Source organism: Lacerta agilis, chromosome 4 (genome assembly GCF_009819535.1).
Source record: "Lacerta agilis isolate rLacAgi1 chromosome 4, rLacAgi1.pri, whole genome shotgun sequence".
In the NCBI taxonomy this organism is placed as follows: Eukaryota; Metazoa; Chordata; class Lepidosauria; order Squamata; family Lacertidae; genus Lacerta; species Lacerta agilis.
Window position 1 is genome coordinate 78,254,690 of NC_046315.1, and position 144,179 is coordinate 78,398,868.

Below are 144,179 nucleotides of genomic sequence, written 5' to 3' on the forward strand. Positions count from 1 at the left end.
CTCCCTTGTACAAAGCCCAAGAGGTAGCAGGGTAACCCTAGAGCTATAAATTTATCTGTTCAGCACCTATAAAAATCCTATTAAAATACAGAGTGGAAAAGTAACAGATACCCAGAGGAAAGCAAGGGTTATTGTAACGGCCTGTGTTGTATTTTAAAAAGCAGACATTTCTTTAAACTCTGTTCCACTCATGTTAAACAATGAGATGCTGCTGAGTGTGATAGGATTTTTGTGAAACAGGACTCGGGATCAGCTGTGGACAGGATTTGTCTTTACATTTTTGCTAAGAGTAATTAATTTCACTTTTGTCTGTATTAGCCGGGGAAAGTTCTTTCCATGAGGCATTTGAGGAATGAATGCGTTCTGTGATGCCTCTTCTAATTAATTAAAGCAGCTTCCCATTGGGGTTCATTCATTTCTTTTCATATCCTACATTTTATTCCATTAGCATATATTTGGAGTGTTGCAGATGGATTAATTGTCATGGGTAAAATAACCATGCGCAGATTCACATAAGCATATAGGAGCATGGTAGCTGTTAGCTGAAAAACACGGTGACGGTTCCTTCCAAACAACCTGTTTATTGAGCATTCATCCTGATTTGTTTGCACAAAAATTGCAGGGTGGTTAGATTATGTTGGCAATTTACTGAGCATTTATTCTGATTAGTTTGTAGGGTGTTCATACAAGCAAGCAATGCATCAAGTAAGCATTATCCTACTCTTCCCAGTGCTTTTCTTGCAAAAAGTCCAATATGGAGGGGGGGGGGTTGTTGAGCAAGAGCACCCAATCAACTTTTGCACAACCTGAATTTGCCAGAATGTGATGGAATCCCACCTGAAATTTTTCATGTTTAATGTACAGGTGATACTCAAAAAATTAGAATATCGTGGAAAAGTACATTTATTTCAGGAATTCAACTTAAAAGGTGAAACTAACATATGAGATAGACGCATGACATGCAAAGCGAGAGATGTCAAGCCTTTATTTGTTATAATTGTGATGATTATACTGTACAGCTGATGAAAACACCAAATTCACAATCTCAGAAAATGTATAATGTGGAAGTGTGCACATACCCAGAGCCATGCCTTGCAGCTGCAGGTACTTTTCTCTGGGTTTTTTTGTTTTTTTTGTTTTAATTACTAAGATTTTGTTGGGTTGCAGAAGTATATACATTGTCTCTCTTTTCAGATCATAAAGTCCTTTCTACAGATCAGTCATAATCAATGTGAGACTTTATGTTCAGTACAGTGGTACCTCGGTTTACGAACTTAATCCTTTCCAAAAGTCCGTTCTTAAACAAAAGTGTTCTTAAACCAAGGCGTGCTTTTCCATAGAAAGTAATGGAAAATGGATTAATCTGTTCCAGACGATGAAAAACAACCCCTAAAGCAGCAATTTAACATGAATTTTACTATCTAACGAGGCCATTGATCCATAAGATGAAGGCAATAATCAATGTACTGTACTATAAAATAAATAAGACAGTATGGTAGATGATATAAAATATAATTAATTTTTTTCCTTACGTGCACAGATGATAGTCATTGTTTGGATGCCCGGGGGGGGGGGGCTTTTATCCATTTCTGCGGTCACACAATCAACCAGTAGCTGAACTGGGTTCCACACAGTCACAAAAACAAGACACAAAAACGAAGTAACAAGGCACAGTAAAAAAATAAAAATGAAAAAGTCACACAAACAAAAATGCCAAAAAAGCAAAAACAAAAGCTCCAAATATCACCTCAGTGTTGCGTGGGTCCTTGGGACTGAACAGCCGACAGACTCAACAGGAAGCCTCTGATTAGCAGCGGGGGACTCAATTTACAAATGGAAAACACTCACAAACCAAAACACCTACTTCTGGGTTTGCAGCGTTCTATTTCCCAGTTGTTCATAAACCAAGCTGTTCTTAAACCAAGGTAGCACTGTATAAAGTTTGGGGAGGAAAAGAACTGGGCGGGGGGGGGGGAGAGAAGGAGGGTAGTCAACTTTCATTCTTTTACATAGTGTATGTGTGGTTTTTGTGTCAGCATCATGTGGGTAGGTTCTCTTCTTATTCATTTATTAGTTTCCACTGGCATTGAGGCATGGTTGGTTGCCTTGAGTTGGCCGCAGTGAGGTTTGTTTGCTTGTGTGAGGGGCAGTGGTTGTTGGGACAAGTTAGCCATATCTGGGGAACCGGGTTCACATCTCCACTCCTCCACATGCAGCTGCTGGGTGACCTTGGGCTAGTCACACTTCTCTGAAGTCTCTCAGCCCCACTCACCTCACAGAGTGTTTGTTGTGGGGGAGGAAGGGAAAGGAGAATGTTAGTCGCTTTGAGACTCCTTAGGGTAGTGAAAAGCGGGATATCAAATCCAAACTCCTCCTCCTCCTCCTCCTCCTCCTCCTCCTCCTCCTCCTCCTCCTCCTCCTCCTCTTCTTCTTCTTCTTCTTCTTCTTCTTCTTCTTCTTCTTCTTCTTCTTCTTCTTCTTCTTCTTCTTCTTTGCTGTCGGTGGGTTCTTGTTGTTGTCTTGTGGGGCTGCGTTTGTAATAAAGGGGAGCCACACTGGAGGTGAAGGTGTCCTCTTATTTGTCCCTGTGTTAGTTTCAGTTTGTTGGCTAGCTTTTCTAGTTGTCCCTATCAGCACAGTTTCTTTTCCCCCTCGTGGGCTGAGCATTATATGGTAACCTTTCCATGGTGTAGCATATGGGCTTTTTTCCCCCCAGCCGGAACTCGCCGGAACTCAGTTCTGGCCCCTCTCAGGTGGGTGCCATTGCCATTACAGTGGTACCTTGGTTCTCGAACTTAATCCATTCCGGGAGTCTGTTCCACTCCCCAAACCGTTTGAAAACCAAGGCGTGGCTTCCGATTGGCTGCAGGAGCTTCAGAAAAATGTTCACAAACCGGAACACTTACTTCCGGGTTTGCGGTGTTCGGGAGCTGATTTGTTCAGGAACCAAGTCGTTTGAGTACCAAGGTGCCACTGTATAAGAGAACAAGGGAGGCGTTCATGGTGAGTTCTGGCACCTCTTCTTCTAAAAAAATACCACTGTGTAGCAGCAGCATATCTCTCCTGCACAACCACCCCCCATACCATTGTAAATAAAGTTTGGCATTGATCTGCCCATACTTTTAAAATACAGTGTCATTTTGGGGTTGCTTCTCCACCCACCCCCCAAACTGTATTTGTATTTTTCCTCTTTATTAGCTTTCCTGAACCTTTGAAGAGAGACAGAATGTGAATGTTTTAAGAAGTTGCTTGTTTCCTCCGCCCTGCTAACTTTTAGCTACCCTGTCTGCTGCTTCATATTCGGGCCATCTGAAAAGTCAATGGTGTTTTCACCATTGTTGCTTTTGCAATTTTGTATTGGTTTGTTTCTTTCAAAGCTGCTCTTTACGAATAAAATTAAGGCTTGAATTTTCATAGGCAATGTCTTCCTCTTTCCTCCAGGCAAAATTAGGTAAGAATTGGAGCTGGCTGTGGTAGAATTCAGGTACTGAAGGAACCTCATGTTAAAATACACTCTTGTTGTGAATTACCTGTCTAGGAAAGCTTCCCTCACACGTTTTTTTTCTCTCTCTCTCTTTTTTTGTTGAAACTACAGGATTTCCTGAGGAAAAGCAGTTGACTAAGATTTTAACCTCTCATCCCCATTTCTTGTTTTCTTTGGCTACTTGTACAGCAGAATTCTTAAAAAAAAAAAAACCACAAAAAACAATTAGAGCCAATTATGTGACTGACTGCGTGCATCTGACAGGCGATCAAATTGTAATTGCTACACAAATCTTCTGATAAAAAAATGTAACTTAGAGCTACTCATCAGGCCCTCTATTTGTGAACAATACATGATAAAATATAATTGGAGGGCAAAGTACAAATGGGCATGAAGCAGAATATGAATGTATGCAACAGGATTGAAAATGTATGAACAAATCTCCACTCTGCAGATTTCACTGCTGGAATACGTACGTTGAGTTTTTAAGGCTGCATATTCATGATCGCTACTAACAATCCTTTTAAACAGAACAAAGGGCTCGCTCACTTAATACTCTGATTTATTATAGCATTCCATCATTATCCTATGAGCAGAAATAGGGGCTTCCATTTTGTATCTCATAAGTATTCCATGGGCACTCAGATCCAATTTGCAGAACTCCACAGCACATCGGAATACACTTTATATCAGACTATCTAGCTCCTTCCAGCCTATGACAAGTCAGTTGTTGTTGTTACAGTATTTACCGGTATATTCCCACCTTCCTCTCACAAAGCACAGGGCATAATAAAATGCAATGCAGCAATAATAATGGAAAGCCATAAATCATAACAACCAAACTCAAAGCAACACAGCAGAATATAAATAATAACCAAGTATCGCCAGTAAGGCATTCCATTGTCTACCCCAAGCCTTGTTGAATAGGCACGTCTAATTGTCATCTAAAACTTAACAGTGTGTGAGTTAGCCACGTTTTCCCAGGGAGGGAATTCTACAGATGACGTGCCACCACTGAGAAGGCCCTGTCTCCTGTTACCTCCTCCTGGGCCATATGTTTATGACAAAGGCAGGCAATCATAAAACCGTGCTATATACTGTAGCTTTAGGAAGGAAAATACAGCTTCCTATGCCTGGCAATGAGGTGTCACAGCCATTATCCTCTTGAAACTGAGTTGCGATCAAAGTTATAGCCAAGGGTCAGGTCGAGCAGCTGCTGTCCACCATAGAATGGACATGAGAATCATTCCATGATAGAAAAATGCACCTTTAGGGCACAGAAGCTGACTGGTTATACTGCCCAGAAGGTTACTGAGTTCATTTCTCAACAAAGCTGGAATTATTATTATTATTATTATTATTATTATTATTATTATTATTATTATTATTAACTGAATTTATATACCACCCTATACCTGCAGGTCTCAAATAAAATCAAAATATAAAACCACAAAATGCATACTCAAAATAAAAACAGCAACAACTCAATACCCCCCCCAAAAAGCACACCCCACATTTTAAAAGGGCATAGGATGTCAATCAAATCAACCAAATGTTAGGAGTTGTAACTTTAAGAACCTTTTCTCTGAGTTCTGGGTGTGGTTTTCTAGGCTGATTAGACACAGCTGGTAATGTGTATAAAAGAAAAGAAGTCGCAGTTTGAATTTTGCCTGCAGAGAGAGAACACAAACATGCTTTGTGCTTGTTGCTTTTGTATAGCTGTAATAAAACTTTTGTTTGAGTGTTTTACACCGGTCTTGTGGTCTTGTGGTTCTGTCGTCTGCCACCAGAAGAAAAACCACCTCCAACACCAAAGACCTGGTTAAAGTGAAAGGTTTTTGCCTGGCGCCTAAAGGTGTATAATGAAGGCACCAGGCAAACTTCCCTGGGGAAAGCATTCCACAGATGGGGAGCCACTACAGAAAAGGCCCATTCTCCTGCTGCCATGGTCCAGACCTCTTAAGGAGGGCACACACCAAGAAGGGCCTCAGAAGATGATCTCAGAGTCCAGGTAGGTTCATGTGGAAAGAGGCGGTCCTTGAGGTATTATGGTCCTGAGCCATATAAGGCTTTATAGGTCAAAACCAGCATTGTGAATTGGGCACAGAAACTAATTGGTAGCCAGTGCGGTTGGACCAGGATTGGTGTAATATGCTCAAACTGTCTTGCTCTGGTGAGCAAGTGGGCTGCTAAATTCTGCACTAGCTGAAGTTTCCAAACCATCTTCAGAGGCAGCCCTACATATAACACATTGCAAGGTTAGTAATCTAACCTTGAGGTTACCAGAGCATAGACAACAGTAGTTAGGCTTTCCTGGACCAGATAGAGGCGTAGCTGGGCCACCAGCCAAAGCTGATGGAAGGCACTCTGGGCCACTGAGGCCAACTCGGCCTCAGGTGACAGCAAAGGACCCAGGAACTAGATGTTACAAGAGTCAAGTGGCTTGCTGCTGAAAACCACAACTCCATGTCTCATTGTCTGGTAATGTCTAGTCAGTCAAGACACGTGACAAGATAACCATGCTTCAGGTTTTCCCCAGGGGCCAAAGAAACTCAGAGGATGGTAGTGTCACATCCTGTTTCGAGATAACTAAAAGGCGTTGAGAAAAGCAGATGGAGAAATCAGCTGCTACATGACTTTTGCAACGTGTGTGTCAGGTTTAGAGGCTGTCTCGACCTATGTCTAGTGGGTTTTGAGTATACTCTGAGACTGGAGAGGCAAAGGGGAAGGCTATAATAATGCAGGGGTGGGTGGGTGGGTGCCCATGTGCTCAGAGGAGATTCCTCGAGTGCAGGTAGGATCCCTTTTCAAATTAGGCTTGAAAGAACTGCTCTCTTGCAGTGGACAGAATAGCTAGCAGAGTGTGTTTCACTGCCGTGTGTCATACCCTCCAACACGAGGCTGGGGAAAACTGGGGTGCCATTTTCTGGGGCTGCACTCCTGTGTGAGTCAGGTGACCCACATAAGATTGTGGCCAAGATCAGGCACAGCACTTAAAAATGCACATTTTGGGGCGCCACTCATAATCACAGCCCCGAAAAGGCATGGGTGGGGGCAAGATTGTTTCCCAAAATTGCATGAGAGCGCAGCGGCCATTTCTCATGAGGAGAAACAGGATGCCCTGGTTTCTCTGGACATTTGCAGGTTATGGGTGGGTGTGTGTGTGTGTGTGTGTGTGTGTGTGTGTGTGTGTGTGTGATCTCCATGGCAGTTTTTCTGGTTTTCATATGTCCCTGTGGGTCCCAAAAGTTGGAGACTTTTGTAAAAATGGTTACATCATTTACTTAAGAGCACATGGCTTATTCGTGTTTCATAAGTTCAATGGAAAAAGGTTTCTAGGTAACTTACAGTGCAATCCTGTACACGTTCCCTCAGATGTAAATCCTGTTGAGTTCAACTGAATTTATTCCCAGTTAAACATGTATAGAAGCCTTAGAAATTTGAAGTTTTGCCTGTCATCCTCTATCAATGTTTTTTTGCAGCACAATCGAATTAGAAGAGTACTGTGGGGATCAGCCAAGAGAAACAAACTGAAATGTAAACATGAAAGCGTTTAGACATAAGGATACTTTCCGGCTTTTCAGCTGATAAAATAATTAATCCTGGAAAGCAGATTGAAACTGGTCTAAAAACATAAACAAAACCCCTCCACGCAAGTTCAAATGGAAACCCAGAACTTTAACGGGACTTGTCTAATTTCTTTTTTAATTATTATTTTTAAAATGGCATTCACCATCACAGCATTTCGGTTGCTAAGCGTTGCCTACAGAGGAATTGTGACAATGTGACATCTCTTGATCTTTATTACTAAACACAACTAAGCATCTTCATTAGATTTTTTTTTTTTAATGCTTGATGTATTTGCCAGGATCCAAGAACATTACAACCAGGTCTGTCTACTCAAGGGAGACCCAATAGATCTCAGAACCAGAAGTTGTCCCAGAACCAAAAATAGTAGATTTTACAAATTCATGGAGGGCTATCAATGGCTACTAACCATGATGGCTATGCTCTACCTCCAAAACTGAAGGCAGTAATGCTCCCAAATACCAGTTGCTGGAAACCATGGGAGGGGAGAGGGCTCTTGTGCTCATGTTTGAGGGGCTACTGTGAGAACTGGATGCATGGGCGTACCTGGGGGGGGGGGCAGGGGGGCAGCTGCCCCCCATAGAAGCAAAAAAATAAATAAATGGTTAATGGCAGCCTAAAAGGGAAAAAAAGCTCTCCTCCTGAATAAAAGCTCAACAACTGGTCTTTCTCCCCCTCCCAAAATCTCAATAACAATTGAGCACTTGCCCTCTTGCCGAGGCACAGTTGGCCACTGTGTGTGTGTGTGTGTTGCGCCGGCTGTTTTCCCCTCCCTCATGCCGACAAAGAGCTGGCATGCCAATCAGGGACCGGATCCTAGCCTGCACCCTGCTTGGTCAAATGGGGATGCAGGCTGAGACTTGGGCAGTGTCAGGGGGCGAATCCGAGGGCTGACCATAGTCTTAGCCTGGGTTCTCATCCTTCCTCCTCTGCCTGCTTTTTGTATCCACACTACATCGTGCTGGCAAGAAGGGAGCTTGGGAAATTGAGTTCCCTTGCATGGTGAGTAGTTCCTTTGCGAGGAATGAGGATCCTGGGAAACTGAGTTTTTCAGCCATTTGGGGCTTTCTGTTTTGGGGAAAAGTTTTTCTGTTTTTTGAAGCTGTTTTTGTTTTTTGAAGCTGTTTTTGTTTTTGAACCTGAATGACCATGGCTTGCCGCCCCGCCCCCCTAGTTTTGATCCTGGGTACGCCCCTGTTTCCGTTATAGACTGGATGCTAGACTAGATGGGCCATTGCCTTGATCCAGTAAACTATTCTTATATTCCACACCAGAAGTGGTGTTCCCACCTCTCGAGCCTCAAACACAGGCAGATGGAGACTTAGCTCTTCAATCACGTTGCAACCCATAGTGTCATCTTGGGCAGGTGGAGGACACATGGTGCTTACATATTGGGGGGCTGACCTGTAATAGCTATACATCTGTTCAGAAGAATCTTCTGGCCTGCTTAGTTGTTTGCAATTTGACTTATGCTTTATTTTGAATCAGCCTTTGTCCTTGCCTACTGATTCACCCTCAGCATTGTGACGTGACATACATCTTCATCCATAGATTTGTCGCTGAGAGTATCATCCAGGGCCATATTGAGGTGTGGTTTTTGTTTGTTTGTTTGCTTGCTTACCAACTTGATAATGTTCTGAAATGTCTTTTAATTCACACACATAGTACATGCAACTACAACACACCTGTGCTTCAAACTCCACACTTATTGTTTTATCGGCGCTAAAGCTGGTTTATGCATCCCACAGTTATAATAACAGAATATCCTTCTCATGGTCACCTATGCTTTTGGATAAGGATGGGAAATGTTTAAAAGACTTTATGGAGTTAGGTTTTGTTTTCAGGTGTTCAAGATAGTACCCATTTCATCCTCTTCCCTGCCAACAGGTTGGAATCTTATGCCCTGCCCTGGGGGTCAAGTAGAGGGACAGAGCCACCCACTTATCAATTACCTGGCATTGCATCGAGGTACTCCCATCATCCCTAGCAAGCATGACCAGTGGTCAGGGAGTGATGGGAATTGTAGTCCCAAAACAGCTGGAGACCCAAGTCTGTCAAAACTCGGTCCTTTTAGTTGGCCATTTTAATAACTATTTTCACTTTTTTGTAGTTCTGTTTATTTATTTATTTTTGTAAATTAAGTTACTAGAGAGGCAACAGGTCCCATAATGGGACAGGTCCACAGGGGCCACACTCAAGTTATAGACCCAGAATGATCCCACACTTCTGTGTAGGAGTATGTAGAGGAAAGTCCTCCTTCACACTGTGCATAGTTAAAACTATGGAACTCGCTGCCACAGGAAGCAGGGATGGCCACTAACCTAGATAGCTTTAAAAGAGGATTAGGCAAATTCATGGAGGATGTGGCTATTGGTAGCTACTAGCTATGATGGATTTCTCTGCCTCCACAGTTTGAGGCAGAAATGCTTCCAAATTCTAGTTTCTGGAAAGCACAGGAAGAATTGTGCTCGAATCCTACTTGCAGATTTCCCAAAGGCATCAGTTCAGCCACTGTGAGAACAGGATGCTGGACTAGATGGGCCACTTGCATGAGTCAGTAGGTGCTTCTTATGTCCTTAAATAGCCCACGCAAGAGGGGGAATCTTAGCATTAGATGGGAGCCTCTCCTGTCTGGAGAATGAATTGCAGGGTTTACTGGATAATACTAGGGATGCAGGTGGTGCTGTGGTCTAAACCACTGAACCTCTTGGGCTTGCTGATCAGAAGGTCGGCGGTTCAAATCCCTGTGATGGAGTGAGCTGCCGTTGCTCTGTCCCAGCTCCTGCCAACCTAGCACTTTGAAAGCACACCGGTGCAAGTAGATAAATAGGTACCGCTATGGTGGGAAGGTAAACGGCGTTTCCATGCACCCTGGTTTCCATCATGGTGTTCCATTGCACCAGAAGCGGTTTAGTCATGCTGGTCACATGACCCAGAAAGCTGTCTGTGGACAAACGCCGACTCCCTTGGCCTGAAAGCGAGATGAGTGCCGCAACCCCATAGTTGCCTTTGACTGCACTTAACCGTCCAGTGGTCCTTTACCTTTACTAGATAATGTGAAGTGTTAACACACCCAAGAGACTTTGGTGATGTCGAGAAAATGTCCAGGTGATAATCAGTGCAGTGATTTCCCGTGTCTTCCAGTCAGGCACATTGTTGGTTAACAGGATTTGCCCAATCTAACCTGGTGGCTGCAAAATTATGAGCGACCCGTGCTATATGTTTTAGCAGTTATTAGCCTATATAAAAAAGTTGTGTGAGGTATGCATTTACACAGCAGCAACCTATTCTCTGCCCTGCATACTTGAATAACCTAATTTGCGGTTTAGTTGGTGTAATGAATTTATGGTAACCATTTAATTCTTTACAGCTCAGAGAATAACTCATGAGGAGACACAGGACTAAAATTAAGCTCTTTCCAAGTGTTACTAGAGGAGAGGGTGCATTCGCCGATGCAAACGAGAGAGAAAATAGTTGCAGGGATACATCCTCCTCACCCGCTTTGAAAACAGCACAGAGCAAAAAAAGAAAAGAAAAAAGGACTGAAGCCTGGAGAGAATGCAGACTCAGATTCACAGCTGAACTTAGGAAGGAATTGACAAACCCACTCATTGGGTTGATACCTGTTAAAAACCTAGCTTAATTTTAAACTGCAATGAGGAACTTGTGACGTACCCAAGATGGGACTGAAGTTGAGGAAGATTTCAAAGCTGGTGTGTGTGGGGGGGAAACAAAACTATTTATTTATTAAATTTCTATACCGCCTTTCATCAGAGGATCACAGGATGGTTTACAATACCAAAACACACAAAAATATATATCGTAGTAACAAGCAAAAACAATCACCCACCCACCCACACAAACACACCCCGCCCAGTTTAAAAGGCCATAGATTGTTCAATTAGCCAAAGGCCTGGGAGAAGAGGAACTTTTTTTTGGCTGGTGCCTAAGATATTTAATGAAGGCACCAGACCAGCCTCCCTGGGGAGAGCATTCCAGAAGTGGCGAGTCACCGCAGAATAGGCCCCTTCTCGTGCTGCCACCCTCTGGACCTTTCATGGAGGAGGCACACCAAGAAGTAGCCTACCTCAGAGGATGATCTCGGGGTCTGGGGTCGGTTCATATGGGAATTCACTTGTATACCATGTTTCTATAGAAATGGTGTGTTTGGTGTTGTTAATTTCTAATTGCATTTAGGCCAAACCATTGATTTAGTATAATCGAGCCCAATGGAGCTTCGTGGAACACAAACAAGGGTACATCTATTTGGGGTGGGGTGTAGAATACATTTGCGGAGGGGGTGAAGAAATCTTGAAAATCAGAAAACACGTCCTACTTGCGGAGTTCAGATTTCCTTCCTACTATTTTATTTCACAATTGATTATGTAGGAAAGGTGATCCTTATTGAACTATTCATATTCAGAACCCCATTTTCCCAAGAAATAAAAGGTAAGAGGTGTATTCAACAAATCTTTGTTGACCCCACTACCACACGGGCAGTTTAATTCACAAGCAGTTATAATGTAGAGTTAAACCTCATTCACGTCAATACCAATATTTATTTACTATGGTTTTCATTTCCAGCCAGAATTATTATTATTTTTGCAAGCCATATGGAGCGAGTGTCCCATTAGACACGCACCATCTCGTCTTTTTTTACACAATAGGTCAAAAACATTTAATAACTCTGCTTTAAAAGATTACTTTCCATTTTGTATCCTGGAGAAAGTATGACATCAGATTTCATGGTTTTATCCTATTCTACTACGTGTTCTCTGGTTGCCTTAGAAACATAGTTGCTATGGATTACACAGTGGGAGTTGTAAGGGTCAGCAAAGATCAGAGACCTGTCATTCTTCATTCAAAGGCAATTGTCCCTGAAAAATGTAACTTACTTCAATATTTAAGAGCCAGGCACTGATATTAAGCCAAAATGAAACTTCTGTTAAAAACCCATAATTAACCTTGTCTTCAACTCTAGGTCACACATTAATAGCAATTTCATAAAGTGGACATTCCCCTGTCTTTCATTCTGGAAGCCCCAGATAGGCTTTAAATAACATGTCTCTTGGAAAAATACATGGGTAATCGTTGCAATTTATTTTATGTCATTATCTAAGCCCCCGAGACCTCACATTCCCAGCTTCTCTCCCTGAGGTAATTGCATACATCTTGGGAATGTGTGAAATGGTGTTAATATGCAGCGCACCGGGCCTTTCCAAAGGACCCGGCAGCCCACAATGGTGCTCTGTGCTGATGGATTTTCGCAAGACTTTTGTTTTTGCTTGAGCACCAACTGCTGAAGAGGCAACTTTTTCCACAGGGGCCGCAACAGATGACGGGTTCTAGGATGTTTCGGCCACAAGTGAAACGACCTTATTTTTTTTAAAAATATGTAGTTTGTAGAATGCAAATATAATCGATGTGCAAATGGGACATCGCTTTCCACTATCATATTCAGGGTCTTTGCTATACAATTTTTATCGTAAGCTTTGAGGCACAAGAAGGAGGCAGAAACAAGTTTCATTGGGTTTTGTTTTTTTTATCCGAGTCTTCTTCTATGCTGTTTTTGCAAGGAAATTAAATAACAAAGAACTTTCCTGAGTTTAATTACATTGTACTACATACATTGCCAGTAAAAAATTAATCTAGCTAAGCTAAACCAAGTCTTCCTCTTTATTGCTACAGTATTTCATTTTTAAACCAAATGTTACTGAAAGGTTCAGATCAAGTCAGCTAAAACTGCTGAATGCAATTCTTTTTCTCTGAAATAACATTTATCTTTGTTCTTTGCTAGGAAGCCTTAAAAAAAAAACACTATCTTTGTCTTAAATCGTAGTGGCACACAATAACTGACAGTAAGATTGCCAAATCTGGAAAAGTAAAAATACTTTTTAGAGCTCTATAAAGAATGAGCATCTATTCACAAAGTTAAGTGGTGCTAATGTAAATCTTTTATGCTCGATGGAGCTACAACTGTGTTCTGGAATAAGAAATGTCCATTGTATCTTAAGGAGATTTGAGCATCTGGTATAAGGGCTGGGGTTTTTTGTTTTGTTTTTGTTTTAAGAGTCTGCTTTTTACTATACATTTGCATAATCTTTGCCTCTTACCATAAACTGAGGAAAGGAACAAAATAAAAAAAAATTCCTTCCAGTAGCACCTTAGAGACCAACTAAGTTTGTTCTTGGTATGAGCTTTTGTGTGCATGCAAACTTCTTCAGATACACTGAAACAGAAGTCACCAGAGCCTTATATATAGTGAGAGGGTAAAGGTAAAGTAACCCCTGACCATTAGGTCCAGTCGTGTCTGACTCTGGGGTTGCGACGCTCATCTCGCTTTACTGGTTGAGGGAGCCAGTGTGGCCAGCATGACAAAGCCGCTTCTGGTGAACCAGAGCAGCGCACGGAAATGCCGTTTACCTTCCCGCCGGAGCGGTACCTATTTATCTACTTGCACTTTTGACGTGCTTTCGAACTGCTAGGTGGGCAGGAGCTGGGACCGAGCCACGGGAGCTGACCCTGCTGCGGGGATTCGAACCACCGACCTTCTGATCAGCAAGCCCTAGGCTCTGTGGTTTAACCCACAGCACCACCCAGTGAGAGGGTGGGGAGGGGTATTACTCAGAAGGGTAGTGGGAATGGGTGATTGGCTGATAGGTGTGGTAAGCCTGTTGACGACTGTTAACAACTGCAAAGCTGTAACTTGCAAGCATTTTAAAGAGAAAGGCCATACCTTTCGCAAAATACATTGGTACCTCGGGTTACAGGCACTTCAGGTTATAGACTCCACTAACCCAGAAACAGTACCTAGGGTTAAGAACTTTGCTTCAGGATGAGAACATAAATTGTGCAGCAGTGGCGCGGCAGCAGCGGGAGGCCCCATTAGCTAAAGTGGTACCTCAGGTTAAGAACAGCTTCAGGTTAAGAACGGACCTCCAGAACAAATTAAGTTCTTAACCCGAGGTACCACTGTATGCCCAATGCCCTTCATATTAAGCATGTTGAGCCCTCTGTCTCTCACATCTCAGAGTCGCACCTTCAATTCCATCCATTGACTGTCACTGCTGCTACATTCTTCTTACTTCATAGCCAGTTGGCACTCGTCACTTCCAAGCAATGTGGAGCATCCTCTGAGGAGACAAACAAGTAAAATATATGGATTATCTAAAGACCACCTTTCTCCTTCACTGTGAATACTGTATCTGCATAAGTCAATACCTTTCAATAGAGCAATGCACGCTGTATTGTCATCTGATTCTACCAGTGGGGAAGGAGTACCACATCTTCTACAGTAGTCCTAATGGTCTAGACTCTAGAATGACCTTCATGAGAAGATAAAGCCCCATGAAGCCATTCCACCACACCAATTTATTCCATTTATTTATAAGCAGGCATAGGCAAACTCGGCCCTCTAGGTGTTTTTGGCATACAACCACCATAATCCCTAGCTAGCAGGACCCAGTGGTCAGGGATGATGGGAATTGAGGTCCCAAAACATCTGGAGGGCCGAGTTTGCCTATGCCTGTTTAAAAGCATTTATACATTTTACAAAAGCTCCAAGTGGTATACAAAAACACAACACCAAAGCAATAAAAACAGATGCAACCCAAGAACTAGCAAAACAGTCTTATGAAAACAGATAAAAAACAGAAATTCAGTAATTCTGGAAAGCCTGGGCAAAATGATCTGTCTTTTTTCTAAGACATTTGGGTTATGTTTCACATGTGACAGAGGGGTGGGCATTACAAAGTGCAAGGCAATGGCAGAAAATACCCATTTTTAGTGTCACCACTCTGTATTGTTCTGCAGGGTATGGTGCCATGAACAATATTTCCCCAGGTGAACAAAGTGACCTTATAGGTCTATGCCAGGTCAGGTGGTCTTTCTGGTAACCCGGTTTGGAAACCTCAGCTAGTGCAGAATTCAGCAGCCAGGTTGCTCACCAGAGCAAGACAGTTTGAGCATATGACACTGATCCTGGTCCAACTGCATTGGCTGCCAATTAGTTTCCTGACCCAATTCAAAGTGCTGGTTTTGACCTATAAAACGTTAAACAGCTCAGGACCGAAATACCTCAAGAACTGCCTCTTTCCATATGAACCTACCCAGACCCTGAGATCATTTTCTGAGGCCTTTCTTTGTGTGCCTCCTCCACAAGAGGTCCAGAGGGTGGCAACACAAGAATGGACCTTTTCTGTAGTGGCTCCCCATCTGTGGAATGCTCTCCCCAGGGAAGTTTGCCTGTCACCTTCATTATACACCTTTAGGCACCAGGCAAAAACCTTCCTTTCTAACCAGGCCTTGGGTGGATTTGATTGATATCCTATGCCCTTTAAAAATGTGGTGTATTTCTTGAGGGGGAAGAAAATCGGATTGTTGCTATTTTTATTTTGATTAGGGATTTTGTGGTTTTATATTTTGATTTTATTCTGTGAACTGCCCTGAGACCTGCGTGTATAGGGTGGTATATAAATTCTAACAACAACAACAACAACAACAACAACAACAACAACAACAACAACAACAACAACAACAACAACCTGACCCTGAGTTGTCCAGTGCTTTGTGTGTTGGTAACAAGATCTTGAATATGATAATGTGGAGGTGCCAAAATCCACATTGACTCTTCTTTCTTTTTCAGAAAAAGAAAACCTTCACTTGCTACAACAAAAAAGGATATGGTGTAGGGATGGCAGCCCAAGAAGAAAATGGCTGGGTCCTTCCTTCTCCTGATTGGATGGGAGAAGAGCAGAAAGGCCAGCAGACATCATGGACCACAGAAGTTGGTGTGCATGTGTTATTGAATACATCCCATTCCTAGAGAAACAATGACTGGAGAGGACTGTCCAGTCAGCAGTGGAACAGAAACACAGAACTGGAGATTGTGGCTGGCTTCAGCTAGAGACATAATGTAGACATATGTGCTAATACGCCCTATCATGGATATTGCCACATGACAAGCACATAGGCTTCAGGAATCTTCTGTAGCTGCTCAGCAGCCGCCAGTAGCCCAGTTTGGGGTTTCCACTGAACAGCAGTATTATATCAGAGAAACAGAGCAACTATTAAGAAGCATTACTTTGCAATTAATCTCCTGATGAGTTCCTCTTCATTATGTCATAGAAGGATAAAGAAGTCTATCTCAGAACAGTGAAGACTGCCTTCTGATAATTTTGCTTTGCAGATGGTCTAAAATAATGAGGGGTAATATTTACTTCATAAAAATCTTAAAGGTTCTTAAAAACACAGTCATAATAGATTGGTGTCTCCAATAATGAAATATACTTAATCATATTTATATTGAAGCATTTACTTATATGAAGATGGCTTTTAAAGCAATGCTTTGTGCAATTTCCTCTCCCTCTTATATTAGTGTTTATCCACCCAAATTTAGAAATGATTAAAATGTTAAACTCAGAGAATTACCAGCAATCTATATTACTTCAACAGACTGTGGTCATCAGTCTAACATTTATGCAGTCCTCAGCCCAAGTTCAAAAGCCCTTTGCAAGTGACCAGATTAGACTTCTGGAAAGTGTGATCTGTCCCCTTCCCAGCAGTCTCTTGAGCAGGGTACAAAACCAGCCCAAAGCACAGCTTCCTCTTCTCCTTTGCCTCTGTGTCTTGCGCTGAGAAAGGGATCCCCATAGGTATCTGGTTGGCCACTGTGAGAACAGGATATGGGACTGCATGAGCCTCTGGCCTGATCCATCAGGGCCCTTCATATAGTCTTAATGGTGATGTAGTGGAGCTGTGATTGGCAGAGACAAAGTGATAACACTTGTTTCAGTGCAGGGATGATGGTGTCATCTCCCAGGGCACTGTTTGACAATCCTCTGCAGGCCAAATAAACAAGCTTTTTCTAAGAGAGAAATCCTGGCAGACATCTTTGAGCATGTCCTTGGGGATCCTGCCAATCTCCATTCTGTGGACATGACCAAGCCAGTGTAGATGTTAGGTCCTCCCTTAAAGAGGGCACGTATTGCGGTGAGACCTGGAAACCAACACCCTGTGTTGTGGGTGGGTATGATTGGTCAGCCACAACACCCGATTGGAAGGTCCCTTGATGCTGGGTTCAATCTGGCCAATGGGGTGCAGTCTAAACAGATCGAGGGACCTATTTATACCCATGCACATGACCCAGAGCTTCCTCTTTCAGAGCGTGCATTCAGAACACCCGCCCACCTCTTCCTATTTTTAGGGCTTGTGCACTTGACCTTGCTATGTCGTCTTGTGTCTTCTGTCGTTGGGACAGGGGCACGGCAGGAATTTCCCCCACTTGGCTGATTGTAAGGTTGCAGATAGGCTCTGGTTCAGGTGATAGGGAAGGGAGAACGCTCTTGCCTTCCCTATGTGAAGGGTATTCCGTTAAAGAAATCCAGGGACTCGATGGTTTGGTCACTGTGTTGTGCCTGTGCATGAGTCCAGGGGGACATTTGGGTGGCAGAGATAGCCTGTTCCCAGCTTTCTGCTTATCCAGATGTTCACCCTTGGCTGAGCTATGCTGGAACCCTGGGTCAGTGCTGCCTGCGGAGCAGGGAGCTAGTCGAGCCAGAGCCTATGCAACCAATCACTTTCTGTAATCAATAAAGTTGTGGCCTATATTCTGCCAAAAACCAAACCAAATATTTGAGTCATGTGTGAATTCTTTAGGGGAGAGGTTTCTGGGTCTGAACACGCAATGCAAACATGCTTGGGAGAGCACTTAATATTGCAGAGAGTATTGGGAGAGCTAATGACTGCATTGATTTTTTTTTTTTAAGAAACAGTCTTAGAAGTGGCATAGTTATGGAGGTGGTCCTGAAGAGCAGCTGCACTTGCATTTTACCGTTGCACCCTTGTTTCTTAGAGTCTGGCTCCTGTCAGCTCTGAAGTCCCAGGTACGTGTACAGAAAGCAGGATGCGTCAATATATAACCCCACAGGAGTTAATATCAAGGAGATGATAAAATGATCCCAAGGAAATAGAAGTTTTCTTTACAGTTAAGCGATACAGAAATTTTGTTAAATAAATAAGGAAGCAAGCAAGCAAGCAATCAGGAATCAACTTTAGGAAAGGGCTTAGTGGTAGACCACGTCCTTTTTTTCGATTGATTGATGTCTCAATACATATACATAATGTTTACATAGTATTACATGTTCACTATACTTGTAAATTCACATTTTTCACTTCATTATGTACCAATTTAACCATTTCTTATTTACATATTGTCTTTTCCTCTCGTAACCCTGTGTCTTCCCTCCACCCGTGCGTGACTTCCTAGTTTTATTTAAAGATTTATTATTGTGATTGTACTTTTATATCTTATTAGTTAAACATTTATTCTTGTACTTCTATTTGTATTAACTTTGTGAAATCAATCTATGCATATCAATAATTTTTTGTTGGAGTGTCTGTTAACCATGTATTCATCTACACATTTCCATTCCTATTTGAGATTTTGATTTGATTGCATTCTAATTGTTGCCGTCAATTTTGCTAATTCAATAAATTCAAAGACCATGTCCTTTTCACGCAGAAGGTCCCAGGGTCAATCAATGGCATCTCCAGATTGGGTTTGTGAAATCCCCCCCCCCGAAAACCCCTGGGAGTCATTGGTCGTCAATGCCATACCCTCCAACATTTCTCCGATGAAAATAGGGACGTCCCATCCCATAATGATAATTCCATAATGATACTATTTAGAACCCCACCCATCTTACTGGGTTGCCCCAGCCACTCTGAGCAGCTTCCAACATATATAAAAACATAGGAAAACATGAAACATTTAAACAACCCTTCCCTATACAGGATTGCCTTCATACAGCTTGAAGGTCGAATAACCATAATTTACTCAATGAAAATTCAGACATCCTAATGGAAAGTGGGACATTCTGGGCTCAAATCAGAAACTGGGATGGCTTCTCTAAATCGGGGACATCCCTGGAAAATAGGGGCACTTGGAGGGTCTGCAATGCAGGCAGCAGTGAGCTAGATGGAGCAATGATCTGAGAGGAAAGCTAAGGCAGTTTGCCATGTTCCGAATTTATTCAGCTGTGTCTCCCTCCTAATGAACATTGATTGGAGGGGGATATCCCTCAACAGCAGTCCCCTTTCAAGAGTCTGCAATCGTGCCACTTTCATGATAACCTGGAGGCCAAAAATTGAGCAGGGGAAACAACCCACCACACACACACACACACACACACACACAGAGAGAGAGAGAGAGGTATGGATTTGTGTGTATGAAGTGAGGTGACCAGAAGAGCAGTCTCTCTGCTGCTGTAGTGAATTATTGTGCCAACCAAGCAAGGAGCTGCCATCTCACAAAAGGAAAGTGCCTGAATCTGTTATTCATTTATTTTATTTAAAACACCGTCCTTGAGGGGGGCTATCAGTGCAATGCCCTGCATTGTATACGTATATACCTCCCGAAACCAGCAGGAATCCTCATGACGGAAGCTGCTCTTTAAGACGAACAAGCACCAGGGAAACCAATGTATAGGACTTTGTGTACCAAGTGTCAAAAAGCAGTGCTGTGAAGCACCCTCATGTGCGCCTGTGTTTCAAGCAAGCTGTGCTCTTTCCAATTGCTACCAAAGTCCCCGAATGCCATCTCCTTCCTCTTTTTCAGAGGGTGATGGGGTGGCATTTCCTGAATGACAATAGGCCCCTAAAAAGCACATCTTAACAAAGAGATCAAGAGGCTGTAACTGCAAGAAAAGGTTGTGTGGTGGGATTTATTTATTTATTTCCCCCCATAGGCTCCCTACTTGTGCATTCTCTCACTCACTCACTCACTCACACACACACACACACACACACACTTCCCCCCAACATCTCCCAACCAATAGGCTTTAAAACCAGTTAGGCCACAAAACAGGCATGCTATTTATTGCTTTCATAAACAAAGCCTGGGCTCTTGTCCTCTGCCAGCTCACTGCTGAGCGAGATAAGCAGACCTCCTGCTGCTGAATTATGATCTTGCTTTCAGGCGTATGCCCCCAGGATCTATGGCAATCCCTCCAACAGCTTGAAAAACTGAAGTGCTTTAAAAGAAGAAGAGCTTGCCGGAGCTTTGACGGACAGGCAATGAACCTTTCCTGTTGCTTAGATTTGAAGAAAGGACTTTCCGTTTGGATTTCAGCTGGTCCCTTTGACTAAATGGTTTTGCAAGCAGCTACTGCGAGACCAGGGATAGCAGTTTATTCATTGCCCAGTTTAATTGCAGGGAAAGTCCTCCCCATCCCTCTCCTTTTTATTAAGGAAGAACCTGGGACCGAGTTACATTTTAATCCATGACAGCAAAGTTACAAAGCTGTTGGGATTCCTAAAGTGGCCTCTTTTAAACAGTCTTTTTTCTGTTGAAATGTTCATAGGATACAAAATACGGCAGAGAAATATGTAAATGCCCTTGCCTATCAACAATTTGAAGACAGGAGTGTCTGGCGTGCTCTGGTCCATGGGGTCACTAAGAGTCGGACACGACTAAACGACTAAACAACTAAACAACAATAAATCAACAATTCAGGCTGAGACCTCCACTATGCTTACTTGGAAATAAGGTTCATTGACATTGACGTTCTTGTAAACTTTTTGTTGTTGTTGTTTAGTCGTTTAGTTGAGTCCGACTCTTCGTGACCCCATGCACCAGAGCACACCAGGCACTCCTGTCTTCCACTGGCTCCCGCAGTTTGGTCAAATTCATGTTAGTGGCTTCCAGAACACTGTCCAACCAACTCGTCCTCTGTCGTCCCCTTCTCCTTGTGCCCTCCATCTTTCCCAACATCAGGGTCTTTTCCAGGGAGTCTTCTCTTCTCATGAGGTGGCCAAAGTATTGGAGCCTCAGCTTCAGGATCTGTCCTTCCAGTGAGCACTCAGGGCTGATTTCCTTAAGAATGGATAGGTTTGATCTTTTTGCAGTCCACGGGACTCTCAAGAGTCTCCTCCAGCACCAAAATTCAAAAGCATCAATTCTTTACATGTGAGGAATTAGGAGACTCTCTGAAATTGGTAATCTAATTATTCCCGAGTAATCTTACTGAAAATAATCATTTTATTATCATTCTTATTCATATCAGATTGCCTGGTTTGAGGATTCCAGCCACAGAAGTACTTAACCTCAGTTAAGAGGAAATGCTGCTGTTAAACTATCTTTGAGACAATATAGATAATTTCACCAATAATTACAAACATTCTTGTACTTTCCACCATCTCTTGATCAATAATGATTAAGATGCACATTTGCTGAATATGTGAATGAATATAAAGAGAATTTTATAGTATTTCATTTTGGTCAACCACTGCCAATTTCTTTTTTGATCCACAAAAAGGCAATCAAATGTTGATGTAAACTTTGGTCAATAGGAGTTTTGAGTACAAATATCCCACAGATAGTCTACTATAAAAGTACTCAGCCAGAGCCAGATAATCTGACTGAAGCTCCCAAGGGATGTCAGAGGTAGAAAAGTATCCCAATAATTTTGTTCCTTATTATTCTTTTAACTTGCTACTACAATAGCTTATCTGTTTTGCAGCCCAGTAAATATTTATAAGGAACACCGTCTATCCAAGAGGATTTAACAGCTGTCTGTTTCAGCAATACCCCTGGTGAGTTGTTCTCCTACTGTACTCCTGCTCCAGTCAATCACACCAACCCACTGAGTCAGCAAAAGTCTTCACAAGCCTTTATTCATGCAGATGAGGATATGGAACAACCTGTTGCGTATTTTATTCACAGCACCAAAATGTCATGGAAGGGCAGAGGGGGAAATTCTATGAAGATATTTGAAAAAAAAGTAACAACAGACCATTGATGGGAATGAAAACAGGTGTAGGGACTGCATATGCAAATTAGGTGCTATAACTATAAGAGGGACCATTCAGACAGATGAATCTGGGTGAATAGAGAGCAACCATGGTTGATTAGATTAAATTGTGGCCCAAACAGAACCACTTGCTATCCAAATAGAACCACTTGTACTTCCACACAAGACTCAAGCAAAATTTAATTCTCTGGGTGGTTTGACATACATCCAGTTTGATTACACCCCGTGGATCTATATTTATTCTAATTAATATTTATTTCATGGAAGTTATGCCACAGCTTTTATTCATTGAACTGGTGCATTTCAAGCATTGTAATCCCGTATGACTGCTTATGTATTTGCCATGGTTTTCTGCACATCTTATTTAAACTAAGTTTGTTGATGATCGCTTCCTACTCTCAGGGTACCTCTTACATTTGCAACAAGCTCAAGAGTTTAAGTTTACATAGTGTGAAGTTTAGGTTACAACTATGCCTTTTCATGGACTGGAAACAGCAGGAATGGGGGAGAAAACATCCACCAAGTGTTGGAATCCTGGAAGCCAAGACCCAGGTTCAGGGCATGTACTCTTTCATGAGATAATCCCAGCACAGATTTAACATCACAAAACATATAGCGAAGAAAAATAGGCTGTAAAACCTTTCAAATGTGCCCTTTCAGTGAGTCCACCCAAGGCCCCCTTTAAAGGCTATCTGACTTCCATAGCACAGAGATAGGCCACAAGATGGTTTACTTGCAAAACTCTTAAAAGGTCAGATTCATGTGCTTTTGCACACAGCAGTCAGAAAAAGTACACAGGCAGTCAAAACGTTTGGTTAGAAAAGGGAAGTTTTTAATGTTTGATGTTTTCTTGTGTTTTTATATTTTATGCCCAGAGTGACGGCATATAAAATAATAATAATAATAATAATAATAATAATAATAATAATAATAATATAAAAGTTGATAAAATATTGGTCGAGAAAATGCCAGATTCAAACTCCATTCTGGTCTGAAACAGAAGATGCTGGTTAAAACCGTGTCTACACCGAGCACCAACGTTGGAGGCATAATGGCCACAACTTTTATTTAGTACAACTTCACAGAGGCAAATGACTTGCCATAAGAGCAGAGGAGTCTGCCAGAAAGCCTGTGCGTGTGCCTCAATGCCTCTCAAGGGAGGCTCTTCTGTGTAAGAGAGTAGGATGCCTATGCCCAATACTCTTACATGTCAAAGTTGTCACACACACAACCCCCTGCCCCCTGCTGGGGTATCAAGAGCACACACCACTTCCAATTTACTCAGAGGAAGGCAAAAAACCCAGAGACCAGTTTAGCAAAATCTGGGCTCTAGGAGAAATTCTTTCTTAGCCCCATCAATTGGCCACCTACACTAGGTCCAGAGCAATCCTGCAGCAGATTACTTCCATTTCTGGTAAACAGAAGTAAACAAAATATATGCCAAACCAAGAAGAAAATAGCAGGTGCTCTTGGGGAGGGTTGACCAGAAAAATGTAGTTCCTTCCCAGGTCTGCCTAGGTGTCTTCTACCCTCTCCTGATTGGCTTGGGTGTATGTGTAGGTGGGGCAGAAAGCTCAGCTGACACCATAGGCTGTACATGAAGCATACTCTCCACAATGAGCACAAACAGGCTTCACACAAACACGTGGAATTTTTCAAGAGCACCAGAGATACAGATCTTCCATAGAAAATATTATGTGAAAGGTGAGCTTCAGTTATGGTTTCCATTTCTAAATCTCCTCCAAAACATTTCTGACCGTTCAGTTCTTTGTTAATCTTACAATTACATATTTCACCAACTGCTTATAAAGAAATATATGGAGCCATAGGATGGAAATAGTTGCCTGGGGCAATGCCAAGAAAACACCTCAAACTAATACAGATGTAGATAATGCTATTTTTCTTTGGCCTTAAGAAATCAAGTGTAGAGAGTTTTTTTGTGTGTGTGCCTCTTTTTTTTAAGTATGTCTTTCAGTAGCATCCCTTGATCCAATAAACTTAAAATAGATTAATCTCTAGGGAGAGTCAGCTTCCCAGACATGGCAATTACTGTGAAGGATAGCCAGGCAAAGACATCCATTTAACGGAAACCTGCAGACCGGTACAGCTAACTGCATAATTCTAGCTTTTGTCCTGTCTACACTGCAACCCTCATTAGATGCTGCCAGAGCTTTCAATACCAATACCTCTGCTCCATGTTTAAAAAGGACAAAAAGAGAACATTCGGTTTTTGCAGGCTCGATCCATAAAAACCAAACATCCCCGGTGATTTAAACGGAAAGCAGTGAAGGAGTGTCAGCTGCTGTGGGTCTGGAATTAGAAATCCTGCGAATCAGAAACAGGTCTCTTACTCCGTGTACTGGGGCTTTAGGTTAGAAGAGAGAAGAACAGACAGATCCAGTTGGGGCTGTTGCACAACAGCTCAGCATCCTTCTGTCCTAAGTAATTGGATGGTACCTTGTGCCACTATCTGCCATAAAGCTCCTGATTGTGCTGTTGTCCTTCCATTTAGGCAATGTGGCTAAGACAGATTTATTCCTCTGCTCTCCCACCGATGGAGGCAGATCCACCAGGACAAGTGCTCCACCAATCTCAGCCAACCCTCCTACCCACCTTCTTACTTACAACCAGCCCACAGGTTAATCCTTTCTAGTCTCTGTGTAGTTAAAGCTATGGTTTTCCCAGTAGTAATGTATGGAAGTGAGAGTTGGACCATAAAGAAGGCTGACCGCCGAAGAATTGATGCTTTTGAATTCTGGTGCTGGAGGAGACTCTTGAGAGTCCCATGGACTGCAAGAAGATCAAACATCCATTCTTAAAGAAATCAGCCCTGAGTGCTCACTAGAAGGACAGATCCTGACGTTGAGGCTCCAGTACTCTGGCCACCTCATGAGAAAAGAAGACTCCCTAGAAAAGACCCTGATGTTGGGAAAGATGGAGGGCACAAGGAGAAGGGGACGACAGAGGATGAGATGGTTGGACAGTGTTCTCGAAGCTACTAACATGAGTTTGGCCAAACTGCGAGAGGCAGTGAAGGATAGGCGTGCCTGGCATGCTCTGGTCCATGGGGTCACAAAGATTTGGACACAACTGAACGACTGAACAACAACAGTTTCTGTATTGCCCCTTGTAGAACTCAGTAGAACAAAAGTGGAATTAGTTGGCTCCACCTGCCTGGCTCCACCTACTGTTGCAAACCCTCCAGCATTCCACTGATGAAAATTGGGACACATATCAGTACATAACAGTTTGACTCCCCTCACCTTGGTCCTCACCTTGGCCCTGGCCAGCTCTACTCCTGAACTACAAGTGGCGGCGGTGGCTTCTGCTGCTTCCGCTGAGGTGTGGCGGCGGCTCCCAGTCCTGGCCTGTCTCTTGCTCAGAGGCGGCGAAGGGTACAACCAGGAGCAGCAGAGGAAACCCCCAGAGCCATGTGGGGACCACTATTCCCAGCATCAGACCTGACACAGCCTCTCCTGCAAGCAGGAAGGAGCACGGCAGCGGCCGTGTCAAGAGCAAAAGGTGCGATGGAAGCTTTAGAGGCACCCCAACCCGTTGTTCCTGGTCCACCTCCATGATTTGAAAACAGGGAGGTGTGACTTGCGAGAGAGTGCAGGACTAAAAAAAGGAACATTCTTGGATTCAACCAGAAGCCAGGATGGCTTCTGTAATTCCAGGATGTCCCGGTCAAATCGGGATGGTTGGGGTCTTGTTGGCCTCTTTGCCTTCTGCCTCAATAGTCCTAATGGGCATCATCCACCACTGCTTTAATCCAACCTACAACTTTCGACTCTCTTTAAAACACCTGTTTATATATATATATTTGCTATATACGTATACGTGCCATCTCCCTTCTCATTTTCTCTCTGTGCTGTGTTTTGTCTCTTCTCCCTTCCTCTCCCATGTTCTTTAATAAGAATGAGCTTTAAAGAGAAGCTGCTGGTGGCGGCTCTCCTTGAGGCTCTTCCTAAGTCAGGACATGAATGAGCTGCAGGCCACGACCCATCAGCTGAAGGCCAACACTGCAGAATGAAGCGGTTCCAAAATGGGAGTTTAGTGCGGAGGCGTGTATTGATATGCAAAGTGTGTCCTCATCTTTGCAGCCTTTAAGCGGTGGGGTTAATTGGAAACAACACAAGAAAGCTCCAAATATAAGCAATTTCAGGGGAATGGATGTAATGCTATAAAAACAATGTTTAGCCCAACCATTTTACATAGTGCATGGAAACTAAGCAGGGCTTAACTGCACCATTTCCTAGAAACTTCTCAAGAAGATGAGCATTGATGTCATATCCTGCAGTAAATGCTACCGTTGTTTTCATGACTGCTACCCCAACAAGATTGCCAAACCATGTGAAGTTATAGATCCTGGATCAACGCAACATTAATAACATTTAACATTTGTATCAGTTATGGTTATCAATTTGATTTAAGCCTGAGTCTGCTTCTTGTTTAACTAGAGTCTTGCTGGTATCTAGAGCTAAATGTGCAGGAAGGCAAGGGTGCTTAAAGGGTCCTAGGGTATGGTCTGCAGATGGGGCCAGGGAGCTAAGCAGGGCTGGATCTGGTCAGTGCCTGGATGGGAGATTTCATCTTCCATCATGGAACCCAAGGTGTGGGACACATGATAGATAGATAGATGATAGATGATAGATAGATAGATAGATAGATAGATAGATGATAGATAGAGATGATAGATAGGTGTAGGAAAATAAATAATAAATTCCCTTTCACTCTCAGGGTTTGAAGGGATGAAGAAAGTGAGAAAGTTGGGACTCAGCTACACCTATCTTTATTACTACATTTCCATATACAGTTGAACCATTTATGGACATCTCAACAGTGTACCTTAACTATCTAAATAGAATTGCATACATAGAAGCCAACTCCTAGGGGCAGAGGTCCCTTCAGTCCCCCCATACAATATTTGAACTGCCTCCCCCAAGTTGATGGGCATTGCCATTCAAATGCTGTCCATGCACTACCTCTTGTGATTGATTATGGGGGATGGGGCTTACCTGCCTCCACCCAAATATTTTATTCAAGTTGGCATCCCTGGTTGCATATCAGTATATGGACCCATGGATGGAAGAATATTATATATATATGAAAAATCCTTCCTTCCTGTTACAGTCTTCAAAGCCTGATATCCAACAAACAAATGACAGGTGATCAAATGTACAATCCAGGCTGGAATATTTTCATCTCTGGCTGGCTCTTCCTCTTCTTCAAGCCATTTGTTTAATGGCATATTTATAATGCTGCATCACACACTCCATTGTGCATTTTATATTTAAACATATTTCTTTCCTTCAGAGCCACTTAATATCATTCTCTAAATGCGTCCAACCTATTTTCTTCCCCTGCTTGTATCTTATCAATCTTTGATCCGTAATAGTTTTCTCACACCTCTGTTGTTTAATCAGAACCTGTCTGGCTGAGGCAGTAGTATTGCTTCAGAGCTCTTTAATCATTGTATTGAATTAATGCAATTACACAGCTGATGCATTAGAATCCTCACCTCTGGTCTCTATATTTACAGCTCCTTTTGAGTCTTTTGTAGCCTTTTCATTCCACCATCCCAGAGGCTGGATTTCCAAACTCCAAATGCTTATCTGTTTGTAAGGTATTGCTGAACAGGACAGCAACCACAAATATGTTTGCAAAAGAATGACAAATAGCCGAAAAGCAAATGAAGTAACTGGTGCCTTATTTTCTTAACTCAGCAGAACAGGTTGCATTAAAATTAAATCAGGTTATATATTTAGGGCGAAACATTTACTCTGTTACATATTTAGGATGAAACATGTACTCTGTTTACTCTGCTAGCTCTGGCTCTCTCTCTCTCTCTCTATTATTATCAAACCCAGCTATATTGTTATGGTTAGAGCAGGCGCAGGGAACATTTGACCCTCCAGATGTTGCTGGACCTCATTTCCCATCAGCCCCAGCAAGGAAAGCCAATGGCCAGGAATGATGGCAGTTGTAGTTCAGCAACATCTGGAAGGCCAAATGTTCCTCACACTTGAAGTAGTGAAACGGACTCCAAGTCATATTAATGCATTTACCAAGAAGTGGCTGAAGGCTGAACAATGTGAACATGGGCTGGTTCAGCTCCTGATGCTTCCCATTCCATTATTTGGGATAAGAAAAGTGAGCAGAACCCCACACAGTGTGGTTTGTCTTAGTATCCTCTGGTGCATCACTTAATTTTTTTTCTATGTAACTGAATAGCTGCCATTCACTCCCATGGGAAAATAAAGAAAATACTACCCATGCAGACATTGCACCTGCCTTAATATAATCATTTTAATCCCCGTCAAGAGTCTTAAATAGTTGCTTCTTTAGCTTCTTTAACAATCAAAATTGCAGAAAATGAAAGGAAGAGAGTTATTTATTTTAAAAAAGTCATTCACCATGCAACTGATAAGAAATACTTGCTACAATGAACTGAAATGTTTTCCTCTGCAAGCACCATTGAAAAAAGGAATGGGACCAGAGCTGAAACATGGTTATACTCTCATGCTGTTCCCATACATTTCAGTGAGATGTGGACAGGAGAACTGTTGGATTATGTCTCTCGTGTGGGGAGAGGGTCTCAGCTCAGCAGCAGAGCATCTGCTTTGCATAGAGAAGGTTCCATGTTCTGTTCTTGGCACCTGAAATTCTGGAGAGTTAGTACCGGTCAGTGTGGACAATACTGAGCTCAATGAATCAAGGGTCTGAAGCTGTATAAGGTAGCTTCCTATGTTAGTAGCAAAGCTAATGGGTTGTATTCAAAGGTTCCCTTACTCTGGCAGGAGGAGTTACCTTCAATGAAAAAGGTTCTTCCATCAGCAGCAGGTGTCCACCCATTAGAAGAAGAAGAAGAAGAAGAAGAAGAAGAAGAGTTTTGATTTGATATCCCGCTTTATCACTACCCGAAGGAATCTCAAAGCGGCTAACATTCTCCTTTCCCTTCCTCCCCCACAACACTCTGTGAGTTGAGTGGGGCTGAGAGACTTAAAAGAAGTGTGACTAGCCCAAGGTCACCCAGCAGCTGCATGTGGAAGAGTGGAGACGTGAATCCGGTTCACCAGATTATGAGTCTACCACTCTTTTTTTAAATAAGAATTTATTGGATTTTAGTAATAATAAGCATACATAAAATACAAATACAAACGCTACAAAAATACAAAACAAAATACAGTACACACAAACAAAACACTTATTTATCCATCCTTATCCTTTTTATAATCCTAAATTTGGGACTTCCTCGCATCCTCTCTTCTGCGTTCTGAGTCTACCACTCTTAACCACTACACCACACTGGCCCTCCATCATCCATCAGAGGAAGCCTTTGCTATCAGTAGTGTCACTAGCAACTTATACCATTTCCATTGCTATTGGGATTCGAATCAGATTTCATACTTTTTGTAAAAATTGTAAAGCTCTAACAGCGTCAGTATTTGGGTAATATTATTTTTGGTAAAGGGAATTAAAAAGGGATGCAGCCAATCCTGGAGGTGGTGGTGTGTACACTTTATACATTTACTGTGCCACTGTTAAGTCTGGTCAAGCAGGTTTGGCATGTTTTTGTTGTTCTTCTAGAATCTGCAGAACCTCTTTGACCAGAGACAACGGGGGTACACAAGAAATGAGCATATGCTCATGAACAACAATGGCCCTATGATGCCATTTGTCACTTGCGTCATAGTTATTTACAAGGTAGGAGCATCTGCCTTTTTAAAGCAGAGTTGTAAAGTCTAGCAGGGGTGTGAAGTTGAATAAAATATTGGTGCGGGCAGGTAAGCACCTCCCCAGATAATCAATCACATGACACGGTGCATGCGCACCATTTGAATGGCAATGCCCATCAACTTGGGGTGTGTGTGTGTGTGTCAGCCCCCTCAAATATTTTATTGGGGTACCAAAGACCCCCTCGGCCCCTAGGTGTTGGCTCCTGTTCAATCTAGTTTTATAAATGGGTTCTATGATTGTACAATTCTTCGAGTAGGGTGCTTATATCTGGTTTTGTAAATGGGTTGGTAAGCATAAACAACTCCTCCTCTCTGGTTCCCGGAAAGGTTTTTCAAACACAATTTGTGGCATTCCTTTCTGATGGTTTACATATGGTAGCGTGCCAGATCTGCAACACTAATTACAGTATTGAGGTCCTGTAGACTTTGGCGTTATTGGATTGTCTTATGCTCAGCAGTATGTCATATGGTGTTACTTGTCCCCCACTGCCCTTTAATCCTTCACTGAGTTCTGGTATGCTGTCCCATGGATGCCACCCACCCACCCACCCACCCCTCCCTCCTTCCTTCCTTCCCTCCCTCCCTCCCTCCATCCTTGAACTGGCAAGATGCAGGCAAAGGTCAAAACTGCAACTTACTATTAAAAATTCACTGTGGGAACCAAGAGTGGCAGGTGAACTGTGTCAGCTAACAAAGGATGTGCTGTGCTGGTGTTCCCCTTCGACTTTCCCAAAGGGCCCTGCACATTCTCATTTATTTTTTTAAAAAATAGGACTTCTCGACCTTATATTAATAAAGGATTCTTCCTTTTTACAGACTCTTCTGTGAAATAGATTGTGAGCGTTTGCCTTGGGAAAAAAAGTTTTTATTGATCTTTATTTTGTTCCAGGTTTTTTAAAAAATCAACAACTGGAGCAGTTGATAACAATGCAATATTTAAGCCTCTTTAAAGATACTAGTCTCCTGCCGGAGTGTCAAAATCTTTTACAGATGTGTGTGTATGTGTATATATAGACCCTCTTTCCTGAAACGGTTCTCCTTTGGACAACAACCAGAAAATCCAGATAACGGTATTTTTCAAGTGGGGCATGGAAAAAGAAGACTTGGTCCTATCGGCCAGGGCTGCCTGCATTTGCAGCTTTGAACCTGGCTGGTGGGTCAAACATCCATCTGCTGTGCCTCCCCCCCCCCTTCTGCAGAAATGGAAATTGTGTCCCTTTCCCTTCCTTGCTAAAATGTAGGAGAAAGGGCTCCCAAAAAGGATTGGCGCTCAGCAATGAGATTTGGTTTAGGGGAGGGCAATAGCTTCAGTGGTTGAGCATCTACTTTGCATGCAGAAGAACTTCCAGATTCAACCCCCAGTATCTCCAGGAAGGGCTTGGAGAGAACCCGTTCTGAAATTTAGTCTAGGTGGACCAGCAGTCTAACTCAGTATAAGGCATGATCCTTTCAAATGGAGGACTATCTTCTGAAAAATAAGGCACTTGGTCACCCTATGCCATATACAAAGAGCCAGTTTCTGTTTTCTGTCTGTCACCTTGGTAACCAAAAAACCTGCTTTTCTGGAATTCCCACTTTAAATGTTAATCAGCCTTGTTGCCAGGTGAAAGAGTGTCAAGTAGGAGTGCTGTCTTCCTTGGTAATTCACATCAACCCTTGATTAGCAGGAGGAATGGAAACCTCTATTATATGAGGCTTCCTGATTAGTTTTTAACAAATCCTTCATTTTGCCATCTTGTCAATTATCGATTGGTCCAGGTCATAAGAGATGGCTGGAAAACCTTTTCACCCAATCCTGGTGTTTTGATTTTAAGAGAGTGGAAGGAATGGGAATGTCTCTTGTCTTCTTCATTCTTCTGGAAACCTCCACACACACAAAAAACCCCTACATGGTGGATTTGAAGTTGTTTCAGTGTTGTGGGAATATGTGTTCATTGTCATCATGGGCATTTTGAAATGACCTGAACATACAATTTAGGCACACAAGCAACTTGTCATGGTATTAAATTTGCATTTTAGCCAGATTCCTCTCTCCCTTTTAGTTCTATGTGCTTCCCATGCTGTTTAACATCTACATGAAACTGCTGACACACAACTCTACTTCTATACATCTGCCGGTGTAGCAGTGGACGGTAAAGGGCTGGAAGAGAGAAAATCTCTTGGCAGGGGCTTGGACTGGATGGCCCTTGTGGTCTCTTCCAACTCTATGATTCTATGATTCTATGAAATCCAGATAAGACCAAGACACTGTTAGTGGGTGGTTCCAGGGGCGTATCGAGGGGGGCATAGGGGGCGATTCGCCCCATGTTCCATAACGGAGGGGGTGACAAATTATCAAGGAACAATTACTGTCCTACTAGGGCGGTTCATAAAAAAACTTTTTCTTTTTTTAAAAAAATGCCTGCTCTGAAGGTCTCATCTTACTATACTAGGGATTATATAGCTATATATGAAATTTCATGCATATCGGTTAATATCTTGACCCTCCTCCACCAAAATAGCTGTTCACTTGGCTGTTTTCCTATGTCGTGAAGGCTGAAATTTCAGTTCAGTGGAGCACTTACTGTTCCCAACCCTAACCCTGTGGAAAGCCATCTAATTAGACTTTAATTTGATTTTGAGATGTTTTTAGGAGGTAATTTAATTATTGTTTGATTTTATACCAATGTTATGTATCTGATGTTAGCCACCCTGAACCCGACTTCAGCCGGGAAGGGCGGGATATAAATAAAAGTTTTTTATTATTATTACTTGTTATTATTCCTTTGTAAGAAAATATGAAATAACGTAAAAGCATTTTTGCAGGGGGAGAATCAATGGGGCGTGGTGGTGACAAGAAATTTTCCGCACCAGGTACCACCTGACCTTCCCACGCCCCGGGGGGGGGGTGTTGACAGGGTTTTTTTTGCCCCCGGGTACCAATTTACCTTGCTACGCCCCTGGGTGGTTCCCAAAAGGAACTAATTCCAGTTCATGTCCACCCCTTTTCAAATTGAGCTAGTCTGGTTCGCGTCCAATTCACAGCTGTTCAAATTCATGCAACTGATCCTTGAACCTTTTCTTCAGTACTTAGAATGTTCAAAGCTGCTGTGTTGAATTAAATATATTTTCATACTACTTCAATCTTACTGTTGGTGAGATAACAAATAATTGGCTAGTGAACCATATTAGAATAGAATTTGAACTTTATGGGAGCCTTATTTAGAGGTTAGTGTGTATTACTTCACAACAGCACATTTTAAACAGTGCAGCCCTACTGAATTTTTTTTCTTAATCTAGTTTTACAAGTTTTTAAAATGACAGTTTAACCAAGGAATTTTTTTTAATTTTTTTATTTTGTTTTGACTACGGCAGACCAACACACTAAACTCTGTTTGTCCTTGGTTGTCCATCTCCCTGCCCCCTCCACCACAAAGTGGGGCTCTTGGAATATTATACTGCCATTAATGAAGGCATTTTAAATGTGTGGGGTTGTGTTTTTTTGTTTTAAAATCGACAGGCCTCTCTCTGTATGCCATTCTTTTCCTTTGAATTGCGTTGCACTAAAGCAAAAGATAGCAGAGACTTGGCTTCTGAATACAAATACTACAAAGCTGCTTTTCAACAAACATTAAAAAGCCAGCCTAGCTGGGAAAACCCTGAGGATTTGAAGCTTCTGGAAACTTTCGGTGTTTTAAGCAGATAAACACATTTGCTAAACAATAGCCATGTAATGACTCTCAATAACACATGATTGTCTTTTATGTAGAGAACGATTTACAGTCATTAAATATAGGGGATTGAGAGAGAGAGGAAATGAAGAACCTCTGCTGGTTTGAATTAAATGACTTTGGTACAGAGCACCTCTGCTGTTCTGGTTTGGTATGTGGGGCTTGCCATCTTCAGTGAGACAGGGGTGCTGTTTTTCAGGTTATAGGATTGACATTTAATGACTTAGCAGGTTGCCTTTTTTTGGAATTCATCATGTGGGCATTTGTCAACTGCTTGATATAAATGACAGATGTTTCAATGAAATGGAGCGGTGGAACAAATCTTGTTGAGCAAGGGTATGAGCCAGATGTTTGCAAGACTGGATTGGTGTTGTGTGGAGAGAAACACACACACACACATTCACACACACTATTAACTTTGCTTGTGTCTCGTAAGCAAAAGGGAAATATGTTTATCGCAGGAACTTACAATTTCAGGACTTATCCTTTCAGCAGTGACATAAAAATGATGAACTAGCAAGTATTTAAACAGCACTCACACTTTTGCAAACATGTGTGGGTCTATGCTGCAACAATCCTGGCAGCCCTTGTCATCATTTCTGATTAAATCTATAGGTTAAGTTTTTTTTATTTTTTTATTTTTTGGGGGGTGGGGTGGGGGAAGTTGTAATTGCATGTAGCATCCATGGCTATTTTTCACTAGTCACAAATTAAATTGGAAGTCTTTTGGGGGAAAGGGAGCAAGAAGTCTTTAATAGTTTGAGTTAAAAAACTATTCAGATCTACTTCAACCTTAATGAATTTCCTGTGCTGCTGAAACGTCAAATGTTTGCATATCTCTTTTATTTGTAGGAGTATTTTTTTTTTACTGAAAGTTTGAAAGTAAAGTTTGGAAACTCCAGCTTTACCAAGTGGGGATTTGTCTCCAACATCATCTCAGAATTCACAAAAAATAAAATAAACTGCTTTTTCAGATGATTCATTGCTGCACACACAACACTAACCATTGATGAGACAAGTTACCGGTAATAAAGTCCCATTGAGTTTAACAAGGGCAGCTAATGTAGGCTGTATACCTGGAAATTAGTCTCTTTGAACTCAGTGCAGCTTACTTCTGAGTAAGTTATGCATAGGATTTCATGGCAAACCTGCACTTGTTTAATTGGTATTCATGGGGTAAGGTGAAGTGGTTTCTCCCTGCATATTTAACAAAACATATAAACAGGACACCTGAAAATATTTGCCCTTTCCAATTTATAGATCTTTATTAACAGTTCCCCACACTCAAGCTATCCATTTGGCTCCATTCTGGTTCATTGACTTGTGACACTGAAATTCTGCATCCCCCCCAAAAAAAAACTAATGAACAGAACTAGCACAAAACTTTGGCATCAGTTTTTTGGGGGGGGTGGGATCCTGAATTTCGGGCTCACAGGTTAATGAAGCCCTATGTTCCTGGGCAAACAAGTTTCCCCCAATATCTGACCCAACCAATTATTGTTAGTTTTTCCCCCTCCGTAAATTCTACACTGATGCTTTCTTTACATAACTATATTTCTTTTTTGTTAGCAACTTTGATATTTTCTGTATGCTTAAGCAGTATATAAATTTGTATGAGTAAATAAATCAAATATGAATATCCTTTGAAGTTTTCAGGACTTCACCGTAACTGGAAAACATAGTGCTGCACATCCTCTCTTTTTTATATATATAAGTTAAACACACCCTACTAAAGACAATGAACAATTGCTGTGTAACAGTAGCACGATGCTCTTCTACAATGATGAGAGAATATCAGTAATGCAGTACTTAAAGAGTACACAATGCCATTTCCTTTGCAGAGTGGAGGAAATCTAAAAAAAGATGCAGAAATGCAGTACGGCCCAAAAATCAATCGAAAGCCTTTTTTTTTTAAAGAGAGGTCACAAACTTGAAGACTTCCTGTGGAAGAAACAATAAGCAGGATATATAAGGGGCCCAATTCAGCTTCGGTCTTGTTATACTGGATTTGACTACCAACCCTAGAGGCAACTACACATTCCCATCTGCCTCAAACACAACCATTAAGTTCATTGTGACCTGGGTGTGCACCACAACGCATGTTTACATCGGTTGCACATGCAGAGCAACCTTGTTGCATTACAGAAGGAATTTGGGAGCATGTGCTTCCCTTCCCCCCCCCCCACCGTGATGTTGTTGGACTCTGTCAGCATGGTCAATGGTCAGGGATGACTGGGGGGGGATGGAGTTCAGCAACATCTGGAAGGCCACAGCTTCCTCACCCCTGGATCAGAGTGCTTGTGTCTTCATTTGTAAATAGCACTTTTGCCATCACCGGCACACAGAGATTCCAAGCAGAGTTGTGAGTTAAGTATTTGTAGCTTATTTTATTAGCTTTATGCCAAACCACAAAACAGATAAGGCCATTTTACGGTTTACATCTGGGGGAAATAGTAAAACATATGGCTACGGAGCGAAAGCATGTGCAGCTGTGATATTCTGTAAATACACCAACTCTAGATAGCTGCAGAGATAAAGAACTTACGGCATGTGCTCTGGGTTTATCCTGCTATCCGTCACTACTAAGAATATTTATGATATCCCGACATTTGTGGCATATGTGTTAATTAACCACTTTTTAAGGAGCAATCTTCGGGGCTTTTTTCTTCTAGGATAATTCCATGACAGATCTGTACAATGGTTCACAAGCTGGGGATCTCTTAACATAACGGCATTTTCCTTCTCTCCCCCTTCCTTGTTGATGCATTTACTGATGTCGGCTATGGGGTGTTTTATCCCACTGATGTCCTCTGAACCCCCTCCTTCTTTGGATTCTGCAGTATCCCCCAAGCTGCACCCACAACAACCTTTTGAAGTTGCAGGAACCCACTCTTTTCTCTCTCTCCGCTGTTCCCTCACCCACACCAATCCTCCAGTGCATTGCCACCTTGCCTGAAGAAAGTTTGAATGATATAATAATGCTGGAGGAGAGGATGATGTAGCTGCGTGGAAAGCAGGAGAGCCTGATATCTGTGTTTCTTCTTCTTCCTCCACATCTGTTGGCAAAGACAAGGAGACCAGTGTGGTAGGGAGAAGGGGGAGTGACATCCAAACCCACATACCTGTTGGCTTTGCAAAGCATGAAGACACAACTAAGGCCACAGCCACACCAAACATATAAAGCACTATGATTCCATTTTAACCAGGCGTGGCTTCCCCAATGAATCCTGGGAGCTGCAGTTTGTGAAGGGTGCCGAGAACTGTTAGGAGACCACCACTCTCCCCATAGAGCTTCAATTCTTGGAGTAGTTTAACCACCAATTCCTCTTCACGGGATACTGCCTTTGTGTCTCTTGTGCTTTCACTGTATCCTTTTCTCTGTCCCAAATTCCTCCCTTGCTCCAGTACAATTTGCAGTTCCATCAGTTGTATTTCTCTCTTTGATGTTTGCATTCTCTGTTGTCTACACTTGGCAGGATTTTTTGGGGTGTGTGTTGTGGTCTCCGGTGTAATTGCCTTTAGTGGTTGATTGTGACTGGAATTGTCCTGCCACGGGTTCACTAGCTCATTTGAGCAAACCATTTATCAATCTTAGTATATCAAATCTGTAAAACATGTAAATGCTGTCTAGATTATTTCCTGCAGGCTGAATGCCCAGACTGCAACGTGTTCATATGCCACATGACCTGCGGTTTGTCTCTCTTCTTTTTTGAACTGCATGGAGGTTGCATCCTGGTTTCTGGTTTGGCACCCTATTGCAGTCAGTCTGGATTGTTCTGTAATCTTCTGATATTCAACAAAAGGGTCTTACATTGTCTGGTATATGACAGCCCTCAGGGATGGGAGAGCGATGGAATGTTTTTACCTTGCCTTGGGTGACGAAATACCTTGAACCAGCTCTGTAGGTGAAAGATGTAATTTTAGTCATGCTCTCAATAGGTACATGTGGGTTAAGCAATGTACCCCAAGGCTCCTCCATTTGTTCATGCATATGCTGGTGGGGTCTGTTGCTGCACAGAGCCATCTCTATAAGTCAGGATTCTCTGAAGATGGGAAACAGTGTTGGTTTCCCAAAGGAATAATAAAAGAGCTGAAATTACTCAAAGGACCAACTGTCTACTACTAAGGGCACTACCAATTCCCACAACAGGTCCCGTTTAGGGCTCATGCTTCATATCCCTTTGCTGAGGTTGTTACTCCCACTTTAAGCTAGGTTTGCACCACTGCAGACATTTGGGGTTTCTTGCAAACTGCCCCTATCCTTCACACTTTCCACTTGGAATCCTCCAAATCAGAAATATTAGGACCTCCCTTTGGGAATAGCCGATTTAAAATGCTGGACTCCTAGTTACTCAAAAGTAAAATGTACAGAAGACTTTGCCTTCTGACATACTTAGAAGTCCAACAGTGCAATATTTTGCTTGCCTACACAAAAATACTTTCAGATACATGTCTACGGAATTGCAGCTTGTATCTGGAGGGGTTGCCTGTGCAGTTCCTTCCCAGTAACTGCTACAGAGGCAGTTCTCCCTCTGTGGATCTAAATATTCTGCTACTTGCTCAATTCAGAGTACGAGTCTAGGGGGTGTTAGTTGTGCTCTGTGGGTCTCTGTGCCTTTGAATTAGCTATGTGTTTGACTTGTGACTGATGGATTTCATAGTCACTGGGTCAAAAGAGCCATTTTGTGCAATGGTTTCACCATGAAAACTACTTTCTGCAAATGTACGTGCGAGTCAGACCTGCAGCTCTTGCTGTTTTGTGGCTGAGAACAGCCAAGAGGCTAAATGTGGAAGTATGCTTTCAAAAGTTCTCAGAGTAGTTAGTCTTATTTATATGCAATAGCTGAGATCCAAAGAGCTACCGGTACTTTTGGAGCACCCAAGGGTTTGTGTTAGCCCAGTGGGATTTAATCTTCTTGCTGCATCACAAACTTCTTTTGAAACACCTATCAGCTTCAAAAGTGACTTGCATGAGTATTTGATGTTCAAGAAATACAAGACCAAAGTCTCCCTGGAACACATGGGACTAATTCTGCACTTTTTTTTGGAATCCTGATTAGGGAAGAGCCTGTGGCAGAGCACCCACTTTGAATGCAGAAGGTCTTGACAAATACTCAGCATCTCCAGGTAGCATCTGAAGCCCTGGAGAACCATTATCAGTCAGTGGAGAATATTGAGTTAGACACGCCAATGGCCTGACTTGGTGTAAAGATGACTGCCTATTTCCCCACGTTTCCTTTTGATAAAGGCTTCACCAGCTCTCTCTGGTTTTTGAAGCCAAGGTTCTGCACTGAGGATTTCCATATTCAGCAATCTATATAAATGATGCAAATGAAACAAAATTGCATATTCCCCAGTTTTGCTGAATGCCTTAAAAACTTACACTTCTGGCTCCTGACGTTTCACCAACCTCCAAATGCTTTTGTACCTATGTATGCACCTACAGTACATGAATGTGAGATTTATTATTATTATTATGAATGAAAAGGTCCTGAATAAGGCAGGTAATACATTACTGGAGATTGCCTTTAAGCATAATTTGTACAACCTGCATGGTACTTACATGGATAGGGCAGGAGGCTTCTTTTCTTTCATCGGCCCTCGTGGTGCAAGTGTGATTGACCATATCTTGGTCTCTCCAACAATTTTGGAGAGGGCACAGGGTCTCAGCACTTTTAACAGAACTGAGAGCGACCATCTTCCTATAGCAATCTCACTAACTCCCCTTGAATCAGGGGGATTACAACATCTACATTGTGCAGTCCCTCCTCAAGCACCGGCCCCACGCAGGCGTAAATGGAATAGCGAGCTGGAGCTTAAAATTAAACAACACCTGCACTCTCCAGACTTATTGGTTCTGAGAGACCAGTGTCTTTTACCTAACTTTGATCCTTTTTCACTATATCAGTGGATCTCAGAGTCTCTTTTCCCATTACTTATAAACACCAGGCCTCCCAAACAATATAACAAATCGGGGGTTTGGTTTGACAAAGACTGCCGGAAGCTAAGATCCCTGCTCAGGAAACAACAAAACAAGGTAAAACAGGAGAGGACTCTGTCATCTATGGTAAATTTCCACAGATGGCGCTCTTACTATAAAAACACCTTAAAACTCAAGAAATCCCTTTATAGGAAGGAACAATGGGAGGCACTTGATAAGGCGATTAAATTGCGAGACGATAGAAAATTTTGGGACATAATAGCACAGGGAGTCTCATCCAAAGGAAAAATTGTAAACAACAGTATTCCATCTGATGTGTGGTTTCAACACTTTTCCCAGCTATACGCACCCTCAAATACTGCTAATTCGAGTCCGTCCCTCCCATTGAAGAATGATCATCTAGCTAGTTGGGATCCTGTTACGGAATCAGAGTGCCTACAGCTAATTAAAACATTAAAAAATGGCAAAGCTCCTGGTGAGGATATGATCCCCCCTGAGGTATTTAAATCAAATGCCCAATGGTGGGCCATCTTTTTGGCCAATTTTTTTACGGCAATAAACAACACATGTAAAATTCCAGCAAACTGGAAACTAAGTGTGGTAGCCCCTATCTACAAGAAGGGAGATATTCAAGATCCAGCAAACTACCACCCTGTAAGCCTTCTGGACATCGCATACAAACTTTATACCCGGTACTTATTAAACAAGTTGGTAGACTGGGCGGACCACACTAACCTGTTCAACGAGGAACAGTCAGGATTTAGAAAGGGCCACAATACGATAGGTCACTGTATGGTACTACAGACCCTGGTAGCTAAATATTCAAAAGCGTATAAGAGCAGACTCTTTGTGGCCTTTGTAGACTTGACATCTGCCTTTGACTCAATCTGTAGAGATAGACTATGGAAAAAACTATATGAAACAGATATTGACAGACGACTTTTAAAAATTCTCAGAGAGCTACACACAGATACTACAGTTAAAATCAGAACTGGGCCATCGGGAACTCTTACGGACCCACTGCCATTGGGGAAAGGGGTCAAACAGGGATGCCTGCTAGCCCCATTTCTTTTTAACTTTTATATAAACGACATTGTCCAGTATATGGCAAAGTACAAGTCATCGGCTCCAGCCCTCGAAGGTAAACGTCTGAATATACTGTTATATGCCGATGACATGGCTTTAATGGCACTCACCCGAAGAGGCTTACGCAGCATGTTGGAGGGGATCGCAGCCTACTGTTCCCATAACTCACTAAAGATAAACTATGACAAAACAAAAATTGTGGTGTTCACTAGAGCTCGCCACACTTTTAGATGGTCTTTAGATGAACATGTGATTGAACAGTGCCCTTTTTTTAAATATCTGGGTGTTACATTCCAGGCTACATCTAGTTGGCAAGCCCACTTTAAGGCTGTAACCCTCCTAACACGAAGAACAATTGGTGTCCTGCTTAGCTTCTTCTATACCCGGGGAGGACAATTGGTGATCCCGGCAATAAGAGCTTTTGTTGGGAAAGCTATTCCCCAGATGTTATATGGGGTAGAGCTCTGGGGGTGGAACCAGAGGCTGTTGGAACGGCTTGAAATTTTGCAAAATTACTATCTCAAGAGGATCCTAGGCCTTCCTCAAGGAACTCCGGCAGCTTACTTGAGAGTAGAGGTAGGATTACCTTCTGTGTCTGCCAGGGCCCACTTGAGATTCTTACGTTTTTACATCAACCTTGCAAATACCTCGAACACCTTACTGGCCAAACAAGCCTTTGTTTCTCTTCAAAAGAACACCACTTGGCGTCAAAATCTATCTGATATCCTGGTTAGATACACCCTACCGGAGTTTAATACACTCAAACTGTGGAGCCCGGACAAAGTTCGGGAATGGATCCTGGAGAGAGACGCCCTGTTAGACATCACAAAAATACAGAACCCAGGGTCCTCCCACTGGTTTCCCCGACTGAAATCAGTTAAAACCTGCGCCAATTACTTGGCGAATATCACCGATCCCACACTCCGGAGAGCTTTCACCATGGCCCGTTTTCAAACTATCCCTACGGCCTATCTGTCAGGCAGATATGCAAAAATCCCAGTAGAGCACCGTTTATGTCCTTGCCACATGAGAACCAAAGAGGACCTCACGCATTACTTGTTGTACTGTCCCATTTACTCGGCCTTCAGGGATGCGATCTTACAAACTATTCCCAAGTCATTAGTCAACTCTGAGGACCAAGTAAAGTTTCTGCTGGTGGACGCTGACCCACGGATTACCCACGTGGTAGCGGTTTTCATGGCGAGGGCTATGAAAACCAGGGTGAGGTTCCTGAATGAGGCAGAGAAGGCCCTCCCATCGCTCTCCTAACCTGTTGAATCCTTTTTCCTGTATGGGGGGTGTTGGGTTTCATTTTTTGCCTCTTTGTTTTTTTTGTTTGGTCTGGATTTGTCCCCTTTGCTGCGGCAGCGCGGCACAGGCTTTTAAAATCTTAAACCTATTTTAATAATTTTATTGTTTACTTTTTAATGGTGTTGTATGGTGTTTTGTGTAAAGGCATGGACCTCACAAACCTAATAAATGTTGTTGTTGTTGTTGTTGTTGTTGTTGTTGTTGTCAATTAAAGGAGAATCTAAATTATTATTATTATTATTAAACAAATAAATGTTCAGATTCTGCATTGCAGGGGGGTTGGACTAGATCACTCTCAGGGCCCCTTCCAACTCTACAATTCTATGTTTCCAAGTGAGCAAAATGTTGGGTCCAGGTCTTCTTATTTCCTGTATTTACAGTGGCTCCTGGATTAATTTTTATTTTATTTTAATCTGTGATCTTCAGATGAAAGGTGGCATAGGGGCCAAAGTCCCTTCAGCCCTCTGAATAAATTGAGGGTGCTCCCCCCCAAAGTTGATGTGTAGTGCCATTCAAATGGTGCACTGCATCATGCGATTGATTATGTGGGATGGGGCTTACCTGCCCCCCCCCATATTTTAGTCAAGTTGGCACCCCTGAAGGGTGGGATATGAATGTAATTAACAATAATAACAATTCATGGCCTTTTTTCAACCTCTTTTTCCAATAACAACAACAACAACAACACGTCCTATATATACCCTTTTAAAATGTGGCTCTTTTGGGTGTGGGTTGTTGGTTTTATTCTGATTATATATGTTGTGATCTTTTCTGTGAACCGCCCTGAGACCTCTGGGTATAGGGTGGTATATAAACTCTATTATTATTATTATTATTATTATTATTATTATTATTATTAATGGTTTAAAATCCAAATAAACGAATGCATTTAAAACGAGCAACATGCTCTTGAGCAGATGTAAGCCATGGCTTTTTCTTTTTGCTCAATAAACCTACACCCCCACCCACTTTCCTCCAAGTTGCTCAGAATGACTTGCAGATGCATCTTGAGAAAGGAAAGGTGGAGGCCAGCTCATGGCATTCCCTTCTAGGGAAGTCTGGGCTCCTCCAAGCCCGGTGTGGGTGGACTGTGCGCGCGCGCGCGTGAGAAAGGGAAACCCCGAGGCTGCGAGGCACGAAAGGGAAGACAGCCTCTCCGCCCTGCAACGAGCTTCGGGGGAAGAAAGCCCCTTTGACTCAGGCGGGAGTGGCGGAGCAGTTTCCTCAGCCTTCCCTCCGCCCTCCTCCCTTCGCCAACCAAACCAAGCGACGATTTGCTCCGTGGCGAGAGGCGGGCCGAGCCGGGCCGGGGTGGATGCTGGAGAAAACGGGGTGGATGCTGGTATCTGAAGAAGTGTGCATGCACACGAAAGCTCATACCAGGAACAAACTCAGTTGGTCTCTAAGGTGCTACTAGAAAGAATTTTCGATTTTGTTTTGGAGAAAACACGTCCGCCTTCCTTCGGAGCTCGCCCACCCTGAGGCATCCCCTTCTGTTCAGGAGGAGCCGCAAGGCAACAGCCGGAATGCAGGGCTCCTAGATGCATATCTGAGAGGGAGAATGCAGCCGCCCATGGGGCCGTGGCTTCTGGGTGATGACTCACCCTCCGAACCGGCTGACCTCTTCGACTCTTGCACGGCTTTATTTCATACCCTGCAACATTTCTCCAATGAAAATAGGGGCGTCCAGCAGCAACAACAACAACAATAATTTTATTACTTATAGCGCCACTCTGGGCAGCTTCCAACTTATATAAAAACATAAGAAAACATTAAACATTAAAAAAAACCTTTGCCCTATACAGTGCTGCCTTCAGATGGTTCCAGGTTCTTAGGGTTGCCATATGTCTGGAATTCGCTGGACACGGTCGGTATTCAGCTTTTGTAAGGAGTGGAAATTGCTTAGATGTCCTGGAAAATCTGGCCGTATGACAGCCCATGTAGGTAGTGTAGATTTTGGTGAGTTTTTATTGAAAATAGCTCAAAAACACTTTTTTGTGATTTCAAGGACTTTGGCTAGAACTAAAAAAAGCTGAACAACTTTGGCCAAAAAAACAACAACAGCTCAACAAGTTTGCCCAATAAACTTTTTGAAATATGGTAACCCTAGGATAGTTCCATACTCTCAAACATTTCTCTGTTAGAAATAGGCACGTCCTACAATATTTCTCCTAAGGAAAAGTGGGGCATTTCAGGATCAAACCAGAAACTGGGACGGCTTTTGTAATCCTGGGACTGTCGCTGGAAAATAGGGACACTTGAAGTGTCTGTTATTTATTTATATGCTGCTGACAAATTAAAGAAACAAAATGCTTCCTGAGTGGTTTGCATAAATCAATATGATGTGAAATGATCCGCAAGGAGTTGCCGATGAAACCAGCAAACGGCACACGTAAGGACATTATTAAAAGAGAGATAGAAATCAGCCCTTTGGAAAACGGAACGTGCGCGATAAATGTACATGTCTGGGTTGGCGTGCCTAAACAAAGAAAGCACTGAGCAGGTGTCACAAACAAGAGAGCTGTCCAAATATTACTGAAAAGCACTCAAAGTACATTTTTTCCTATATAAAAAAAGGTCAACAGTTTTGGCTGCCCCCTGCCCCTAACAAAAAAAATTGGCTATGCCCATGCTACCTGCAAGGGAAACTTTTTGTTTTTAATACTATTCTTTTGTGTGATTGCATTTCTGTGCAAAAGAGTTGTTTTAATTGTAAAAACAGAAATACCACAAATGTTGCCTTCAGCAGCCTTTCATTGGGCTGATGGAAACAAAATGGAAGTAGGGGGGGTGGAGGGAGACAGCACCCAGCAAAACATCACCACAGGCAGGGCTTTTAGATAAAAATACAAGCGTATTTCTCCAAGCCAGGAAACCTGAGGTCCATGGTTATTTTACACAGTGGCGTAGCAAGGGAGAGGCGATGGGGGCGGGGCAACCCGTGTTCCAGGGGAGAGGGATTGACACTCGGCGGCCCCTCCCGCCACTCCCCAAGCTGAGCCCTGCCGCCGGCACCCTGTCTGTGCTGCTCGGCCACTCTCTCAGTCACCGCAGGAGCAGCAGCGCCGGCCTGGATGAACTGCGCATGTGTGGCATTTCCACGCATGCGCAGTCCGCCCCGATGTGTGTGCGTGACGTCACGACGCACGCGTCAGGACGCCCTGCCCCCAGGGGGGTGCCTCCGCACGGCGTTTGCCGCCCCGGGCAGCCAAGAGGCTTCCTCTGCCCCTGATTTTACATGTGCACACCCACCTTCTGTGATCTACCATGAGAGCACACTAAAAATAAAAAAAATAAGTGATGACTCGGTCCAGACTAGGTAAGGATTTGGTGTTGTTCACAGGAAAGGTCACCCATTGCTTCATTTCTTCCCCATTTCCTCTCCATCTCCTGTACCCATGGGCGTTGCCAAGGGGGAGGATGACAGTTGCCCCCCCCCAGAACCACAAATATTATTGGAAAGCACCAAAAGTACTCAAGTATCTGAGGGTTCTGCCCCCCCCCCAGCCTGCCCTCCGCAATGTCTTATTTACTGGGTATTTTTACCCATGATTTCCCAAGAGAAGCTCAATAACTTTGACTGCCCCCTCCCCCCAAATCCTGGCCACGCCCTTGAAGCTGCCTTATAAGGTGCTGCTACACTGACAGACTCTTTGCAAGGGTGGCCCGAGCATGATGGGGAACTGCTAGTTCCGCAGATGGAAGCGGTTCAATAGGCTTGTGTGGAGTAAATACAAAAGAAATGCTGATCTGCATCATATTTAGTTCTTGTGCAAGAAAATACTTCATACCTGCCACCAAATAACCTCTGTGAACCACAGAGTCCAACCCCCTGCATGCAGGGATCTTTTTGTCCAATGCGAGGTTCGAAACTACGGAGAACCATATACTCTGCATTGAATTCCTTGAGGGAAAGGCAGGATATATGTGTGTGTAAAGATAGATAGATAGATAGATAGTACCACTGTATGATACATTTGTTTGTGAACACATTTATAGTTTTCAGTGTGCATTTTTAAGGGAACACTTAAAATTTAAGGTAGGTTCACCCTCCAAAACACACACACACACACACACACACACACACACACACAAATGCATGAAACACCCCAAAGTTTCATGCAGAAAGCAAAAGTTTGGTGTGAACTGCAAGAAGAGATTCCATGTTTAACTCTGGATACTGGGGAGAAAAAGAAACAGGGTCCTTGGGATTCTGACAGTGCAGCGAGAGGTACAAATACAATCCCATCAAAATGGCTGAGGGGTATCCTTTTCTCAAGAAGGCAAGCCAAACACAGAACCCGAGAAGTTTTCAAAGAGGCATGTCATTAAAGTGATGTCAAGCAGAGCACAAGCCCATGATCAGTTCCAGGAAAGCGCTGCCCACTTCCCCCTGTTTTATGGTCTCTAGCAAGGTGCTTTAATCTGTGCCTTCATGTTTGAAGCACAGATTTACTTTTAAACAGCAGAGCAAAGAGCCTGGCTGTAGATTCTAGAGTGAAGTTGAGAAGGGGGGGGGGCGGATTACCTTTTATGAGTCCTAGCAGTAATTCTCAGTAGGATTACATCTTGGCAAGCAGCAAAGCTAAGTGCCCAAAGTGATCCTACTGTGTGTTAATCACATGGCTAATTTGTTAAATTTGCATTTCATTTGTTTCTCAGGCTTTGAAGAGAAAGATTATTGATAAAGACACCCCCTTCCCCTTTTCTGTTCCTTATGAACTTTCCAAGAGATCTGCCTTCGGATCAATCGGGCTTCTGTCCGTGACTCTCTTCATGATTAGTGCTGCTGAACAGGAAGAGTTAATGATGGGGGCCAAAGCCTTTTGTGTCTCCCTGTGCTGCTGAGTAACAGTAATCATCCTTGGTAAATCGCTTGATGTGATTTTCTTTGGCTCTAGACTTGTTTTCTTGAGAGTTTGCTTTGAGATAAAACTTCATCTCCCCCCCCCACAACACCATCCTTGAGTTGCTTATTTAATTGTTCTGCTCTATTAAATCCCATCTGTTTGATTTGTTAACCCTCCTTTCCAGCATAAGAACAACATGAAGTGGATGGGGACTGCAATAATTTTTTTTATGTGTTTGGGAGGAAGAAGGACTGTCCTGTCCCCAACACCCCCATGTTTCCTCAACCCTACACCGCTAAGGAGATCTGCATACTAAAATGGGAATCATGGACATACCAGTAAGTTAGATGCTCATCCCAATGCTCATCTGAACATGTATTCCACCGAAAACACCTCCAAGAATGTGGGCAATATCTGTGCTCAGATTTCTATTCAATTTGTACCCTGGTTCCTGATATAAATTGAGTTTGAAACATAGGAAGCTGCCTACAATCAAGTCAAACCCATTGGTCCACCTAGCACAGCACTGTATTCACTAGCCTTTCCCAATCTGGTTCTATCCAGATTCCTTGGACTACAAGGAAGAGCCAGTGTGGTGTAGTGGTTAAGAGTGGTAGACTTGTAATCTGGGGAACCGGGTTCGCGTCTCCACTCCTCCGCATGCAGCTGCTGGGTGACCTTGGGCTAGTCATACTTTTCTGAAGTCTCTCAGCCCCACTCACCTCACAGAGTGTTTGTTGTGGGGGAGGAAGGGAAAGGAGAATGTTAGCCGCTTTGAGACTCCTTCCGGTAGTGATAAAGCGGGATATCAAATCCAAACTACTCCTCCTCCTCCTCCTCCTCCTCCTCCTCCTCCTCCTCCTCCTCTTCTTCTTCTTCTTCTTCAACTTCTATCAGCCCTGACTGGCATGGCCAATGGTTATGCATCATGGCAGTTGTACTCCCAAGTATCTGGATGGTACCAGCTTGGGAAAGACTGCTGTAGAGAGTTAGAGGGACAAGTTTGACTTCTATCTCCCTGAAGTATAAAGTTATAGAAAAACATTTTTTTTGTAGGAGGTTCATGTAATGCACAAAGCGACCCTTTAAATGTCCACTGCCTTGCACTTCAGATACCTGAGTGTTCACAATGGCAGAAAGAAGGTCCCCATGTTAATATGAAGGCACTCTTGCTTTTGCCATCTTTCAACAAGGTTGAACATTTTGATCTCTGACTTAGAAGTCCATCATGATCATACTGATGAGGCTGGAGCCCTCCTAGAGGAATAGGGCTTTATCAGTAATTATCAAGCTATTAATCCATATTGTGAATTGAAAACTGGAAATGAAAAGAAACAGCTTGTCTGGTTAAAGATGAGAGTTTCTCTGTGCATTTACAGAGCACTTCTTTCATTTATCTTTGGTCTGTTTGAGCCAGCTCTCACACTTTTGTGGGTTGAGGGTCAGGGGTGTCTAAGAGTTTCTCTTCCTACACAACATTTCCCCTCCCCACACAGATAGGAAATCTGCCTACAGACTGGGGAAGAGTTGGAATTCACCATGCAACACGTCTGTTTTATAGTCTTATACGTGATGGAAAACCACACTGATTCATCGTAATGTGGATTTTGGGCTGAGGTGTTGTCTGGGGGAAGGCATGTTGTGGGTGAGTGGGTGTTGCTGTTGCTTTTTGCATCTCTATTTCATATCCTGTGATTTATGTGGAAATTGTTCAGTTTGGTTGTGCATTTTTAAATGTTTTATTTATCGCTTATGACTACTTTTGCCATGTTGTCGTTATATATTTTTTCATGCTGTAAGCCACTTGAACATGGTTTGAACTGTGGAAAGGCAGCATGCAAATAAAATTATGTATGTATATATGTAAACCTGTGGTCTACATGCAATTTATCCCTCAGGATAAAACTGGTGACATCTGAGGAGTCATTGTTTTCCCGGTCCTAAGCATGCTTGCTTTTAGTTTTAAAGAAAGGAACATTTCCAGGTTTTATTTATTTATTCACTGCATTTATATCTTACAGTTTTCTCCAAGGAGCTTGAGGTGGTGTACATGGTTCTCTCTTTCCTCAATTAATCCTCACAACAACTCAGCAAAGAAGGTTAGATTGAGATGCAATAACTGGCCCAAGGCCACCCAGCTACCTTCATAGCTAAGTGTGGAATTCAACCCTGGTCTCCCAGGCCCTAGTCGGACATTCTAACCTCTACACCAGAGTTTTTCAACCTTTTTGAGTCCACTGCTCTCTTGACCAACTACATTCTTTATGTGGCACCCCTGTGGGGCTCAGGAGCCTACTTATGTCACCCCTTGCCTGCATAATTGGCAGCCTGTCCTCCTTTTTCAAACACCCTTGTGGAGTGTTCCCTCAACCTCCTCTTTCCCCTCTTCTTGGGAGTCCTTTGGGCAGCTGCCACCCCTGGTCTCTGAGCTCCTCCTCCTGCCACTAAGAGAAGTGCCTCCTCACATTGTCTCACAGGGGCCTGGGAAGCACCCCCTGGCCAGCCCCAGAGGCACCATTTACCTGGGGAGCTTGTAGCCAGGGCTGCTGCAACAAACAGCTGTTCAAGCCCTGGGGAGGCAGAGACACAAGAGGGCATCAGAGGAGGGAGGGAAGGAAAAAGGTGTGGGAATGTTTTGGGATGCAGGAGAGGATATATTGTTTAAGATATCCTATTCCAACTTGTGTTTACAAGTCTCAGAAATTAGCAGAGTTCTCATTCCTCTTTTAAACACACACACACACACACACACACACACACACACACACACACACAAACACACACACACACACACAACAGATAGCTTGCTCAGGTTTGTTAAAACCTCTGTAATAAATGTCCTGGTATTTCCCCCATTAATCCCTCTCAAAATAAGACATTACACAGTCTTCTATAAAAGTATAAAACATTTACTCATGAGAAATCATCTGTTCACAATTAGATCCCAGGCGGCAGGCTTAAACTTAGTGAAAGTAACATTTACTCAGGAGATTGTTCCATAAGGGAAAAACATCTCCTTCGTGTTCTCTTGGCTGCAAGCCAAGAGAACATCTCAGTGGTGTTTCTTCTTTGAGAGCGTGGTCAAGGAGAGGAAGATGGAGTGTGGTCCCTGTGGTTTTGTGTTAACCTGCCCAGGTGAGACCACACCCATCTCCTGTTACACAGAGGAAGTCATCCAGCCCAGAGGAAACAGTGAGTTCTGACAGGGCAGCCATCTTGTGAAATCCAGCAACCATTCACCACAGTGAGCACAGGAGAATGTTAGCCGCTTTGAGACTCCTTAGGGTAGTGATAAAGCGGGATATCAAATCCAAACTCTTCTTCTTCTTCTCTTTCTTCTTCAGGAAACAGGAGACAGAGGCAGTAAATTCTTCAAGAATTGGAAAGGAAAGAAACCGCCTAGGTAGGCGAAACTTTTTGGCATGTTTAGCTGCTATCAGTAGGATGCTGTAAGCGTTTTTATTACAATATCAAAGGACAGAAATTAGATGAATACATGTAGCAGTTGGAATCTAATTTCAGATGGCTTACTGCAGCTTGCAAAATTAAAACATATTGTAATAATATATGATTTCAGCACTGCACTCCCTCATATTCTTCAGTTTCTGACAACCTTGGAATGTAAACACACATTTGGCATCATGACTGAGATTTCTCCCACCTGGTGTCTACCTTTAATGTTTATCGGCGCTTCAATAGGAATTGTACATAGTCTGACTTGTTGCCAAATTATAGCATAGTTTACTTTGCCCAGTTCACTCCCAGGTGCAGGCCTGTCTAGTGTCTATTATTTAGAAGATAATATACAGTACCAAGAAATGACATGCAATCTCTACCAGACCAGGAAGTAATTACTTTTTGACTATGGCCTAATTGAACTGTTCAGTTCTTCTCTGCTTTATTTGATCTGATTTGACCTTCTTACTCTGTGACCATAGAAACAACTCAGGATGTGCGAGGCATCAGCCCATAAAGATTCTCTCTCCTCTCTTGTCTCTCTGATTCCTGCAGCAGCTGTCTTGATACGAGATGATTGGATTTTATTCCTTAAAGTTTGTGTGATCCAGATTTGATTTTGACTTTTCTCCAGTCTCATGCTTTGCACACTTCCTTTCAAGATGGTGGACAGTTTGTTCAACACACTGCTGCTGTAACGGTGGTCTGTCTTGAAGACAAACACCTGTTTAATCCTGTGTTAATTTATCAGTTTCACCCATTATCCAGTTGGGTGCTAATCTGAGCTCTTCTACATGTATCTCTCTCAGGTAAAAACACCAGAAGAGCTTCAATCAAATATAAGTGACAAAGGAGCCTGTTTGACAAACCAAAAGGGCTTCCTTGATTATAAGTAACACAACATTTAGCTCAGTTATTATTCTATTATTTTTGCATATTATTATTTCCTGCCATGTGGAAATCCCTTGCAGATGACCACAGTGCCTGGAGACAAGCAGTCAGGTCGTGAATCCACAGCAGTGACCAGAGGAGGAAAGACTGCTGGGAAGAGTGCAGAAAGGGGTGGAGCTCTTTAGAAAGATGAAAACAGGGATGTCCTATTTAATAATAGTCCCATGGACTGCAAGAAGATCAAACCTATCCATTCTGAAGGAAATCAGCCCTGAGTAGGCCTACTCACTGGAAAGACAGATCCTGAAGTTGAGGCTCCAGTACTTTGGCCACCTCATGAGAAGAGAAGACTCCCGGGAAAAGACCCAGATGTTGGTAAGATTGAGGGCACAAGGAGAAGGGGATGACAGAGGACGAGGTGGTTGGACAGTGTTCTCGAAGCTACTAACATGAGTTTGACCAAACTGCGAGAGGCAGTGAAGGATAGGCGTGCCTGGTGTGCTCTGGTCCATGGGGTCACGAAGAGTTGGACATGACTAAATGACTAAACAACAACAATTTAATAATAATAATAATAATAATAATAATAATACCCCACCCATCTGACTGGGTTGCCCCAGCTATTCTGGGCAGCTTCAAACATGTATAAAAACATAATATAACATTTAAAAACTTGCCTATACAGGGCTGCCTTCAGATGCTCAGGGGTCAGATAACTCCATACCCTCCAACATTTCTCTGATAAAATAGGGGCATCCTACTGTAATTGCCAACATTTTTCTAATGAAAATAGGGGATGTCCTAAGGAAAAGCAGGAGATTCTGGGACCAAATCAGAAACCGGTATGGCTTATGTAAATTTGGGACTGTCCCTGGAAAATAGGGACACTTGGAGGGCCTGTTCTGATATGTGGAGCCTGGGCATCTGTCCCAAAGCCTTGTCCTGATGGCACCACTGAACCCCCACCCTGCCCCCCAAATTGGTTAACTTCTATCCATCCGTACAGTAGGGTACATCCCTACTCTAAGCATATCATCTCTGCTCTCAAGCTTTCCCTGTCCATCCTGTCAGGTGGTATATTCCACTGTGGCACAGAATAAGGATTAGTGCAGCAAGTCGTACTAAGGGAGAAATCCAGTTCAAATATCTGGAGCAGCACCCAGCCACTGGGTACGGATGGCACTCACTCTGAAAATTGAATTTTAATTTACTGTTTTTAACCATGACATGCATATTGATTTATATTTATAATGAAATTTCACGACACATTCCATGAAACACCAGGCTCCACAAAGACAAGATGTTAATCTATATTTAATACATTTATTGTAAGGTTAAATATGGCATGAAAGACAATAGATATTACCATTGTTCTCCAGTTCAGTGCTTTTAAAAGTGAGAACAGCAGCGTAGATCTAATTTTACAAGGAAATTGCTAAAAGAATGGATGTATTAGAATTGATATAATAAAACAAGGTATTTAAAATTGCATGCTCAGGTGGGTAATAAGTGCTTAAAAATTATGGCTGGCCACTGAAAAAGATGCATTTGCTCAAAAACTACCACTGTTCTTTAATAGCTGATAGCCACTGTATTAGGTTTATTGTGTGATTTTGGTTTTTAGTATTAAGGTGACTTTGGTATGAGCATAATCTGATAGAAAATGATCTAAAAGGATTTTTCTTTTTCTTTTTTTAGATAGCAAAGTCAATGCATTCTTCTTGGTTTGGTAGGAGATACATAATCCCAGGCAAAGCTATGAAACTATTCTAAACCCCAGTTGGTGGTAACTCATGTCAGAAATGCATGCATCCAAGAGTCATGCTTTAAAATAGTTCTTTTTCCCTTTGTGCTTGAATATTATCAAACCCTCAGCCAAATATTTGGCAGATTGTTCTGAATTGAAATGTGAAATTCAACTGACTGTTTCAGAACTCCAGGACAACAAGCAGGGTCGTAATCAGATTATCTCCAGCAAAGTTTAAGGGCAGGGGAGGACTTGATCAATAGGGATAGTCAGGAAATTTGGTTCAGTCCACATTTTAATCAGAACGTACCGAACTTTAATTTCCTGAAATGATATGTGAACCAAAACACAGCTATCTGCCAAAACTCCAAATTTTGTGATGCATTTCACCAGTGAAGAGTATCATACAAAACTGTATATTAAGGGAAAGTATGCAAAAAAGGCCTGTTAGTGAAAATAACATAAATGCAGGGAATGTTGCTTGCAAAAAGTGTATATCTGCTGAAACTGCATGTTAAACTGTGTATATTAGGGGGAAATTGCACTGAAATGCCGATTTTTTTGGCGAAGACATAAAAAGTATAAATTGCAAATAGTTGTGGAAATGTGGAGAACTGAACTTAAAGACCAGAAAAACAAGTAACTGTGGGAAGCCAAAATGGGCAGATTTGTCTATCTGATCAACTGACGATATCAAGCGGGATTCCGAAAGGGCCACACAGAAGAATGCTTCATGCTTGATCAAGCTATTGATAAATATCACACAATAGGAGAGTCGTTGGCTCAAAACAAAACAAAACAAAAAATGTGAGATTTAGCCAAGAGCAAAATATTTCCTTTTTTGGAATTCCAGGGCATAACACTTGCTAAGCAGGATTACAGAAAAGTTGTTAGCGTTAAGGAGAAATCTGGATTCAATTCGTTCAGCTAAACTTATCTGCGAAAGCCACATTATGCCACCCAGTAGTTCTATTGGTTTAGATGTATTGTGCTTTTATGTGCTGTGATCCACTCTGAAAATTTCTGGTGAAGGACGAGTAAAAAACAACTAGTGTGTTTAAACGGCAACACTTCAGTGTGTTCCCAGCAAATGTATTCAGCTCTTTCGAAGCCCTTTTTATTATCAGCTCACCAATTTATACCAGCCTTCCTCAACCTGGCGCCCTCTAGATATTGTTGGATTACAACTCAGAATAGGAAATACTCTCATGCATCTATAGCCTGACCTGATACAAGGCAGCTACATACTTACATGTGGAAATGGGATCAGAGATGGCTCTCATCTACCATCCCCAATGGTCTGCTCTTGGAAATGTTGTGATGCACACCCACATACATTCCTATTGATGTCCAGATGAGCTGGCAGTGGAAGGTTTATGCTGTCTTCCATAGTTTGAGGTGTGAATTCTCGAAAGTGCATTCTCAGCTTTCCCAGAAAGATGCCGTTTCCTAAATTCAGCACAATGGATGTTCTGAGACTTTGGAGAATTGCCGTATATGCCTGTAGAAGGACTTGGTGTTTTGTGTGTGTAAAACTTTCCCACGAATGAAAGAGAACTATGCAGGGGGCTGCTGATTCCAGGATGCATATGTTGAAAATATAACAAAAATAACAATCTCACTTGTCAGATTGGAAGTATTGCTTATGGAGGAAATGAAAGCTGGGTTTTTTTCATGGATTGTGTGTGGAAGTATGCTGGAGGAGAACTTTGGTGGGGTGCATGTACAGCAGACTAAATAAATGTGAGGGTTTTGTGCAGAGTGCATGTGTTTGTGCATGTGTACATGTTGACCCATAAGTGATGTCAAGGCATATTGATACTGTTATGAGTTTCAGATTCCCCTGTGTTATGCATTTCTGGGTGCCAGGTACTGAACTCCTGGATTCAGCAAATGTTAACATATAAGCCAGGTCAGTTTATTGATGAGTTAATCGCCTGGGAGATGAGCCATTAGGAGAACAAAAGGAAGGTGATGAGCCATTAGGAAAGCCAAAGAGAAGAGGATCTGTGCCAGATGGCAAATGGGAGGGGCCCTTCTCTCAGCTCAGATTCAGTAAGAAGACAAAGTCAGAGTTTGAAGTAGAGTTGCCCCCCTCTGCACATGGTAAAGGCAGCTAGTGGAAGAATGGGTCAGAGCATGATGGTTGATTTCTGTTCGATTCCAAGGCAGTGGCTATGAGTTAACCTAGACCCTCTTGGGGTGGTAATGCTGTGAACTCCTCCATCATAGGCTGAGGTTGTATATATAGGTAAATAAACCATATATCATACAGACACCACAGTCTCCACTGTGCCTCATTTCCTAAAGGAAACATGAACCCTGGGTAAGTGACTGGTGATTCCTGGAATCTTGCACCACTCAAAGATTGGGCTGGTGTGCAACACTACACTCATTTCATCAGTGTGGCTTGCTGAATCTGTCCCCTCAAAAACACAAATGCCATGGTCTTTATAAAACTATGCAAATAGTTTTCATTAAAATGTGTGCTCCTTAAAAAGTGCATCTTGTTTGTGGATGTCCTTAAAATATCCTATTTTTGAAATACTCATTTATCAACTTTGAGGTTGACAGACCGTGGTCACAAAATAGAAATTCAAAAAGTGAGCATCTGTTGTCAGGGAGTTTCACTAATTTTAAAATCTAAAATATCAAATAATACTACAGCTTTCTCCAAGGGGGAAAAAAATCCTGTATATATTTGCGTTTAAGAGTGTGATGACTGGTAAATCTTCTTTGAAGCAAGGGCTTTAACTTGTCACTTCCTAAGCTGTAATATGCACGGATTGTGGAAAAGAAGATTGGAGTTGTAGCCCCAGTGAATTCCCTATGGTAAATAGGTAAAGAAAAAAAACCCACCCTGAAATGGAACAAACTAAACAATGCTTTTGAAGTAGGGGGAGAGATAATCAGAGGTGGAATCAAGCCCATTTTGAGCATCAGATGAGTTTTTGGTCTCCAGAATATAGTCAGTTTGCTTCAGTGCAGGGCAGCCTTGAATAATGAGAAAAGTCTGCTGGGAAATGAGGAAAAGCAAGCCATGCGTCTGATCCATGGAGAACGTGAAGGGCATCAAGTTTGAACAGTTAAAATAGCTGCCTTTATTCATGTGAATACTTGTGTTCTTGCATGCCAAACCATATGGTAGGTAGGACCAGCCCTACCATTAGACATGGTCACGCCGCTTGCTTCATGTGTCACATTTTGCTAAGCCGTATACTGTGTGTGTGTGTGTGTGTGTGTGTGTGTGTGTGTGTGTGTACATATATTAAGAAAATTTCAGTTATAGAAAACAAAGCTTTCAAATCACAACCTGTAAACATCTGCCCCAGGGGCCAATATGTTTGATGCCATTCTTGTGATATTGACATGTGTGGGGAGCTTTGCTTAGGGCTTTCCATTCCCTCACATGATTAGAAGCACATGAAGAAGACTGGAAGATGTGCAGGTTAACCCATCACCCTCTGTTGCATTGCTGTGCCTGGTCCTTGCTGCCCTCCAAGCATCACGAAGGCTTCTCTGATTACAAGTGCCCTCACTCTCCCTCCTGTGATTCTAATTACATGGGGGAACTGGGTGCCCAAACAGAGCTCACATGGGGATGCCAAAATGAATTGACCCGTCTAGGACTCTCCAATGGCCTAGCGCAAGGGTCAGCAAAGTTTTTGTGGCTTGGGCCAGTTCACGGTCCCACAGATGCCGCGGTGAGCCGGAGTGCGCACACATGCATGCACACATGTGCAAACGCTATTTCCGGCTCCTTCCAGTGTGGAGAAGGCATGCACAGCTTCCCATTGGCTTCAGGAGCTTCCTGCAGCCAATGGGACGCCAGCCAGCATTGCGGAAGGCGGTCCCTGCTCTGCTCTGCGCCGGTTTAGTGCGCTGCACGGGAGCCAACTGAGCAGGCGGTGGGGGTCCATGGGCCAATTAAGCAATCCCCATGGGCTGCTTGTGGCCTGTGGGCCTCAGGTTGCCGACCCCTGGCCTAGCGAAAGGGACTTGCAAAGGAGCAATATAAAAATTGCTTCAGGCTTTTGTTATGCTTGTGTGCTGTAGCTTGACTGAACTCCACCACGATCTTGCCAAAAATATCAGCAGGGAAACATCTGGGCTGTGTGTGACACTTGCTTGCATCTCTTTCATCAGATGAATTAGTAGCATTGTTACGCCATGCCTGTGCAAAAATAATAATAATAAAAAAATGATGATGCAGAGCACAATGACTGCATATCACTTCCCATTCAAGGCTGAGAAGCCATTAAGATGTGAATACCAAGCATGATTGGCAAGAGAAAAGCGCTAGAAGTCAAGAGCACAATATAAGGAAGCAAGTGCATTGTAACATAAGGTGGGGAATGAGAAATGAGTGTGTGCATAGATTATTATTGATCATGGGCGTCTTTTATTCCACTCATGACTCACCAGCCAAAGAGAAGAAAAAACTCATTTAACATGAGATTCTTCTGCTCTGTTGACAGCTAGACCAAAAGGAATCCCTGTAGTTACATATGAACCAAAAATGAGAGCCAATCTACCTGTTCCACTGCATACATTGTGTTGGACAAGGGTTTCTATCCAGGGACCACCAAGAAGTTGCTGAATTGCATGGATTAATGATCCCACAACATATTGAGAGCTACAGTGCTGGCAAATTGAAGGGGAAGAAATGGAGGCAGTGAGAGATTTTACTTTCTTGGGTTCCATGATCACAGCAGATGGTGACAGCAGTCATGCAATTAAAAGATGCCTGCTTCTTGGGAGAAAAGCAATGACAAACCTAGACAGCATCTTAAAAAGCAGAGACATCACCTTGCCGACAAAGGTCCGTATAGTTAAAGCTATGGTTTTCCCAGAGCATGTATGGAAGTGAGAGCTGGACCATAAAGAAGGCTGATAGCCGAAGAATTGATGCTTTTGAATTATGGTGCTGGAGGAGACTCTTGAGAGTCCCATGGACTGCAAGAAGATCAAACCTATCCATTCTCAAAGAAATCAGCCCTGAGTGCTCACTAGAAGGACAGATCCTGAAGTTGAGGCTCCAGTACTTTGGCCACCTCATGAGAAGAGAAGACTCCCTGCAAAAGACCCTGATGTTGGGAAAGATGGAGGGCACAAGGAGAAGGGGACGACAGAGGGTGAGATGGTTGGACAGTGTTCTCGAAGCTACCAACATGAGTCTGACCAAACTGCAGAAGGCAGTGAAAGACAGGCGTGTCTGGCATGCTCTGGTCCATGGGGTCACGAAAAGTTGGACACGACTAAACAACTAAACAACACCAGTGCTCCACCCTGGTGCAGGGAAAACCCAGGTACAAATAAGGAGCATACATTCAATAGGAATCTGTAGCCAATCACATCTCCCCAATAAGTACACACAACTGCAAGCACATCTTCATCGCAACCACATGTTTCAGTGCTAGGTGTACACTTAAAGCATCTTGGGTGTACATCGCAAATAATAATGTGTGATGTGGATTGCAATTTACATTTATTTGGAGCAGGCTCTCACCAGCCAGCAAACACAGAAAGCTGGGCTACGCAAAGTTTATTTAAACATTTAACAACCCACTTTTCCATTTAATTAATGTCTACAGCAAATTTAAAAACCAGTGCAAATCAAAAATCAAATGAAAACATTTCCGATTCAAATATCAACGAAAAAGCAGCAGCAGCAGATATAAAAATTAAAACTATCCATAAATAAAAGTTCTTCATTGGCTCTGCTGAAAGACCAGCTCCATCAGGTTCCTCCATCAACTCTTATCTGCAGCAACCATTCCATCAGACTGTGAAGGATGGAGAGAGATGGTACCAGAGGGCCTTTTCATCAGCTGTGCTGAAAGGCTAGAAACTTTTGGTTTCTCTCCAAACTCTTCCTCTCCTGCTGTTCACTCCTGTTCTCTGTAACAAAGAATTACTGCTCGAGCCTGCTTTTTCCCTATTCTCTCCCAATCCCTTTTCCTTTTCCGTCTCCTCTTTTAGATTGCAAGTCTGAGGAAAGGGACTGTCTTCTCCCTGACATTTGTAAGCTGCTCTGGAGACTTTTCCATCTGAATACGAAACAAAATGCAAACTTCAATGACTTATTAAAGGGTCTGATAAATGAAACAATACCTGATGCTTAAAAGATGTTAAAGAAGATGCTAGGCAAATGTGTGTGTGGCCATGACACAACTGGGGTGCTATGACAATGAAAGCCGTGTCCCTGGTGGGTGTCCACAGATGGGCCTCGGTTGACTTACAGGCAGGTTCATACTACAGAATCTGGACAAAAGTGTGTTTGTGAGAAGTTGCGGAAGATTCCTGCTTTCCTAGGCCCTCTCACCTTTCTCTGTTGAAGATAAGGTAAAGGTAAAGGACCCCTGGATGGTTAAGCCCAGTCAAAAGTGAATATAGGGTTGCGGCGCTCATCTCGTTTTCAGGCTGAGGGAGCCAGCGTTTGTCCACAGACAGCTTCCCGGGTTATGCGGCAAGCATGACTAAACCACTTCTGGCACTACGGGACACCATGATGGAAACCTATTCATCTACTTGCACTGGTGTGCTTTCGAACTGCTAGCTTGGCAGGAGCTGGGACAGAGCAACGGGAGCTCTGTTGGATAATCCAGCCCTTAACATACATAGGCCAGAGACCTAGGGTTTTATTGGTCAAAACCAATTGCAGCTACAAACTGGAAGCCGGTGAATCCATTTCAGCCCCGAGAGACATAATCAACATGGCTAGTATTTTCTTAATTGCTTTCCGTTTCGGAATGCTTTCAGTACACAGGCCCATGTATAGTAATCTATCCTGAACATACCAATGTATGGATAATTAAGAGCATAAAAACATAAGAAGAGCTCTGTTGGATCCGGCATCCTGTTCTCACAATGATTAACCAGATACCTGTGGGAAACCTACAAGCAGGACCCAAACACATGAACCCTCTCGCCTCCTGTGGTTTCTAGCAACTGGCATTCAGAAGAATTATTGCCTCCAACTGTGGAGGCAGAACAGAGACATCAGGACAAGTCGCCATTCATAGCTTCCTCCTCCATGAATCTGTCCAATCCCTTTTTAAAGCAATCCAAGTTGGGGGGTCATCAGTGCCTCATGTAGGGGCAAGTCCCACAGATTAACTATGCACCGTACAAAGAAGTATGTTCGTTCATCTGTCCCAAATCTTCCAATATTCAGCCTTGTCGGATGTTCACGAGTGCTAGCGTTATGAGAGAGGAAGAAAACCTTTACTCTATTCACTTTCTCCATGCTGTGCATGTTTTCAAGCTGTCATGTCTAGTTGCACCCCAGCATGATGTTCGGTCACATTTTCATACCACCCAATATCCCACCCCTTTTTGTGGATCTTTGGGTCCTCATTTGTTTTTATTTAAAAGAAATGCACTGTGAAGTAGAGTATAGAATGCTGGAACCAAGCTGGGGAGAACCTGGATTATATTTTTTTTTGGGGGGGGGTGCAAGTTAAACCTTTAGCCCACACTGTTTTCTGATGAAGTTGACTGCCCCTAGCCCCATTTCTGTTTTTCTAAGGGGGGGGGGAACTTAGACAATATATAGGATCAAACAGATAAAACGGGATCATTCTAGGTGTGGCACCATGGCTGTCTTAAAGGGAGCATAGGATTTGTTGTTGTTGTTGTTCAGTCGTTCAGTCGTGTCCGACTCTTCGTGACCCCATGGACCAGAGCACGCCAGGCACGCCTATCCTTCACTGCCTCTCGTAGTTTGGCCAAACTCATGTTAGTAGCTTTGAGAACACTGTCCAACCATCTCATCCTCTGTCGTCCCCTTCTCCTTGTGCCCTCCATCTTTCCCAACATCAGGGTCTTTTCTAGGTAGTCTTCTCTTCTCATGAGAGAGCCAGTGTGGTGTAGTGGTTAAGAGCGGCAGACTCGTAATCTGGGGAACCGGGTTCGCGTCTCCACTCCTCCACATGCAGCTGCTGGGTGACCTTGGGCTAGTCACACTTCTTTGAAGTCTCTCAGCCCCACTCACCTCACAGAGTGTTTGTTGTGGGGGAGGAAGGGAAAGGAGAATGTTAGCTGCTTTGAGACTCCTTCGGGTAGTGAAAAGCGGGGTATCAAATCCAAATCCAAACTCTTCTTCATGAGGTGGCCAAAGTACTGGAGCCTCAACTTCAGGATCTGTCCTTCTAGTGAGCACTCAGGGCTGATTTCTTTGAGAATGGATAGGTTTGATCTTCTTGCAGTCCATGGGACTCTCAAGAGTCTCCTCCAGCACCATAATTCAAAAGCATCAATTCTTCGGCGATCAGCCTTCTTGATGGCCCAGCTCTCACTTCCGTACGTTACTACTGGGAAAACCATAGCTTTAACTATACGGACCTTTGTCGGCAAGGTGGTGTCTTTGCTTTTTAAGATGCTGTCTAGGTTTGTCATTGCTTTTCTCCCAAGAAGCAGGCGCCACGACAAGGCAGTGATCCATGAAGGGGGAGCATAGGATAAGAAAGGCTAATGTGATAAATACCATCTATGGCACTATGATATGTTGGCATTTGCAAAATTCTATGTAGAGCAAAAGTTAAAAGGGGAGTTAATCCTAAAAAAAACAAACACAACCCAATATTGGGAAACATATTTGGTAATATGAAGTAATATGGGCAGGGCAAGGCAAGGCTAGAGACATTGAGACAGTACAAAACCTTCCTTTTTCTTTTTAATCAAACTTCACAACAGAGTTTATCTGAGTTGGGGAAATGTTACATAATAGAATTTATGAATCTTAGTACAACATCTGCATGGCTCATCGGTTAATCATTTGAGCTCACACACTATTGGGATATGACTGTTTTGTGTGAATAACTATATTTGCATGTGAACTAGGGCATTCATGCATGAACAATAGCACCCACCCACCCACCCTTCTTCTTAAAGGGACCACTTCATTATTTTGTCAGAGAGTCAAACCACACTGCATTGTGCAGCCTTTCTGTATCTCTGTTTTTCGCACGAAGCGACAAAATATGTGTGGGCATTTGGAGGGGAAGACATGGCAGGAGGGTGGAAGGGCTGGAGACTTGCTTTGCTTGGAGTTTGTTGCCCACAATCCTTCACTCCTTGTTATTTTATCCCCCTGCCTCGCCCACCTTTACTCCACCAGACATTTTCTGAGGCTGATAATAAAGCTGACAAGGGAACAGTATCTGGACAAAGGGGCTGTGGGAAGAATTAATGGGCATGGAAAAAAATGTAATCACAGTGTGGGTTGTATCCAACAGTATTCTGATTGTGCGATGGAACTTCCCTTTCTTCTCCTTTCCCCTGTAGCCCTCCGCACAACCTAACAATTTGCTCCAGAGCAGGGGTCAGCAAAATTACCATACCTCGGGCCAGTATCTCCAGCGCCGATCATGCGGTGGGCCGGAGGGAGGGGGCACGCCCATACGCGTGTGCACATGCTATTTCCGGCGCACTTCCAGGTCGGAGGAGCACCGGAAATAGCTTGTGTGCATGTGCATGGGCCTCCTCTGACCCAGATGTGCATCGGAAAGAATGCTTGCACATGTGGGCAGTCGTGCAGCGCAGCGCTGATAAGAGTGGGCGGTGGCAGCAGGCGGCGGGGGCTGGATAAACAAGTCCTGTGGGCCTTATCCGGCCCACAGGCCTTTGTTTGGGGACCCCAGCTCCAGAGGGTGGGAGAACCTCCAGAGCAGTTTGGGGGGGCATGTGCAAGAAGAGAAGAAGGGGGAAGCCCAGCTACATAAGCTGAACTCCATTTGCGCAAAGTTTGGGGTACATCCCCCTGTTTTTCTGCCCACTGATGTCCCTCACAAATGTTCACTCTTGAAGTACCATAAACTAACCCGGAAGATGGTAACTTGGTTTTCCAAGGCTTTGGGCCAAATTTCCCCTTACTTTTTGTACCTGAATAAAGCGGACAAAAACGTGAGACGCTTACACATGCATTTTAGACCTCGTGTGCCTTTAAAATACATGTTTCCAGTGACTGCGCAAGAATCGGGACTCTACTCACAGGCCTTCTGAAGGGGCAAACACCAACTGCATACTTCACACTTTGATACCGCCTGTGTTGACACAGCACAGCACTTGGATCAGGCGGTGTTGACCTGTTCCCTATATTCAATATTTCAGCTGTCGCTTCTGACTTCTGACTTTCCCTCCTGGAGGCTTCTACTAGTCTAGGCATGTGGCCGGGAGAGACAGATACTTCATGACTCCAGTCGTCTTGTGGATTTATCCTGCAGGCCTGACATGGGGAAGGAGGGAGGGAGGGAGAGGTGGGTGTCATACAGAGGAATGAGCACGTTAAGAAAATATGAGAAAACGAGACAGGGAAACTTTTGCTGGGAAATGAGCTCATGTGACGTGGCAACAAATTGAAGCTACAATTAGGCAGTGAATCCAGCCAGCTTCCTGGCTTGCTATCTGTCCCATGGTTACTGGGCAAAATCCCCAGGCATACGACGGTGTTACAGGTGGCCATGCATACCTTCCTAAGCTTATGTTGTAATGTGTGATTTGGGCTGCATGTGTGCGTGCCCAGTTTCTGCATTCCTGGCTCAAAGCTGTTCGTTGTAGAGCCAGAGAACCTTTGTCAAAGCCACTGGAGGCTGGTCCATTTGGGCAAATGGGGCACTGCTACGCCTGCCTGTCTTCTTACTTATCAATCCATCAGGGGAAGCTCTGCTTGTCATTGGCTCTGGGTTCACCTATTGTTGGGCTCCCTGCCTGTTGTTGTTGTCGTTTAGTCGTTTAGTCATTTAGTCGTATCCGACTCTTCATGACCCCATGGACCAGAGTACGCCAGGTACTCCTGTTTTCCACGGCCTCCCGCAGTTTGGTCAGACTCATGTTGGTAGCTTCGAGAACACTGTCCAACCATCTTGTCCTCTGTCGCCCCCTTCTCCTTGTGCCCTCCATCTTTCCCAACATCAGGGTCTTTTCCCGGGAGTCTTCTCTTCTCATGAGGTGGCCAAAGTATTGGAGCCTCAGCTTCAGGAACTGTCTTTCCAGTGACCACTCAGGGCTGATTTCCTTCAGAATGGATAGGTTTGATCTTCTTGCAGTCCATGGGACTCTCAAGAGTCTCCTCCCTGCCTACCACCTCACAAGTGAGCAACAGCCACCATTGCTCACCCACTCACTCAACACTAAATAGCACCTGTAAGTTGCTTTGCTGATTCCTTTCTCCTTACTTTCTCCCTGTTCTCTCACCCCTGCCAGGGATAGAATGAAGCATAGAATGAAGGTTGGAAGCTGTGCCCCACAGATACTAAGCAAAGGGTGCATCTGAGCCTATTTCACACTTTTTGTCTCAAGGATGAAAGCTATGAATATTGGTAGAGCATGAGTGTGGGTTTGAACCCCATGTTGGGCAAAAGACACTTGCACTGCAGGGGGTTGGACTAGATGACCCTTGGGCATCCCTTCCTTTTTTACAAGTCCATGATTCCACGTGAGACACTTTGGAAAACACACAGAATGTAAAGCCCAGCAGCAACTTAGAAAGCAATTAAGATAATTTAAGTGTTGTATATGAAAATGACCTCATTCTGCTTTCTGGGTCATTGTAAACATACAGAAAAACCAACTTTGGGGCATATTGTGTTCCAGCTTCACAAGGAAACAGCAAGTAAATGGGAAACCTAAATAAAAGCATTTTTATATTATCTCTCTCTTTTTTTGTCGGAAAAAATTAAGATAACAAAAATCCCTGAGCACTAAAGTAATTAAAATCTCCAGGCAGTTTTAAATCAAATAACTCTCACTTAGGCAGGATATTACAAGACTAATTCCTTAGATAGGCAACAACACCCCATCTCTTTAAGCTATTATTTCTGTATTTTGAGGACTGCATGAACACCATTGATAGAAGTCACTGACTTTGATCCTGCTCCTAAATTCAGGTCAGGGGCTAGGACTTGGCTGGTCAGCCATGGCATGGATGACACAGGCCCATTGCATTCCTATATGTGTCTTCTGCCTTCTGCCTTCTATATGTGTCTTCTGTCTTCTGCCTTCTTGCATTCCTATATGTGTCTTCTGAGAGCCAGTGTGGTGTAGTGGTTAAGAGCGGTAGACTCGCAATCTGGGGAACCGGGTTTGTGTCTCCACTCCTCCACATGCAGCTGCTGGGTGACCTTGGGCTAGTCCGGGGGTCAGCAACCTGTGGCTCCGGAGCCGCATGCGGCTCTCTGACAGGTCTCCCGCGGCTCCGGCATGCCCCCTTTCAATGCCCTTTCAATAATAATTAAATGGTTATCGGCAAAAAAAAGGGCCAAAAAAACCATGAATAATCCGCATCAACGTTGAACAGCTGGGCGGTCTTTCTCAGCCCTCTCGGGGTTCCCGAGGACAGACCCAAGATTGATGTCCACCTTGACCACTCCCAGAGAGAGGAAGCGACTTCTTCACACCAATAAGCGTGTGGGGTGGGCTGAGCTTTTACCACCTCAGCGTGCCAATTGGCAGGAAAGATCGCCCGCCTTGGCGCATAGGCTCGGAGCCGGGGCCTTACCGCCGAGTAGCCACTGAGAATGAAGGCGGGAGGCGGGCACGGGAGAGGGATGCTTCGTCCGGGCAATGAGCCGCCGGGATGCCTGTTCCTGTTTGAGGGGAACATGCCAATGAGGGTGGCGTTAGGGCGGGGAGAAGAAGGAGCTGGGCTTTGCGAGTTATTGAGAGAGAGAGAGAGAGAGAGAGAGAGAAGAGTCGGGATAATAAAGGCGGCGGGAGGTGGTGGCGGCGATTGGAGCGGCCCCTGTTCTGAGCGGCCCCTGTCGGGCGGAATCATTTTCAAAGCGGCCGCGCGGAGGGCGGAGCAGGCGGGCCAGGCATCGCCGTGACGGGAGGGCGGTGATGGTCACCGACAGGATGAAGTAGAGCTGCTTTGGGGCGGTGGCGGCGAAAATGTCCGGGCTGCTTCTGAAACCTCCGCCAACCGGTGCTTCGCCAGCGCTCGCTGCGGGCGGTGTACATGCTCAAGACAGCCCCAAGGGCGGCTCGGGGGCCCGGAGCCCCGAGGCCGGCGCGCTGCAGTGCCTGGCGTGATTCCCCCCCCCAAAACCTGTTTTTTGCTTTTTGGCTTTTTGCCTTGCTCTCCCACCCCCCTCTCTTTTTCTTCCTCCCTTCCTTTTTTAATCCAAGGGGAGAAATCCCATTTTTAAAACAAACAAACAAACGAAAAACAAACAAACACCCCCCACAGCTGCTGCAGCCACTCTATTTGAATTTTTATTATTACCCTTTTCTCCCTCTATCCCTTTTTCTTTTCTCTTCCCCTTTTGTTTTTGTTTTCAAAAAAAGGAAAAAGAAGAAAAAGATTTCCCCCCTTTATTTTTATTTTTTAAACTACTACATATTTTAATAGATATTCTCCCCACCCCACCCCACCCCACCCCCAATTTATATTTTTCCACCCCACTTTTCCATTCCCACCCCCCCTTTTTCTTTCTTTATTAGTTCGCTTGCCAACCTATCTTAGAGGGGGAAGCCCTCTCTTCCACCCACCACACCCCCCAAAAAACAACTTTGAGCTGAACCCCCAAAAACGGGGGTAGATCACTGCTGAAAGTAGATCACAGTTTCTTGGGAGTTGGCCACCACTGGTATAAGACATGTAACTAGAATAAAATTTTTTAAAAACCAAGCAAATAATTGTAATAACTACTGTAATAAAGCACTGCTATAATTATATATAATTTCCCTAAAATTTTGGTTTCATTCGCCTTTCCGTGCTGAAATGTCACAACCTGAACGACCATGGCTTGCCCCCCCCCCCTAGTTTTGATCCTGGGTACGCCTCTGAGTCAATGCAAAAAAGTAATAACTTATTCTTGTTGTTTTTACTAATTATACTTTGCATTGGCTCCTATACGTTATTTATTATTATTGCATTAAGGTAAGAAACAATATATGCAGCGTTATATTTGTTTTAAATGTCGCAATGGTTTTGCGGCTCCCAGTTGTTGTTTTTCCCTTTGGAAACGGGTCCAAGTGGCTCTTTGTGTCTTAAAGGTTGCAGACCCCTGGGCTAGTCACACTTCTTTGAAGTCTCTCAGCCCCACTCACCTCACAGAGTGTTTGTTGTGGGGGAAGAAGGGAAAGGAGAATGTTAGCCACTTTGAGACTCCTTCGGGTAGTGAAAAGCGGGATATCAAATCCAAACTCCTCCTCCTCTTCTTCTTCTTCTTCTTCTTCTTCTTCTTCTTCTTCTTCTTCTTCTTCTTCTCTGCTTTAATAGACCAGGAGCAGAACCCCAACAAGTAGGCTGTGTGCCCACTGTAGTACTCACCAGTGAAACTTGCCTGGTGCCAAAACAAGCATTTGGGTTTTTTTTTTGGATGGGATAAATACTTTCATCTCCTCTCAGTCAACATTATTTCATGCACGTAGCAAGTCACAGTTGAAAGACTATCCTTGAGTGGATAGCCAGTGCAGGAAGAAATGGCACTAGCCCACTGGTGTCACTTATAGGTCTGGATCTGACCTTTAAAGGATCACCCAAAGTGGGTGCCAGTGTGACTTAATCTGGAGGCATTATATCAGGGCTAAACTGCCACCCTCCAGATATTCCTGGCCTACATTTCCCACCATCTGCTGCCAGTGAGAGTTGGGTTTGAACAATATTGGGAGGGGAACAGGTTTCGCACGTGTGGTGTACCCAACACTGTGTTGATCAGAGGACAAGGAATGGTGTGTTGTCATTGCCATGCAGTGCAAATGACACCCTGTAGTATCTTGGGTGTATTGCTCTTTCGACTGGAAAATAAATTTTTTAAAAAAATCTCTGCACTTCTTTTTTCATATATAAAAAACAGCTTCTTTTTCTTCTTTTTTAAGTATACAGTCTTCCCAGAAGATGCCCATTTTTCTTTTCACTGTCAATGGGGAACGATTTTGGAATCTCCGGCCACTCCCTCAATCAATCATTTTGGCTTCCTGTGCAAACACAGACATTTTTGCCATTATGCTAAAAATAGGCCATCTTGAGACTGGAAAAATCAGTCTGTCTTGCTTTGTCGTCGTCGTCCCCCCACCCTTTAAAAAATATTCTGTTTTTACTTCTGCTAGGCAATAACAGGATACGCTCACCATTCCTCAGCGCAATAATCCAGCCTCTTATTTGATGATATAAATGGCTCACCCCTCCAGCCTTGTAGGGAAGATTTGTTTTTTGAGTAGTTGTTTGCTTCTTTAGCTGTTATCAGCTCAGTCCTCAACATCTTATGCCGACTCCCAAATTTCTCTGTGTTTTCCATTTTAACAGTCCCAGAACATTCTGTTTGGACTCGGTCTGGGGAAATCTGGGGCTGATTCAACCCAATCTGGCTGGATCCTGGGTCAACATGGATCACCATATTCAGTTCAGAATCCAGGATCGGGCTGGATCCAGTGCACAGCAGCCCTATTAAGCAGTCCTGTTTCCTGCAACTGACTCCAATGCAGTGATGCCAATCCTACTCAAAGGATCAGAATTATAAAAGGGCAAGTAGGGCTAGGTGTTTGGGATGCAGGTGGCGCTGTGGTCTAAACCACAGAGCCTAGGGCAGGGGTCAGCAACCTTTTTCACCATGGGCCGGTCCACCATCCATCAGACCATGTGGTGGACAGGACTATATTTTTTGGGGGGAAATGAACAAATTCCTATGCCCCACAAATAACCCAGAGATGCATTTTAAATAAAAGCACACATTCTACTCATGTGAAAACACGCTGATTCGCAGACCATCCGTGGGCCAGATTGAGAAGGCGATTGGGCCACATCTGGCCCACGGGCCTTAGGTTGCCTACCCTGGCCTAGGGCTTGCCAATCAGAAGGTCGGCGGTTCGAATCCTTGCGACGGGGTGAGCTCCCGTTGCTTTGTCCCAGCTCCTGCCAACCTAGCAGTTCGAAAGCATGTCAAAGTGCAAGTAGATAAATTAGTACTGCTCCAGCGGGAAGGTAAATGGCATTTCCGTGCGCTGCTCTGGTTCGCCAGAAGTGTCTTAGTCATGCTGGCCACATGACTCAGACGCTGTACGCTGGCTCCCTTGGCCTTTAGAGCGAGATGAGCGGTGCAACCCCAGAGTCATTTGTGACTGGACCTAACGGTCGGGGTCCCTTTACCTTTTCCTTTTAGGGCTAGGTGTTTAGTGAGTGCTCTCAGCTACCCAGAAGTTTTTGACATGATAAATACTCTTGCTTGTTATCATCTTTGCACTTTCTCAACTATGCTCGACAAATAAGTCCTCATATGTATGATTTCAAAGCTTGCAAAATTTCAAAGTTAAAATCGGTCTAATAAAAACACCCTCCTCCTTCTCATTTTTGCATGTTGGCACATTTTAATAATTTCAGGCAAAATGCTTCAAAATGTTACTTAATCGAATCAATAAAATTGGTTTCCCCGCTGATGCTGACTTTACAATCTTCCATTAAATTGATCGATGCATTACATCAGGTTGTTGTTCTTGCATTATCGAAAAGTTAATCATGAATGCACCTCTTTCCAAAACTAAATTTAATGAAAAGGGGAGAAAACAAACACGTGATTCTTTTTTGTAAATCCTGAGTTTGAAGTAACAAGGTATGATGGAAGCCACAACGACTCCATCACTTAACACTTGTAAATCCTATGCCTTATCATCCACAGGTAGGACCTCGAAGAGGTCTTACTGTTTGAAATCCATTGGTTTGTACTACATGAGCCTGTCTAGTTTATGGTTTGGCATCTTGCATCTTGCACCGTCCATCAGAAGTTAGGAAGGTGGTGACTGGAGGTGGGTTTCTTGGTCACCCCATATATGAAATTCCCTCTTGGGCTACCTCCAGCCTTGAATGGTCACTTGGTATAGTGCAGCTGACGAACCTCACCCTATGCTGATGACTGGACCCTTCTTGAGCCACTGCCAGAATATGATACAGTGGTGCCTCGCAAGACGAAAATAATTTGTTCTGTGAGTGCTGTCGTATAGCGAATTTTTTGTCTTGCAAAGCACCAACGGGAGAATAGCGGTTTGACGGAAAAAAAATCGTCTTGCGAGGCAAGCCCATAGGAAAATTCGTCTTGCGAGACAGCCTTTTGCTAGCGAATGCCTTTCGTCTAGCGAGTTTTTTGTCTAGCGAGGGCATTCGTCTAGCGGGGCACCACTGTATTCGATTACATTAAAGCCCATGGGCGCATCTGACCACAGGGAATGAGCAGGGCCGGATTTAGGTTTGATGAAGCCCTATGCTACTTAAGGTAATGGGGCCCTTTATATGTCCTGCTGTCCTTTGTCAACAACAAATTGTCGCTGTTTTTTGTGTTGAATACCCGGTATATGCAATATGGTAATTTATGGACCTAATAGGTATCTAAAGCCATTTGTCACTGTTGCTGTATGTATGTTTTATTTTTATTTTTTTAATCGCATATTTTGGGAATGTTGTTGTTGTTGTTGTTTAGTGTTGTCCGACTCTTTGTGACCCCATGGACCAGAGCACGCCAGGCACTCCTCAGTGCCTCCGCAGTTTGGTCAGACTCATGTTGGTAGCTTCGAGAACACTGTCCAACCATCTCATCCTCTGTCGTCCCCTTCTCCTTGTGCCCTCCATCTTTCCCAACATCAGGGTCTTTTCCAGGGAGTCTTCTCTTCTCATGAGGTGGCCAAAGTATTAGAGCCTCAGCTTCAGGAACTGTCTTTCCAGTGAGCACTCAGGACTGATTTCCTTGAGAATGGATATGTTTGATCTTCTTGCAGTCCATGGGACTCTCAAGAGTCTCCTCCAGCACCATAACTCAAAAGCATCAATTCTTCAGCAATCAGCCTTCTTTATGGTCCAGCTCTCACTTCCATACATTAATACTGGGAAAACCATAGCTTTAACTATACGGAGCTTTGTCAGCAAGGTGATGTCTCTGCTTTTTAAGATGCTGTCTAGGTTTGTCATTGCTTTCCTCCCAAGAAGCAGGCGTCTTTTAATTTCGTGACTGCTGTCACCATCTGCAGTGATCATGGAACCAAAGAAGGTAAAATCTCTCACTGCTTCCATTTCTTCCCCTTCTGTTTGCCAGGACGTGATGGGACCAGTGGCCATGATCTTAGTTTTTTTGATGTTGAGCTTCAGCTTTTGGGAATGTACATCCAGTTCCCCCCCCCCTTTAAATTTTCTGGGGGCCCTCAAGAAAGTGGGGCCCTAAGCTGTATCTTGTTTAACTTCTTCGTAAATCCAGCACTGGAAATGAGTAACAGCATCTCATTTATTGCAAAATAAAATGGCAGGCTGGGGAAGCCCTCACAGTCAAGCTGTAGAGATCAATACAGCCTTGCAGTGAGCTGTGGCAGTTGGTATATATAGGCTAAGCCTGGAAATACTGTAGTGGAAGACTGCCAGATAAAACCTTAGGCTGCCAGCCAACTGGAATAAATTCTGGTTTCCAGCTGGGATTGTATTCCCTGCTGGACCATGTGTCTCATGCCCTGGTTGCACTCTCAGGCCTGACGTTGCTTCCTATAGCTTTTCCTGATATGCACATATAGGTTTCTTCCATGCACAAACCTACCCCTGATACCATGCACTTGAGTGGTCAGCCTTCTCTGTATCTCCAGCACTAAATTATTCACCCTTACTGAGAGTTGTTTCTTTTTTAAACTACTGCTAAGTTAGTATCACAGAAACATTCAGCCTCCTCTGCTCTCTGATCCTCTTTACCATTTTACTGGTTGCGTGGAGACCAAATTAAGAACACAAAAAAAAATCATATTTGCAGGTGTGATTTAAAAGGGACAAAACTGTTGCTCTTTCACAAAAATGAGAACAAAGGCACTGCAAGGCAAATAAATTGTGATAGCCCTAGGGAAAGTACTACTCAATGGAGCATAATTAACAGTTGTGGAACTGCAAATACTGAAATCCGTTGCACAAGGAGCTCTCACCATGCTACCCGGAGAATCAAAGTCAATCATGCCATTTTCACAAAATGCGAGAGCGGATCAAGCTGACCTGTGTTTCTCAAGCTGTGGACCAAAACAAACTGAGTTTATGCAAGGACACTAGGAAAAAACCAAAAACAAACAGTCCATGACTGCGACCCCCATCTCTCCTGATGGGTATGCCTGGGCAGCGATGTTCCCCCAGTGCTCTGAGCAGCAGGTTCTAGCTACCATTTAAATTCTGCACAGAGTCCTGGAGCAAGGCTATGTCAGGGGCATTGAGGGAAATTGAAATTGAATTTGTGACTGTAACCACGCACACAACACTGCTCAGGGCAGCAGGTTTTTAAAAACAACAAGAAGAAGTAGAGGCCAAGTGAGATGTCACTGATGCATCCCAAGTTGCCAGTGTTGAAGGCAGAATGTCTCTAAACAACAACAACAACATATTACTTGTTGTAACCACTCTGGGCGGCTCCCAACAGAATATTAAAAACGGGATAAAACATCAAACATTAAAAACTCCCCTAAACAGGGCTGCCTTCAGATGTCTTCTAAAAGTCAGAGAGTTGTTTATTTCCTTGACATCTGATGGGAGGGCATTCCTCAGGGTGGGCGCCACTACTGAGAAGGCCCTCTGCTTGGTTCCCTGTAACCTCACTTCTTGCAATGAGGGAACCACCAGAAGGCCCTTGGAGGTGGACCTCAGTGTCCGGGTTGAACCATGGGGGTGGAGACGCTCCTTCAGGTGTACTGGGCCGAGGCTGTTTAGGGCTTTAAAGGTCAGCAAAGGAATCACAAGTGGGGAGACTTCTATTGCACCCAAGTCCTGCTTGCAGGCTCCCCTGCAATTATCTGGTTGGCCACTGTGAGAACAGATTGCTTCACTAAATGGGACTTTTCTCTAATTCAGTAGGGCTCTTCCTGTGTTATTCAGGAAGTTCAGGGCTCCAGTAGCTGTGCCCTAAGAAAATAACATGAGATCTGGTGGATCAGACACTGGCCCTGGGAAGACCTACTGATGCCGGAGGCTCCTGGAGCTGCAGAGAGAAACATCTAAAAGAACTTAGTAGCAACTCTCAAAGAAGTCATTATGAAGTCTCCATTCTTATTATCTTGATTGATATGTCGAAATGGCACAGCAACAGCTGGAGAGTATCCAAGATTTCAAATTGTCCCCGGTGACAGGGAAGGCAGCCAGCAAAATTAGACTACATTTTACAGTGAGATGATATATTAAAGTGTTCTGACCAGTTGAATTTCCAGGCCTTGTGCCTTTTATAACCATCAAGGCATTGCAGCACAGTTGCCCTTTCAGTTCCCTATATGTCAAGTCATTTGGGGTCATGGGATATCAGGATAAGCCCTCTTCCCAAGTAAAGGTTCGTTGCTTGGCCCTAACTTACAAATAAGAACAGAAGTTGTGTGGCTAATTCTGCATGCATGAATCCCACGGAAATCAATAAAATACCAACATCCACAACGGATAATACGATGGTTATCGCATTCTGCAATATATCAGCACTATGAGGGAGTTTATAATGAGCATGTGTCTTGTACCATGAAGGATGTCAGTCTCTGAGATAAAAATAGATCTCTACCTAATCCTAGCCCAGTAAGAACCACCGAACCCAGCAATAGCTCAGCTGATCTTCGGCTTTCCTCTCTCAGGGCTCCCCTGTTGTTGTTGTTGTTCAGTCGTTCAGTCGTGTCCGACTCTTCGTGACCCCATGTACCGGAGCACGCCAGGCACGCCTATCCTTCACTGCCTCTCGCAGTTTGGCCAAACTCATGTTAGTAGCTTCGAGAACACTGTCCAACCACCTCATCCTCTGTCGTCCCCTTCTCCTTGTGCCCTCCATCTTTCCCAACATCAGGGTCTTTTCAAGGGAGTCTTCCCTTCTCATGAGGTGGCCAAAGTACTGGAGCCTCAACTTCAGGATCTGTCCTTCTAGTGAGCACTCAGGGCTGATTTCTTTTAGAATGGATAGGTTTGATCTTCTTGCAGTCCATGGGACTCTCAAGAGTCTCCTCCAGCACCATAATTCAAAAGCATCAATTCTTTGGCGATCAGCCTTCTTTATGGTCCAGCTCTCACTTCCGTAAATTACTACTGGGAAAACCATAGCTTTAACTATACGGGCTCCCCTTTTAGAACCCTCTGTGGATTGGCTTTCTCACAATGGGTCATCCTGCAACGATATCAATGATAGACTGGTTTGCTTTATCTTTTTTCTGCTTACTTCACCCAAGGGCCCCTACACTGACCCACTGCTCTTGAGTGGGATGCTCAGAGGAGAAGGGTCATGTGTCAGTTGCAATTTCGGAGAGGAGCTGCGGTTGCCACTTAACTGCCATGATCTTGTGGCCGGCATATTTTACTTCTAAGATGTGAAAATATGTACAAGAGTTGATTATTCATTAGCGGAAATACGTTACAATGCTTCATATGTTTTTATCCATTTAACACGAAGCTTATTTTATGACGGGGGAGGGGGGGAGAAACCACCTTTAGTTTCAAGTAATGCATCTTTTTTCCCCTTCAAAAAACGAATCAGGTCCAAAAAGATTAAATAAAATATACTTATAAAACTGAAGTTCAAAGCATCTTAATAGGAGGAAATCTCTTGTGTGAAACATTTAGGTAATGACTATCATAAAACAGAAATCTTTTGAGTGCAATTATGTCTTCTAAGTGAATTTCCTTTTCACATCTGAACTGGGAAGAGGAATTTTATTATGCCTGATAGTATATTTATCCCATATAATAGTTTATAATTGCTATTTATCTCTCTACCACATTTTTTGGTTGAAATCTGAGAAACATGTAAAGAGGGGGGGATCTACAAACCAATACTTTCACTCCCAGGAAACCTGAGAACTTGTTCAGTACCACAGTTGTCTAAGACGTCTTTTACCTAGCAGACCAAGGGTTCCAGATTCTGGGAAAGCCTTTGCAGATACAACCATCACAGTGATTGCTCCTTCTGAAATCTAGTTATCTAATAAGAACAGTCTTTGTCACACACACACACACGAGAGTGAGTGAGTGAGAGAGAGAGAGAGAAGAAGAAGAAGAAGAAGAAGAAGAAGAAGAAGAAGAAGAAGAAGAAGATGCTTTGAATCCTGCTTCCTTTCTTAAGTGAAGGAGTTGTTGTTGTTGTTGTTCAGTCGTTCAGTCGTGTCCGACTCTTCGTGACCCCATGGACCAGAGCACGCCAGGCACTCCTGTTAGTAGCTTTGAGAACACTGTCCAACCATCTCATCCTCTGTCGTCCCCTTCTCCTTGTGCCCTCCATCTTTACCAACATCAGGGTCTTTTCCAGGGAGTCTTCCCTTCTCATGAGGTGGCCAAAGTACTGGAGCCTCAACTTCAGTGAAGGAGTACTGGTATCTTTTTCACAGCAACAGTTCCTCAGCTGAGCCCCCTTAAGTGGGTCCTCGAATAGATTAGTCTGGTGGAAAAAATAAGTAGGGTCTTGGAGAGGGGCTGTACTCAGCATGAGAACACAGGAGAAGGTCCTTGGCCCCTGCCATCCACACAGCCAGCCAGTCTTGACAGCATGGAGCTAGAGGGACCAGTGGTGTGATGTGCTATATAAGGCAGCTTCCTAAGCACTACAGAAACTAGTGCATTCTCAAAATACCGTACCAATGAATCTTCCCCTCTCATCGGATTCTCAGAAAGCATATCTGAGAACCTCCTGACCCACAGCAGAGTACAATGAAACAGAGGCAAGCAAGCGGGCGGTATCACTATGCTAATATTTATCTCCTGGCGGCCTGAGCACTGCAATTTTTATTTTTTTAACACCCCTTATCGGCATTTACAGTTTGATTCCTCACTTACTATAATACCACTGCAGGGAGCCATTAATCAGATGCTAATTCCCAGCGCAGGTGTTACTCATTCCAGGATTCAAATGCGAGCAAACGCATTGGCACTAACCTTAGATAGATCCACCTCCCAAAATGCCATTTCCCTTATTCTGTTGATGCAGAGTTGGTACACTCCAAAGGTGTAGCCTTTCCACCCAGGCCGTACTCAGGGGCAGGCCTGGTTCGTTTCAGCCAAACTGCGTTGTGTACATGATCCCGAGTTAGACAGTAGCAGTAGACCAGTTCAGCTATGAAGCTACACCTGTAGGATTGTGTAAGGAGTATAGATGTTGCCGCCAGAATTCACATTATGTGATACCATTTACAGGAAGCTGCCTTGTGCTGAGTCAGACCCTCTAATGAAAATAGGGACGTCTTAATTTGGAAAATCTAATAAATTTTTATTAAAAAAAAAAAGAAAATAGGGACTTCTTCTTCTTCTTCTTCTTCTTCTTCTTCTTCTTCTTCTTCTTCTTCTTCTTCTTCTTCTTATTTTATGATGTATGCCCCATCCATCTTACTGGGTTTCTGTCAAAGTTGAGAAACAGATTAACCCTCAATCTGTTGTTGTTGGCATCTGTTTGTCTTGCGAGGCAATGGAGTGCGCCTCTGGGGGTGAAGTAAAAAAAAGTTGCATGAGCAGCACTGAAATGACCTCCTCGGAGTTCAAGCCTACAGAGGTGAGGGCAAAACCGCTGTGTTTGCAGCACTGAAGTAACATCCCCGGGACACAAGCCTGGGCAATGTGTATGGAGGTCCTGGGCTGCCCAGACAACCAGACCCCTGCTCTTGGCCTTGCTGATATGGTCCAAAGGAAAGCGGAGCAAGACGTTTGGCACCAGTTTGGCTGCAGGAGTTGCTGAAAGGAGGCGTACAAGACGCCATCCAACCGAAATAAAGGAGATATCAATTTTCATGGGGGGAAATCAGTAGATTAGGAGTTGTTTGAGGAGGGCATCATGCAGATGATGAAATTAAATGAGAACACAAACAGTTTCAAATACACATGAAACTCAGGTGTGGACAAACCCTTATAATAATTCGTTAACTTGCCAAGAATATACAGTGACGTTTCTTATGCTCTATAACTGAAGGGATTAAAGCAAACAAACCAAGACGGCTCCCTCTTCCTCAGACCCATTGCCAGTTACAACCAGGCCTCTTCATCTGTCTTTATCGACCTCTCAGCCTACACCCCGCTTCTCTGCCCATGTTTGCTGTTCCTCTCATTTTCCGTTGCACCATGCACTGAAATACGGCTTCTCTACAAGACCTATTAGCAGTAGCAACTGCTAAGGTAGTTATCTCAAGTGCCATCTGAAAACAGGCCTCTCTCATTGTGCTGGTTGATAATAACAAACAGTACCCAAGGGCAGGTGAAGACTCATCAGGGCCAGGAGAAGGAAAGACCTAATTACAGACAAGCTGGGTAAACAATCACAAGATGGTTCTCAGCTTTCTGTTAATTCCACCTCATTTTGTATGTGCTTGTTTTTAACTCGCCCATCATTAAGGGCAGTGCTTTTATTTCCTTTGGTAAAAAATGAGGTGCTGGTACTCATATATTGATGTACTTGATCATAAGAAATATGAAGTCAATGTACCGTGTTTTTCTGTGTATAAGACTAGGTTTTTTTAACAATAAATATAGGTTTAAAATTGGGGCTCGTCTTATAGACGGGTAGTGCTGAGGGGTGTTTTCTTAATTTGGAGTCCCCCAAAATAGGGGGTGTTTTTATAAATGGGGACGTCTTATACACGGAATAATATGGTAATTCTTTGATTCCTAGGCTATAAGGGAAAGAATGCTGTTGTCAATGTAAGGAATCGGGAGATTTTTTAACATTGGCTAAGTTGTAGGGTGTTCTCCCCGCCGCCTTCTTGTTCTGCTGGATGTTGACAATCACCCATGGAAGGATCATCGGTGAATATCAATATTTCCCATTTTGGGACACCAAAGTATCGCATATGTGATTAAACAGTTTAGGTAGAGCTGTGTGAATTTCTCGCATGAAGAATTTGGTGTGGGGTGCAGAATTAATTCAGAATCTTTAAACATCTCGGTTTTTTGTTAAAAAATAAATATGAGGAAAGCTTAAATTTAAAAGCAAATCCCACTGAGTTCAAGGGTGCTTACTCCCAGGTAACTGAGTATAGAATGGCAGCTTAAAATCCCATTAAATTAATGGGGCCTTAAAACTGCAGAACTGGAGCTGGATCTTGTCCCATGTTTCTAGCCTTCATCTCTCCCATTCTAGCCCTCCAGGCAATCCTACACAGTGCCCATATCACACTGTCGTTATGGGATTATGTGGACATTTGGCAGTAAGACCCGAAGAGAGAGTACTGGCTTCTAAATACAGTGTGGTACTGGCCCAAGGCATGCTTGCTTGCTTCTTCTTTTGCCATCAAAATTTTGCGAAAGGCGAAAAAGCAGATGTAGATCAAAGCTGCATATTATGGATGCAATGTAACTGAAGGGAAACAATTATAGACAGCATGTTTCTTCTGTACCCAAATGCTAGATAACACTTAGCATTCCAGTTTGCAAAAAGACATCAGTACATATGCCTCAGATTTCCTTGGGACTAAGGAGCAGGCAGCCGATTTCAAATTGACCGGCAGGTCACACCAACAGGGGTGGCACCAGAAAAAAAGAAATCAGTAGGACAAAAATACTCAGAGAGGGATTGGAGTCACTTTTACCCACTGCTTGGCTGTTTTCTTCAGGGTTAACCCCATCCTCAAATCCTTGACCACTTAACTTTCCATTATCTAAGATGAACAATGCTGCCTTTAAAAGCTGCAAGATTGGCAGCAGCTCACCAGGTGAAATTTCCTCCCCGTCGCTTCATCTCCATGTTTAAAAATCTGCATCTGCAGAATTTTATTTGGAAATCATGCAGCTGTTTGCTTGTTATATAAATATAATATGCACATACCGTTTCACCCCTCCCAAGGCACCCCAAGCAATTATACAGTAATAAAAAGACAAAGTACAAAATAGTTAAGGAAATCCATAAAATAAAATAAATAAAAAATACGAAGTGTTCATCCGAGAGCAGCTGGGGGGGGGGGGAATCAGAGACACGGAGCACAGAGATGCACCAAAGAGAATTTTGGCAGGCAAAACTTTCCCTTAGTTGCTAGCTTTTTAAATTTTCCTGGCCAGATTCCTGTGCTTCATAGCAATTATCATTTTGTATTTATTTATTAGCTATGTTTATTTCTGTTCTGCCTTTTAGGGCCAATCCTTCCCCAATTCTGCAGGTGCAGGATTTGGGGTCTCATAGGCTCACTATTCACCCTGCCTCTACGGCATTATTACAGGAGGCAAAGCAGCTACTAGAGGTTTTCATGTGATTATTTGCTGGCATAAAAACCCCATCTGTTACTAAAACTGGTAGCTGTGCCTAAACACAGTGTATTGCAGGGTTACCAACTGACTGGAAGAAAACTGGCCTGGTAGACTCTGGCGCCTTTAACAAAAGCTCAAAATACAGAACGAACAGGTGATAATGTTTGGCTCCGTGCTTCATTACAAGCTGTTGCTACAGATATTTTCATTGGAGAAATGTTGGAGGGTATGGAGTTATGTGACCCCCAAGCCAAGGAGGTAAATAACTATACCACCTGTAGAAGACATCTGAAGGCAGTCCTGTATAGGGAAGTTTAAAATGTTTAATTTTTAAAAATATTTTGATATTCCATATTTCCCCGTCTATAAGACGCCCCCATGTATAAGACGCCCCCTGTTTCGGGGGGCTCGGATTTAAGAAAATGGGGGGGAGGTGTATCTGTGTATAAGATGCCCCCCCCAATTTTTGACATTATTTTTTAGGGGGGAAACCTAGTCTCATACACAGAAAAATACGGTATGTTGGAAACCACCCAGAGTGGCTAGGGCAACCCAGATGGGTGGGGCATAAATAATAAAAGATTATTATGATTATGGAATAAAGGTAAAGGTAAAGGTAAAGGTACCCCTGACCATTAGGTCCAGTCATGGACATCTCTGGGGTTGCGACGCTCATCTTGCTTTATTGGCCAAGGGAGCCGGTGTACAGCTTCCGGGTCATGCAACCAGTATGACTAAGCCGCTTCTGGCGAACCAGAGTAGCACACGGAAATGCTGTTTACCTTCCCACTGTAGCGGTACCTATTTATCTACTTGCACTTTGACGTGCTTTCGAACTGCTAGGTGGGCAGGAGCTGGGACCATACAATAGGAGCTCACCCCGTCATAGGGATTCGAACCGCCAACCTTCCGATCGGCAAGCCCTAGGCTCAGTGGTTTAGACCACAGCAATAAGACATTATTATTTCCATCAGAGAAATGTTGGAGGGTATTGCAGATGACAGCCTAACAGGCTCTTCCTTCTAAAAAGGAATTGGAAAGCATGACTACAGCTCACCTGTAGCTCAGGAGGGCGCGACATAATCTTTTGAGACCCCTGAGAACATACTGGAGGAAACTGTTTTCTGATAATCTACTGCTTGGGATGCATTGTGAAATCTAATGGAAGCAAACCGAGTGGGTGCGCACACCTTGCTTAGCAAGTAAGAGAGGACAAAAGGAGGATCAGCTTTTCCTTCAGGTTATGCAGAGTTCATTTTGCCGTGTATCCTATCGGAGCGCAGCTTCTTCCTCTCTCTCGGGTTTTGAGACGATCTGTGGTCAGGATGACTTAATAATTGCATTGCAGCTGTTTTGCAACCGGGCCCTGACTCAAGTCTAGGTGTTGTGTGGGAACAGCTTTGCGGTTGATTAAGACAGACCCTTGAGGGCTGTGGCTCCATATTCCTCTCTCTCTCTCTCTCTCTCTCTCTCTCTCTCTCTCTCTCTCTCTCTCTCTCCCCCCTTTCCCCCCTGCCTGTGAAGGACAAAATTCCTTCCTTGTGCCACATCAGCAAGCTCATCTACACCCGTTTTCAGAGGAGTGTCTGTAGTCATTAGATGGCCGGGTAACTCTTCTGGTGGTTTGAGCATGGAGGGTTGTTTTTTTTTTGCTGGAAAGGAAAGGTGGCGAGTGAAGTTTTATGAGTGTTTTCACAGAGTGTTATTGTTCCCACCCCTGTGAATATTTGGCATGGCAGGTGAAGCACACTGTGGGGTTGGTATCTTGGCTTGCCACATGCTCTCAGGCTCTGCAGGGAGTGACAGGCCATCGGCGGTGGCGTTTGGGGGCAAAGCTGTGAAAACAATCCCTCCTAGATTATCTGGGCTGCTGACCAGGCATGTTATTTATTGCGAGCCACTTTGTGGGCCTATCCATCTCAAACAAACAATGGCTCTTTTCCATTCTGTTATTTGCGCAGGAGCTTATCCATGAAAACAGGGTCTGGGAAGGGGTGGGGAATGTGGCTTTGGCGTTCTGCTCCAGCAGGGTGACTCACTTAAACTGGCTTCCTTGCACACTGCTGCAACATCATCACAGTGCTCCCTTTGTTTCTGAGACGACAAAGGAAGGACACCAAATAAGAGCACAAATCCTCTCCCTCGCCCAAAGTCTGAGCAATTTGCATATCCAAAGTGCCTAGGTGTTTGTGGTCACCTGCTGCAATAAAGTTTTGTGGCAATCTTTTTTTAAAAAAGTGAAGCAAATGAATTTAGGTGGTGTTCACATTACGGAATCGTGTGTCTTAGAACTACGGTTCAGACAAGCCCGGCATCTCCAGGGGTTGTGTGGTTTATATATTTATTAAGGAACTCAAGATGGCATACATAGCTCTCACCCCGCCCCTCCAAAAATGGGGCAGGTTAGGCTGAGAGGTGGCGGTTGTCCCCAGGTCACCCCCCAGTGAACTTCATGGTTGAGTGGGAATTTCAACCCTGGCATCCCAGGTCATTATACAACTCTCTAACCACTACACCACACTGGATGAGCACCTGCTGAGAGGAGCAATGAAGGTAATAATTTATTTATATGCTCCCCATCTGACTGGGCAGCCCCAGCCACTCTGGGCAGCTTCCAACAAATTAAACACATTAAACACAGTAAAACATCAAACATGAAAACGTCAGGGCTGCCTTCTGAAAGTCAGATACAGTCATACATTGGGTTACAGCCGCTTCAGGTTGCGCAATTTCGGGTTGCACACTGCGCCGAACCCAGAAGTAATGGAACGGGTTACTTCCGGGTTTCAGCACATGCGTAGAAGCGCTAAATCAGGCTTTGCGCATGTGCAGAAGCACCAAATTGCGTCACACGTGTGCACAGACACAGCGGCGCGGGTTGTGAAGTCTGCGGGTCACAAACGCGCCTCCTGCATGGATCGCGTTCGCAACCTGAGCGTCCACTGTAGTTATTTCCTTGACATCTGATGGGAGGGTGTTCCACAGGGTGGGCACTATAACTGAGAAGGCCCTCTGCCTGGTTCTCTGTAACCTCACTTCTTGCAATGAGGGAACCGCCAGGAAGCCCTCGGAGCTAGACCTCAGTGTCCGGGCTGAACGATGAATTGAGAACCGCCTGGCTCTGCTGCTTTGTCCTTTCATTGTTATAATCTGTTTGCTCACCTCTTTTGAAGAACAAGTGAGTGATGATGGGGAAGAGGAGGACCAACACCTGCTGCGAGCAGCTTCTTGCTTACTGGTTATGTCCCTGGCAAACAAGAACATGGCAGCAATGGTGAAAAGAGATGGCAATGGTGGTGACAAGGAGAGCCTAAATATCCCTCTCCCCCACCCCCAAAAATCCTGATATCGGTGCTGGGTTCAGCACTAGCAATGGCGGACCTTGGGGTCTCAAATTTCAGCCACCAAATCCAGCCCCGCCCCCCGCCTCTCATGCTCCATTTGAGATCTTAGTTGTCTTCTGCTGTACCCCCAAGATTTCGCACTCAATGCAACTGAACCGGTTGCACTCTCCTAAATACTTTTCTGGCACTAGAGGCATAATGAGATGGCTTGGGCCCAAGTTATGGTGCATTCACCTGATCTTCTTGGTTGAAGCCTTATCTTTCTGTATCAGTTCCCCGTCTGTGAAATGGCAGTAATGACGACATTCATGAGGATGGCTGACATGCAAAAGGTTATGTATGAGAAACATTTTGCTCTCAAGCGAGTCGCGTGGTATGTGATGATGGACTGTCAGTTTCGTTCTCTGTAGCTACCCTGTTTTCAAATTACAGATATTTCTTTCAAACACACGCCAATTCCCAATCTGGTAGCTCTCAGACTGCAGCGTTGTGTTTTCACGCAAGAAGTGTCCACCCCTGAATGGATATCTGTGTAGGAGAGGAGGGGAGGGAGATTAGCTGAGCGACATGTTCAGATTTATTTCACTGCATGAGGTGGGAATTTGTCGCTGAGGTGATAGCCATGTAGGAAAAGAGGTCAAGTGATCTTTATTGTTAACATGTTTATTTTTGCAGAACACGAAGGGACAAATGTCAACAGCCAAAAATTGTACAAAGCAAGGTGAGAGAGTCTCTTATCCAAAGTAATCCCACAAAACCCCATTAAATGATACATATCAAATGTGTTTAGATGTTCTAAATGTTTTTAGATGGTTTTTGAAATGTTATGAAATTGTTTTAAAGTGTTTTAATATTTTTTTAAAATATATTTTAAATTGCACTGTTTTAATATTTTGATCTTTGCTGTCCTGGGCTCCTTTGCGAGGAACGGTGGGATACAAATTCAATAAACAAACTTAGGGTTAAACCACAGAGCCTAGGGCTTGCCGATCAGAAGGTCGGCGGTTTGAATCCCCGCGATGGGGTGAGCTCCCGTTGTTTGGTCCCTGCTCCTGTCAACCTAGCAGTTTGAAAGCACGTCAAAGTGCAAGTAGATAAATAGGTACCACTCCGGCGGGAAGGTAAACGGCATTTCCGTGCGCTGCTCTGGTTCGCCAGAAGCGGCTTAGTCATGCTGGCCACATGACCAGGAAGCTATACGCCGGCTCTCTCAGCCAATAAAGTGAGTTGAGCACTGCAACCCCAGAGTCGTCTGCGACTGGACCTAATGGTCAGGGGTCCTTTTACCTTTACCTTTATCATTATTAACAAATGATGTAAATAAAAAAAATCCATCCTCCATAAACATTGGTTCTTTATAGCCTCATGTCAAGCTAGCATTACTCCTAGGAAGTGGTGGCAATCCTAATGTTACAGCTGAAATACCTTGACAGTTTGAGACTGATTACCAAACATGTTTTCACATTTTACTCTTATAATGTTGGCTCACTCATTGCTATAGATTTCTAGCTGTTGTAATACATTTTAAATGTTTGTTTAAGCAGAGTGTTGTTGTTTTTTATAAAAAAAAAAGATGCTACAAACGTCACAAGCATTTTTAGAATATTCCTGTTGGCGAAGTGTTGGTCTAAGTTGGCAGGTGAAACTTTGTCGATCGCTTTTTATCTGTGTGAGGAAAAGCTTCATGGCAACACATACATCAGTCAGGGAGCTATTAAAGGTCCAGGAACACTGTTGGAAACATGTTGACACTGTAGCCCTGCATTTAGCACAGATGCTAAGAAATGGGCTTTGAAACTCACATGTCAGAGCCGAAGGGACTGCAGTTTGGATTTACTTAGCATTAAGTTTCCAGTTTAGTACAGCAGAAAAATAAAATAAAATCAAGCATGGGCTTGCTTTGCTTTGAATAAGCTGAAGCTGTCAAGTGTCTAATGCTATGGAAATCTGTATACAGGTACCTGACAAATATATTCTGCTTTTGTTTCTCTGAGCCTTTTACACTATGCTTCTGTATTGTCCGAAGGTGATAGTACTCTTCAGAGTTATTTTGGGTGGGTAGGTGGGTGGGAGACATGGAAGCATGATGATGAAGATGGCATCGTTTCTCTTGGGGGAGGGTTAAATTCTCAATAAGAGGCCGCAATTTGTTCTGAGCAACTTGCAGTGTACAATAGTGGCAATTTCTGACAATGCCTGACCCAAGATGAATAATTTACATCTCATCCGAAAGACTGATTTTTGAGCTTGCTTGGCAAAGGAGGAGAGAAAGCTAAATCCTTTCACATAAATCTCCCACACTGCACATGATGGGATATATGTCTGTTCTGCCCGGAGAGCAAAGCATGACAAATTGCCGAAAGATCTTCCCCTAGCGACGGGCACCATACAGATCACATTTGATCCATTTCCCTTTTCTGAAGCAGTGCTTCTAATCTCTGGGACCAAATTTGCAAACTGGAAAGAGATTACTGCAGGAACAAAGTGGCTTTAAGTGTATTTTCTAAATTGTTTTGAGCCTGAAAATGCTACTGGTATCATTAAGAAATCTGCCATTTCTTTACAATGGTCCAGCTTGCATACTGACAGCACTATACAGGTAGTAACACAGGGTGCTGCCTTAGACCCGATCAGAATATTGATCCATCCAGCTCAGTATAGGCTTTCTGAACCAGGGGAAACCAACAGGGTGACATCCGGATGATGATGGATTCTTGCTCTGCATCAGGTCAAGATTGATGGGAGTTGTATTCTCATGAAGGGTGCCATATTGCTTTCCCATGGCCTACACCAATGGGGCAACAGTACTCCTGTACCCTCCAACATTTCTCTGATGAAAATAGGGACATCCTATTCAACAACAACAACAACAACAACAACAATTTTATTTATACCCTGCCCACCTGACTGGGTTACCTCAGCCACTCTGGGTGGCTTCCAACATATATAAAAACATAAGAAATTAAACATTAAAAAACTTACCTATACAGGGATGTCTTCTAAAGGTTGTATCTTATCTCCTTGGCTCAGAGGTTGCATAACTCCATACCCTCCAAGATTTCTCTGATGAAAATAGAAACGTCCTAAGGAAAAGTGGGACATTCTGGGATCAAATCAGAAATCAGGATAGCTTCTGTAAATCTGGGACTGTCCCTGGAAATTAAGGACACTTGGAGGGTCTTAGGACATACAGAGTACAGGCTCTACTTTCTAAGTCTCTCTCTCTCTCCCCTCCCTTGTGGCTAGACACAACCCTCTGCAGATAGCCCTGAACATTCAGGCTGTGTTGTCTCCAAGGCAATCTGGAGATTTCATAGCTGTGGTAGAGACAAAGTCTTCAGGCTTTCTGGGATCTGCTGCTCCTGTCAACCACATCCTTATCACAACAATCCATAGGTAGTTCATGCTTGTAAGCTGCTTCAAGTCACCCAAAACTGTGCAAATATATCAGTCAAGGCCACAATGGCGATATCCAAGTCTTGTTTGGAATTAATGTGAAACTGTGATATGTATCGCTGAGGGAGGGGGATGAACAATTTAGTATGCAGTCATCAAGCACCTTCGTGCACATGCCAAGAAAAACTGGCAATTGTGAGCATTTAGTCCAACTATGCATCATATCTGCCCCCAATCAAAGCGATTAAAATCCAGTCAAGCATTGCTTTCATACATCAAACCTCAACCTATACTTGATTGCAGCTCCACATTCCAGGTATGTAGCCTAGGGTGTTAGCCAATAACAATATGCCATTGTCTAGGAATTTTAATCCCTGCACCCATTTTTATAAATGTCATAAATCTGATTGCAAAAGATTAGTTATCAAAACGTTGGCTGCGTTCACCCATTCCATCTACAGAGCTGCACAAGGTTTGGGATTTGGAACAAAACAAACTCTCCGCTCTGATAAGATGTCAAAAGTGTTTGTCCAAGGCTGGATCTAAAAGGGACAGTTTCCATGTATAGGCAGCAATGAAAATATTATCTCACTTGCGAACTTTTTACTTGGGAGTAGGGGAATTTATTTCTTTGCAGAGGATTGAAATAATGCAGAACCATTCTTGTACAATTCCCAGTATTAATATTTGCGGTGCCTGTTAGGGAAACAATAATTCTTTAACACATTGACATAATGACAACCGGACTTTCCAATAATACAGTTGTGGAAAATTCACTGTGGCTTTGAAAGCTTTTCCCCACCTCCATTTTTAAATAACGTATAGCAAGTGACAACTTTAGAATTTATGACTTCCGGTTTTAGATGATACAGTAATTTGGAAATCATCAGCTTGGGTTGTGAACAGCAGTCAGATCCTATGCATGTTTACTCAGGAGAAAGTCCTATTCACTACCATTACTATGATTGCATGTGGTTTGTAATGTGGGATAAGGCACCATTTCTGTACATGATGCTGAGAGAATAGGACTCTGCCCACAGAAGCTGACTGTCTACATTCTGAAATGTGGGGGAGAGAGAACAGAAGAAAGGGAGGAAGGTGAAGACAGGATTAAGAAGGGCAAGAACATGTGATTACTAGAAATACATCTGCATAGGTTTGGCTAATGTTTATGTAGATTGATCTTATTAGCAATTTGCTCCCTCAAACCAAAGCAAAAGAACATCCCCAGATCTCTCCCTCCCCTCCTCTCCCTCCTTCCCTCCCCTCTCTTTCCCCCCAATTGTACATTTCTCCACTCATTTATCTGTTTGGTAGCACAAGAAAATCTTTAATTAAAAACTAATTAAAATAACGAAGTAAAAACTAGGATTGCCAACCTTTTTTTTTTTTCTGGCAGTGCTCCAAGACTTAAAATTTACCTGTCAGGCAGACGTTTAGCTGATGAAGCTTCTCCTGATATGGAAGTGAGTTGATAGAAGATGTTTTCCCTGCTAAACATTTGGTTTAGAGACAAGGTGAGTAAGTGGTAACATGACAGAGATGTATAAAATTATACATGATAAAGAGAAAGGGGATAGAGGAAAGTTTTCCTTCCTCTATCCTAACACTGTAACTTGGGGGTGTCCAATGAAGCTGGATGTTGGAAGATTCGGGACAGAGAAAAGAAAGTACTTCACACGGCACACAGTTAAACTGGAATTTGCAGCCACAGGATGTAGTGATAGAAGAAGAAGAAGAAGAAGAAGAAGAAGAAGAAGAAGAAGAAGAAGAAGAATTTGGATTTGATATCCCACTTTATCACTACCCTAAGGATACCCAAAGCGGCTAACATTCTCCTTTCCCTTCCTCCCCCACAACAAACACTCTGTGAGGTGAGTGGGGCTGAGAGACTTCAGAGAAGTGTGACTAGCCCAAGGTTACCCAGCAGCTGCATGTGGAAGGGTGGAGACGCGAACCCGGTTCACCAGATTATAAATCTACCACTCTTAACCACTACACCACACTGGTTCTCAATAGCCATCAATGTGGAAACCTTTAAAAGAGGATTAGACAAATTCATGCATGACAAGATCATCGATGGCTAGTAATCGTTATGGCTATGCTGTGCCATAATGTTGAGACAGCAAGTACCTGAATGCCAGGTTCTAGAAATGGAAGAAGTAGGGAACACTTTCAGGTTTCCCATAGGCATCTGGTGGGGATGCTGGACTAGAGGGGCCACTGGCCTGATCCTGTAGACTCTTTTTATGTTCTCAAAAGCTTTCCTGCCAGAAAAAAAGCTGGCAGATCTACAGGGAAAAAGAACCACAAAAAAAAAATCTTTTTTTTTTTTATACAACCATATTCAGAATGTGTGAAGTGAGCTTTTGAGCAAAAATAGCAGATAGAAGATAACAGGGGCATGTTCAGGCTGGCTTTGACCTGGTAAAGCTACGGTAAGTGTAGCTTTAAAGCAACAAGAGAGAAAATGCTAAAGCAAGAATTGTGAATTCTTAATTGGATTAAAATTGTCAGATGACTTTGGTAGGGGATCATGTACCCTACGTACGTACTCAGATGAGATTGGTTTGAAACATTTCAACAATATGTGCACAGATATATTTAGGGCAGTGGTCATGTTCACAGATTATGACTAGGCAAGACAAGGCACGGTTTCTGGCTTATCGGAGGCTGCTAGACAGTTGCTGTCATTGCGGGGGTGGGGAGGGGGATGATTCAGTCACATACTGGCAAATTCAGGTTGCACAGTTAAAGAGGATTTGTTCAACTAACACACCTTTAAAAAAAAAAAAAACCTGCGCTTTTCTGTGGCAAGGAAAGTGACAGGAAAATGCTTTGGAAAATGTGGAATAACAATGGTTTGATGTGATGTAATACAGAGACGCCAACTTCTGAAGAACATTGTGGGGGCCGACGTGACATTCTGACGTCATGTGATGCCCTGATGTCACTCTGTGTCTGGCTCTGTGTTGGGCCTCAACAACGGGGGCCCCCAGCCCCCTTAAAATACACCATTCGGGGGGGGGGGGCTAAAGAGCATCAGCCCCCAAGAACCAGCGCCTATGATATAATACAGGGGTCGGCAAGGTTTACCTCACCTGGGCCAGTTCACTCCAGCAGAGATCCCTCCATGGGCCGGATCAGCACACCTGTGATTTCCTGTTAGTTCATATATCTTGGCATCCAAATAATGGGATCATGTCTGAAAAAATATCTTTAAAATTTTCAGAAGTTTCTTTGAAAAGTGCCCTGTGGTAAAGTGCATGCTTCAGCATTTTCCCCACTGTTCACACATACGCACCGATGAACTCAAACCAAAAATAACACGAGGAATAGAGCTAAACAGGTTTTTTTTTTTTTTTACTTCCACATCTTTATATAACATGCGCTTGGATTTCTTCAGAAGTAAAATGCACTTATTGCTTCTTGATTTCCAACTGAATTGCAACCCTTGCTTTATTCCTCACCCTCAATAAAATGTCAAGTGGGTGTTGCATGGAACTGAGTAAGAAATGTTCTCCAGAGAGCACCCATCTTCAATAAGTGGAACTGTGGATTGCAGAAAGCTGCAGGCATAAAAGCTGCTGCAAAAGCGATTTCAATCTGAAAATTTAATCATTTTCCCTAGAAAAATGAACATGAAAGTTAAAGTGACGGTATAACTGAAGTCATCGGGCTTTTATAAAACGTACTTTATTTTTTAATGGTGCTGTATTTACACTCAAATTAAATCTGTGTCACTGCGTTCACTTTTTTATTTATTTATTTGTTAAAAAAAAAAAAAGCTTTCTAACACTTTCCCCAAACTTTGGCATATTATATACATATACATTTATCAAACTGGCACTCTCCTTGGTTGTGTGGTTATGTTTTGTTTGTTTGCTTTGAGTACGCTTAACAAGATAAATTGAAATATTCCGGGGAATTCGAGACTGAAGGTTTATTTTATGTATTTGGTAAGTGATTTGCATGTGATACTTCCACTGAGTGTTGCCTGCCATGAGCTTTAGTCTAACTCAGTGATGGCCAAACTTGGCCTTCCAGCTCTTTTGGGACTACAACTCCCATCATCCCTAGCTAACAAGGATGATGGGAATTGTAGTCCCAAAACAGCTGGAGGGCCAGGTTTGGCCATCACTGCTGTCAAGACCAGAACACCTGTGAACTGTGGGTGATACAACTAAGATGATCTAGAAATGGTTTGCTGTAATAATAATAATAATTTATTATTATTTATACACCGCCCCTCTGGCTGGGTTTTCCGAGGCACTCTGGGTGGCTCCCAACAGAATATCAAAAACATGGTGAAACATCAAAAACTTCCCTAAACAGGACTGCCTTCAGATGTCTTCAAAGGTCTGATAGGCCTACATACATGCTTCTTGCAAATTGCAGCCAGATTCCCTGAAAAGGTACCGGTAGCTCAACTGGGAGAGATATTAGACTAACATTCTAAATGCCTTTATTTAATCCTGGGTTTTGGCAAAGTAGCTGGGGCCTGCTGCTTCAGGATTCAGCTGGCTTCTTTATGTAGGGTGCCCTTGGATTGTCCATGCTGATCCTATGCTTGTGGGATTCCAGGGACATCTGGCTAGCCATCATCATACACAGAATGCAGAACCAATGTATTGGCAAATTAAAGTTCTGGGGACTTCTAGTCATGCTCCCACGAATGAATGCTTGGAGAGCACTCTAGAGTCATTTCCAGATTTTTGTGGGCCCTGGGCATCCATAGGCCCTACTGAGTGAGACTTCTTACATTGATTCCACTAGTAGTTGAAGCTGAACAGCTACCATCAACCAAAAGTAACAAACCCCGGCAACTGTCCCAACAGGAAATGGGAGATTGCCCCAGCACCATTTTTCAGTGCGAGTGGTGCCCAGCAGAAGGAACATTGCTTTACAGTGGACGCTCGGGTTGCGGACGTAATCCATGACGGAGGCACATCCGCAACCCGCAGCGTTCGTATCACGCAGCGACCACCTGCACACACGTGTGACGTAATTCAGCGCTTCTGCACATGCGCAAAGCGTGATTTAGCGCTGCTGCGCATGTGTGAGCTCCGAAACCCGGAAGTAACCCATTCCGGTACTCCTGGGTTCACGCAGAGCGCAACCTGAAAAGACGTAACCTGCAGCGAGAGTAACATGAGGTATGATTGTATTCTGTGCTGCAGGGTCCTTCTCCCATTGGAAATGGAAGACCATCTAGTCCAGGGATGGGGGAATGGGTAGCCTCCCAGCCATTTTTAGATTACAACTCCCATCAGCCCAAGGAAGCGTGGTCACTGGGCAAAGGTGACAGGAACTGTACTGAGGGGCAACAGGTGTCCCATCTCCAGATCATTATGGACTCTCTGCCAGACTCTTTGCCTCAACCGGCACCCAGTCATGTGAACCAATGAGGCTGGAAACGCCCAGCACTGTAAAACTGTTGAAGAGAAGTGTATTCTGTATGGAGGTGATATGTGAATAGGAGACTACCAGGAACCCCGATAAACGATGTGTTTGCTTACCATGTTTCTAGTTCTAGTACAATGTTCTATTTTGATAAATTTTGGGCAGAAGGTAATGGACGCAATCAACACAACTGTAAGGAATAATCTTAAATTTGACTAGGAAAATATTCTTTTGGTTTATAGACCCGATACATGGAATCTAACAAAGGGACAATATGAATGTACTCTCTGTGCCCTTACTATGGCAGAAAGACAGGTATTGACAAACAGGAAAAATAAAAATGGGGCTCCCTTCAATGAATGGATAGAATATATGTGCAAACTCACTATACATGAACAGGTTCTCTACTGACGTAGACTTGCCATGGACAAATTTACCAATATAGTGTTACCTTGGTTCTCAAATGTAATCTGTTCGACTTCTGAAACGTTTGAAAACCAAGGTGCGGTCTCCGGAAACAATAGCCGACAACTGCATTGGACATTCGGCTTCCAAAACACTTCCAGGTTTTCGGTGTTCGGGAGCTAAAATGTTTGAGTATCAAGGCATTCGAGAACCAAGGTTCCACTGTATTTGGAATTCATTTTTATAAATACCATATTAGGTTAAGGTCTGGCCTACTACAATAACATTTTTTTATTTTGGTAATGTATACAATTTCTTTTTCTTTTTTCTACATGGGTACTATTTCTTTCTACTTCTTTGTGTCTTATCTTACTCCATGCACTAGTAATTATGTACTTTTAAATTTTTAACATAGACAATATATATATATTTTAAAAAAACTATGTTTCTAGTTTGCGACTCAACTTGTATTTACTGAATTGTTGATAGTGCTGCTTTTTCCAGGCTTCCTAATTGTGCAGAGAGCCCTAGACACTCACACAAGATGATCTAACAACCGTGAAACTGGTGTAACACCTGCTAAACCAGGCTTCCTCAACCTTGGCCCTCCAGATGTTTTTGGCTTACAACTCCCATGATCCCTAGCTAGCAGGATCAGTGGTCGGGGATGATGGGAATTGTAGTCTCAAAACATCTGGAGGGTCGAGGTTGAGGAAGCCTGCGCTAAACCCTGCAGTTATCCACGCAGCCGTGTGCTTTGTATTCTGACATGCCCGTATGGTGACTCTTGCTGTTGAACTGAGACACAAATGTGGGGTGAGAACGCTACTTCCACCAACCTTTAGCATCTGTGCTAAATTTAGACTTCACACCACCTCTCACACTGCTCTTAACTTAAAGCTTCGCTATAAACGACACAACTGATCATGCAGCATCGCTTGCTTCCTGTCATCTGGGGTACATGACTTTTATTGTTCTTGGTGATTGCTTTTGCTGTCTGGTTTGAAATAGAGTTCTTATAATTGTGCTGTTTACTTCATCGGGAGGCACGGGGTCTGTTTTTCGGTTCCCTTTGAAATGCAGTGATTTTTCCCCCCATGGAAGATGAGGGCCTGCATAGAAAATACCTGTTTGTAAGTTGAATTCCACCAGCACAGCTTCCTGCTGGCTTTAGGTATAAGTGGAGTACAGTGCAGTTATAAGAATCTAGTTGGGAAACGGAGGCAAGGAAATGCCTCTTTATTTTTGATCAATAATAAATAATCCACTTTACATTTGGGTTTGAGACTCATACCCGAAAAGGTGAAATGTGTTATAATACTGAGAGAAACTTTTTTTGTTTGCTCAAGTGACCTGAGGTAATAGCAGAGAGGGAATTACTACATTCCCTTCAGACTTTGCATTATTCACCTTCTTCATATTTTATTGTTGTACTCTCTCACTTCTACAGCCTCTCTCTCTCCCTCCCTCTCTCCCTTTGGCCCTGTTCTTGTGTCTTACCCATCATGGAGGGCAACTTGTGGAGAAAGCAAGTAGACCTTCGGGCTGTGGATAACAAACTATATATAGGATCCAAGGATGCAGGAAGCATCATTGGCTGGATGATTTGGAGAATATTATTATTATTATTATTATTATTATTATTATTATTATTATTATCAACAACAACTCATTTTCCTTAGCTCAGTTGGTTAGAGCATGGTGCTTGTAATGCCAGCATTGGAAAACTTTGTGTTGGTTCATGTTGTGAAAACGTGTGCTGGGTTGAGGGGTGGGTTTTTTTTGGTCAGACTCTAAGACCCTTTCTCTCTCTGCCAGTCCGTGGTGCCATCCAGGTTTTGTGGATTTGCTTTTCTAAACATGGCTTTGCACAAGGGCATTTCTCAAACTGTAGGCACGCACCTCTCCCTGGGGTCTCCCCTGGGGTTGGACCAGATGATCCTCAAGGTCCCTTGCAACTCTACAATTCTATAATAAAAGGCTGCTAGGGTTTTTTTGCAACAGAAAAATGTGGCTTTTGGATATGCTGCAAGGGAGCTTCCACATAGCATTTTATTGTGGATGACAGCGCTGCTTATGCCTGCCAAGCCTTTCCTCAAAACACCATCCCACCCCCAGTTTATCATTTCCACAAGTGTTTTTGTTTTTGCTTACTGGAATTCCCACAGAAACGGTAAATCTGTCTTTGATTGGAGAACAGTATAGGATGGTGTTTGGGTGAGGATGACACCATACAGCTGGCGGTGCAAAACTTGCATGTCAGAGCAGCACCGAGTCCCCAATAAACTGCCCTTTGGAAGTGTCACGGTGTCATGTATTTGCACGGACCAAAAAAGACAGACAGAAAGAAAAAGGAACTGCACTGTTGTCTACAATACAGTCTTAAGTTCCAGGACTTGCACACCTTAAGGATTACTCGAAAGAGTCCTTAATGTTTCTGTGCCCTTTAGGAAGCATTACCTTGAGAGTGATATTTCTGTTGTAACAGCTGATCTTTCGTATTTAGCTGTGTCAGCTAAGCTAGAGCTAGGTATTTAAGACTGGGACTCTGACCAAAGGTAGCTTGGAATGGTTTGCAGTGTATCGCTGAGTAACTTTCCTCTTTTTCTTTTAATGCTTCCTGTGAAAGGTGGGTTCACCTGTGCAGCACTGCAGAATATGAACTTTAAAATAGGGTTGTGGAAACCGTTGGACTCACTTGGGGGTCCCCTCAGCCTCAGTCAAGCACAGCCAATTATTGGACACGATGAGGGTTGGAGTCAACATCATTTGAAGGGCAGAGGTTCCCGATCCCTGGCTTTTTGCTTTTTAAAAGACTGCTTGTTGAAAAAACTACTGGCAAGGCAGCTGGTATGTTGCGTTTCAACTTAACCTATTGTTAGCCTAAGCAAGTATCGCGAGCTATTCTGCTTACAATCCAGATTATAAAATACTGGAAGAAATACAAGTTTACTTACAATAGATGCATGGATTGGCAGACATAAATAATAATAAAGGCAATCCGACCAAGATATTATGCACATTTGTTAAAAACAACTGTCGATCTATATTTTGATCATTTTATTATCTTTACTACTTTCAAAGCCTGTTTTTATCACTATCTTTAAAATGAATGTTTTATGTAAACCACAGGGTGTTGTTTGCTTTTTTTAAAAAAAGTGTTCTATAAATTTTGTTGAATTAAAATGATGATCTGTACTTATGGACAACTGAAGGCCTTTGTAATCTATTTGGATCAAATTAAATCATATATAACTGTGTGCCAGGAAATACTAGATATTGTATAATCTCTTGAATTATATTTCTTCTTTTCTGGTGAAAGTAACAGAACAATTTTTGTTCTGATGTACAGGTGAAACTCAAAAAAATAGAATATCGTGGAGAGGTTCATTTCTTTCAGTAATTCAACTTAAAAGGTGAAACTAACATGAGATAGACTCATGACATGCAAAGCGAGATATGTCAAGCCTTTATTTGTTATAATTGTGATGATTATGGCGTACAGCTGAGGAGAACCCAAAATTAACAATTTCAACTTTGGGGTTTTCATCAGCTGTTTGCCATAATCATCACAATTATAACAAACAAAGGCTTGACATATCTTGCTTTGCATGTCATGAGTCTATCTCATATATTAAACTCCAGTAGCTAATGAAAACAATTGCTTACATAAATGGACTTTTCCACAATATTCTAATTTTTCGAGTTTCACCTGTAAATAGAAAAAACCCCAATTAAATATAAGGAGATGCAAAAGCACAGTGCTCTAGAAAGTCCTAATTTGCTGCCTTTTCAATCTAGGCATACATTCTTTTAAATAGAGAAAACACAAAACTAGCATAGGCAAATTTCTTGTAGGAACCTTGGCTTTAGGACTCCCAAGGTTACAATATGAAAAACCAAAGTTTACCTAAAGGAGCTGTGTACTCCTCCTTCCCTTCCCTTCCCTGGGTGAAGTCCTCAATTCCCCTCCTCACTTGCCCACTGGACTTAAATATTCCACATAGCAAGTAGGTGGCAAGGCAGTGAGTGGAGGGAAGCATGATGGCTGCAACGTTTCCTGCCATGTTCTCAATATCAACAATGCAAAATGTTGCTCTCCAGCTTCCAACCTGGCTCGGCCAAGCTATATCTGACTAGCTCTTCCTCAAAGAAGCAGTCATTTTTGCATTGCAGCAGATTAAACCTTGGGTTGCCTTCATCTTCAGCCCTGGAGTATGAAATTGGGAAGCTCTGGTGGTTTTTCACTCTTTTATTAATGCCACATGGTCTCCAGTTTACGTAGCTTCCCACCAGGTGTGGGTGATTCTCTGAGCAGAGATTACTCGGGTCGTAACATTGAGCATCAATGGGGGCATTTTGCCTTAGCTGAGCATATCTGCGTTGGTTATGTGAGTGGTATTGCATTATGGAAGTGCCTAACTTTCCATCTGGCATGTTACAGCCACCCCACGTTATTTGATTAACTCTACAAATCACTTAAAGGTGGCTGTTCTTATTTTGGCCCTTCTAAGCTGAGAGTGATTGGAATCTTTCCAGGAGCAGCTAACTGTTGTCAGATAACTCTCCGGCTGTTTTCCACTTGGTCACAGGTGTAGGGAAAGGGTAAGCATACACACAGAGGAGCCAACGAAACACTCAAGGCTTAGTTGAGGGCATTAGTATGTCCTAAACTGGGTTTAAGTACTGAAGGCAGAAAAGTTTGCATTGTTTTCTTACAGTATTTTAAGTAGGAATCTATCAAGGTTGGTTCTTAAGTCTGTTTGATAACATCTGGGAAGCTTCTGCTTATCAGGTCAATGAATGCTTTATTGGTTTTAAAACTGTATATCAGAAATAATCAATAGATGTTAAAGACAAAATAAAAAATAAACAAACATTCATTCCTTAATTGATATTTGTTTCGTACATCTTTTTGTAATTAAATTTAACGTGACCTCCGATCTTCCCATTATGTTCCCGAATCAGATTCCTTGAATACGCCGCACTTAACTTTATTTTCTCCATGTTATTTAACTTACTTTAAATTTTATCAACAGAAACTCAATCAAAACCTGCCAACAGACTGATATTTTGTTCTTTTTACATAAACTCTGTTATATGTCCCACTCTCTGGTAATTTTTTCATCTGTAACGTCTTGTAACCTTGCTGATAGCCTTGCTAGTTCAATGTACTCTCTTAATTTATTTTGCCAGTCTGATTTGGATGGCATAACCTCTCCCTTCCAGCCTTTTGCGATTAGAATTCTGGCAGCCACTGTAGCTTACGTAAAGACTCTCCTGAATTTTTTTGGAATTTCGTTGCCCATAATTCCTAGTCAGGAAGGCTTCAGGCTTTTTTGGGAAAGAGCATTTAAACATTTTCTTAAGTTCATTGTAAATCATTTCCCAAAACTGTCTGATCTTTTTACAGTTCCACCACATGTGGATCCATGTGTTTGCTTATGAGGTCAAAAGGAAACATAATTCAGGTTTAACAAAAATTCTTCTTGTGAGATGGAGGAAAGCACCATTTCATTCTGTTGTGACAGCAAGCCTGTGGAAGGAGAAGGTGGTCATATGTCCTACTTTACAGATGAAAGCTCTGTATTTTAAGGGTAAATGCTGGGTCCCCTTCTCTGGCTTTCCCTTTTGATTGTTGCCCTGTTTATTCCGTTCACAGCTTAGGGCCTTCTTGAGGCACAAGGAGGTGGCAGAGTTGACTCCTAGAAAAGGGGAAGGTTGTGCCCTCATGTTTTGCATTGCCACCAGAAGAGATGGTCTTATTTTTAATGATGAATGTCAACAACCTCAGATATGCTGATGACACAACCTTGATGGCAGAAAGTGAGGAGGAATTAAAGAACCTTTTAATGAGGGAGAAAGAGGAGAGTGCAAAATATGGTCTGAAGCATAAAAAAACTAAGATCATGGCCACTGGTCCCATCACCTCCTGGCAAATAGAAGGGGAAGAAATGGAGGCAGTGAGAGATTTTACTTTCTTGAGTTCCATGATCACTGCAGATGGTGACAGCAATCACAAAATTAAAAGACACCCACTTCTTGGGAGAAAAGCAATGACAAACCCAGATAGCATCTTAAAAAGCAGAGACATGACCTTGCTGACAAAGGTCCCTATAGTTAAAGCTATGGTTTTCCCAGTAGTGATGTATGGAAGTGAGAGCTGGACCATAAAGAAGGCTGATCGCCGAAGAATTGATGCCTTTGAATTATGGTGCTGGAGGAGACTCTTGAGAGTCCCATGGACTGCAAGAAGATCAAACCTATCCATTCTGAAGGAAATCAGCCCTGAATGCTTACTGGAAGGACAGATCCTGAAGCTGAGGCTCCAATACTTTGGCCACCTCATGAGAAGACTCCCGGGAAAAGACCCTGATGTTGGGAAAGATTGAGGGCACAGGGAGAAGGGGATGACAGAGGATGAGATGGTTGGACAGTGTTCTTCTAGCTACCAACATGAGTCTGACCAAACTGCGGGAGGCAGTGGAAGGCAGGAGTGCCTGGCACGCTCTGGTCCATGGGGTCACGAAGAGTTGGACACGACTAAATGACTGAACAACAACAAATTGCAGCTGCACTGCTCTGAGGACTCTGTGGGCTTCTGAGTTGGATGAAATCCCTCTTCCCTTCCCCACCTCTCTGTGTACGGCTCTCATTGTAAAGTAGGTTCTGTTGAACACAATCTATGCAAAGGTTATTTTGTATAGGGGAACACAACGTTCCCTCCCCTCCCCCACCACAGTGGGATTGAGGGATTGGCAGTAGTTCTCTGGTTTGGGGGAAGGGGGTGCAGTTGGGGTGGAGGGGGAGGTGTTCCCATGGAGCTGTCTTTTCTACTGAAGCATGTTCAGAACTTGTACCGAAGACCGATGTATTTTAACGGCTGTCCAATCAAAGGCCAGTTTGAAAATAATGGACAGCAGGGGCCTTATAGTGGCACACTAGCACTTGGTACCTGGTCAGCATATGGTAGCATGTGCTGTACTTCTGTTTAAATTATAGTAATAGGCTCTAGTGAAAATAACATGCAGAAACACATTATATTGGGGGAGATTTGCATAGCAAAAATGTGTGTGTTGGGAAAACGTCACACTAAAATGCTGATGAATTTTCATGAGTTCTTTTGTTAGAAAACCGCAAGCTGATGTGGAGAACTGCATTGAAAAAATTGAAAAACTGAAATTGAAAAACTGACAAATTTGCCCGTCACTCACTCCCAAGTCTGGATTCAGAAATGGTGGCCACAAAGCTCCAGCTTGGTCATGGTGGACATTAAGCATTTTGGCTTTCTAGACGGTGTCAGGCCTACCTGCCTTATTCCCTTGAAGTGCCACATCCTTCCTTGCTTTTTCACAGAAGATCAGCAGTGCTCTGGAGCTCAGCCAGCTCTTGGAGAAGTGGGAGAAGAAGTACTTGGAAATCTGCCTAGCGCTAATAGACATACTCTCTACTCAAGAAATACACTGTCATTTTACAACTGCCAATTGCTTCTTCTACCCCTATGCTCTTGGAGAGAGAGAGAGAGAGAGAGAGAGAGAGAGTGAGTCTTTTTCTGGGGCAGAGGAGCCAAGAATTCAGTCTGTCTCTCTGTATTCACACAACAAGTATAGAATAGATATTTTTATGTTTTATATTTATTCAAGATGGGATTTTTTAAAGGGCATTTGTTGCAATTGCTTTACGTTTGATTGCTCGCTTGTGTAGCAATATCACCAAGCTGTTTCCCCCTTCATTACTCCCCCCCCCCAATGCAAAGTGATTTTGGCATTGGCATGTGTATGCCTACTAGATAACGCTACTTGACCTGGCCAGAGAGGAGAGGTGAGGAGAGAAAAGTGCTAAATGATAGCAATCTCCAGCAGCTTTGTGCAGTACTGACGGAAAGGTCCTCCCTGAGTAAAAGCATGATGTCAGTAGGCTAAGCACCCCATGTCAGATCATCAGGCCCTTACAGAGCCTCATGTTGCTGTTGTCCCTGTCCTTTTCTGTCCCTTTTAGTTCAGTGTTTTGCTATATCTCCGTTTCTTTAGATTCAGAGGCTTTGCAAGACGTGAGGCTGTCCAAAATGATGTCCAAAGAGCACTGGATGTTTGCTGTTAAAGCACAGAAGCAGAGGGTTCTTTTTAAACTGAAAGCTTAATTAAGCTTCCCACCCCCCTTTTAAAGAACCCTATGTTGCTCTTCTTTTACCAGAAACACTCCAAAGCTTTTCAGAACTCCACAGGCAGCATTCTAGAGGCCTGAAGAGGACACAAACAAGCACCAGAGAGGCTGGTATGAAGCTGCAAAGCTTTTTTAAATGAACAAGCAAGAATACCCACTGCTCAGCCACCTCTTCACTTATTCATGGTGAGGAAAAAGCAAGAGAAAAATCCTCACACTACCTACTCTCAAAATATGAAACTAATATGGCTAGGTTTGTTTGTTTGGTTTTTTTAAACCGAGTACACACTATACTTCAAAGCACATTCTCCCCTTGAAAATAATTCTGGATGCTGTACTTTGTTAATGGTTGCCTTAGAAGCACAACTACAGGCAAGTGAGGGAAAACTCTGTGATTAGAATTGCTTTAAATGTATATTCTGTATGCATATGCTTTAAAGATATCATGTGTATGGACCCGTCATTGTCTTAATAAACGTATTGCCCTAATATGGATTATAGAAGAAAGTTTTGGATTTTTTTGTTACATTAACCAAAACCCCTGGACCTATTTGTTTGTAATTTAAAAGATCCCCCCCTTTTATATGATTGCCCACAAAACACTAGCATAAGGTTAAGCGATCCCTAGCATTTTAACTGCCACATGTTGTAGAGAGAACCATCACTGAAGATGCCCTTCTAAATTTAGTAGGGATGCGGGTGGCACTGTGGGTTAAGCCACACAGCCTAGGGCTTGTCAGTCAGGTCGGTGGTTCGAATCCCCGCGACAGGGTGAGCTCCCGTTGCTCGGTCCCTGCTCCTTCTAACCTAGCAGTTCGAAAGCACGTCAAAGTGCAAGTAGATAAATAGGTACCACTCCAGCGAGAAGGTAAACAGCATTTCCGTGTGCTGCTCTGGTTTGCCAGAAGTGGCTTAGTCATTTTGGCCACATGACCTGGAAGCTGTACGCCGGCTCCCTCGGCCAGTAAAGCGAGATGAGCGTCGCAACCCCAGAGAGTCATCCACGACTGGACCTAATGGTCAGGGGTCCCTTTACCTTTACCTTTATACCTCCAGAAAGGAGATTGTATGCAATTTATAGATAACTGAAAATTTAATCCATGCTGGAAGGTTCTCCTGCGCTTGCAAATTTCATACACTTTGGCAAAAGGGGAAAATATATAGCTGTTTTTAGGTTCCCTATTGCAGCTGAATAGAGAACACTGCCTTTTATGACTCAGAACCTGAGTTACAGAATGAAGTAGAAATATGCAAGGTGAATCTTGGGGCCAGTGCACACCCCCGGTAAATACATGTGATCTCAAACATTGACCAGAGGTAAATTTTGTCTCCCCACTCTTCCAGAGAACTCCCCTCCTGGTCTTGGGCCACTTATGAACATGAGGAGATGCTACCAATGCAATACTGATAAAAGGAAAAATCCTCAAGCTGTTGATTGCATGGTTCCCATAGATTTCTGAATGCACCTCTCATCTGTTTAAGTAGATGCATTATTGCAAGATTAGTTAGATTGATTTAAATAACATTGGTCAACTGAAAAGGCATCTCAATCACAGCAGATTATGATTATGTCCACCCCCTTGGAGGTTTTCCCCTTCTCTCATGCACGTAACAGAATGCAACACAACACACAACTCACATAGCACACACACAAATGTGCCCTTTGCTTCAGAGTTATTGTTTTTACTTATTTGAAGATTTAACTGGCTAAAAAGTATATGACTAATTGGTTTAAGATTTCTTTGTTTGAATGTCAGCCCTAGCCCAAGGTGATTGCTGTCTCTAAACTTTGTATAACCAACAGTTAGTTTTCCTGTCCATGATATGCGGTCTTTCTACTCGCCCAGAGTTGCTAGTGCTTTTGCCAACAGATATAAGAGTCGAGAGATTAAGAGCTACATATTTTAGAGCAAGTGGGTGGGTTTTGAATAGTAGATTTATGCTAATCTCTGCATCACCCAACAGCCAGGCCTTAATGTATGTTTATCTCCAAGTATGGTCCACTGGATTTATTTGAGTTCGACTGCAAATCTAAATGCACTTGCTGGAAACAGATTCCACACACAAAAAAAATCTTGAGTAAACATGTTTAAGATGTTCATGTCAGGTCTGTGCTCAGCCTGCATGGTTACTACCCACTTTCAAATTATTTCTTTGCAGTAGAGCTGTATTTGGAATTCCCACAAGTATTGCAAAGCTATTCCCCCCCGTAGGCCAATAAACTAAATTGTATTTTGCACTCTTGGCTTCTGGCTCATTAGCTGTAATTGTGCCATGCTATCTGTTCTTCTGCGATATGGATAGCGCTTGCCCTCAGGTTGGGATCACTATTGATAAGGAGCTTCATCACTGCCTACTACCTTGCAAGCAACATTCAGTGCTAGCCTCCTTCACCTACATACCCTTGTCTCCGGGGAAGGGAAACTTTTACATTTGGAAAACTTAAAGACGAAAGACCTTCCTTCCTTGGCAAATGCGAAATAGGACCTAAGTGGTACTCTTAAAAAGAGAGCTGTGTAATACAGCACCTAAATGCAGCTTCTAGTCCCAGGGCTGCTTTAGTATGCAAGTGGAATACGTGAACCATTTGCTCTTGACTTGTACCTTGTCTGTAATGATGTTATACATAATGCAGCAAAAGGAGTTCTTGGTTTCTTAAGCAGGGAACAGAAGCGCTCCTTACAACTCGGCTCTTTATAGATCAAAGCAAACCTGAAGCTTGCCTTATCATGTAAGTGGGGTTTGTGTCCTTGAAAGCTTGGTTACAACAGCACAGATTACCCCGCCTTCTTTCTTCCGTGTTTGGGATAACTTTAAATTGCAGGATTATGTTGTGTAGGAGAGGGAGAAGGAGCACAATTTCAGACCCTCCAGGGATAGGGACCTGTCAACCATGTTCTTTGTAAGGAACTGTATAATGATATAACAATATAACATCAATGTTTCCATAAGGCCCTACTGGATTCCTCTTGGTGGAGAGTGAACCACTTTGGATTCGTGGGGGACTCTCTGTAAAGAGCTCCTGCCCCCAAGTACCGCTACTCTATGTTACTGTGCTTAAATGACGGCCGTTAACTGATATGGAAAAAAAGTAAAAGCTGCACATTCAGGATCATCATTGCAGTAGCATGCTAGCTTTGTCCCTGTTGGCTCCGATTTCTTGGGAGCAGCAACTGTCTCATTAATCACTCAGTTAACTTGGTCCATAGGACTGAATGGGAGCCATTGCAGCCTGGGCTAGATCACATTTTGATAGTAGCTCTTCCCTCTTTCTCGGTCAAATTAGAACTTGCAGTGCTAACTGATGCCCATCTGCTCAGAAGTAAGCCCCACTTTGGTCCATGGGAGCATACTTTTTGGAGTGTATGCATAGGGTCGAAGCCTTAGGCTCAGAGAGAGATGTAATCACCCTGCACTGAAGCTGAATAGTCTCACCTCCACCCCCCCCCCAAAAGGATGGTGAACTGACTTTAGCCATAGATTGCTTAAGACGCCATCTCCCCTGCTGACCTTGCTAAAATAAATAACAGACAGTTACAAGAGTGCGCGGCTTGATGCATCCAAAGTAGATGCCTCTTTGTTCTGCCAAATCTTTGTTTTGTTTTGGAAGATCCTTATTTATTGCATTCGCACAGTATAAAATAAAAATTCAAACGTAGCAAAACAGCTTTGAGGTAAAAACTGAAGTTTGGCAAAAGATGAATCCATAACATGGCCCATGCCATTAAAATGCATGAGGCATTATTGTTTATTAGAAGCACATTTTTTATTGGGTTGGGGTAAGATGCTCTTAAAAGTGAGCAAAGGGCAAGGCTATAAGCACAATAGGATTGCTGCCAGATTAAAACTTCCAAAGGACATGGGATTTGTCATGCTTGTTCTTCTGAGTCGTGGCGTTCTGGACTAAGGATAACTCTCCTGGAAAGAAGGAACATCTGGTGATAACCCTCCTTGCCACCCATTACCATTAATCAACAGGAATTGGAATGAAGGCATTTGAAGTGAGTTGTCTTAAGACTCAGTCGTTACTTGCTAGCTATCTGATACCTTTGCCGACAATCTAGGCAAAGAATAACATCACATATAGAAGTAATTGATATGAAGAGTGGTATTTGGCCACAATTATATCAATATTTTCAAAGAAGAGAGGCAGCATTACATTTGTAAAGGAAACAGTGCTGTAAGAGAGGGCACTAAATTCAAAACTTTGCAAACAAGGTATAATTACTAAGATATGTTCCAAAAATTTTATATTCATAAGAAAATGAGCAAGAGAGCAATAAGTGTTAACTTTGGAAGAATGGAGAGGATTTCAGCATTATATCTGGATACTTAAAGCAATATCCTTGATAAGATCTAATACAAATGGTGATTAACCCCATACAGATTTGCAAAAATATATAGAACTGCACAGGATAAATGTTGGAGATATAGCAACTGCTTGACTTATATTTTGGACTTGCTCGGTAATTCAAAATTACTCAGCCACTATCCAGAAATGCATTTCTATGATGACTGGATGACCCCCAAAGTGTTGTTACTGAATTATTTGAAATATATAGTATTGGACAGACTTGGAGACCGTAATAGCTAGTTTGGTAGCTATTAAAAAGTTTATTACTAAAAACTTTAAAGAAGAAAACAGCACCACCCATTCTGGATGGTTCTGGAAAACTCTGGAACATTGTTACATCACTGAAACTCACATATTATAGCAGAGAAGAAAATGGACAAATAAATAGACTTATAGAATGATGGCCAATTTTTATTTGTGTGGGGTTTTTTTTCTTTGAATGACAAATATTAAGAGAATATTTTTCCTTATAATTCATGTGCATTGTTGTTGTTTATATTCTCGCTTCCTTCCTTTTTATTATTTTCACCACTAAGTGGTAATTGTTTTGTTACATGTTATATTTTCAGTTGTAATTATCAGTTGCTCTATGTTCTTGTGGTCATGAAGAAGCCAATAGCCAGTGGGCGAGTTATGTTGGGATCTCTTCCTCCAAAATTAACAAGGATTAACAGGCTATTCCAGTGAATGTTTTATGCAGAAATAACTCCCATTGAGTGGCGCAAGTCCAGAAGGAGGCACAATGGAGGCACCGGAAACAAATGGTGGGTGGGGGTGGGGGGGGTGGGGCATGACAATACAGAAGTGGCAAAGTATATTTCTAGATGGGCAAGTTGCGTCACACATGTTATGATAATATGCATAGGATTGAATTGTTGTTGTTGTTGTTGTTCAGTCGTTTAGACGTGTCCGACTCTTCGTGACCCCATGGACCAGAGCACGCCAGGCACGCCTATCTTTCACTGCATCCTGCAGTTTGGCCAAACTCATGCTACTTGCTTCGAGAACACTGTCCAACCATCTCATCCTCTGTCGTCCCCTTCTCCTTGTGCCCTCCATCTTTCCCAACATCAGGGTCTTTTCTAGGGAGTCTTCTCTTCTCATGAGGTGGCCAAAGTACTGGAGCCTCAACTTTGACTGAGTTGTGTCTGAAAATGAGGTTCAGAGGTTGGGAAGAGATTGGTGACAAAACAGGACCTGAGAGGCTAAAACATGTTTGCAAAGAGCGAAATCCTAGGAATAGGGCTGCTATGTCTTTGATGCACGCTGCATGAGATCTGTCTGATGTTCGGGGTATAGGATCCAGGAAAATACAAACAGAAAGTTAGTCCAGGTAAAAATGAATGAAAGAAAAAAAAAAGTTTAAAAATAAAATAGTGAACTTTGAATCTCACCTGGGAAGGAAACAATCAGAGCTGTACAAAAATAGATATGGAAAACTCAGCACAGAAAAACGCAGCCCAGTGTAAAATTATTTCAAGAAGTAAGAATTTAAAAGCAAAGTTTTCTTCTCTCTTTGTGTGTGTGTCAAAGAAAGGATAAGTTGTAGCACAAAAATACATTAGAAAAAGCTGCTTGCTTGAAATAGAGATAAATATATAAGAAGAAACTGACCTCTCTGTTCCTCAACGTCCCATAAACATTTTCCCTGCTCACTGATTGGTTCCTTTAATTCCCCCTACAGCCACAACTATTTTCTGTATTGGTAAATAACAAGTCATGGGGTAAACACCCTAGAAACAGTTTTCTATTGTTAGAGGGCTGACGTGATCTCCAGCTTTATTGCAGCATACAAGGTCTTATGAGGGTCATTCAGAGCTGCTAATGAGCCTTGTATCTTTGTCACTCTGGTACATGATCTCAGCTTGACTAAAGCATTGCCAAGTCTTCTGTTTCTCACCATTCCAGCAGGGTCCATGCTGACAGAGACAATTCTGCCCTTAAGACACAAATATTCAGACCTGCTTCAGCCATTAGCCAGAGACTCCTTGACCAAAGTTTGCTTCCATTTCAGTCCACAACTTCTGGGACGATCACCTTGACCATGTGCACAGATTCTCCTCCAAAACCTAACAGAACAACAATGTCTTAACATATTATTTGTCTTAAACTGTGAAGTTGGCAGTAACCCAAGGCGTTGGCGTATGGTATGTTGAGCCCTAGAGTCCAAGTGGATGTTTCTTCACTGACATGTACACCTGAGGCAGGAGGGAACAATTATATAAATTGCTTCCCTCCTGCCTTTGTGTCCACAGCAACCCAGATGATTCCCTCTTGTTCCTCAACGACGGTATTTACGACAATGGATGTTTTTACAGTTGTCTTCATGGGGCTAGGACTGAACTTTGCATCACTGTTGGTTTCCCAGGGCTGCAACTGCAAGGCAATGTAATGTGTCTCGAACTCATCAAGTGCACATGTGCTGAAGGACTGCAAATACCAGAGCCTTGAAGCATCTTAGGATATGACTTTCCAGAGAGTTGCTGAACTCAATTTATCACACAGAGTCTTGCAGGGCAGTCCTTGCGTATGAAATGTGCCATGCTAATTTTCCTGGCAGGACTGCCGTCTTTAAGCATTCACGATCAACCAAGTCTATTTTTGTACTTGGAAATGTGGGGAGGGAAGAGGAAGTGCATGCATTTGTTCCTTCCACAAAACAAAATCTGGGCTAAAGTCTTCTGCAACTTTTCTATACTTGAGCAAATTTTGGATGTGTATTTGAAGAGGGCTTCAAACCTCCAAGACAGGCTTCCTCAACCTCAGCCCTCCAGATGTTTTGAGACTACAATTCCCATCATCCATGACCACTGGTCCTGCTAGCTAGGGATCATGGGAGTTGTAGCCCAAAAACACCTGGCGGGCCAAGGTTGAGGAAGCCTGCTCCAAGACAACTGAGTCGATTAGACTTCCTTAATCTGATTGTCCTCTGAATTCTTTCGACTTCAGCCCCCACCAAGGTAAAGGGAGTTGCAGTCCAAACCATCTGGAGGGCACCAGGTTGGGAAACATTGCGCTAAGGCATACAACTGAATTTCACGCATGTGTGGTCTGTTCTAAAACAGTAAAACAGGAATGAACCTGTTTCAGTCTTCGGTAGCATGATGACTGTACTTCTTCTTTTTAATTAGAATCTGTGGGGTTCACCAATGTGTGTTTGAAATATGCAAAGCAAGGGTTTTATTTCAAATAGTGCTAACTAAGTAGTCCTACCAATGCAAAGATTTATTCGGGGCTTTCTTCAGCTAGAATTTGCCAGAACTTAGTTCTGGCACTTTTCAGATAGGTTTATAATTCTGCAATGGAACTCCCACCACTTCACCTCACGCCATACTAAATTTGTTCTAGGTGTCCCCCCAATCCTCTGAAAAAGATTGCGGGTGCATGAGGACAGTGCAGGGGAAGGAAGGAAGTCCCATCGTTCTAGCAGTAACCCTTGCAGTACCAACCCTATACATGTAAAAGCCTAGCAAATAAAGTTTATCGTTATCTGTGCTGAATGATCCTGAGTGTGCATTTCCTGGCATAATAATAATAATAATAATAATAATAATAATAATAAGTACTTACCTTCAGCCCATCTGACTGGGTTGCCCCAGCCATTCTGGGCAGCTCCCAGCAAAATATGAAAACACAACACAACATCAAACATTAAAAACTCTCTTATACAGGGCTGCCTTCAGATGTCTTCTAAAAGTCAGAGAGAAGTTTATGTCCTTGATATCTGATGGGAGGACATTCCACAGGGTGGGCACAACTGTCGAGAAGGGCCTCTGTCCAGTTCCCTATAACTTCACTTCTTGGAGTGAGGAAACTGCAAGAAGGACCTCAGAGCTGGATCTCAGGGTCTGGGCTGAACACTGGGAGTTGAAATGCTCCTTACCATGAATACCTTGATTGCAGACCGTGGTCCACCTTGTCTGGTGTTCGCTAGTTCACAGAGGTGGGGAATCTTTGGCCCTCTAGATGATGCTGTATTACAACTCCCCATCTTGCCTATGGATCGGCCATACTGGCTAGGACTGGTGGGAACTGGAGTCCAACAACCTCTGTATGCTTTCTTACTGTTTCACTAGATTCGCCAGAAAATTCTCTGCGTTACGGGTCAGTCTTCTGCTTTTCCCAGTTCTAAAAAGTTGGCAATATTTCACAGAGGGTTGCATTCCACCCCCCTTTCTTGCTGAGAATCAATTATAACGGGAATCAGATGTGCCATTTGCATGGCAGCTGTTCACCCCATTATGTCGTCTTTCCCCGCTTTTTCAGATTGCATTTCTCCTAACGTAACGAACTGGTTGCATGCGCTTCTGTTATTGATTAAGCTGTTTCTGAGGTGAAAGTTGCCGAGATCCCAAGAAGCTCGATCCCATGGCAGTCAATGGGGATGTGCAGACAGTCTACAAAACCAGGCGCAACCTCCTAATCTCATTTGATGAGCTGATTGCAGAGTTTCAGTGGATGAGCGGAGAGCATTGGGTGTCAGTTCATCCAAACTAATGAACAGATGGACCAAGATTTGTTTCTGCTGATTTTTTTTTTTTTTAAGGAAGAAAAGGCTGCAAAATGCAGTCATTTTCTACGTTGCTTTAGTAACATTTTAAAGCATTTTACAGCTGCACTGATTGTCCCCCTACCTTTCAGTTAAATCTCTCCATGTGCTTAAAGATAATTATTTAAATGTTGGACCCCCTTAAGAATACTGGGAGGCATGCAAACTCCTCACTCTCCTGTTTTTGGCCTGTGTGTATGTGGGCATCCCAGCAATGTTGTCCTCCCCTACAATCCCCTCTTCTGTCCCAATTGTAGCCTCATTATGTTTTCTTTGGATCCATCTGCACTGTGCATTTAAAGCAGCACTATACTGTTTAAAACAATCATGGCTCCTCCCCAAAGAATATTAGGAACCATAGTTTGCTAAGGGTGCTGACAAGAGACCCTTCTCCCCACTCCCCAGAGCTACAATTCCCAAAGTGGCTTAACAACCAATCCCTCTTCCAAGGGAACAAGCTTCTGAATCCTGCTAATTTATGTGTCTGAAGGATGAGCTGCTTCTGCAGCAACCATCTCTATCAGAAGATAAAGGGCAGGGACACAGACCAGGTGTGGGCAGTGGCATAGTGAGGGCGGGGTGCCCTGGGTTCCAGGGGAGGGGGGGTGACACTTGGGCTGGCCCCGCCCCGCCCTGCCCCGCCATGCCAGCGGGCCCAAAGCAAGCTGCAGAGCAAGGCAGCCTCACCCCGCAGCCTGCTCACAAACTTGCTCAGCGGCCTGCGAGCAAGCCATGGAGTGAGGCCACTCCGCCCTGCAGCTTGCCCGGGGCCCGCCCGCAAGCGCCGCTATGGGGCTGCCGTGCACGATTGGTGGCTTGTGGGCTGCTGTCGCTGCTCCCGTGGCGACCTTGTGAGTCGCTGAGCGATCGGTGGCTCGTGGGGCTGCTTTTCGCGTGAGCGGCGGGCGTAAGGCCATGCTGCTTTTTGCGTGCGGCAGATTTCTCGCATGCGCACTCCGTCCTGACATTGCGTCGTGACGTCACGACGCCCCGCCCCCGTTCACCGCCCTGGGTAGCGAGGAGAATTCCTCTGTGCCTGGGTGTGGGGAAATTTTGGCTTTCCAGATGCCATTGTAATTCAACTCCCATCAAACACAGCTAGCGTGACCTGTGGCCAGGGATGTTGGGAGTTGTTGATCAGCAACGCCTGGAGGGCCAAAGATTCCCCACACCTGACAGAGACCATACGTTGACAAGGCAACGTTGAATTTACTTCCAAGAGTGTGCATTGTTCCTTGAAGAGCTGGGCTGCATGCAGATGATCATGTATGAAGGACCTTGTCTCTGAGAGGGAACTTCTTTTTCACACACAATGATTTGAGATATTATCCGATAAGCATTTTTGTTCTGTTTAGAGGATGAACCGACACGCTCTGTATAGTTTCTGCACTGTGCAGGAATTCTGGTTATTTGATCTCTGTCTCTCTTCACACTCCACCTTGTCTGTTCTTCTTTGTATCACTGTATTCTTTAACTCCTTTCCTCTCCTCTTTTACCCAGCTAGCACAAAGTTTTCCCCTTTCCTTCCAGTTATCTTCTCCTGGCCCCGTGTCTCTCTTAGCTTGTGAGCCTGGAGGCACAGCTTTGGGTTCTTCTCTTTTTTGTACAGCACCTCTTGTATACTAGGTGATTTTATAAATAACGAAGAATGCAGTTTATATAGCAATACCAGTGTACATGGTGCTGTGTACAGCACCATAAGGAAAATATATACAAAAGATAGATGCTTGCCTTGAGGATGCCTGAGTTGTTCCTACAGAAGTATTGATCTTTGGTGTTACATAACCAGAAAGTGGAATGCAATTGGCTTCAATATCATCTGTGGATATTCAGGTTATTTCCTTACTCTGGTCTATGTAGAAATATTAATATTTCACTCCATTAAGTCCTACCATTAGGCAAAGTGAGGTGACCACCTTAGGCAGAAGGTGCTGGGAGACAGTAAACCCCTTCTGTTCCTTCTGAGCCTACCAGCCATTCCCTTCTGTTGCTTGTCCTAAGCCCCCTAATCTTCCCTATTGCCTCAGGTGTGGCACTTCTGCATGTGAAATGGGGTACTGGTGGTCTGTCACTTTTCAGCCTCAAGCTGCAGAATGTTTTGTGTCACATCCACACCACACATTTTAAGCACATGGCTTCCGTTCCTCAAAGGATCCTGGGAGCTGTAGTTTAACTCTCACAGAGCTACAAATTACAATTTTCAGGATTCTTTGAGGGAGGCCATGAGCTTTAAATGCAGTGCTGTTTTTCTAGAAAAAGAGGTGCCAGAACTCATCATGAACACCTCCCTTGTTCTCTTAGAATTAAAAAAAGGGGGGGGACTTGGTTGGCACTGTGGTCTAAACCACTGAGCCTCTTGGGTTTGCTGATCAGAAGGTCAGCAGATCGAATCCCTGCAATGGGGTGAGCTCCCGTTGCTCTGTCCCAGCTCCTGCCAACCTAGCAGTTCGAAAGCACGCCAGTGCAAGTAGATAAATTGGTACCGTTGTGGCGGGAAGGTAAATAGCATTTCCATGCGCTCTGGTTTCCGTCACAGTGTCCGTAGCTGACAAGCTTCCTTTTTCTTGCATTGGGAAACGGCCATAGCTGTCAACCTTCCCTTTTTTTTGCAGTGGGAAACGGTGCTGGAATAAGGGAATTTCCCAGCAAAAGTTGACAGCTATGGTTTAGTCATGCTGGCCACATGACCTGGAAAGCTTTGTGTGGACAAATGCCGGCTCCCTTAGCCTGAAAGCAAGATGAGCGCCGCAACCCCATATTCGCCTTTGACTGGACTTAACTGTCCAGGGGTCCTTTACCTTTTTTACCTTCACCTCTCTTAGAATCTGAAGAAGTGTGCATGCACACGAAAGCTCATACCAAGAACAAACTTAGTTGGTCTCTAAGGTGCTACTGGAAAGAATTTTTTTTTATTTTATTCTCTCTTAGAATGGCAATGATGCCCACCTGAGAGGTGCCAGAAATGAATTCCAGCAAGTTCTGGCTGGAAAAAATAATAATCCCTGTTTAAATGTATGGTGTGGACCTGGCCTTGCACTGCCCCTGATCAGGATGGTAGTTTTCTGAAACGTAGGGATCCTTTTCTGATTCTACTTTCATGCCTAGGCTCTGAACACTCTCACAGCAAAACAATGGTGCTTTTCCTTCTGTAAGGAAAAAAAATCTGATGCTCCCATTTCCAGCGACACATATTTTTGTGATAAACTAAATCACTTGTGGGACCATGTACCCAGCCTGCTTTAGAATCCCAGCTTCGGCCTCTGTTCTGACTTTCTCAAATTCCAACATCGCCATTACTTCCGTTGATGTGCTTGTGGAAAGTAATCTGTTTCTTTCCCCGAGGAAAGAAACTTATTCACAAGCTCTCGGATGTCAGAAATAACACTGACAGTAAATTAGACCTCCACTTGGCGAATCCAGCTGCCCTGTGGCATAGGTAATAATTCCCAAAATGTTTATACTTGGCATTAACATGGCAGTTCCCCCTTACCTTAAAGTGCTCTCTTGGGACTGGTAATATAAAATAGATAATTTTTTTTTAAAAGCTTCTTGGAACAGCTTATTATGGTTTTTAAACTCTGACTTAACACAAATCATTAACAGCTCAACTTCTGCACTATTCGAAATGGTTTTTCTGCTTCTGAATGGGTTGGAATGGGCAATTAACATAAGAATACTCCCTCTTTGGCAATCCTGCATAATGTTAAAATCACAGCATTTTCTTAAAGGGGAGGGGGGAAGGCCGGCACTTGAATAGTTTGTTAAAAAAAAAAAAGCCCAAACCACCCCCATTTGTACAGCCACTGCAGTCTGAATTCATCCATCCATCCATCAAAGCATGTTTCAGCAGCAGCAGAAGAAAAGGAAATGGGGGAGTACTTTGTTCTTTTAAAGACAGAAGTGAAGCCAATGCTGTACATGGAAATATTATAATGGGATAGGATGAATTCTAGAGGTCCCGGTCCAGAAATTTAATTCACTAGCATGGTGGGGAAAACAAAATCACTGTCTAACGAGCAACAAACCAGTTACGTGCATGTTTCATGTGCTGACCACATGAAGGGGGCATGTGTTTCTTGCTGTATGGGGGTGTGCACCAGCTTGGAAGATGACAAAAAACTGGATTCATCCAATCAGGGGCGTAGCTAGCCGCTGGGCTGCTGGGGGCAGCAAGCCAAGCGGCACCCATGGGGGCAGGGCGTCGCTCCGTGCGCATGACGTCATAACGCATGCACACGGAGCGACGCCTATGCCTGGGCCAGCTGGCCCACCCCTCTCCCGCTGCGCTCCGTGAGCGGAGCCATCCCGGGGAAAGGAGAGGGGTTGGGTCAGTGAGGGGGGTGTCATTCCCCTCACTGGCCCGCCCCTCTCCTTTCCCCGCGGGCTCCGCTCAGGGAGCGGAGAGGCGAAAAAAGCCGCTGAAAGGGGGAAAGCCCCCTCTTTCAGCCGCTTTTTTCACCACTGGCTGGAGGCGGGGATTGTGGGGAGCAGGGCTCCGCCTTGAGTGTCACCCCCCCAGGGCGCTATGGGGGGCCCCCGCCCCCTCCACCCCCCTTGCTATGCCTGTGCATCCAATTATGACTTCCAGTGTCTGGGAGTCTCTAAATTTGAGTAGAGGTTGGATGTATACATATATTTTAACACACACACACACGTTTACTGCCCTTCACCAGGGCATTTTATAAAAGTGTGAATGAAAACTTAATCATAACAAAATATATAAATACATTTATTTCCTGGTTTTAAATGGCAGCAAAATATGGGAGAAAAGTAATTAAAAACCCAGGCAGCTGAAGAGCAAAGTCGAGCTCGTAAAAATGTTTTACGAATTCTAGAATGTTCAAAATGCTAAAGAATGTACAGGTAGGTTAAGGCACTTTGAGGTGCACGGCCTTCCACTGCCATGCCCTGCAGGTGCCGAGAGACATTTCTCAATGATTGATGGTAGAAACAAGGTAATTGTCAGAAAGCGGAATCCTTGTTATGAAAACAGGGGTGTCGCGATTTCACAAGTCTCTCTTTTCAACTGTGAAATGTTGGAAGGTATGCCGAAGCCCCGAGCGATACAGTCTAGGAAGTTGTGTTACTGTTTGATGATGATGATGATGATGCAAGTATAAATGAGCTAAATGGGCCCCTGTTTACTGTCTCAGACATGTACTCAAAAAGTCTGGTTGATCTTGGCGAAGAATCTTTGTTGGGTAACGTAGTCTTCTCTAACCGGATGCCCTCCAGATGTGGTTCCCATCAACCCGGGGCCACTGGCCATGCTGGATGGGGGTGTAATGGGAGCTGGAGTTGAACATATGCAGGTTGGGAAAGGCTGGTGCAACACAAGCTTTACAAACGCTGCTCTTTAAGCTAAGGGCTGTAGGCGTTCTCTTGTTTTCTCTGTCCCTATAAAAATCCAAACAAAATGAAAAATGAAAAAAAATTCCTTCCAGTAGCACCCTAGAGACCAATTAAGTTTGTTCTTGGTATGAGCTTTCGTGTGCATGCACACTTGTTCAGATACACTGAAATGGAAGCCACCAGACCCTTAAATATAGCGAGGGAGTGGGGAGGGGTATTACTCAGAAGGGTGGTGGGAATGGGTGATTGGCTACTGGAAGGAATTTTTTAATTTTGTTTTGACTATGGCAGACCAACACGGCTACCTACCTGTAACTATAAAAAATCCATGCAGTTAAAAGATCATCTTTTACCTTGGCTCCCAAGCTGTTTTTGGTGTGTGTGCGTTTATTCTAACCATCGTCACTTTCTTTCTCTTTTTAAGTTTCTGTATAAAATTTACTCCCTGAATCAGAGGGGACCTAGGAAGGGCAGTTCCATGCTGAAGGCAATGCTTTTAATAAACATGATAAATGCATCCAGGGACTCCAACGGGGAGGGACTGTGGGTGAAGGAAGCAAGGAACAGGCTATATCTGGAAGAGCAGAGGAGAAATTTTATTCCGTCCTCTAACGCAAACTGTGACATTGTGGAGCTGCTCTGTTTCCAATGCCCTTTCTTTTGGGAGCAGCGAAATCAAGGATGCGACCTTACAGATTCAGAGTGTGGAGAAACCTAAATCCCAGGTGGTGTTTATATATATATAACATATACATATATATATACATATATACACACACACACACACACACACACACACACACACACACACACACATATATATACAATTTATATTATATATAATTTTTTTATATAAAATAAAATAAAAAATTATATATATATGAAATAAACGAGGTTGCAATCTGCATATAATAGCATGAATCATATTGCCCTGGGTACCTTTTATTGTCATCAAGAAATAGAGAGGAGATGTAAAACACACACACACACACACACACACACACACACACACACACACCAGGCCTGCATCTTAATAGCAACAAGGAAAACGATCCCCATTATCTAGGCTTACTTATATCATTTTGTATGTGTTCCGAACAGCATTGTGTAACATATCTCATTCAGTCACGGTGTGTTCTGATGAACGGTTTCACTTATTACAGGCCCCGTGTTTGGTGGTTACCAAGAAATCTGCTTTATAGGAGAGAATTTGATAGGACTTCTCTCCTGCTCTGTGCTCTTGGTAACAAGCATATGGAACGAGTTACTAGATGAAAAACTGAATGAGGCAAAGGAGAAATGATCTCAAGCAGCCTCGGCACGTTGAGGAATAACGATGGAAACAGCTGGGAGATGGAGGTCTTGCTGGCTTTCCATTAATCCAAAGTGTCCAAACTCTTTTGTGTGCATTTCACATTAGGGACCAACTTCATGATCATAATAATGACTTAACTCTGTCATTTTTTATTGCTATGGCTTTGTTCAAAATCCACGAGCATTTCAGAAAGAACCCCGGTGACGTGACTGAACTTCCTGACAAATTGCCTCCGGTCTTAGTGCTAGTTACGATGGAGCAAGAGCAAACTTGTTTCACAGTAGTCATATTTCCTAGTCCTGTCCCAATTTCAAAATGGCATCTTGTTGTTGTTGTTGCTGCTGCTGCTGCTGCTGCAGCAGCAGCAGACTGGACTTGCTTTGTTTCAGTGATGGGTGAACTCCGGTTAGTTGAAAAACATTCCTCTGTAGCTTTCTGGAATTAGGAAGCACCGGAAACTTCAAATCCCATGCTTCCCATACAGAAATGACACGTCTGAGCAGGGCTTTTTTTGTGCAGCTGGAACTTACCGGAACTCAGTTCTGTCACCTCTCAGGTGGGCACCATTGCCATCATAAAAGAACAAGGGAGGTGTTCATGGTGAGTTCGGGCACCTCTTTTTCTAGAAAAATAGCATTGCTTCTGAGCATGTTCAGTATCTCCCTTTTCTTCTAACTAAGGGAAAGCCAGAAAGGACTCTTCTATGCTCAGCCCATCATCCCACCCCCTTTCCCTCTTCTCAGAGGCAATGGATGGCAGGTGGAGATCAGGAAGGAGTAAAGAAAATGGTCAGATAGGACCGTTTTGCACAGAAGTGGGTCACAACTTGTGCTCGTTCAGATGTACTGGAGGAAGATGTTATTGTTAAAAAAAGAGAAAAGAATGACAACTACAGGTATCTTGAGCCTTATAAAGGATGCACACTCTTAATTCCTGTATTGCAGGAGGGTTGGAATAGATGACCAGTTGGGTCCCTTCTAAATCTACAATTCTATGATTTTAGTGGTAAGAACCTAGGGAGGTTGGTTGAATGATGTGACTGGTTTTTGGTACAGAAGCCAGTCTTTAAAATGTAATTTTGCAGCTGTGATTTCTAAAGTTCTAACTGCTATGTTGTCCTCTAACTTTATAAAAAATAAAAAATAAATTCCTTCCAGTAGCACCTTAGAGACCAACTAAGTTTGTTCTTGGTATGAGCTTTCGTGTGCATGCACACGAAAGCTCATACGAAGAACAAACTTAGTTAGTCTCTAAGATGCTACTGGAAGGATTTTTTTTATTTTTTATTTTGTTTTGACTACGGCAGACCAACACGGCCACCTACCTGTAACTCCTCTAACTTTAAACATTGCTGGGCTGTTTAAGTGCAACGTTACCTCTGCAAAACAGCAAAGCATAATATGCTCTCCTCCTCACACTGAAGTACTTCCACATGGACAAATGAGTGTGCCTGGTCCTGAATTGGCTAGTCTTGGGATAGTAATTCACACCATGGTAAGGCTTGAACTGTGGCGATTTCCTATCTCAAACTTTCCCTAGGTGTTAATTCATCCCTTCACCATGTAATAAATGTATTGAAGACTTCAGGGCAGGAGGCTAGGGTTAAATCCTGCATCGATTGCACATGTTGGTATTTTCACAATTTATTTTTTGCAGGGACAGCAGTCTCAGGTGTGCAGAAACCCTATTCAAAACGCTCCACAAAACAATGCATTGAAAGGGGTTTGGGAAGACCCTTGTGGGCAGAAAAGCTCACCTGATGTCAAAAAGCTGACCTACAATGGGTGGGGAGACATAATGATCTGGCCCACCCAGTGGCCCGCTCTCTCCCCAGGTTTGAAGGCATTTATTTCCAGTTCTTAATAAATATAAATCTTACCTTCACTTAACTAAATTTATTAATGAGCTGCTTAACTAAATTGACAGTGCAACCGACTAATTTCTTCACTTTTAGCTCATTCCTGAATCTTGAAGCAAAAGACAAAGGGGGTGGGGGGGGGAGAGAGTTAATTTGGTTGGATTAGCATTCAGTCTGAATGTATGTCTCCCCACAGATCTGTGCTCTCTGCCATCTGAGTCAGGACATGAGAAAATGGGTCTTTAGCTACAAGGTTTCCAAAATTAGCTGTGCTTAAATCCAGACCATTGGCCTAATTTTCCAGATTGCCATTGACCTAGCTGGCCAGCATCAATTTCATCCTGCTCAGAGTAGGAATGGTACTCTAAACTTGCTTTGCACTTTAAACTTGCAGAAGAGGTCTCTTCTAGCCATAATTAGAAGATGTTTCTTCATAGGTTTCAAATGTTCGACTCCCCACCCCCACCCCGCACCCCGTCACTCTTTAATTAAACATGAAGACTGTTGGTATTTTGTACAAGAGCTTCACAAAAGAATGCATTATGTTTTCGATTAAATGGCTGCTGGTGGCAATTAGCATATTATAACTTGTAATCTAATTTAATATGGATTGTTTTAATAGTGTGAGAATTAAAAGAAGACAACAGTGTGCTGCAATCCAAATAAGGACTATTAGCATCTCACTTAATGGTTACTGCCATTCTGTGCTTTTATTCAGGAGTTGCAAGTGTACTGTGCCTGGCAGAAATGACATTTTAAAATACTGTTGGTGTCATTTGATTTGAAAGCAAAACAATGCACTGCCCTTAACTTTGCCTGAAATCCTTCAGTGGACCTAATTCCTCTTGTTTTAGTGAAAAGGTGAGACTGGGGCAATTTCATTACCTTTTCACTGTCTATTGAAACCGTGCACAAACCCACATAGGTCCAGCGGGGCATAGAAAAACCCGAGCATAACACACACCAAAGCCCTGGCCAGGAATATCTTTTTCCAGTTTGAACTGGTTTGCCAGCTACATCTGTCCTTGGAGAAGAACGTCCTGGCCATAGCAATTCATATACCCTAGTAGCAACTCAAGTGGATTTGATACTGTGACATTTTGTTGCAGTATGTGTCTGCCACTATGTTGTAGGCTGTCAGGAACACATAGTGACAATTCTGCAGCAATTGCCCTAGTTTGCAATCTGTGTCTGGATCCAGATTCTGTAAATCAACATGTCGCACAAGAGAAGATCGACTGTTCAAGCCTCTGTATGTAGAATCATAGAATCATAGAATCAGAGTTGGAAGAGACCACAAGGGCCATCCAGTCCAACCCCCTGCCAAGCAGGAAACACCATCAAAGCATTCCTGACAGATGGCTGTCAAGCCTCCGCTTAAAGACCTCCAAAGAAGGAGACTCCACCACACTCCTTGGCAGCAAATTCCACTGTCGGACAGCTCTTACTGTCAGGAAGTTCTTCCTAATGTTTAGGTGGAATCTTCTTTCTTGTAGTTTGAATCCATTGCCCTGTGTCCGCTTCTCTGGAGCAGCAGAAAACAACCTTTCACCCTCCTCTATATGACATCCTTTGATATATTTGAACATGGCTATCATATCACCCCTTAACCTTCTCTTCTCCAGGCTAAACATACCCAGCTCCCTAAGCCGTTCCTCAAAAGGCATCGTTTCCAGGCCTTTGACCATTTTGGTTGCCCTACTCTGGACACGTTCCAGCTTGTCAGTATCCTTCTTGAACTGTGGTGCCCAGAACTGGACACAGTATTCCAGGTGAGGTCTGACCAGAGCGGAATATAGTGGTACTATTACTTCCCTTGATCTAGATGCTATACTCCTATGCTATACTCCTAGAATATTTTTTTGCATAGTGTGGGACACGACTTGTGCTGTTTAGACATGCGGAGCTGATCTATCCCCTAAAGAAAGCTCAACAACTTTGACCTGAACCCCAAGAAAAAGGGGTAGATCACTGCCAGATTTTAATTGTGTGAGTAGATTGTAGTCTCTTGGAAGGTGGACATCACTGCTATAGAGGATTTCCCCATAGCCCTTACTTAGGTGATGGACAGTCAGGCGGGAGACATGGCTGAACATTTGTGCATCGGATTTGTATATCTGACTTAATACACAATTTAATACACTCAGTGCCAAACGCCCACTTGAATTTTCTGACTTCAGACCTTTGCAACAAATGGCATGGTATAGGAATTTTCCACTCATCCTCTTGGAAGAGTGAAAGTGGGCTGCTTCATTTCAGAACTGGGAAGGGGCTACGGTGGGTGTGGTTCAAATTGGGGTGGAGATTTATGTACCTTGCCAGAGGTTTTCAACATACACCACACAACTCCCCATCCCCCACCGAGGCAAGAAAGAGGAATTATCGTAGCTCTGTAACAATGAACAGCTATCCAAACTCAGGAGTATCTCCTATGGTTTCTGCTGTTCCCACAGCTTGCTCATTTGATTAAAACATTGAAAGAGGTTTTTTTTTAATGCAAATAAGGTTCTCTGCTGAATAGTGAAACAAGAAATTCAGCAACTGTAGGACACAAAAATCTATTCTTTGATCATAAGGAATAAGGGGGGCTTTTTCTTCAGTGCAAAGTTCAAAACCTTTCCTCGCCATCCCTGCACCCCTGCTTGGTAAGAAACAATGCATTTATTTCAGCATGTGAAATGAAACTCACCAGCGCTTTCCATATATCATAAAGATGGACAATTCCCATACATCGTCTAGAATTCCAAATAACTATTTTATAACATTGAGTCTCAAAATGTCAGCAACCAAAGCCATCTAGATTCGATCAAACATGTTTCATGTTGGCTGGCCCAATGACTGAAATGACTCCCTCGAGACCTTAACATTCAAACTCCATCTATAGAACAGGTGTAGTGATGTTTGATTTACCACCATATTGTGGCCCACAAAGAAAAAAGAACAAAACCGCAATGAGGCTGCTGCATTTCAGATATGAAAAAAGAAGGAGTATATGATCCCTGGTCATTGGGCCCTGTGAGTGGACACAGTCAAATCGGAATATGACAAAGTAGAAAGGTATTTCTGAAGACAGTACTGAATAAAAAGGGCACATAGGACATGGTGGATCATTCGTTTAAGTATCACAGCTACAATATTCATTTATTTAAAGCAGAGGTGGCGAAGTTGGCCTGCAAGGCCATTTCTCCCAAACCATGCCCCCCAGCCTCTCAGCTGATGCCACTTGGGAGAAGAGAGCTAAACCCTGCTTTGGCTGCGCATGTGTGATGGCCTGGGAGTCAGACTCTGATGCTGAACCTGAGGGTTCCCAGCCTGCACGGGATTCCCCGCCTCCAGAACCAGCTGAGCCGGGGCCAGGGCTTGAGCCTGAAGGATCCCCACCTGTGCTGGATCCCCAGGTGCAGGCATCAGCAGAGTCTGCTCTGGCTCCTGATGGGAGGGAGGACCCATTGCCTGCAGGTGCTCCACTCCCAGCCTCTTCAGAGGAAGCTGAGGCATCCCCTGGGTCCAGTAACCCACCATCCTCTCCTGAGCTACAGAGGCTCAGGGCAGAGAGGCGAAGGGAGTTAAGTGTCTGCAGGAGGAGTGCTCGCCTCCAGGCCCGGAGGAGAGGCGAGTCTCCGGAGGATCGGGACCGCCCTAAGCATAGGGCCAGATAAAAGCCAGCCAGACCCAGCCCAAGTTGCGTGAGCAACTTAGTTGCAAGCGTGTGCTCAACCTGCAACCTTGTGCCTGAACCTGCCTTGGACCTTGATCTGCTCCCTGCCTTGCTCCCTGCCGGATTGACCTCCTTTGGACCCCTAGACCCAGGACTGGACTTGGACCTTGCTTCATGGACAAACCCTTGGGGCCAGCACAGTTTGCTCACGCCACACCCGCACTCCCCCTTCGCTGGGGTGCGTTCGGGAGGAACTAGTAGCCATGGCTGACCAGGCGGCTGCGCTGGTGGCATTGGCCCAGGAGAACCAGGCCTTGACTCACACCGTGCAGCAGCTAAGCAATGTGGTTACGGCGCTTCAGCAGCGTTTGGATGCCTTACTGGCTCCTGGGGCCGCCGCCCCAGCTCCCGGCAAGTACCCAGTGGCCCTGCCAGAGAAATTTGATGGGTCCCCAGCCAGCTTTCCCATGTTTCTCGCCCAGGCCAAGCTGTATATTCAGGGGCGAGCTCGGGATTTCCCTGACGATCGCACTAAGGTGCACTTCCTGATCAGCTTGCTGAAGGACCAGGCGGCCAAGTGGGCGTTGCCGCTGCTCCGGCAAGACTCCCCCTTGCTGACAGACTATACGGGGTTTTGCAATCATCTGGAAACCACGTTCGCCAACCCTCAGAAGGGGAGTCAAGCCAATCGGGCAATTCGGCGGTTGAAACAGGGCAAGTCCACAGTGGCCACCTATGCCACGGAATTTCGGCTGCTGGCGCAGGACTTGACCTGGAACGACTCTGCCCTGCGGGACCAGTATCTCGAGGGACTTTCAGACGAGATACTGGATCAGCTGGCCACGTTGGATCGCCCTGCCACACTGGATGCCCTCATCCAACGGAGTCTGCAGATAGACGATCGGTTGGAGGACCGTCGCCAGGCCCGGGGCCGCCGGCACACCGGGCTCCCGGCGCCGGTGCTTCCCTGCAGTTCCGTGGCCAGAGCTGAGTCATTGGAGGAGCCGATGCAGCTCGGGGCAGCGCGGCCTCGCCTCTCCCCCTCGGAAAAGACTCGGCGTCGGGAGGGGAACCTGTGTCTCTACTGCGGTGGGAGTGGACACTATGCCCGAACCTGCCCTGAGAAACGCCAGCCGCAGGGAAAACGGCCAACCCCAGTAGTTGATGGCCCAGGCTACCTGGGGTCCCAAGCATCGCATGATGGGCCCTCACCAGTGGAATTGCAACACCTCATGATACCGGTGCGTCTATACCCCCCCGGTGGGCCCTGGATTCTCACCCACGCTCTGGTGGATTCGGGGGCAACCCGCTCCTATATGGACTCTGCCTTCGCCACTCAGCATCAGGTGCCGCTTCAGAACAAGCCGGAACCAGTACAGGTGGAGGCAATTGACGGACGGCTCCTACGCTCGGGCGCTGTTACTCGGGAGACCCAGCCCTTGGTCCTGTGCTACCAGCAGCACCGGGAGGTGCGAACCCTGGACATTGCCACCATGCCCCGGTTTCCCCTGGTGCTTGGGATGGACTGGCTGGAGTCGCACAATGTTCAGATCGACTGGGTCAATCGGACTGTACGCTTCTCAGACCCGGGTTCCCATGCTCAGTCCGAGTTAGTAGCAGCTGCCCCCATGGGTCAGGCTTTGTCAACGCTCCCTGCTGTGTACCAGGACTATTTAGACGTGTTCGAGGAACAGGGAGCAGACAAGCTGCCGCCTCATCGGTCCTTCGACTGCGGCATAGACCTACAGCCTGGGGCGCCCCTGCCTGTGAGCCGGTTATATTCTCTTTCGGAGCCAGAGCGTGAAGCCTTGCAGGACTTCCTTCGCAAGAACCTGGAACGCGGGTTCATTAGACCCTCTACCTCACCCACTGCCGCTCCTGTACTCTTCGTTAAGAAGAAGTGTGGGGAGCTTCGCCTCTGCCATGACTACCGGGCCCTGAATAAGATCACCATCCCAGACCGGTACCCCTTGCCCCTTATTGCAGAATTGCTGGAGCGGGTGCAGGGGGCGCAGATGTTCACCAAACTGGACCTCCGAGGGGCCTACAACCTGATTCGGATCCGTGCCGGGGACGAGTGGAAGACTGCATTCGGGACCCGGTATGGGCAGTTTGAATACCTGGTTATGCCGTTCGGATTATGCAACGCGCCCGCCGTGTTTCAACGGTACATCAACCACGTGTTCCAGGACTTGCTAGACAAATACGTGGTGGTGTACCTAGATGATATTCTGGTTTATTCCCGTGACCCAGCCCGTCACGAGAGTCATGTTCGGTCCGTGTTGCAGCGCTTGCGGGAGCACCGCCTGTACGCCAAGCTCAGCAAGTGCGAGTTCCACCAGCGGTCAGTGGACTTCCTTGGACACCGACTCTCCCCTGACGGGGTGCAGATGGACCCTGGGAAGGTGGCTGCGGTTCGAGAGTGGGCAGCGCCCCGGAACCGCAAGGACTTACAGCGGTTCCTAGGGTTCGCCAACTATTACCGGACCTTCATTGCAGGTTATGCTCATCGCACCACCCCATTAACCCGACTGCTGCGCCCCAAGACGCCCTTCTCCTGGGATGAGGAGGCTGAAGTGGCATTTCAGGGGTTGAAAGCCTGTTTCCAGAGGGCGCCGATTTTACAGCATCCTGATCCCTCTCGTCCCTTCGTGGTGGAGACTGATGCCTCCAGTACGGCTCTCGGTGCCATCCTGTCTCAGCAACACGGACCCGATGCGCCACTGTTACCCTGCGCTTACTACTCCCGGCAGCTCCTTCCGGCGGAGCGTAACTATACCGTGTGGGAGCGGGAACTACTGGCCATCAAGGTGGCCTTTGAGGTCTGGCGCCATCATCTTGAGGGGGCACGACACCCGGTGGAAGTGAGAACGGACCACCGGAATCTGGAGTACCTCCAGACCACCCGCAAGTTGAACCAAAGGCAGATCCGGTGGGCGCTGTTTTTCTCCCGGTTCCAGTTCCGGATCCGCTACATCCCTAGCTCCCAAAACCGGAAAGCGGATGCCCTGTCCCGGAAACCTGAGGACGTCGCAGACACTGTACAGCAGGCAGTACCGACGACTATCTTACCACCAGCCACATTCCTGGCCACTCAGGAGGCCAAACCGCTGCAGGCTCGGGTGCGAGAACAGCAACGGGTCGACGCTTGGGCACAGGAACGGCTCCGGGAACTGTCTGACGGGTCATGCCCTCGATATCCGGGGCTGGCCCTGCACCAGGGCCTACTGCTGCACCAGGGTCGTCTATACATCCCACCAGGACCATTGCGGGCTGAGGTTCTCCAGATGTCCCATGATGCCCCAGCAGCAGGGCACTTTGGGCGGTACCGGACCACCCATCTGGTAAGCCGGGAGTTCTGGTGGCCCCGCCTGAAGGCTGATGTGGCACGCTATGTTGCTGGTTGCGATGTCTGCCGGCGGGCCAAGGGTCCTACCGGGCGACCCCCCGGTCTGCTCCAGCCATTACCAGTCCCACCGCGTCCCTGGCACACGGTCTCGCTGGACTTTGTGGTGGACTTGCCCCCATCTCGTCACTGTACCTGCCTTCTGGTTTTCACGGACCATTTCACTAAGATGGTGCACTGTGCCCCCTGCCCGTCCATACCCACAGCTAAGGAAACGGCTCAACTGTACTTGCAGCACATCTTCCGCCTGCATGGCCTGCCCGAGCGTGTGGTTTCTGACCGCGGCGTCCAGTTCACATCCCACTTCTGGCGAGCCCTGCACCAGACCCTTGGGACGGAGGTCTGTCTATCTTCGGCCCACCACCCGCAGACCGATGGCCAGACGGAACGGGCAAATGCGGTGCTGGAGCAGTACCTCCGGTGTTACTGCAGTTTCCAGCAGGATGACTGGGTCGATCACTTGCCATTGGCGGAGTTCGCCTACAACAATGCAGTGAACGCCTCCACCCAGCAGACCCCGTTCCAGGCCTCCTACGGCTACCATCCTCGTTTGTTCCCGGACGTGCTGCCAGCTTCCGCAGTCCCCGCAGTGACAGACTGGCTTCAGGAGCTTCAGTCCCAGCAACAATTATTGATGGAGCAACTGCGCCAGGCCAAGGACGCATACAAGGCCCAGGCTGACCGACATCGTCAGGAGGGGCCAGAACTCCATGTTGGCGATCGGGTGTGGCTCTCTACCCGTCACCTGCATCCTTCTCGGCCCTCACGAAAGCTGGATGCACGGTTTGCCGGCCCATTCACCATCACTGCTCAGGTGTCGCCGGTGGCGTTTCGCCTCCAGTTACCTCCATCGCTCAAGGTTCACCCAGTGTTCCACCGGTCCCTACTTAGTCCAGTCGCCCCGCCCGACGAGTTCCACCCAGACAATCCACGACCGCAGCCAGTTTTGGTTGAGGGGGAGCCTGAGTACGAGGTGGAGCGCATTCTCGACTCACGATACAGCAGGGGGAAGCTCCAATACCTCATCGACTGGAAGGGGTATGGGCCTGAGGATCGTTCATGGGAACCAGCGGAAAACGTCCACGCACCTGCCTGCCTCCGTGATTTCCATGCAGCTTACCCCAGCAAGCCTGGTCCGGCCCCTCGGTTGAGGGGGGGGCCTGGGAGGGGGGATGGTGTGATGGCCTGGGAGTCAGACTCTGATGCTGAACCTGAGGGTTCCCAGCCTGCACGGGATTCCCCGCCTCCAGAACCAGCTGAGCCGGGGCCAGGGCTTGAGCCTGAAGGATCCCCACCTGTGCTGGATCCCCAGGTGCAGGCATCAGCAGAGTCTGCTCTGGCTCCTGATGGGAGGGAGGACCCATTGCCTGCAGGTGCTCCACTCCCAGCCTCTTCAGAGGAAGCTGAGGCATCCCCTGGGTCCAGTAACCCACCATCCTCTCCTGAGCTACAGAGGCTCAGGGCAGAGAGGCGAAGGGAGTTAAGTGTCTGCAGGAGGAGTGCTCGCCTCCAGGCCCGGAGGAGAGGCGAGTCTCCGGAGGATCGGGACCGCCCTAAGCATAGGGCCAGATAAAAGCCAGCCAGACCCAGCCCAAGTTGCGTGAGCAACTTAGTTGCAAGCGTGTGCTCAACCTGCAACCTTGTGCCTGAACCTGCCTTGGACCTTGATCTGCTCCCTGCCTTGCTCCCTGCCGGATTGACCTCCTTTGGACCCCTAGACCCAGGACTGGACTTGGACCTTGCTTCATGGACAAACCCTTGGGGCCAGCACAGCATGCCTGTTCCCCACAGAGAACAGGGTCATGTAGACAAAGCAACAGGATTTAACCCCCAGCTCACTTTAAATCTTGTGCACTTGGACTGAGCACACCTCAGAGAGCCAGTGTGGTGTAGTGGTTAAGAGTGGTAGAATCATAATCTGGGGAACCAGGTTCGCGTCTCTGCTCCTCCACATGCAGCTGCTGGGTGACCTTGGGCTAGTCACACTTCTCTGAAGTCTCTCAACCCCACTCACCTCACAAAGTGTTTGTTGTGGAGGGGGAAGGGAAAGGAGAATGATAGCCGCTTTGAGACTCCTTCGGGAAGTGATAAAGCGGGATATCAAATCCAAACTCTCCTCCTCCTCCTCCTCCTCCTCCTCCTCCTCCTCCTCCTTCTCCCCAGCTGTGAAACTGACTGGATTTAACCACTCAAAGTGGTGTGTGTGTGTGGGGGGGGTGTCAAATCCTGCTCAGTATGCCAGGATTTCATGCAAACTCCTTTGTAAATCATTTTGTATGGAAGCCTCCATTTTAGCAGTGCGTTGCAAAGTGCTTTGAAGTCCCAACAGTATTGTCAGATGGCTGACAATAATCTGGCCTGTGCCAAAAAGGCACTCCCACCCTCCCATTTATATCACACTCTAATAGAAAAAGCTGCTGGAACAGTCTGGTATCTCTGAGGGCCCTAAGACAGCAGTAGCTCCTGTATCCTTTCTTGGTGGACCTGATTCTGAACACTTATACCACATAAATGTTAAGTTTCTATTTCTAATCTATTTATCATCTATCTATCTATCATCTATATCTATCTATCTATCTATCTATCTATCTATCTATCTATCTATCTATCTATCTATCCACCCACACCCAAGGAGGCTCACAAAAGTTAAAATCAAATACCCACAACATTTTGATCAAAACTCAACAGCTACAACAGCCAGGGAGTTGTCACAACAGCCAGAGAATGCGTGCCAACTTTCCTTGCCTCCAAATCCTCAGCTCTGCCATATTAGCAACTAAAAGCTCTTCTGATTGAAGGGAAACAAGCTGACCAAAGACGACTATCGATTAAAAAGGAATTTGTTCAAGGAAGGGGCTCCTGTGGAGAAGGCATCAGGTGTGGTCTTGCCCACTGAGGACCAACAAGAGGCCTCAAGATGCTGACAGGTATAGGAGAATGTCTTCCATGAAGTATTCAGGGCCAGGTCTAGATGTGAAGTATCCAGAACAGGGCTATGGCATCACACCAAATTAAGAATGTGATGCTGACTAATTCTTACAAATTTCATTCTTCTTGGTTGGATATCATGTTGGACAATCAAGCGTCTTACCGGTATCTCAATTGTATATACCTCTAGGATAGGACACAGTAAGGATCCTGTCTCTTATAGTAATGTGTTTTATTGGTTTTTGTTGTTGTGTAGTTAGATGTGTCAAACAGCAATCATTCCTAAGGCCTTCTTGCTGTTCTTTCTGATAAATAATGCTACACTGCAGCAGGAATTTGAAGATACAGGGAATGCTCTTTTTTCTTTTCTTTTTGGCACTTTTTTATTCTTGGTGTGTTTTGTATGCAATTTAGTACATGATGACATCATAGTTTGTCTTTTATTTAAGCCAAATTACTTTATGGTCATAAAGAATGGTCCACATGAAATATGACCTTTTAAAGATTTTTTTTCCTTTTTCTTTAGTGAACCACAAGTCCAACTTCTTGTCAAACAGTCAGTTTTGCCAAGATTCTATGCCAAAATACGCGTTGGTTATGATAATAAATATGGGTAGTTTATTGCAGATGTTAAAAAGAATAGGAAAGAACACAAAGATATATATCACTTTAAGGAAAGTGGGGTCTTTCATGGAAGAAATAAACCTATATTTGTTCCCTTCCAAGACCACCTCAATTTATATTTCATTGCCAAATATCTTGACCTGGATCAAGTATATATCTTGTCTTCTCGTTGCTTTTTATTTAATGTACAAAATGATGCAGTGTTTGGAATAAGGAAGTGTCTTCACTTATTTGAATATAATAACTGATGAAATGTCTAAACCCTCTAGGATCCTTTTGGGATATTTCAAATCTTCACTTGAGTAAGCATTAAACTTCAGTGATTACTGTAGGCTGAGAACCATTTGTTCTGTACAGTCTTGTAATGTAATGTTCCTCTGGACAGGGCTCCATCCTCCTGTTTCTCCACGAAGCAGAGGTAGGAGATGATGTGGCCTGCCAGATGTTGCTGGATTACAATACCTATCATGACTGATCAGAGGCCATGCTAGTTGTGCCTAGTGGGAGTCTGGATGTAATGACAAACCACAGCTGAGAAAATGCCAAGTGATCTCATTGTGATGACACCATAGGAGAAAGGGGAATGAGTGTGTGCATGGAACTCAGGCTTGTTCAAGTAGAATTCGGTCAGGGATGGAGAATCTGTCCAGGTGTTGTCCAACATCAACTCCCATCATCATTGTTCAATGACCATGCTAGCTGGGGCTGATGGGAGCTGGAGTCCCAGGAACATCTAGAGGGCCACAGGTTCCCTTTCCCTACACTATACAATAGTTTAGAGTTACAACTGAGCACAACCTCTCTCTCCTTCGTAGACTGCTTGACACTGGCTCCATCTTCCAAGATAAGATGCTTACTGTTTATGTGGTTTCATAGCAAGAAACACAATATAGTACAACATTCTGCTGAATGTATACAAGATACCTAACTTCTAGGTCGAGGATGGGAAACCTGTGGTCCTTCAGGTGTTTACAGACTCCAGTTCCCATCAGCCCCAGCCAATATGGCCAATGTTTGGTGATCATGGGAGCTGTAGTCCAACAACATCTAGTGGGCCACACATTCTCCACCCCTCTTCCATTAGGTATTACTAGGTAATAATAATAATTTTATTTTCAGTAACAAATGTCCTTTTGAATTTCTCAGAGCATATTTCTACCTACGAAATCAATTGCCCAGCTGGAAAATGGAGGAAGTTTTATGGATGAATTGGGTGTGTTGGTTATGCTGGAAAGTATGCAAATAAAGGGCACACCACTTTTTAAAAATCCATTGGCTACGTTCATGTGTAACCACTGAACCATGACTTGGTCATTGCGACTGTGCTGCAGGCTCCCAGGGCTTCCCTTCATAGCCTACAAATTGTTTCATCATTTACTGCTTGGGGCAAGTTGGAGCACATAAATGGGAGGAGGAGGAGGGAACATAGGAGCCTGAAGCAGAGTCATATTTTATATATATATATATATATATATATATATATATATATATATATATATATAATATAATATGCAGTTACTGCATATTGTGAGTCTTTGTATCCCATATAATAGTGTGATCCTGTTAACTCCAAAGGTAGCCATCATGATTCCCTCCAGATGTTATTGGACTACAGCTTCCATCAGCCGAGCCAGCATGGCTAATAGGTCATGAATGATGGGAGTTGTAGTCCAACAATAGCTGGAGTGCACCCTCTGTAATCCTATTGAATTGCTTACTTGTTGTTCTACATCATGAAATTTTTACAATATATTATATGCTGATATTTTGTTTGTATTACTTTGTTGTATTTTCTGCATTTTGATTTTATAATTTCTGTAAACCACTTAGGGATTTTGCCAAAAATGATAAGCGGTGTGTAAATTGTCTAAATTAACAAATTGCTCTTCAGAGTTGGGATTTGGCATTCTCAACAAGAATTCTACTTTCCCCTATTTATACATGGTGCTTTCCTTTCCTTTTCGTTGCTTTTAATATTTATTCCGGAAGATATCACTATAATACACATTTTTAGTTAACAAAAGCTATACCGATGAGAAACTTCTTTGCGTGCGATGTTTTGGTTCCAGAGTGTAAGAGTGGGTGTGTAATTTAGGCTTTCAAATTTCTACTTGCCTCATTGCCTGCTGTGACTAAGATTTCTATCCTGACAACTGGAGGCAGGATATTTGGAAGAACTAGTTGGAAGGTGCTTGGATCTTTTCTTCTTTCAGGCCAGCCACAAGTGGCTAACATAAATATGCAGACAGGAAGGCTTGTTGCAATCTGTGTGGGCTGGTGATTCATGAAATTAATTGCAAAGTTGATCTTTATCCCCACATGCCTTCTCTTTATGTTGATTTTTAATACTTCCATCTTGGTCTAGTTCAGGAGTGGCTAATGTGTAGTCCTCCGGACAACTCCTCTCATCACCAGCTGTCATGGTAATGATGGAACATTAATGATGAAATGCAGCAACATCTGGGTGTGTCCATCACATGTTAGCCGCGGTCCTTGATCTAGCTCAGGGTTTGCCAAACTTGGGTCTCCAGCTGTTTTTGAACTACTATTCCCATCATCCCTGACCACTGGTCCTGCTAGCTAGGGATGATTGGAGTTGCAGTCCAAAACCAGTTGGAAACCCGAGTTTGGGAAACCCTGATCTAGCTGGTCCCTTACTTGTGAGCTTAGAGCCAAAAAGGTTCACCAACCTTGCCCTAGATCAGGCTTCCTCAACCTCGGCCCTCCAGATGTTTTGAGACTACAATTCCCATAATCCCTGACCACTGGTCCTGCTAGCTAGGGATCATGGGAGTTGTAGGCCAATAACATCTGGAGGGCCGAGGTTGAGGAAGCCTGATCTAGATGTTCTCAACTCTCTTTCAAATACAACACTTTGTTTGTGGGGATGAAAGCTGTTGGCATCATAACTACCACAAGGGAGGGACTGAATTGTGCACCGTTAAATCTCCAAATACTTAACTTGTGACAGAACTAATTTATTACCTGCATATAGCACATACCTAACTAGGGCCTACCCTATGCTTGGCAAGGACCTAAAAGAATTCTTTTGATATTTGCTTGATGAAGAACAATGGTCGAGGAACACCATGCCCCATGTGTTCTGGCAAAAGTTAATTTTTCTTTATGTTGCTGCACTGACGCAACAGCTAAATGAGGTGTTGTGCCGATGTGCTCTGAACAAAGTTGGGCGACTGTAGCATGTGTTCAGATTCTGTGGTGGTTTTTTATTGAAAAAAATCTACATAGAGAGATATGTGACTTCATAGAGCCCTGTGTTTGTTTACTGAAATGCATAAATAGCTTCATTGTTAACCGCACATGCTTTGTGGTTGGAATAGTGAAAGGAACTCTGCAAGCAGGCATAAGTTCTTCGAGACATGACACAGTGCTAGACTTTCTGTGGCATTCCTCAGCTGTTGCCAACCTTGAAAAGAAGACAGGCTGACATAGAAAAATAGTAGGTAGTAGAATAAATGTCAACACCTGTTCTGTTCTTTGCTAGGGAATCCAAAGTTTCATCAAAACTCTGAATAGATGAACCATTTTTTTAAATGCCTGATCTGCAAAACTAACAATGTGTAATGCCAATCATTAGTAATTCCCTCCCCCATCAAGAGGAGTTCTAGGTGTCTTGCATATGTGTGGTTTTTTTTGGGGTTGTGGTGGTGTTAATGTACCATTGTCAGGCTGTTTTGTGCAACATGCAATGCATTTTTGCACCATGGGCAAGCTATTTTGCACCAACTACTTGCACCCCTCCCTGCCAAAATGCTAAATTATCAAAAACATATATCTTGTAGAAATGATAAAATTCTTCAGAATATAAAAGTAAAATATAATCAGAAATTTGTAAACTATGACAACTAATCTGTATAAAACTGTGCCTCTCAAAGGTCAGTACTGTGCCCCTCTGTGGAACCAGGCAGAGGGCCTTCTCGGTAGTGGTGCCCACCCTGTGGAATGCCCTCCTATCAGATGTCAAGGAAATAAACAATGATCTGACTTTTAGAAGACATCTGAAGGCAGCCCTGTTTAGGGAAGTTTTTAATGTTTGATGTTTTATCGTGTTTTTAATATTTTGTTGTGAGCTGCCCTGAGTAGCTGGGGAAATCCAGCCAGGTGTGCGGGGTATAAATAATAAATTCTTCTTCTTCTTCTTCTTCTTCTTCTTCTTCTTCTTCTTCTTCTTCTTCTTCTTCTTCTTCCCTCAGCAGCTGCCTCTTTGGCCTAATGACAGCATTGGCCCTGGGGGGGTCTGTCACCGGTTCAAGCTGTTACCAAGAGTCATCTAGGTGAAGGTTGAGGCTCATATAAATATAGTGTTGCATTTCAGAGTACAGGTGAGGAATCACATGATTTGAATAAGCCTCCATGTTGTTGTTGTTTGTTAAAAAAAAAAAACCCTGCACACACAGAAAACTAGATTTCAGGGCGAGAAGCTGTAGTGTAACCATCTCTGTCATGCTAGTTATCCATGGAGTTTTATGTACAGTGGTACCTCGGGTTACAAACGCCTTGGGTTACAAACACTTCAGGTTACAAACTCCGCTAACCCGGAAGTAGTACCTCGGGTTAAGAATTTTACCTCAGGATGAGAACAGAAATTGTGTGGCGGCGGCGTAGCAGCAGCGGGAGGCCCCATTAGCTAAAGTGGTACCTCGGGTTAAGAATGGTTTCAGATTAAGAACGGACCTCTGGAACAAATTAAGTTCGTAACCTGAGGTACCACTGTACAGTGGTGCCCCGCTAGACGAAAATAATTCGTCCCGCGAAAATTTTCGTCTAGCGGGGTTTTCGTCTTGCGGAGCGGCAATGGGAGCCGCGCTCCGCAAAAACGAAAAAAAAAAAAAGACGAAATTTTTTCGTCTTGCGAGGCAGCCCCATAGACTTTTTCGTCTAGCGGGGCAGCCTCCCGCTAGACGAATGCTTTCGTCTAGCGAGTTTTTCGTCTAGCGAAGCATTCGTCTAGCGGGGTACCACTGTAGTTATATTGAGATATCATAGAGGCAAGTTCCAAACCACAGTCTGGGAAACTGGACTGGCCAAAGAAGGAGGTGCTGCTGCCACTACCCCTTGCCTTTACCCTGTGGGCTGGTGTGCTCTTCTCCTTACCCTCCCTCTCGTTGTTTGAGATCATTGTAGTTTGCCACAGTGTGCAAATCGAACAAGCTATGGCTAACCATGGTAGACCTCCAAACTTAGGGCTGAAACCACTGTTTTCATCCACTGCTAACAATCATTTATGCTTGATGTGACCGAACCACTAAAATATGAACAATATGCAAATTGTGAATGTTCTATGTATTTGTATACCACTTAACTACAATAGTCTCCAACATAAATTAAAATGCCTGCTGGAATTTTTAAAAAAAGCTTCAGCAGGAGCCAGAAGTTCAGTAGGGACGGGGCCCGTCGGACCTCAACTGGGAGGGAGTTCCATAAGATTGGGCCAACAACAGTAAATACACAACTCCTGGTGGATATGAGCTGTGCATCAGAGCTACACTAACATTGACTCTCCCAAAGACCTCAGTGATTGGACAGGGATATAGGTCCTTGGCGTATACTGGACCAAAATTGTTAAGTGCCTTGTATATTAATACAAGAACCTTTAAACTAGTTTGGTAGCATGTTGGCAGCCAAGCAAACATTTGAGTACAGTACTGGAGTTCTGTGATGTCAAGTGTATGTGTGTGTTTGTGTTTGTGTGTGTGTGTGTGTATTCTGTTTTACAATTTAGAATACTCATTTAAACATCTTTAAAATATCAATGACTTCCCTTCTTCTCTTTCCATGGTTCATTTTGCATATCATAAATCCCTGCATATTTTATGTAACAACAACAATTTATTTATACCCCACCCATCTGGCTGGGTTTCCCCAGCCACTCTGGGTGGCTACCAACAGAATGTTAAAATACAATAATCTATTAAACATTAAAGGCTTCCCTAAACAGGGCTGCCTTCAGATGTCTTCTAAAAGTCTGGTAGTTGTCCTTCTCTTTGACATCTGGTGGGAGGGTGTTCCACAGGGCGGGTGCCACTACTGAGAAGGCCCTCTGCCTGGTTCCCTGTAACTTGGCTTCTTGCAGCGAGGGAACTGCCAGAAGGCCCTTGGCACTGGACCTCAATGTCAGGACAGAATGATTGGGGTGGAGACGCTCCTTCAGGTATACTGGACCGAGGCCATTTAGGGCTTTAAAGGTCAGCACCAACACTTTGAATTGTGCTCAGAAACGTACTGGGAGCCAATGTAGGTCTTTCAAGACCGGTTGTCCACTTTAAGCATGGGATGCTAGACTAGATGGAGCACTGGTGCAAAACACTGCAGCTAGATGGGAGCGAGTTCCATTGTTTAACTGTGTGCTTCATGAAAATGTTCTTTCTTTTTTTAACCTGCTCTGGAACTTGCAACATTCAGCTTCAGAACAACCAAGAGAGGGTTCATCCATGAGTTTGTCTAATTCCATTTTAAAGCCCTTCTGAACTAGTAGCCATCATCACACCTTGTGACAAATTCCATGCATTAATTATGTGCTGTGTGAAGAAGTACTGAATTGTTACTCTCTTAGTTGAGCTCTTCCTCTGATGTCACTAACGCCAAGTCCTTCTCAGGCGCTGTGATTGGAATCTCAGGTGTTTTCCCTTTAAGTAGGAACTGGTCCTGGTCCTGGGAAGTTGGAGAGATAATGAAGGTGCTTCGCTTAAGCAGAGGAGGCAGAAGAAATCCAAGTTATAGCAGGAAGATCAAACTGCTTGTGGACCATATAATATTTGCTTCTGAAGACTAAGGAAAGGGTTTTTGATTCTGAAGAAATCAGTGTGGGTCAGGCCTCTCTTTTGCTGCTGGATGATGATAATAATAATAATAATAATAATAATAATAATAATAATAATTTATTTATACCCTGCCCATCTGGCTGGATTTCCCCAGCCACTCTGGGCGGCTTCCAACAAAAATCAAATACATTAAAATATCACACATTAAAAGCTTCCCTAAACAGGGCTGCCTTCAGATGTCCTCTAAATGTCTGGTAGTTGTGTATTTTCATTTGGATCTAACTAACTAGATTGCCCACATATATCTCTGCAACGTGGGGCTTTGCAGACATTTCCCTCTCTAAGTGAATCATGCCAAGGATGGCACATTCCTTGTATACCCAAAAGGCATGAGAAAACCTTCTGAATGTTCAGACTCATTCTCTTGCGGCAAGAGGGATTTCCTATGAAGCAAAACAGTTGGTTACTTCAATGGGCTTTTTAAAACCACCTTATTATGATGCTGCACTTGATTGAACATGTTTCAGTTAGCTGCGGTGTTGATATGCCCAAATCCTTCCTTCCTTTAGCCTGTAACTTGAATTTTATTTGAATAGAATTGAATTTGGACAAGGCTATCCCCATCATGAAACAGGGAGAAGTTTCAAGTGGCAGCTTGGAGACATCATTAATGAATGGCAAGTTGTCGATTATGTTGCTACATTTCCTTACTATAATGAGTATGGGTGGGTGTGATGCCAATTGAAATGTCCTGAGTCATTCCTCTAGTCAGCCATAGGCCTGTGTTTCTCCTAAGTCCCTTGCTTCTTGTCCTCCTTTAGCATCACTCTTGGTTTCATAGACCATAAACTTTTACCAGTCATCTCTCACATTAATCTTGAAAAATGCCACATGTGTCAGAAGTGCAAGTTTAATATGGCTGCTGCGACACAGTACTTTTTTTTTTTTTTAGCAAGCAAGATATTCTGTTTATTTCCTACAATACATTTCTTGCTTTGCGGGAAGAAATTAAAGCTGACTTTCACCTTCCTATGAGCCATTTTAACAAAATAAACTCAAGTGAAACAGTAAAAGCTATGTAAACACAGACTATCTAGACTGCAGTTGGCATCATTAATGATTAATGCTAGTAATAATTCCAGTGTCTGTTTCATGAGCTTCTAATTAAATGTGCTGTTTCTACCAACTCCCCCTTTCTTAAATGGCTGCTACTAATTTTCAATTTTCTCTTGAAAGGCCACTTTATACTTTAGTCTTAAATATTGTCAGCCAACTAAAGAAATATATTCTGATTACTCCCGTGAGTGTTAATAGATTGCTCGAATTGGCACTATTGTCATCTGTATAAAATAATACTGTTGAAGGTACCCCTCCCCCCTTTTGCTTTTAGATTATAGATAACACTTGAGCCACTCAAAAACCATGCTCATAAAGAAAAATAGCCCCCCCCGTACTTTCCTGAATTCCTACCCCGAAAACCTGGGGCAGGGCATTTTGCCAAAGATATTTTGCTGCCTGAGGCAAAGGACAAAACAGAGGTCCCTCAGGCCATTGCTCAATGGTAGAACATCTGTCTTGCGTGCAGAAGGTCCCAAGTTCAATTCCCAGCATCTCCAGGCAGATCTGGGAATATTGGAAACCTTGAAGAACCACTGGCAGACACTGTAGACAGCACTTGGCTATGTAGATGCACCAGTGATCTGACTTGGTGTAAGGCAGCCTCCTATATCCCTAGAAGCTGAATCTTGTTTCCACACTTGCATTTGGTGAGCTCCCCTCCATCACAACTGAGAGCAGCAGGCTAACCTATGAGCTGCAGGGCTCAGAGTGTGGTACATAGCTCTGCCCTCCAACATCTCACCAACCTACTCCCTGCCCATCAACATCTGCTGCCTGAGTTCGGCATGACAATATGCCCGACAGTAGGACTGACTCTCAACATGAGTATACTAGGGGAGAACACCAGACTTCATCTTCATCCTCCATAATGCATAGGGGTCCCATAACTATCTTACAAGAGTCCACCAAGGAAAAGACTTCCTAAGATTAGGAAGCTAGATATTGAGAAATCAACCTCATTGATGGGAAGACAGTACTAATCCTTAAAAGCTTATGCCATAAGAAATCTTTTAGTCTTTAGGGTTCCGCAAGACACTTTTTTGTTGTGACAGACTAACATGGCCACCCGTTTGGAAGACAGTACATTGAAGAATTCAAGTATATGCACATATTTTTGAAAAAACTGGTGAGCACAGTTTCAAGAATACCTTGAACCACAGTTTAAGATGCCAACTATATGTTCCATTTTTGAAGGAGAGAGGTTCAGTTTGCGTGTTACCTAAATGGTGTGTGACCCACTGAGACATGGCTGCTTCCCACACTGGTCCAGTAGTTCTGTTGGGAATACAGGAAGGAATTGTGCCAATTGGGATGTTATTGGTACAACAAAAGATTTTTGAGGATTTATTTGGAAATTCTTTTAAGAAAACACTAGACCTGCATATCTTGGACTAATGTGCACATTGGAACTTTGCTATTTTCCAGATTTTGCACTTTTCTGAACGTTGCAATGCAGTTCTTGGCAGTTTAAATGTATCAAATTTTGCATTTAAATATGTCTTTCAAGAGAGAGCATACTGTAAAGCATGCATTGAAATACCTACTTAAATGTGCATTTTGTGAGGACTTTTAAAAACCATTGATTAATGTGAGAATTACGGGTTAGAAGGTGCAAAAATGACCTGACCCTGAAACAGACTGATTTGCCCATCCCTAGGCACAATTGTTGTGAAACCAGAAATATTGAAACAGATGCCTAGTAGGAAAACAGATGGGAGTGCACAGGCTCATGCAAAAGGGCACTAAGGCTGGCCTGGGACAAAATCATGGTGATTACGCCACCATTGACAACAGCATTCCAGACTCTCACCACCAGGGCAGAATTGAGATTGAGGGAATGCTCTTTCATTCCTGCTTCATTTTCTCTTAATGGAAATGACTTAGATCAGGAGAGATTTAGACCACCTCCTAGAGTTTAGGGTCATGCCAGGGCACCAGAATAACACTGGATCCTTCCTTTTTTGTCCCTTTCAGCGTGAGAGCTCTGATGTCTGTTGGGCCAGAGCATCAGAGGCTCTTCAGAAGCAGGGGACAAGGTAGGTAGGGTTATGGCATTAGATATCAGAGTGGGGAGATCTACTACATCCTATGTCCTCTGAGAAGCCCATTCAAGGAACATAGGATTGCACCCTGCATGTTTTTAATATCATTTTTCCATATTTGGATGTAAAGAATAGGTGACCTACACACAGAGATCAAAAGTCTGCTTCTGTCTATGAAGTGTATCATTTAGATCTCAGGTGGCCATCATTCTAAGACTTCCACAGAAATAATACACTTATTTGACATAATTGCTGAGACCCAAAGAAAATTAAGAAATGCACAAACCTGGGGCTAATATATTACTTTCCAACGAAAGCTGTCAATTCATGTTTCAACACGACATACACTACATTGTCTTTTTTTTTTTTTGATTAATTAGAAACAATTTTCGGTCACCTTTTCCTCCCCCCCCTCCCTCCTGCAGAGCAAATTCATTTTTAAGTTTTATGAGATGTCAGATTCCCCCAGGCAGTACGAAAAACACCTCTAAGTAAAAGGTTTTGGGCTATGATTGACAAAACGTGGCTGAGCCTGCACCTCCCTGACAAGCAGTAAATTCCGGCTGCATTAAAATATACAGGTGTTTTTGAAGAGAGATTCTGCGAGATAATTTGTGAACAGCAGCCCATATATCAACTGTGTCTGAACATAAATGCCTTTGGCAGTAGATGCCGGGTCATCCTTCCTTGGCGAAAAGTGCTATTTCTTGTCAGAGCTGGGGAAAGAAGGCCAAGCATTTGCGATGAGGAACTCTATCCAGTGAAAATGGGGATTATGGGTTATGCTTCCGAAAAGTGCAGCCGTCACTCAGATTTTTGACAGGCGCTTCCAATCAAAGCTCCACTTCCCGGCTCGGGCAGATAGGCTTACTGCAGTAAAGATGGAACTGATTTTGGATTAACTGCATCCCAACCTCAAACAAAGTTTTGGTATGTCTATGTTGGATCATGTTCGTGCCGTGTCTAGTCCCTGAGCAAGAGTCATAAAATATTGCTCCTGGGGGACAAGTTTGAAATATAATGGCAAGTTCCCCCCCCCCCTTCAGGAAAAGGTCTATAGAATTTGAATGTGTATGGTGCCTTCTCTACCAACCCTGGTTCCAGATCCAGATCATCTGATTAGTAGACATTATGATTCAAATGGGGGAGAAATCCAGTCCAGTTTGCATTTGAAGTTGAACATTTCTAATGTGCAGTTCCCAAAGCAACATGAGAACTAAAGCCCAGCCATTCTCCAGCTGGGGAATGCATGCAAGAATGCAAACACCATGGTATAAAAACTGCATAATTTGTTGACAATACAGTACTGTGCAAAAAATACATTGCGTTAAGAGAAATTGCTTGCAAAAGCGAGTACACAATTGCAAATTTAGGCAAAATTGCATACGAAACTGTTCGTATCAGCAGAAAATGGCATTTAAATGCTGATGAATTTTCATTAGGGTTTTAAAATAATAATAATCTGTAGAGACCTAAACTTAAGATTGGGAAAAAAATGAGAAACAGATTTCTCCCATCCCTTTATCCCTGTGATAGAAGAGCATCAGTCAACAGCTCTCTCTCCTGTCTCCCATTTCCCTGCAGTGCTGAAGTTTGGGTTGTATGCTTGCTGGAGCAGGAGGTTGTTCTTCTTGTTAACCCAGCTCAATTCAAGCACCTTATACACTTGGAGGCACTGTGTAAACAAATGCAAAGTATTGTTCTTATTGCTATTAATCCACGAACGATCCTTATGACAAAACATTTTTGAGGATGGTTGCTCTCAATTTTAATGAAGTCCCCGAGGAAAGTTCTTCGTGCCCGTACTGCTTTCCTCCGTCACTAACAAGCAACAGTAGATTTCCCCCCTCAGTTTTTAACCTGCTTTTGTCATCCTGTTTTATACTAAAAGAGTTAAAGCTGAATAAAAAGAGTTAAGAGAGACACCCCCTCGCCCTTGCACGATGAATAAATCATTGCATGGAGAACATTGTTTTTAAACATAATGCTTTTCAGTTCTGCGGTTCTTGCTTTCTCTCTCCCCCACCCATTTTATCTTCCTCCTTTTGTATAATGAGGAATATTTGCATGAAAATAGTCCCTTTTGAAATACATGTGATCCTGCTGTTTGCCCCTCCCATAAAATCATAATACCCCTGGTGACGACATAAGATTGCTGCTGCAGTGGCAGCTAATTACAGTTTCTAATGGGGAGGGGAAGAGAAGGAGGCATTGTGCTTTAAATTGCCTGCACCTGAAGGAGGCTGAGCCCCGTCGTCTTTGTCAGGTCTCAAGCCAGTTAGCAGTTCTCAGCACCAAGAGGACCTGCGCTACCTTCCTTTTGAATCTGGCAACAAAACCCTCATTCATGTCAACAGGAGCAGGATGGTGCTATGAGTGAAGGAGGAGACAAATACTTGAGAAACAAAGGTTCTGTTCTCATGCAAATTCCCCTATTAATAAGTGCATTAAAGTGAGGAATTGAAACCAGGAGATAGCAGCTGGGTAGACAAAACCAATTGCTTGCTTAAGTAGAAGCTTCTAGATCATCGAGTGGAACGTGAGCCGATCCGTTGATAATCATATAGCAACTTCGTGTAAGTTTGTGAGGCACACTTCTATATTATAGAGGAGACTGTGTTTTAAAATGAGCGTTTGAATGACCTGAGTGTCTCCTAGTTAACAGCCCAAAATACTGAAATAAATACGTATTCATTTGCATGTAAGGATGGGGTGGCGGGAGAAATTCAGTTCGGTTGACATTTCCACGAGGAAATTTGCACTTCCCAAAGCATTATGCAAAGCAATGCACAGCCGCCAATGATTCTATGATGTACAATCTTTCGATATCAACACCACGCTGAATTTTGTGATGCGGTTAGTTGACCAAAAAATGTGCAGGTTTGGAGCAAGTGTGCGGGGAAAAATGTATATAGCTGTGAAAGTAACACACAAAAATCCATTACGTCGACGGAAATGGCTTTGCAACGAGAAATGTGCACCAAAGATGATGACAGATTTTGAGAGCTTGGTAAATAAATCCACAAGCTGATGTGGAAATGTGGCAAACTGAACTTAAGACCTGGGGGGGGGGGAGAGAAACCGAGTGACCCAATTTCAATGACCACATGAAATGAGAAACCCCAAAATTGACAGATTCGTCTAGCCTAACTTAAACACTTTTGTGTGTTTATTTTAATCTCTGTTGGAAGCCGCCCAGAGTGGCTGGGGAAACACAGCCAGATGGGTGGGGTACAAATAAATTATTATTATTATTATTATTATTATTATTATTATTATTATTATTATAGATCAGGGGTCCCCAAACTAAGGCCCGGGGGCCGGATCCGGCCCAATCGCCTCCTAAATGCGGCCCGCAGATGGTCCGGGAATCAGCGTGTTTTTACATGAGTAGAATGTGTCCTTTTATTTAAAATGCATCTCTGGGTTATTTGTGGGGCATAGGAATTCGTTCATTTCCCCCCCCCAAAATATAGTCTGCCCCCCCCAAGGTCTGAGGGACAGTGAGCTGAAAAAGTTTGCTGACCCCTAGTTTAGATACATGTCTGCCTTTCAAATGTACTGTATTTTTCCGTGTATAACACGCCCCCATGTATAAGACGCCCCCTATTTTGGGGTACTCCAAATTGAGAAAATGGGGGGAGATTGTATTCATGTATAAGACGATTTTGAACATAATTTTTAATTAAAAAAAAACACCAACCCTAATCTTATACATGCAAAAGTATGGTATTAGGAAGCTGCAGACACAAATATGTTGCTAGTAAGGCATGGATCGGTTCGAATAATGAACTCCTTTGTGAACTGTTTGTGGGACTATAACTCTGAATAGTAGGTGCTGGAGACAAAGGAAGGGAAAACTTCCATTTTCACACCCGTTTTGTGAGTTCCTATAGGCAACTTGCAGGATGCTCTTAGAAACTGCGAAGACTGGATGAGAAGGATCTTGGTCTGATCCAACATTGCTATGTATTATCAGGTTGTAGCTAAGAGGTAGAGGACATGTCTGGCATGTAAACAGACTCAGGTTGAAGCCTTGGCATCTCCAGGTAGGGGCTGGGAAGGATGCCTGTGAGAAATCCTGCACAGGGGTTGTCAGTCTGTTTGGAGACAGTACCAAACTACATCGACCAGTTGGTTCAAAGCAGTTTCCTATGTTCCTAAGCCAAAGCTAGGTGTGAAGCAAAGCAATACTGAAAAAGCCCTTTGCAAATTAAGGGTGCATTTCCTACTCTAAGCACATCCCTACTGTCCTGCTTTGGAGATGTCGAAAAATAGGTTGCCTACTATTCTTTCAAGCTGCCCGTCTGTATAAAAACCACTTCAGACAGAAATGGTCATCATCTCCCCCCCCCTTTCATTTTACTAAACCATAAATATGCAAAGAAATATATTATTCTGACGAGTGTTTTCTTTCTGCCATTAATTTGTTCAGAGCATTTATTAGAGTGTACCTCTTTTTGTTTCCACTTGACCCAGTCAAAGCAGTTTGGAGACATTTACAATGATGAAGAGAGAGCTTCAATTAACCTCCTTGGCTGATATATTTGATATGCATGAGTTACTATATAACAGCCTAATTATCTATACTTTTTCTGAAGGATTTCTAATAAAGAGTGGAATTGATTTATAAATTATGAGATCATAATCACTTATTTAATTCCTCATCATAATTTTCTGTTAGTGCAATGCATGCTAACTAAATTTCAAAATCTAAGGGACTAGAACTGACCCTATGGAAAGTCAACCAGTTCTTATCTTATCTTCCCCTGTTCTGGTATCTTCTACTACAGTTCCGGCTGTCTGAAGCTAATGGTTTGGATGAGACTGTGAGGGATCCCACTCCCTCCCCCTAAGTTTCACTGTCCACTAAGATGAATCCTTCAGTGCTTATATGGGAGTGTCTCTGGGGTACCTCCGTGCTTTACGTTCGAAACAACTCTTGCCACCTTTGGGATCTCCCGCCCTGGGTTCCCAAAATACTGCAGCTTGCCTTCCCTTTTTGGCAACTGCGTGGCACCTTTGACTTCCCTGCCCAGTCCTCTGTATGCCAGGAAAATAAGCCACCCGTTCCCTCTATCACAGGAAACCCTTAGTGCTTTTCCCCTCAGCCACACCTCTTGAGGCACTGACGCACTGCCACAGTCAGCGAACGTTTAAGCACTTTTAACTTTATTAAGGTAACTTGAAAACATGGATGTCTTGAGTTATTACTGGTACAAATCTTCTTATATAATTCTGCTCAGTTATAATCTTTCCTGCATCCCGTTAGCAATGGTAATGACCTTTCCTCCTATTCCCCAAAGCCTAACCTTGCAGTTTCTCTTTCTAAACCTCCACACCCAACTGCCAAACCCCCAACTGCCTTTCTAGGTTGTTCCCCCTCCTTTTAGAATGCCCAGTAGCTCCGCCTCCCAGGGAACACCTACCTAACATGGGAGTGATAGGTTAACCCATGATGAACCAGGCATTATTCCGCCACAGAGACTTCCATGCATATGTGTCTCAAAGGTGTTTAGGAGTTCGTGATATTTTCAGTGCAAAAACCTGGGCTCTCCCTTTTACTGCTTCACATTTTTTAAAATGTCCATTCACACCCAGTTCCAATAATCTGCTGTCGCTGCCTTGGTGTCATTTTCAGTGTAGTTGTGGTGACCTAGTGTGCCTAAGTGCCTGGCTTTGTAAACAACTGCAGAATGGAGATTACCTTTTTAAAAAGCCTGTTGTGCTGTTTTGATGGGTGAGCACTAAGGGAAGGATAGCCATGCCAGCTTTTCAATAGTCTTGGAGACGGAAAAGAAGGGGTTGAAGTGAAATGGGGGCACTGGTCGAGATGGTAGTGAAACAAAGAGTTTTATAAAGATAAGGAGACATGTTGATACACACTCATAAGTAAGAGTGAGTTTTACGTTTGGGTCTGACAGGAAGTCGAGAGGGTTGAGTTTTGTGGTTGATACTGTTTTTCAGTCTTAATTTATGTATTTTTTTTCCAGGTTGTTTTTGGGGGAGGGTGGGGGGTGAGGGCGTTTGATTGTTTTTTCATTTCTTGGTGTTCTTTCTTTTTTGTGTCATGTACATATGGGTTGATGAAAGGATATGTTCGGTTAACACCATCTAAATTAATGCAGATTTTTTTGTAATAATTCAGAAAGGAATGGAACAATAACCCAACAAATTGATGACAATAACTGACAATGGTTTTTTTTGGAAAAGTTTTTATTATGATTTGCAGTTGGAATATTTATTGTATATCTTTGTTAAACAGTTTACAAATAAACTATTTTGCATAAAAAAAATGATGGGTGAGCACCATTGTTTTTTTTTTAATTTTTGTTTTTTAATTGGAACCTCTCTCCCCCTACACACCACAACTGGTAGTTAGTTGTCAAAAATGGGGATGCCTTTGGAGGGACATGAAAACCCCCTGACCTGCCAGGGTGCTGCCTCCTTTGGCACCACCAGAGGTTACAATCAAAAGTTGACAATCCCACTGAGGTTGCATTTGACCCTTGATCTTCACACAAATGCAGTGCAATATTCATTCACGTAGTGGCTCTATTCATGATCACAACAATGCAGAAGTCACATCAACACCGAACATATAAAGCCCTGTCATGGCATTTTAACAGTTATGGGTTCCCCCAAAGAATCATGGGAACTGTAGTTTGTTAAGGGTGTGAGAGCTTCTTTGGAGACCCCTTACAGAGCTACAAGCTCCCAGGACCTTCACAGGTGGTTCCCAGGATTCTATG